This window comes from Pristiophorus japonicus, chromosome 2, assembly GCF_044704955.1.
Source record: "Pristiophorus japonicus isolate sPriJap1 chromosome 2, sPriJap1.hap1, whole genome shotgun sequence".
Classification (NCBI taxonomy): domain Eukaryota; kingdom Metazoa; phylum Chordata; class Chondrichthyes; family Pristiophoridae; genus Pristiophorus; species Pristiophorus japonicus.
The window spans coordinates 89,496,911-89,641,089 of NC_091978.1; the positions used below are offsets into that span (position 1 = coordinate 89,496,911).

General features: G+C 44.6%; 1 protein-coding gene across 1 annotated transcript; it reads left to right on the plus strand.

Moving 5' to 3' along the window:
* The first annotated feature begins 3,688 nt into the window (after positions 1–3,688).
* LOC139231060 (myosin-IIIb) lies at positions 3,689–84,061 on the plus strand. Its single transcript, XM_070862487.1, has 20 exons — positions 3,689–3,771; positions 4,042–4,142; positions 6,492–6,578; positions 6,680–6,745; positions 10,144–10,257; positions 16,004–16,115; positions 27,705–27,751; positions 34,005–34,061; positions 36,057–36,176; positions 40,347–40,432; positions 41,113–41,160; positions 45,335–45,382; positions 49,961–50,052; positions 51,337–51,498; positions 55,519–55,649; positions 58,715–58,896; positions 64,086–64,175; positions 77,604–77,769; positions 79,119–79,472; positions 81,496–84,061. Exons 1-20 carry the CDS (start codon positions 3,744–3,746, stop codon positions 81,616–81,618), a joined length of 2,214 nt encoding a protein of 737 aa, XP_070718588.1. The 5' UTR covers positions 3,689–3,743; the 3' UTR covers positions 81,619–84,061.
* The last annotated feature ends 60,118 nt before the right edge of the window (positions 84,062–144,179 follow it).

The following is a 144,179-nucleotide window of genomic DNA, read 5'->3' on the forward strand; positions in this document are numbered from 1 at the left end:
TCTCTCCCCTCCGCCCCCTCGCGCGCGCTCTCTCCCCCTCCGCCCCCTCGCGCGCGCTCTCTCCCCCTCCGCCCCCTCGCGCGCGCTCTCTCCCCCTCCGCCCCCTCGCGCGCGCTCTCTCCCCCTCCGCCCCCTCGCGCGCGCTCTCTCCCCCTCCGCCCCCTCGCGCGCGCTCTCTCCCCCTCCGCCCCCTCGCGCGCGCTCTCTCCCCCTCCGCCCCCTCGCGCGCGCTCTCTCCCCCTCCGCCCCCTCGCGCGCGCTCTCTCCCCCCCTCCGCCCCCTCGCGCGCGCTCTCTCCCCCTCCGCCCCCTCGCGCGCGCTCTCTCCCCCTCCGCCCCCTCGCGCGCGCTCTCTCCCCCTCCGCCCCCTCGCGCGCGCTCTCTCCCCCTCCGCCCCTCGCGCGCGCTCTCTCCCCTCCGCCCCCTCGCGCGCGCTCTCTCCCCCTCCGCCCCCTCGCGCGCGCTCTCTCCCCCTCCGCCCCCTCGCGCGCGCTCTCTCTCTCTCCCTCCGCCCGCTCAGCGGCACGAACGGCTGCAGAATTCTCCCTGGCTGAAGCACTTTCACACAGATAGGAAGATGGTTTATTTAATCTTTTTGTGGCTTATAAATGTTTATTCAGGTTGGATTTATTTGTATAATATTTGTAGAAGTATAAATAAGGCTTTATTGTCGAATTTAATGAGTTCCCTTCCCCCCCCCTCCCCCCCACCTCGTTCTGGACGCCTAATTTGTAACCTGCGCCTGATTTTTTAATGTGTAGACAAGATTTTTTTCAGTTCTACAAAAATCTTCACTGGCTCCATTCTACTTTAGTTTGGAGTACATTTTCACTGTGGAAACTTTCAAATCAGGCGTCAGTGGCCGGACACGCCCCCTTTTGAAGAAAAAATTCTGTTCTAAACTAGAACTGTTCTACCTGACTAGAACTGCAGAAAAAAAAATGTGGAGAATTGCGATTTCTAAAATAGTCCGTTCTCCACCAGTTGCTCCTAAAAATCAGGCGCGAATCATGTGGAAACTTGGGCCCATTGCTGTCTGACCTACTGAGTATTTCCAGAATTTTCTGTTTTTATTTGAGTTGACTAATCTCAATTGAGTTGGCCCCAGCACCTTGGATTAGGGAGAGGAAAAAAATTGTGTTCCTGCTCCTGTCTGCTATTCAACTCTTCCTGGCAAGTGTACACGGATAAACATCTATTGAGAAAAGGAACAGCCTTGCTTGTTGTGACACCAGCCCCGCCCCCTTGGACAAGTCTGCCAGTATTCACTATTGACGGAGTCGTTTATGACCCCTCCGAGAATCTCCACCATAGTAAGGCTCAAGCCAGGAGTGTGATTTAAACACTCATCACACACCACAACACTCGGCAGGATTGAACAATTCACCTTATTGGCATCCCTGCCACTAAACTCGTTCGGCTGGATTTTCGGATGGTTTGCCATCGGTTTTTCATTGTGTTTTGATCATCCGCGGCGAAAAATGGGGCGCTCAGCTGTTTTTCACCCGGTCGCGATCCTCAGCTCGGTTTTTGCAGCGGCACTTAGAATCACCTTCTGGGAGAGCTGCGCCGGGGTATAATGACTCTGATTGCGACGACGTCTGAGTTTCGAGACTCGCCCGACCCGTACACCGCGCCCCAATGACCGCCAGGGAAAACACGGTGGTCCAGTCCTGCCAGCAGTGATTTATCAGGTAAGGGTGTTGGCAATATTTTGTGAATGTTTTTTTGAATTTTTTTCCCCTCCCAAGGAGCACTCCTGGCCCCGCACCAAAGTTGGCGAGGACCCCGAAAATAGTGCAACGCCTCCCTTTTGCGCCTGGCGCAGACTCCAAGTGCTGAAAGTTAGGCAATTAATCGGTATTGCTAATTGGGCGGTAATTTTCCTACCCTGCCTCCATTTTCGCCCTGAAATGGACAAAGCTGAAAATGCACCCTAATAGACACTCCCTTTGTACCTGGCACAAACAAAGGCAGCATTAGGAGGGTGACCAAAACTTTGACAGAGATGAATTTTAAGGAGGGTCTTAAAGGAGGAGACGGAGTTGGCAGATGGAAGGGTTTAGGCAGAAAATTCCAGAGTATGGGACCCAGGTGGCTTAAGGCACAGCCACTAATGTTGGTGTTCAAGAAGCCAATGTAGAAAAGACCAGAGACACAATTGGGTTTAGGGTTGTCGACTCTGGACGTCTTCCTGGAGGTTTCATCACATGACCTCTCATCATCAACCGCCCTACCCCTACACTCCCGTCATTGGTCGGCTGACACATCCATCCTGGCAATGCAACCCCTTCTCACACCAATTGGGAAACAGACTCTGTCAAGCATCATCCAATCAGATAACTGTCAGTCAAACAGACATTTTCCCCAGCTCCAATATTTTTATAATTGACACAAATGTTCAAAGAAAATTTTAAAACACAATTTTGTTTTAGTACTCCTCTGATTTTCTCCAGGTTGTTTGCAGCAGTGTCCTAGAGATTATCCTTTAATTTCTGGATACTCTACTTTGCCATCCTACTTTGGTTGTAGGGCTAGAGGAGGTTAAAGATGAGGAGAGACGATTCCCTCGGAGAAAGACAAGAGCTAATTAAGAAGGATGAAAGCAGCAACATCATGGGGAATATCATCACCTCTAGATTCTTAGCCAAGTCAGCACTGTGCAGGGCTAGATGATGTGTCACAATTCCTTCATTATTGCAATTTCAATATTTTGCCATCATGGGAGCGCAGTCTACACAAACGAGCCAAAGGTGGGCAGCGGAAACGTTACAAGGACACCCTCAAAGCCTCCCTGATAAAGTGCGACATCACCACTGGCCTGAGAGTCCCTGGCCGAAGACCGCCCTATAGAGAGAGTGCATCCAGGAGGGTGCTGAGCTCCTCGAGTCTCATCGCCGAGAGCGTGAAGAGGTCAAGCGCAGGCAGCGGAAGGAGTGTGCGGCAAACCAGCCCCACCCACCCCTTCCCTCGACGAATGTCTGTCCCACCTGTGACCGGGTCCGTGGCTCTCTTATTGGATTGTTCAGCCACTAAATAACTCCCTTCAGGAGTGGAAGCAAGTCTTCCTCGATTCCGAGGGACTGCCTATGATTGGTTCAAGGCCCACCACCTCTGAGCAACTAGGGATGGGCAATCAATGTGACCTTGTCAGCATTTTCCACACCCAAAGAACATACATTTTTTTTTTAAGTAATTTCTCCCAAGGAACCTGTACCCAACACGAGTTGTTGGCTTTGTGAGAGGAGGGTAGAGAATTGGTGTGGAAACTTATATTTCTTTGACATAAAATTACATGGGGGTTTTTCCCCTTTATTAACCTATTTCAAATCATTGCACAGTGAAAGATTCATGGAATAAAATAAATCCAGTTTGAATTTAGAGAGCAATATAAAACGCAAGATCCATCAACATAGAGTACTGAATAATTCCCTGTTGATGGATCTGTGATATCACTGGAGACCACAGCATGATCACTGAGGGAATGAAGTACAGGCCTTGAATTGGCCGGGGGGGGCGCGGGGGAAAGGGAAGAGAGAGAGAGGGGAGGCGGTCAGGTTGTGGGGGGTGGCCATGCGGTTGGGGGTGGGGGCCTAGGACATGTGAAAGGCATGCAATGTCTCTTTCTGACTTATTTCAAATATTATTATAGATGCCAGAGATTCTATTGCTAAGGTTGCATATGGCAGAGTTTTTGGTTGGATAGTCAGCAAAATCAACCAGCTTCTGGCTCCAAAGGAGGACATGGATACTGTGGAACTACGGGAGATAGGTATGTAATACTCATACGATTTAACCATTGTTGCTGTTACTATGCAGTTGAAGTGTCAATGCCATTGTTTACCTTTCGATGCCAGTACTCTCGAAGATACCATTTTGAATATTGTGACCTTTTGCATTTGGGAAGAGCGGTAGTGTAATTGGACGTGAGCGCTTGTTGACTCTTCTGTTAATTCCACCTATCGCAAACATTTTTTTACATTCGAATCAATTAATAGTGGTTGCGAACTGTACTGCTAAATTGTTTTTGAATTTTTTTTAGGAATACTAGACATTTTTGGATTTGAAAATTTTGCAGTTAACCGATATGAACAGATGTGTATTAATTTGGCAAATGAACAGCTTCAGTATTTTTTCAATCATGTAAGTAAACCTAAGTTTTAAAATGCAATGACTAGGATAGACATTAGGTTTTATATAATTCACAATATCTGAAAAACCTAGTCATTTTCTAGCAGTTATCCCCTCAAGTTATATAAAATTACACTGCTAGTGTCAAACTAAGTAGATTAGATACATGGATTATTTAGTTTTGAAAAAGGAGTTAATGATTCGCTGCTTTATTCTGAGTTGCATGTCGGAAACTACTGCCCCGCTCTCTGTAATATTGGGGTTAGCAGGAGTGCTCCAGTAGTTTCTCCTAAATACTCTTTTATTTTACTTGAATGCAAAAAAAACTTGCCCAATATATCATTTCATTTATTAAAAATGAATCTCGTATTGCTTTTGTAAAATGGCCAGGCATAGATGTGAGGAAGTAGTACTGCTCAAGAAAAAAACATTTCACCTGAATACTAAGTGATCGAATTCTCATTAGTAATTTTGCCTTCATATCCAGGCATTATGTTCATTTATATTGAATCCACAAAAACCATTATAAATCAGTGCTACCAATTTCCAGTAAATTAAAATGACCTGAAATTGAATCCAAGCTTTTCTAATGGATAATCTCTAGTGGGTAATGCCCACTGGGTGTAATATGACAGACTCTGTCAGATGGACAGGGCCAGTAGGAACATTGAAATTGCTTGATGAAAAAAGACACTGGTCCATCTAGTTCACCATACTACCATCGTGGTAGTTGCATGATGCAACAATAATGGAGTTGTTGACTAATCATGGCAATTAATCTACAATTAGTTCAAAACAAACCCAGATAAGAGGCGAGGAAAGCTTTGAGGTGGAGAGGAATTTAAGAAGTCAGTTGGGAGTGGAGAAAACAAGCTGGTGGTTTTCCTTCATCTCCCAGATGATCCTGGTGTGGTGAATGTTTGTTTGTTTTTGCCAGATGAGTGTGAGGCTCAGTAGTGCCTAATGTGAGCCAGCCAGACCTGGTGATGTATGGCTGTCAGTTGGTGCATCCGATGCATTGAAGTCTGCACCCCTTGGACTTGAGGGAGTGAACATACAGCTATATCCAAGGGTGACAACCAGGATGGGGGAGAGTAAAGGACAAGAACACTTAGTGTGGCAAATGGTTGAACAGATCAACAGCTTCACAGGTAACATGGCAAATAGAGGTTGGGATCTAGAGTTGGGAGTTTGAAAGTGTAGTTGTAAGTGACTTGGAGGAGAGTGTTTTTTCTGGGGTGGACACAACCAAAGTGGGATTGGAACTGTGTGGAGGGGAATGGATAGTGAAGGATACAAAGGAGTGGTCAGAGGTGTTATTGCTTGTGATTTGAGATTGTGCGAGTAAAGAGAGGTTATGGGCATAGCACGGTGCCTGCGAATAAGGGTAGGAGAATTTATAGGAGAAGAGGTTTAGGGAGGATAGGAGGGCAGTGACTTTAGAGTAGAGAGAGGGCAAGCAGAGCTAAGGTAGAGGTTGAAATCAATGAGGATGAGAAGTCTCTCAGTGCAAAGGCTGAAGGAAGATAGCCTGGGGGAAAAACTCGGCGTGTGGTTTGAGTGGCAGTAGAGAACAATGGTTTTGAAGCGGAAACAAGAAACTTGCTGATTGAACATAATTTTTGGGGGGGATGGTGGCAGCAATAAACAGGCTCCAATGTAATCAGATGTAAAGGGGATATTGGACCTTAATTGACCCTGATTCACTAGTGGCTGCTTTATCCCGTAACCTCAGCTCATTTGGTTAATTCATGACCGCAGTCCTGCCTTCACCATGTGAAGCTCTTCTCGGCAATAGTCAACCTCAGTGGCCTTCCTTCAGTGCAGTAACTGCAAGCCTCTCTACAGTAGGCTACATTATTCGAACAGCAAGTTCTGTGCATTCTGCCTCTGGCACAGAAATTTCCACCTCAAACTTTTTGTGCAACTGGTTCTGATCTGGAAACCCACTGGCCAGCTCAAAGGCGCACAACAATATGCACTGTGATTATTGGTATTGCTTGACTCCTGCCTGATGCTAGTACATCTCTCCAGCCTTTGACTTCCATCCAATTCTGGTTAGTCTTCTCGCTGATTGTTGGTCCACCTCACCAGCCCCGATTCCTACATGATCTTGACCATACTCTTGTCGGTATAATTCAGTAGCCACAACGCAAAGTACATGGGTCCATTCTATGTACCGTAACTCAATTGACTTGTAAGAGATATTGGTTGGGACTATGAAATATGGCTTTATAAAGGTAACAAATTATATTTCCCACTGTATTCTTTGCATGTGTCAATTATTATATTTCCCTGATATGTTGTTAGTTTTTGTTTTAAATGGAAAAACCCAAATTAAGTGCATTTGTTTTTCTGCAGCACATATTTTTAATGCAGCAAAATGAGTACAAGATAGAAGGAATTGAGTGGGAAACTATTACCTTTAAAGACAACAAGGCAATACTGGTAAAAAAAAAAAAAAAAATTAATTTACAATTCTGTCTGACTCTATTGGAGTATTCATTTTTCTTTTCAGTTTCTTTCATGTGTAAACTTTCTCTCCATAGGATCTGTTTCTAGCAAGACCACTAGGAGTGTTTTCCCTCTTGGATGAGCAAAGTGCATTTCCACAGGTAAGCAACTGAGCAGTGTAGAGAACAAGACTATTCTGGTGAAAAGTCATATGGGCAAGAAATTCAGTTGTTTACCGACACGATTAGTGCCAGAGAGGCTTCTAAACACCTCCCGCCTGAGCGCCACACTGTTTGCTCCTGCTGCGATCTTCAGTTAAGGTTTAGCGGCACGCTGATGGTTTGCGCTGTGCTCGCTCGCACCACCCAGGCGGTGACGCGCGTTTGGAAAATTTACTTTCTCCATGGTGCTGGTGCCTGCCGTTGACATCAGCAGGGCAAAGCGTCAATCCCAAGGCAATATCATCCGGAGTGCAAGATAAGTGATGACATTTCAGTTTTTCAACTTCTATTTATTTGTTGCAATGATGGGGAAGTGTGGGTGAAGTTTTTTTGAAATGTTCACAAGGAATTTTTTTTCAGCTTCTGGCGCTAGGATGCCGTCATCCTAACTACAAAAAATGGAGTCGGACTCCTGTGCTATTGCTCCGTTGGCACCCTAAAAGGTGTGTGGAACACTTCTCTTAGCGCTTCACTCTCCTCTTGGGGCGATACAACTGAATATTGCACTTCTGCCACGTGTCCGCCTGTTCCACCAGCCTGTCTATGTTCTCTTGAAGTCTAGCACTCTCCTCCTCACTGTTCACTGTACAAGTTTAGTGTCGTGCAAATTTTGAAAGTGTGCCCTGTACATGCAAGTTCAGGTCATTAATATATATAAAGAGAAGCAGTGGTCCTAGTACTGACCCCTGGGGAACAACATTGTGTACCTTCCTCCAGCCCAAAAAACAACTGTGCACAACTATTCTCTCCTGTCACTTCGCCAAATTCATATCCAGGCTGCCACTGACCCTTTTATTCCATAGGCTTCAACTTTGCTGGCAAGCTTATTAGGTGGCACATTATCAACCCCTTTTGTAAGTCCATGTACACCATATCAACTGCATTTAGCTCATCAACCCTCTCTGTTACCTCAATAAAAAAACTCAATCAAGTTAGTTGAACACAATTTGTCTTTAAAAAAATCCGTGCTGGTTTTCTTTAATTAGTCCACACTTGTCCAAGTGACTGTTAACCTTGTCCCGAATTATCGTTTCTAAAAGCTTCCCCACTACCAAGGTCAAACTGACAGGTCTGTAGTTGCTGGGTTTATCCTTGCATCCTTTTTTATCAACCTGAAATGTTAACTCTGTTTCGCTCTCTGCAGATGCTGCCTAATCTGTTTCTATAATTATTCCAGATGCCCGTTAAGGGTTTATTATGACCTATGCAACTGTAAAAGGCAGAATGGAGACCCCTTTCCTTCTTTCCATTTTTCTTCTCTTCCCCCTCCCTCATTTATTTCATCTCCTCCATCTCTCTCACACCTCCATCTCTTTCCTTCTCGCTCGCTCTCCTCCATGTCGCTCACTCCCCTCCGCCCCTCACGCACTCCGCTCTCCTCCGCCATCATGTATGTACATGCTGTTTTTAGCTACCAGATGGTGTCATTGTTGGAGGCCACTGAGCCGCACGCACATGGTGCTGCTCGGGTATAAAAGGCAAGCCATTTTGAGAGTCAGGCACTTTGGGACTAAATAAAGCACAGGCAAGGTTCTATCTTGCTTAGTTAAACAGTACTCAGTTTGAACCTTTATTGCATCCACCCCTCGCGCGCCCCTCCACCCCTTGCGCGACTTCATCTCTGATGCTGATTTTAAAGAGTTGGTATTGCTGAGATGATGGGTCTTGTTAGGTTGCTTTGTACTATGAGCACAGAGATGACCCATATAGTGCTAAAAATGTTGTATTTTATCTTTGTTTTCCTAAGAATAAGGATTTTCAAAAAAAGGTGAAAAACACATTGGAAAAAAATGGCCTTGTCGGAGAAAGTTTACTGAAGTGTAAGCTTGCACTTCAATCAGCTCTGCAGCAGCATTTTCACAGCGATTTATTCAAAAACCGAATCTGCCTCAGCAGAGTCCTTTTTAACAGTTTACAAGATTGTAGAGTATTTAGTTGAGCAAGAACAGTCGAGCTACAGGACAGCCAATGATGCAGTAGATAGGGCTCTTTTTGTAGGTCAATGTTTTCACAATCATACCACATCGATTAAACTTTGTTTTTCTTTAGTGTTGTATCACACAGTCTTTTGCACACTTGGGCTGTTAGCTTCAGCAATTGGCATCTGAGATGTTTGTCCGATTAGGCAGAGTTAACTGAATTCTCAAACCTAGAATGTTGCTTAAATCCCTGGCCAGCAATTGGTCTCAAATATGACAACAAACAAATTACAAAATGGGCATTTGATCTTGAGGTCTATTTCTGAAGGAATTCGATATTCAGCCACAGCTTGTGCAATGTCTCTTTCACTGCCCCCCCGCCCAATATTCTTTGCTTTTTTTTCCCTCTCCTGACCGCAGTCATTTATGAGGGAAGATTTTCTACTACAACTGCATACCAGGAGCGCATTTTAGGAACTTACACACCCCCAGCCCATTATTTTGCATCTGTTAATTTTAATAGATAGAAATTCACTGGTGAGAGATGCATAATTTCCTGTTTAATCCTAGCATGTACTAGCAATGCTGAAACAGAACAATCTTTCCTATAGTTCCATGGTTTACCAACTTATTTCTGGCACCTTACCCAAGCAATCATTCTTGATCATTGAGCTTACACAATGAGTGCTAGTGAGCTTATTTAGCTGCGAGAGCATCGCAGCCAGTACCTATCCCATCCTAACCTCATGTCCACCCATATCCACTTTCAACAGAGATTACCGGATGAAGATAAGGAATGGTCAATCTTTCTTTTTACTTTTAGACCTTTGAATAACCCCAGGGGTTGTTGAAGCCCATTGTGACACCCTACTGATAAAAGTACAGACTGGGGATCAAAACTGGGATCTTCCTGTTCAAATGATATGCTTAATACATTGGGTGGTGCATTCTCCTAAATCGTCATTCTCCTAAACATCAGAGAAACTGTACTTGTATTTCATTGACATGGTTCCATTGCATATCTTTGCTGTGTAAACTACAACTCTGACTCAGTGGTCAAACAGAAGTGGGTATGGTTTCCTTTCAGAAAGACTGGTTGGGCTAGCATACGATGTTTAGTTTCATGGAATTAGTACACCTTGCAACTGATCGAAAGGGCATATGTAGTTTTATTTATACATGACTCATCCATTTGATTTGTTGGTGAAAATATGACCTTGTCATTGTTTCTTTTCTTGATGAACTGATGAGTTCTAGATAAAGTTGTTTTTAATGTATGCATGCAGACCTGTAGCAAGCTTTAGACAGCTTTAAAAAAAGTATTGAGTTCCTTTATTAACCAAAGTCAAGTTTTCAACAAAAAAAATGTTCAGGAACATGTGTACAATATTTCGGTATGCCTTTTATGTACCATTACAGGCCACTGGCAGGACCTTTGTGGACAAACTAAACAATAGTTTCAAAGGGAATCCACACTTTAAAATAGACAGAAGTCACAGTCCAGTATTTACAGTGATGCATTATGCAGGAAAGGTAAGAGTGTTGTTTTTCTCATTTCTATGAAGCAACACCAATAGAAAATATTAGTTAACTGCTATTATACCATTGCACCAAAGATAAAGTACACATTAATAGTGTATGCATTTTTTTTCCATTTTAACTGTTATGCCTTTAATCCTGATAGTAATCAAGAGCTTTGTATGTTTTTTTTTAAATAAATAAATAACTAAATAAAAGGAATTATCAATGGTTATTAAAGTTGCCTCACCATCTGTTGAATGTTATGGGTAGAGTTCAACAATGCATTATATCATCATTTAGTATAACTGCCTCAACAGAAAAGATCACTGTTGCTTAAAATGTATTTTTAAAGAAGAATGTTGGCACTTTTCAAAGCAAGCATACTACAATGTAATATAAATGAAGACAATATGTCATACAAACTATTATGTCTTGGATAAAGAGTCAGACTAGGTACTGCAAGCTCAAAGTAAGTGTGACCGTAGTCCTTTATTACAGATCAGAGTGCCTCTTATATACTAGTGCTCCCAAGGGTTTGTGGGATCCCTTGGGACTCTAGGGGATAAGCCCTCTGGTGGTTAGATATAGTAATACAGGTTTACATCCATAAAACAAACTGTCAGGAACACCTGAGATTCTTGGTGTGTCGAAATGTCTTGGCAGTGGGTAGGGGGAAGCTTAGAATTCAAAGTTCGGTTTCAACTATGCAATAGACAATTGATTGCATTGCTGAAGCCAACAGGAAGTTTCATTTCACACTTTTTTTTCCTTTTGTGTGCCGGAGCCCTATGGGCCGGCTAATGCTGTAGCAAGATGTTGCAGCTTAATTCCTTTTCTTCCCTTCCCTCAGTGGACAACAGAAGTTCAGCTCGACCCCAGATCTGTACTGCTGGGAATTTCAACGCCAAGGTCTTCAGCTGTTGATGCTTGCCAGCACTTTTCTAAGAACTAAGAACCTAAGAAATAGGAGCAGGAGTAGACCATTCAGCCCTTTTAAATAAGATCATAACTGATCTTCTGCCTCAACCCCACCTTCCTGCACTATCTCCATAATCCCTTGATTTCCTTAATATCCAAAAATGTATCGACCTCTGTCTTGAATATACTCAACGACTGAGCATCCACAGCTCTTTGAGGTACAGAATTCCAAAGATTCACCACCTTCTGAATAAAGAAATTTCTCCATCAGTCCTAAATGGCCGTCCCCTTATTCTGAGACAGTGGACCCTATTTCTAGATTCCCCAGCTAGAAGAAACATCCTCAGAGCATCTATGCTGTCAAGCCCTTTAAGAATTTTAATTGTTTCAATGAGATCACCTCATTCTTCCAAACTCTAGGGAATATAAGCCTAGTCTACTCAATCTCTCCTCATAGGGCAATCCCCTCATTCCAGGAATCAGTCTGGTGAACATTCATTGCACTCCTAATGCATGTATATCCTTCCTTGGGTAAGGAGACTAAAACTGTACATAGTACTCCAGATGCGGTCTCACCAAGGCCCTATATAATTGTAGGAAGACTTCTTCTGAACAGCAAGGTGTAAATGCCCAGGTATTCTGTTTTTGTGGTGTTGGTTGAGGGATAAATGTTGGGAGAGGTCCCCTCTGCATCTTCGAATAGTGCTAAGGGATAGTTTATGCCCATTTGGACAGTCAGACGGAACCTTCAGTTAACATCTCATCCAAAAGGCAGCACCTCCAACAATGCAGTACTTTCTCAGTACTGCACTGAAGTGTCAGCCTAGATTTATGTGTTAAGTCCTGGAGTTGGGCTTAAACCCATGATTTTCTGACTTGAATATGCTGCCACTGAGCCAGGCTGACGATGAGAATGAGGGATAGAGTGTGAGCTTGAATAGGATGGTGGGGGAGAGGAGTGTCCGATTGCATTGAGAAGAGTGAGGGAGAAGAATGCCGAACTCTGAGGGTTGGAGAAGAGAGTGCCTCTATGAAAGAGTGGGGAGTTGCCTTGTCCTAGCCAAAAGTTCATCCTTCAACCATAACCACTAAAACAGACTATCTGGTCATTTATCTCATTACTGTTTGCGGGACTTTGCTGTGCGCAAATTGGCTGCCACATTTCCCAACTTTACAACTGTGACTACACTTCAATACAGGGTAGTAGTTTGTTGGCTATGAAGCACTTTGCGATATACTGCAATCGTGAAAGAACAAAGTTTGTTCTTTTGTTTCTGTGAACTAGATCCAGAAAGCGTAAAGTGCTTTTGTGAACTGGCATGGTCTGGATTGGTTCTGCAAACAATTGGTACAAACCATTACTAGAAGGACTGCAGCATTTCAAGAAGGTGTTCTAGAGAGCTAGGAATGGGCAATGAATGGAATCTTGACAGCATCACCCAAATCCTGAGGAGAATTTTTCTTTTTTAAAGTTCCTATTCCCACTCTTCCTGTTTAGGACAATGTTCCTTTGATGCTGTCAAGAGTTCAACCACTTTGAACTTTTATTTGAGCTGCCCGAGGTCATTAAATGGTTAATCTTGACTCCAGATTGTGATTCTGCTGTTGGAGCTGCTCTGTGTATTGCTAATTGAGTGTTTTGCCTCTGATGGACTTTTTTCATGTTTACAATAATCATTCCACACTTCATTCTTGCAGCACCAGGAAATCTTGGACTTCGAGTGCTGTTTTATCAAATAGGAAGGGGGGAATAAATCTTGCCAAAACTAGTCTTCTCCATGTCTAAGTTGAAGTATAAAGTTTCCAGATTAATTAATGCAAAATACACTGCACTAAATTGCAACCCAATCGCTGGTTCTAGATTTCAAAAATCCTTCATTAGCACAGATATTGTATGTTTACACATTGGTAATCCTTAGTTCATTTGCATGGGCCCATCACTCGTTAATAGTTGCAGTATCCAATTCATCCCCAATGCATATCCTCTGGTATATGTTTGCCTTGCCCATAGTTTTTACTTTGTGCTCTGGATATGGGTGGTGGTGGCCAGGCCACATTCATTGTGCAATTGTTTGCACAACTTAGTGGCTTGTGAGGCCACTTCACACAATAACAACTATACTTTTATACTATACTTATACTTCGTATAATTAAGAGTCACATATAGACCAAACTCTTATCCGAGCACATTAGTGAACCAGTTGGATTTTTTAATAATCTCCCCTCTTTTCCTAGTGCAGGCCGACAGATTACCAGATTTATTGATTCAGTTTCACACTTCTGGGATTTGAACTTAATACCTTGGTTGCCTGTCCGGTAATTTATTCACTGCACTACCATATGTCAAGATAAGATGGATTTCATGGCAGTATTTGGGTATTTCCATTATTATATGATTGATCTACACCAGCTAGTATGTACTCTATCTATATTTGAATCTTGCCCTAATTTTAGTGTTAATCTTTCAAATTGTATAGTTTAGGTGAGTGGTAACGACGTTATGCTGTGTTTTAAAACAGAATGATGTTTATGGTGCCTCAATGTTATAGCTTTCATTTATCCTATTATGTCCCAAAAACGAACTTGATATTTAAGTGAACTTCTGTTCGTTATAAAAAGAGCAGTAATTTTCTGTGTTGGCCTGACTTCAGGTTACCAGTAAGCTGGAATTAATATCAGCTATTTAGTTTCCCATCCTTTTGAATAGGAAATCAAAGGTGTAGACACTGGGTACAAATGATACTTTAATATTCAATTGGTTCTACATTCCATTGGAATTAGTGATGGAGTCTCATAAATATTAAGTGCATTTTTTGCATGGTGATAGTAATTAACTGAGGAGAGAAACAACTTGAACTTTAAAGTAAAGATCTTTCACGTGCAGTTTTCAGGATATCTACTGCCCGATGAGTAAAGTCCTGAATTGGAAAGTTGACCCTTCTCAGTCAAGAATGCTTGTCAGCCAGACTCACTGGCAGATGTTCAGTGAGTACAGTAGCATAGTGGTTGTTTCTGGAATAGTAATCCAGAGGCCTGGACTGATCCAAGAGACAAAAGTTCAAATCCCACCACGGCAGCTGGGGAAATTCATTTGTCAATTAAATAAATCTGGAATAAAAAGCTAGTATCCGTAATGATGACCGTGAAACTACCGGAATTGCCATTTAAAAACCCATCTGGCTCACTAATGTCCTTTTAGAGAAGGAAATCTGCCATCCTTACCTGGTCTGGCCTATATGTGACTCCAGACCTACAGAAATGTGGTTGACTCTTAACTGCCCTCTACGGTTCAAGAAGTTGGCTTTTGAGGGCAATTATGGATGAGCAATAAATGCTGGCCTTGCCAGCGACGCCTACATATTAAAAAAAAAGTTAAGCCATGGGATCAAAACTAACCAAACAGGGAACAATGTTTATTTCAGTCTGGTTGCCATTATCTAGACCTGGCAAAGTACACAAGTAATTATCTGTCCACTGGTATGTTTATGGATTTCTTCTCTCTGGTGGTAACCTTTTATAGTTTTGTGTGAGCTAAAAAGGAAAGTAATTTGTTTCATGGAGGAATATCCTTCCTCTTTAACATGGTCCCATTTATTTTTTTTAAAAAAGCAATGATTGTTTTTGTCATGTCTGTCTGTGGTGGATATGTTGCCATACTTCGCTTAGTTGTAACTGTATGAGGTGGGACACATCTCAGGCAGCCTTCTTGGCTATCAAATGATTATTGGTGTGAATGTATTCTTCACGTTTAACAACATTAATGTAACAGCAGCAAGGGTTCCCCTTTCCTCTCAACCTCTCAATGCATAGAAAGACAGAATGACACGGAACGAAAGACTGAAAGAACTGCATTTATATTATATTGATTCCATCACTGAGGCCTGGTTCCATGGGCTACAATTGCCCTCTGGTGCCTCACCCAAATGTGAGCCTTGATGGTGGATGCCAACAAATTCTCTCAACTAAAAGGACATTACAGCCCAGTTCCACCCTTACAAAAGCAAAATACTGCAGATGCTGGAATCTGAAATAAAAACAAAAAAGGTTGGAAATCTCAGTGGGTCAGGCCTGAAATAAAAACAGAAAATGCCTGACCTGCTGAGATTTCCAACACTTTCTGTTTTTTTTAAATTCCAGTGCCACCCTTGCCTGACACCTGCAAATAGAGATCACTGTATGGTGATCAAGAGCTAACCCTCACGTTGCCAGAACAGCATCACCCACATCTGGAGAACAAAGTTTTTAAAAAATGCCAACGAGCATTGTGGGGCACACCAGCGCTACCCCGCCGAGGATCAGCAAACTCTGATCATGGTAATTTCCTCTGTATGGCTGAGATGGAAACTTCTGAACAATTTCGATGACGAGGCAATTTATTTAATCTATTCAAAAACTAAATTGTAGAGCAATGTAACAGCAAATTATTTACAGGATTAATGTAAGCTAACATATGATTCCATTACATTTTTTAAAACCAATTGCTTTTCCTCCAGCAAACCTACAATTTTAAGGCTTTTATTTTGCTTTTTTATTTTTTAAAGTTTGGAAAGTTTGTGTGTTTTATTTGTATTTATTCTGTTTATTAGTTAACACCTCGGGGGAGTGGGGAGATTGTAGCTTGTGAGCAATTAACAGATCCTGAAGAAACAGTTGACCAGATTTTTTCCTGAATCTATAAATTTTAAGGGGCGAAGGAAAATCCATTTTGGGATCAAGTAACTTTTTTTTGAAAAAAAGCAGATTTGTTTAAAAGAGAAACTGAAATTGGTTTGAGTTTTTTATGCCTAATTTTGTGTTTATTTCAAAATTTGTAATTTTAACTGATGCCCTGCCTCCACAGGTCCAATATAATGCATCTGGGTTTCTGGAGAAAAACAGAGACACAATCCCAGCAAGTATTCGAGGGCTGTTCATTAATAGCATAACTCCACTGTTAAGTGTACTTTTTGCAGGTAAATATCATGACAAGCATTTTACACCAACCTGTGTCAGTAAATGCAATGGCCAGCATTGCCTCAGTAAAGTAGTTTTGAAGTTGTGTGTCTATGGATGTTAGAAACTTGCAACAAGAAGAATTAGATTTGCTAGATCTAAATCTATGTTCTGATGAATGCAAACCAACAACCTGCATTCTTATAATGCCTTTAACATGGAAAAACATCCCAAGACACTTCACCAAAAATAGTCAGACAAAAATGGATCATAGAATCCCAGGTGGCCATTCGGACCGTCGAGCCCGTGCTGGCTCTCTCCAAGAGCACTACAGCTAGTCCGACTCCTCCGCCCTTTCCCCGCAGCCCTGCAATTTTCTTTTCCTTCAGGTACTTGACCAACTCCCTTTTGAAAGCAGTGATTGAGTCTGCCTCCACCACCACCTTTTCAGGCAGTGCATTCCAGATCCTAACCACTTTTCTTAAGTTGCCTTTCGTTCTTCTGCCAATTACCTTAAATCTGTCTCCTCTGGCTCTCAACCCTACTACCAATGGGAACAGTTTCTCCCTATCTACTCTGTCCAAACCGCTCATGATTTTGAACACCTCTATCAAATCTTCCCTGCTGTAAAGAGAACAACTCCAGCTTCTCCAGTCTATCCACGTAACTGAAGTCCCTCATCCCTGGAATCATTCTCCTAAACCTTTTCTGCACCCTCTCTAAGGCCATCACATTTTTCCGAAAGTGCGGTGCCCAGAATTGGACACAAGGTTCCAGTTGAGGCTGAACCAGTATTTTATACAGATTCATCATCATTTCCAACCTTTTGTACTCTATACCTCTATTCATGAAGCCCAGGATCCGAAAAACATTTTTTAACCGCTTTCTCCATCTGCCCTGCTACCTTCAAGGATTTGTGCACATACACCCCCAGGTGTCGCTGTTCATGCACCCCCTTTAGGATTGTACCCTTGAGCTTATATTTCCTCCCCTCACTCTACCAAAATGTACCATCTCACACATTTCTGCGTTAAATTTCATCTGCCACATGTCCGCCCATTCCACCAGCTTGTCTATGTCCTCTTGAAATCTATCACTATCCTCCTCACTCTTCGCTATACTTGCAAATTTTGTGTCATCTGCAAATTTTGAAATTGTGCCCTGTACACCCACATCCAACTCATTAATATATGTCAAAAAAAGCAGTGGTCCTAGAACCGACCCTGAGGGAATACCACTAACCTTCCTCCAATCTGGAAAACAACCACTACTCTCTGTTTCGTCACTTCGCCAATTTTGTATCTATGCTGCCACTATCCTTTTTGTTCCATGGGCTTCACCTTTGCCTTCAAGCCTATTATGTGGCACTGTTGACCGCCTTTTGGAAATCCATATACACCACATCAATTGCATTGCCCTCATCAACCCTCTGTTACCTCATCAAAAACTCGATCAAATTGGTTAAACATGATTTGTCTTTAACCAATCCGTGCTGGCTTTCCTTAATGAATCCACACTTGTCCAAGTGACTTGTAAAAGCTTCCCCGCTGCCGAGGTTAAACTGACTCGCCTATAGTTGCTGGGTTGATCTTTATACCATTTTTTGAACAAGGGCGTAACATTTGCAATTCTGCAGTCCTCTAGCACCACCCCGTTTCTAAGGAGGATTGGAAGATTATGGCCAATATCTCCGCGATTTCTTCCTTCACTTCCCTCAGCGTCCTAGGATGCATCCCATCCGGTCCTGGTGACTTATCTACTTTAAATACAGCCAGCCTTTCTTAGTACCTCTTCTTTATCAATTGTTATCCCATCCAGTATTTCCTCTACCTCCTCCTTCACTATGTCTATGGCAGCATCTTCCTTGGTGAAGTCGGATATAAATTACTCATTTAGTACCTCAGCCGTACCCTCTACCTCCATGCGTAGGTCTCCTTACTAACTGTTTATTTTTATATGCCTGCAGAAGTCTCTTCGATTACCTTTTATGTTAGCTGCCATTCTATTCTCATATGCACTCTTTGCCCCTGTTATTTTGAGGGGAGTCAAGGGTTATGGGGAGCAGGCAGGAAAGAGGAGTTGAGGCCAAGATCAGATCAGCCATGATCTTATTGAATGGTGGAGCAGGCTCGAGGGGCCGTATGGCCTACTCCTGTTCCTGTTATGTTCTTTTCTTTTTCACTTCGCCTCTGAGCTGTAAGATTTCTAAATCTCTGGCATTAAATTGACAGCAAGACCAATTCTTTTAAGACAATTTGGAATAGTTTATTAAACACACAACTCCACATCTATCAGAGAAACAGCAGTTGTCAGCTATCCTACGGATCTACTTGGTTACAACAGATGCATTGATGTTACAATAATGATTAATACAAAGGTATACTTTACTTCACTCTGGCAAAGCACACGGCTGGCTTCTTGATCTCCTCTTGTGTAGAGGAAGGTCCTGCTTTTCTGTGTGCTTAAGAACCAAGAGAGCTAGCAATCTTTGTGCTTGGGTTATTATAGGAACATAGAAAATAGGAGCAGTAGTAGGCCATTCGGCTCTTCGAGCCTGCACCGACCGCCATTCAATATGATCATGGCTGATCCTCTATCTCAATACCATTTTCCCGCTTTTTCCCCATACCCCTTGATGCTTTTTGTGTTTAGAAATCTATCTATCTCCTTCTTAAATATATTCAATGACTTGGCCTCCACAGCCTTCTGTGGTAGAGAATTCCACAGATTCACCACTCTGTGAAAACATTTCTCCTCATCTCAGTCCTAAATTTCCTACCCCTATCCTGAGACTGTGACCCCTTGTTCTAGACTTCCCAGCCAGGGGGAACATTCTCCCCGCATCCAGTCTGTCCAACCCCATGAGAATTTTATACATTTCAATGAGATCCCCCCTCATTCTTCTAAACTCGAGTGAATACAGGCCTAGTCGACCCAAACTCTCCTCATACGACAGTCCTGCCATCCCATGAATGAGTCTGGTGAACCTTCGCTGCACGCGCCCTCTATGGCAAGTATATCCTTTCTTGGGTAAGGAGATCAAAACTGCACAACATACTCCAGGTGTGGTATAACTGTAGTAAGCCATCCTTGCTCCTATACTCAAATCCTCTTGCAATGAAGGCCAACATGCCATTTGCCTTCCTAACTACTTGCTGCACCTGCATGTTTGCTTTCAATGACTGGTGTACAAGGACACCCAGGTCCATTTGTACATCCACATTTCCCAAACTATCCCCATTTAACTAATACTTTGTCTTTGTTTTTCCTAGCAAAGTAGATAATTTCACATTTTTATCCACGTTATACTGCATCTGCCGTGTGTTTTCCCACTTACTCAACCTATCTAAATCGCCTTGCAGCATCTTTGCATCCTCCTTGCAACTCACAATTCCACCTAGTTTTGTGTGTCTCTCATCCAAATCATTTATATACCCGCCATCCCGAAAAAGACTGATTTATTCCTACTCTGTTTCCTGTCAGTTAACCAAGTTTCAATCCATGCCAGTATATTACTCTCAATCCTATGTGCTTTAACTTTGCATGCTAACCTCTTATGTGAGACTTTATCAAAGGCCTTCTGAAAATCCAAATACACTACATCCACTGGTTCTCCCTTATCTATTCTATCAGTTACATCCTCAAAAAAACAAAACTCCAGTAGGTTTGTCAAACATGATTTTCCTTTCATAAATCCATGTTGACTTTGTCTAATCCCATTGATATTATCTAAGTGTCCCATAAGAACATAAGAACATAAGAATTAGGAACAGGAGCAGGCCATCTAGCCCCTCGAGCCTGCTCCGCCATTCAACACGATCATGGCTGATCTGGCCGTGGACTCAGCTCCACTTACCTGCCCGCTCCCCGTAACCCTTAATTCCCTTATTGGTAAAAATATATCTATCTGTGATTTGAATACATTCAATGAGCTAGCCTCAACTGCTTCCTTGGGCAGAGAATTCCACAGATTCACAACCCTCTGGGAGAAGAAATTCCTTCTCAACTCTGTTTTAAATTGGCTCCCCCATATTTTGAGGCTGTGCCCCCTAGTTCTAGTCTCCCCGACCAGTGGAAACAACCTCTCTGCCTCTATCTTGTCTATCCCTTTCATTATTTTAAATGTTTCTTTAAGATCACCCCTCATCCTTCTGAACTCCGAGTAAAGACCCAGTCTCCTCAATCTATCATCATAAAGTAACCCCCTCATCTCTGGAATCAGCCTCGTGAATCGTCTCTGTACCCTCTCCAAAGCTAGTATATCCTTCCTTAAGTAAGGTGACCAAAACTGCATGCAGTACTCCAGGTGCGGCCTCACCAATATCCTATACAGTTGCAGCAGGACCTCCCTGCTTTTGTACTCCACCCCTCTCGCAATGAAGGCCAACATTCCATTCGCCTTCCTGATTACCTGCTGCACCTGCAAACTAACTTTTTGTGTTTCATGCACAAGGACCCCCAGGTCCCTCTGCACCACAGCATGTTGTAATTTCTCCCCATTCAAATAATATTCCGTTTTTTTTTCTAAGGTGGATGACCTCACATTTTCCGACATTGTATTCCATCTGCCAAACCTTAGCCCATTCGCTTAACCTATCTAAATCTCTTTGCAGCCTCTCTGTGTCCTCTACACAACCTGCTTTCCCACTAATCTTTGTGTCATCTGCAAATTTTGTTGCACTACACTCTGTCCCCTCTTCCAGGTCATCTGTGTATATTGTAAACAGTTGTGGTCCCAGCACCGATCCCTGTGGCACGCCACTAACCACCGATTTCCAACCTGAAAAGGACCCATTTATCCCGACTCTCTGCTTTCTGTTAGCCAGCCAATTCTCTATCCATGCTAATACATTTCCTCTGACTCCGTGTACTTTTATCTTCTGCAGTAACCTTTTATGTGGCACCTTATCGAATGCCTTTTGGAAATCTAAATACACCACATCCATCGGTACACCTCTATCCACCATGCTCGTTATATCCTCAAAGAATTCCAGTAAATTAGTTAAACATGATTTCCCCTTCATGAATCCATGTTGCGTCTGCTTGATTGCACTATTCCTATCTAGATGTCCCGCTATTTCTTCCTTAATGATAGCTTCAAGCATTTTCCCCAATACAGATGTTAAACTAACCGGCCTATAGTTACCTGCCTTTTGTCTGCCCCCTTTTTTAAACAGAGGCGTTACATTAGCTGTTTTCCAATCCGCTGGTACCTCCCCAGAGTCCAGAGACTTTTGGTAGATTATAACGAATGCATCTGCTATAACTTCCGCCATCTCTTTTAATACCCTGAGATGCATTTCATCAGGACCAGGGGACTTGTCTACCTTGAGTCCCATTAGCCTGTTCAGCACTACCCCCACCTAGTGATTATCTCAAGGTCCTCCCTTCCCACATTCCCGTGATCAGCAATTTTTGGCATGGTTTTTGTGTCTTCCACTGTGAAGACCGAAGCAAAATAATTGTTTAAGGTCTCAGCCATTTCCACATTTCCCATTATTAAATCCCCCTTCTCATCTTCTAAGGGACCAACATTTACTTTAGTCACTCTTCCGTTTTATATATCGGTAAAAGCTTTTACTATCTGTTTTTATGTTTTGCGCAAGTTTACTTTCGTAATCTATCTTTCCTTTCTTTATTGCTTTCTTAGTCATTCTTTGCTGTCGTTGAAAATTTTCCCAATCTTCTAGTTTCCCACTAACCTTGGCCACCTTATACGCATTGGTTTTTAATTTGATACTCTCCTTTATTTCCTTGGTTATCCATGGCTGGTTATCCCTTCTCTTACCGCCCTTGTTTTTCACTGGAATATATTTTTGTTGAGCACTATGAAAGAGCTCCTTAAAAGTCCTCCACTATTGCTCAATTATGCCACCGTTTAGTCTATGTTTCCAATCTACTTTAGCCAACTCTGCCCTCATCCCACTGTAGTCCCCTTTGTTTAAGCATAGTAAACTCGTTTGAGACACTACTTCCTGATCATCTGAGCACTCACCCACTCTAACTAGCTCAGAGCCCTCTCCTGGGTTCCCACCCCCCTGCCAAGCTAGTTTAAAGCCCTCCCAACCGCACTATCAAAACCACCCGCGAGAACATTGGTCCCGTCTCTGTTGAGGTGTAACCTGTCCGACTTGTACAGGTCCCACCTACCCCAGAAGCGGTCCCAATTGTTCAGGAAACTAAAGCCCTCCCTCCTACACCAATGCCCCAGCCACGTATTTATCTGACTAGCCTTTCTATTTCTACCCTCACTAGTACGTGGCACTGGCCCGTTATCATAACCTTTATAATAGACTCTAGCATTTTCCTTACTACTGATAGGCTAGCCGGTCTGGGGTTCTGTTTTCTCTTCCCTCCTTTTTTAAATAGTAGGGTTACATTTGTCACCCTCCAATCTGCAGGAACTGTTCCATAATCTATAGAATTTTGGAAGATGACAACCAATGCATCCACTATTTCAATGACTGCCTCTTTTAGTTCTCTGGATGTCGATCATCAGGCCCTGGGGATTTATCGGCCTTCAGTTCCATTAGTTTCTCCAGCACTATTTTCTTACTAATATTCAATTCCTTTAATTCCTCTTGCTCACTCTACCCCTTAAGTCCATTGTTTCTCAGAAAGCCTCAGGATTGGGTATTGTTTCCAGGGCCATTCCTGATTGGCTTCTTCTCATACATGTCTGTCTGGAGGGCCAGTGCCATTCCTTGATTAGGTCAATTATCACCTTTTCTAGTTTGGTGCGTTTCAAAGCCATGCTTCCTTTGTTCCTTGGGCTCTGCCCAGCCAGAGAACACGTGGGCTTGGGGAAGTGATCCATTTTGTCTCTTTCAAAACTGCAGCCTTTCCATATAATCTCTACGATTTTAATATTTATTTTTATGTAAATAAAGTTTTTTATATATGTGCGACGTCCGGAATCTGGACACCAGGCTAATTTGTGATAGGGTTGTCCAGAAGCTGGAAAACATTCCGAAATCTGGACTCTCCCACCTTGGCCTGACCTCCAGCTTCCCAACTCCCCTCCACCCCCTCCTGCCCCAACCAACACCCCCGACTTCTGACGGCCCGACCAACCTTCCCCAGCCTTGGTCTGACCGATCCCTTCTGACAGCCCGACCGACCCCCACCCCCGACATCTGGTGGCACGACCGACCAACCAGACTCCGACCTCCTCCCTTACCCTACCTACCTCCTTCGGCCTAGGCAAAGACGTTCCAAAATCGGGAAATATCCAGAGCGGCCTCGGTCCTGAGGTTTCTGCATTTCGGACGTCACACCAATATACAGAATCAATTTTATCATTACTAAGCACTCTTTTATTCTTAGAGCTTTCTATATTTAGCTTGATTCTCAGATGTATTCTCAGCCAGACATCTGTCATACGCACTCTTTTTCTGCTTCATCTTATTGTCTATCTCTTTCGTCATCGAGGGACCTCCTGACTTTAGTTGCTCTACCTTTCCCCCTCGTGGGAATGTACCTCGACTGTACCTGAACTATTTCCTCTTTAAAGGCAGCCCATTGTTCCACTACAGTTTTGCCTGTCAATCTTTGATTCCAATTTACCTGGGCCAAATCCTTCACATCCCACCAAAATTTGCCTTTCTCCACTTAAGTATTTTTACTCCAGATTGCTCCCTGTTCTTTTCCATAGCTAATCTAAACCTTATGATACTCGCTGTTCACCTACTAACACTTGCTCCACTTGACCTACCTCATTCCCCAGGACCAGATCCACCAATGTCTCCTTCCTCGTTGGGCCGGAAATATATTGATCAAGAAAGATCTCCTGAACACACCAGAAATTCTTCCCCCTCTCTGCCCTGTATACTATTATTATCCCAGTCTATATTAGGATAGTTGAAGTCCACCATTTTCACTACCTTATAGTTCTTGCATCTCTCTGTAATTTCTCTGCAAATTTGCTTCTCCATATTTTCCCACTAGTTGGTGGCTTATAGAATACACCTAGTAGTGTAATGGCAGCTCTGTTATTTCTTAACTCTAAGCAAATCGATTCTGTCTTTGACCCCTCCAGGACATCCCCTCTCTCCAGCACTGTAACATTCTCCTTAACCAATACTGCCACTCCACCTCCTATCTTTCCTGAACACCCTATATCCAGGAATATTTAATAACCAATGCAACCAATTTTTGAGGCAAGTTATTGCCACATCAGCATATTCCCATGTGGCTATTTGCGCCTGCAGCTCACTAGTCTTGTTTACTATGTTGATGCGGCACCAGAGAAGATGTGGCTAAAAGCTTGAAGGCCGAGACGGCTGAACGCATGGTTGCTATTGGAGGGGGTGGGGGGAGGATGGGGAGAATGTACAAGAATCCATAGTTGGCGGTTTAAAGAGTTCTCAGGGAGGTATAGGGCTGGAAGCAGTTATATGGGCCCACGTTTTGGGTGGAGTTGCTCCTATTTTATTTGAGCAACTAGGTTAGTTTGGAGTATCTTAGAAATCGCAATCTCGGCATTTAGTTTGCTCCAGTTCTAGTGAGTTAGTTTAGTTTCATTTTAGTTCAGTTTTATTTTTCAAAAGGGGGCGTTACCAGCCACTTACGCCTGTTTTTCTAGTTTAGGCACTGAAAAGTTACTCCAAACTAACTTAGAACGGAGTAAGTATCGACATTTGTACGCTCAGGAAAAACCTGTGTACACTTTAGAATTAGGCGCAGGTAGCCAGAGATGGGGGAGGGGGGAGAGAAGGGAAGTTAGCGGATTTTCCAAAGCATTAAACACTTCACTTTAAAAAAAAAAAAAATAAAGAACCATCAATAATAAATGATAAATACATCAATAAATTAAAAAATAGAGTTCCTATCTCACGTACCCATTCGGGAGCCCGGCCAAGGCTAGGGGCTGCGTGCTGCAGGCTGGAAATCGGCACTCTGGCTGCTCCAGGAGCCCATTCGGCCAAGGCTAGGTGCTGCAGGCTGGAAATTGGCACTCTGGCCGCGATGAGGGAGCCCATTCGGCCAGTGACTTTCTCCTTCACTGAAACCTCTCCAATGTTTCTTGCCTTGGGGAAATATCCAGTCAGCCCTACTTGTAGCGGGGAGCTCATTTGGCCAGGGCTCGGGTCGGCGTGCTTCAGGCCCCTCCCACATAGCCAGCAGCGCATGCACACACAATCTGGGGGCCAGGAGCTACTGCGCACGCACGCAGACTCCACTGCACACCCGCACAGCTGCCGGCACTCTTTTTGGACCAGTGCTGTAGCTCCCCCCCACCCCAGCTGTTGTGCTGCATCGCGCTGACTGCTGAACAAGCCTGCTGCACTCGGAGAATCGCAAGGTAAGTTTTTGGCACGCTTTTCATTCTACAAAATAGGCTGGCCTCTCGGAGGTGCATCGTTCTAGTGGAAATCGGAAACTTGGGCCCATAGAGCTGTGAAACCATGAAGGGATTTAAACAGGAGAATGAGAATTTAGACTCAGGAATCAGAAGTACACTTTCAAGATTGTCGACGCCAAATTGGGAGGTGTAGTTAATACAAAGGGAGGAAGAATGTGACAAAATACAGGAAGACATTAATAAACTTGCAGAATTTCAATATAGATAAGTGTGACCTGATGCATTTTAGTCAGAAGAATAAGGAGGCCACATACTGCTTGGATAACAAGAATTTGAATGGAATAGAGGAGTAAAGGGATCTCAGAGTAAATACACAAATCATTAAAAGTAGTAACACAGGTTAATAAGGCTATAACAAAAAGAAAACTGAGCCCTGTGGTTTATTTCTGGAGGAATTTGAGATAGTAGAGAAGTTACGTTAAACTTGTATCGAACCTTGATTAGACCACATTTGGAGTACTCTGCACAGTTCTGGTCGTCTTATTACATTGAGGCATTGGAGAAGGTGCAAAAAAGATTCACAAGGATGATACCAGAACTGAAAGGATATACTTATCAGGTAAGGCTAAACAGGCTGGGGCTATTTGCTGAGGGGGTGACCTGATAGAGGTCTACAAGATAATGAAAGTGTTTGATAAGGCAGGCGTAGAGAAAAATGACCACTTGTGGGGGAGTGCAAAACTAGAGGTCATAAATATAAGATGGTCACTAATAAATCCAATTATTTCAGGAGAAACTTGTTTACCCAAAGAGTGGCAAGAATGTTGAATGTGCTATCACAAGGAGTAATTGAGGCAAATAGCATGGATGCATTTAAGAGGAAACTAGATAAGCACACCAGGGAGAAAGGAATAAAAGTATATGCTGATAGATGAAATTGGATAGTGGAAAGTTCATGTGGAGCATAAACACCGGCAGAGGTCAGTTGGGTCAAATGGCCTGTTTCTGTGCTGTACACTCTGTGGGCCTGAAATTCATCGACTTACCACCCAAAAATGCAATTTTCGTGAAAAAAAACACCTACATAGCGCTCGGCAGAAAATTCATCAGACATACCGCTGGGCAGTATGCACACCGCCCGCCCATGCAGACCGCCAACATACCACCCACAAGTGCAAAATTCATGACATAGTGACGGAACTGCATACCGTCCTGGAGAAGCTGCTTTTAAGTGGATCTTAAGTGAGTGGTATGTACACAGAGCTGACAGGTTTGTTTGATATTACACAGATCTTTAGAGTTTTCACTGTTTGATGTATTTTGAAATGGATTCTATTATTTTCTAGTGTTGGGCAATAATATAAATGGTTAAAATAAAGCATATTTACTCCTTTATTAATGAACTATAATAATTTTTAGTCTCCCTCCCCCCCAGTCTCTTCATCTCCCCTTCCCCCCCCCCCCCCCCCCCCCCCCCAACGCAGCGGTCTCTCTTTCCCCCACCCCCCCTTCTCATCGGTGCCTCTGGGGGGAGGGGGGCAGCTTGACTGCCGCGTGTGCGCACAACTCTGGAGCCGAAGATTTCCTCCTCCGATGCACACCACCTGTTGCACTCTGCTCCGCTTGCCACCAAGAAAAGTAAGATGAAATTCCCGCTCACTCGGCCCCAACAGTAAAAAGATGACACACCACCTGCGGACCGCCGATAACGGGCAGAACTTGTGCTTCACCAATTTCGGCCCCTACATAAATTTGATGTATTTGTGGAGCAAGAGCCAATGTAGGTCAGCAAGCACATGGTGGGATATGGGCAGCAGAGTTTTGAATCTGCTGAAATTTATGTAGGGTAAAGGAATGGAAGACCCGCCATTGGAATAGTTGAATCTGGAAACCATTGTGGCTAGGAAATCATACCCTGCACAAGCATATGGTAAATAGAAACCTGTTTGTTAGCAGTGATGCAATGTCAAACACTTGGGCGCACCTGTGTGCAGCTCTGTAGAATGGGACATGGATTGATATTCCCCAATCTGCTGAGCTGCCACTTGGGAAATGCAATGTGTTGAGCTTCAGAGTTGTTGTGATGGGGATTTCAGAATGTGACGTGCACGTGTCTTCAGTCATAGGAGTGACATGGCCTGATGGATTAGGAATGGAGGAAATATAAGGGGGAAGGGAGAATCAGAAGATACATTATCCTGGAAAAAAAATTGAACAATACATTTTTGTGCACGTGTATATATTTATAATGTTTTAATTCTCCCAGTTTATTTGATGACACTAACATATTAATTTTTAATTGCAGCTACAGTCTCAAGAACAGGAACCTTAATGGCCCAGCAAAGACCAAGAGTAAGTTATTCTAAGATATTTACGGAATGGCAATGCAGTTACTGATTTTACAGCAAACTATGTACATTATGAATCATGAGCAAAATCTGAATTTTTTTTAAATTCTATTACTTTAATGTTTTTAAATTGTGATGCATTTTGAAAATATGAAGTAATTCTAATAAAACCCATGGGACCCTATGACCTCCATGCCCAAATTCGTGAAATGTGCTCCCGGTGGGCAAAGTTCCATGCCAGGAGCATTGATTTCTAAAATGTACAACTTGAAAGTAATTTGTGCAGAATAATGTAGATTAATTTAAAGCCACCTAATCTGCAGTTCCAAGGCAAGTGGATTACGCTGCCTGAAGTAGAGATGGTTTGTTTATACATCAAACTGTAGTGCTGTTCTCTTAAAGCTGAGATCCTCAGTAACTAAAAGTGACAAAATGTTGCTGTATCTTTGTCTTTGTAGGGTCTAGAAATCGATTTTTTTTTTCTGACAATAGTTTTTTAATACATTGAATTCTGCATAAGTGTTGGGGTATCTATTTGGGAATTGTCTCCAAACACCTGGATTATCTTTGTATTCATTTAGTGTAGCACATATCACAAGCATTCCAACCATATTTGTAACTACAAGTATTTAGTCCCAAATTGAAGTGTAGAGCTCCAATTTGTTTTTGTCTGTTTTGGATGTATGCCATTTGGAAAGGAGGAAGAAAAACTAGTTGTATAGGTCTGGAGATGCAATTAAGGACAGCGCTGATAGCTGCGCTCTCCTTGAGTTACAGTATTAGATTTGTAACAAAAGGAATCATGAGAACAAAACATGGAGGCAACAATGGCATATAGAAAGTAATATGGAAAAAGTCGTAACAGTTAAATCAACAATAGACCTTCATAGCGAGGGGATTTGAGTACAGGGGCAGGGAGGTGTTGCTACAGTTGTACAGGGCCTTGGTGAGGCCACACCTGGAGTATTTTGTACAGTTTTGGTCTCCTAACTTGAAGGACATTCTTGTTATTGAGGGAGTGCAGCAAAGGTTCACCAGAATGATTCCTGGGATGGCTGGACTGACCTAGCAAGAAAGACTGGATCAACTGGGCTTGTATTCACTGGAGTTCAGAAGATTGAGAGGGGATCTCATAGAAACGTTTAAAATTCTGACGGGTTTAGACAGGTTAGATGTAGGAAGAATGTTCCCAATGTTGGGGAAGTCCAGAACCAGGGGTCACAGTCTAAGGATAAGGGGTAAGCCATTTAGGACCGAGATGAGGAGAAACTTCTTCACCCAGAGAGTGGTGAACCTGTGGAATTCTCTACCACAGAAAGTTGTTGGGGCCAATTCACTATATATATTCAAAAGGGAGTCAGATGTAGTCCTTACTACTAGGGGGATTAAGGGGTATGGCGAGAAAGCAGGAATGGGGTACTGAAGTTGCATGTTCAGCCATGAACTCATTGAATGGCGATGCAAGCTCGAAGGGCCGAATGGCCTACTCCTGCATCTATTTTCTATGTTTCTTAAGCCAATCTGTGAAGGAAAGTGTGAAAAATACAACAGCTTGCATTTAAAAAGGAAGACTTTTATTTATATAGCGCCTTTCATGATCTCAGGACGTCCCAAAGCGCTTTACAGTCAATGAAGCACTTTTGAAGTGGAGTTACTGTTGTAATATAGGAATATTTATATCGTGCTTTTAATGTATAAAACCTCCTGAGGCCCTTTAGAGGAGAAGAAGGAAAAAAAATAGATAAATTGAGAAAGGAGTAGACAAGAAACCATAATGCTAGATTTGGGAGGTTGGAAAGATGTGCCCTAAGGTGACGAGACATGTGGAGAAGTGCAGAGGTTTAGGAAGGGAATTCCAGAGATGAAGGCTGTCGGGTGAAGGAGTTAAGAGGGGAAGGGCTTGAGATAACTGGATGAGATTGAAGAAGACAGGATAAGATGGGGAAGAATTGCAGAGTATTTTCAGGGTGGGGAGGGGGGGGGGCGCACGGGAGGGGTTGGAAGTAGTCTGCGTTGGCGACTCGGTGGATGTCCAGAGCAATGGCGAAAAAGAAAGGGGAGGTAGAGGAGCGGCACAAATGATCTCAATCTTGGCAACAAAGAAATCCATGAACTCTGTACTCGATATTGGAGGTGAGCTTAGGGACGGGAAAATTCTCTGGAGGAAAAAAATCCAGAGAATGAGAAATGGTAATGAACAAAGGCTAACAGGAAGATTCTGTGAAACCAAAAACTACACTTGCACCACAGAGATGTGGTAACAATAAGACTGAAATAAAATATAGGGGTGGTTATTTGAGAGGATGCTGCTAAATTGCTACAGGAAGTAGAGAAATTGTAAGTGCTGATAAGCAGGCAAGTGTAGGAAAAGGGCAGATACTTTAAAATACAACTGGTTTAAAAAATAAAGCACTGATTGTAATATTTTGAGTTCAGTTACATTGTTTTTAAATACACATAGTGCTATGTTTTCTCTTTGTTTCATTCATTTCCCAGTACTCTTCAACTATTTGCTTCAGTGTTGCATATTTGTGAAAATAAATATGCAAGTAGAATTTAATATGCAAGGTCACAATTCCTTCATGAGGATATTAAAAAAAAAAAAGCCCAGCTCTTACCAGTCTGGTTTAGTTCATAGAATCATAGAAGTTTACAGCACTAACGATTGCCATTTCGGCCCACTGTGCCCGTGCTGGCCAACAAGAGGCTATCCAGCCTAATCCCACTTTCCAGCTCTAGGTCAGTAACCTTGCAGGTTATGGCACTTCAAGTGCATATCCAAGTACTTTTTAAATGTAGTGAGGATTTCTGCCTCTACCACCCTTTCAGGCAGTGAGTTCCAGACCCCCACCACCCTCTGGGTAAAGAAATTTCTCCTCAAATCCCCTCTAAACCTTCTACCAATTACTTTAAATTTATGCCCCGTGGTTGTTGACCCCTCTGCTAAGGGAAATTATCCCTTTCTATCCATTATATCCAGGCCCCTCATAATTTTATACACCTCAATGAGGTCTCCACCCAGCCTCCTCTGTTCCAAGGAAAACAAAACCAGCCTATCCAATCTATCCTCAGCTAAAATTCTCCAGTCCCAGGTAACATCCTCGTAAATCTCCTCTGCACCCTCTCCAGTGCAATCACATCCTATCTGTAATGCGGTGACCAGAACTGCACGCAGTACTCCAGGTATGGCCTAATCAGTGTTTTATACAGTTCAAGCATAACCCACCCTGCTCTTATATTCTATGCTTCGGTTAATAAAAGCAAGCATACTGTGTGTCTTAACCACCTTATCTACCTGGCTGCCTACTTTCAGGGATCTGTGGACATGCACTCCAAGGTCCCTTTGTTCCTCTACACTTTTCAGTGTCCTACCATTTAATGTGTATTCCCTGTCCTTGTTAGCCCTCTCCAAATGCATTACCTCACACTTCTCCGATTAAATTCCATTTGCCACTGTTCTGCCCATCTGACCAGTTGATGTTTTCCTGCAGTCCGTTGCTTTCTTCTTCATCAACTACACAGCCAATTTTAGTATCATCTGCAAACTTCTTAATCATACCCCCTATATTTAAGTCTAGATCATTAATGTATACCACAAAAAGCAAGGGGCCTAGTACTGGGCCCTGCGGAACCTCACAGGAAACATCCTTCCAATCACACAAACACCCATCAACCATTAACCTTTGCTTCCTCACTCTGAGCCAATTTTGGATCCAACTTGCTACTTTGTCCTGGATCCAATGGGCTTTTACTTTCGTGCCCAGTCTGCCATGTGGGACCTTATCAAAAGCTTTACTAAAAACCATATACACTACATCAAACTTTGTAGCACCGCATCACCCAGAATTCCTGCTTAGTATTTAGAGATACTGGGGGCGAAATTTGGTTCCATCCCGGTTGGGAAGCGGGACTTCCTGCGTCCGGTGTGGAGATCCTGCCCCGGCAGCTAAATTGGGGTTACCGCCCCCGAGAGGAAGTGGAGCACGATGTCACGTGCTCCACTTCCTGTCTGGGCGGGGGGGGGGGGGGGGGGGAGATTAGGAATTTTCCAGTGCTACGTGGAGAGACAGGTAGCACTGGCGGGAGCACAGGGCCCTCCCCTTCCATTGAAGGGGAGGGCACGCTGCAGACTCTGCAGTGGGGAGAAGGGACTCCATTACACCACTGGGAAGCAGGGTGCCGTGGCAGCAGCCTGGCACAGAAGCAGAGTGCTGGGCTGCAACATCACGGCACGGACCCCGTGATTTGAAGAGGGCAAAAAAAACTGTCTGCGCCGCACCTCCCCTTTAATTTTCAGCCTGCGAGCGGTCTGAAGCCTGGTTCGCGACCTGCAAAACTGGCACGGTCATCACGCACACACGGTAGCCATACCGGGCGCTAACGAATTTTCACTCCAGGGCGAAAACGGGTCGCTGGGCATGGTGATGATGGAATTTCACAGGATTCAGTAGCGGCCCCAGGCAAGAAGACATTAGCACTCCGTTGGGCACTAACTGGAGGCACAATTGACCCGAATTTATTCCCCCTTGTATTTCTCAATTTAATTAGTAATTTTAATATTTTCAATGATCTTGGGACATATGAAACACTATCAAGATAATGTATAAGTCAACCACATAGTGTGGGACTAAAGTGACAAGTATGCCAGACCAGGAAGGAGTGGCCTGTTCCCTTCCTGAGGTCAGTAGTAAATCAGTTGAGTTTGTATAGCCAGCAGCTTTCAAGGTCATTTTCTCAATATCATGACTTGCCATGGTGGAATTTGAACTTGTGACCTCTGGGTTACTCATCAAATACCATAACAATTAGGATTGCCAACTTTGGAGATTGCATCACATGACCTGCCACCTCCAACAGCTCGCCTCCACATTGCCACCATGCTCACCAATTGGAGTGCCATTCCTACGCCAATTGGAAAGTGACGACTATTCTTATTCGATTGAATGATGAACAGCCTTTTCTTGCGCATCCAATATTTTCATAGCTAATGAAGGAAAGTGTTCAAAAGAAAATGGGGGAAAAAAAACACCTTTATTTAATTTCCCCTATAATTTTTCTCCCAGATTGCTCACAGTAGTGTCCTGGAGATTAATCTTTAATTCCTGGAGACACCAGGACAATCCCGGAGAGTTGGTAACCCAAAATACCATACCTATATGTAGTACAATGCATTAATTCTGTAGAATAACTATTACTTTTGCTTGATATTCTCTCATTTATTTAACCTGCTGGAGTAAAATAAAGGGAGATTTTCCACTTCAACACTCCAGATACATATCGGGAAATGGCACACCCCAGCCTGTGATTTTCTATCCATTAACAGTAGTGGATGGAAAATCTTGGGCTGAAAATACGGAATTCATAATTAGTGCTGTCTGGAGCATTGGAGTATCCCAGCAGTAAATCTTCCCTTTTAATGGTCTCTCTTTTATATTGCTGGATCGCAAGCTAACATTTTCTGCATTACTCTATTTTCTGGCAACTACTCAAAAAAAAATATTTTTACGCAACGAGTGGTTAGGATCTGTCTGAAAGGGTGGTGGAGGCAGCTTCAATTGTGGCTTTCAAAAGGGAATTGAATAAGAACAGGAGTAGGCCATATGGCCCCTCGAGCCTGCTCTGCCATTCAATAAGATCATGGACTCAGCTCCACTTCCCTGCCCGCTCCCCATAACCGTTTATCATTTAAGAAACTATTTCCGTCTTAAATTTATTCAATGTCCCAGCTTCCACAGCTCTCTGAGGCAGTGAATTCCATAGATTTACAACCCTCGGAGAAGAAATTCCTCCTCATCTCAGTTTTAAATGGGTGGCCTCTTATTGTAAGATCATGCCCCCTCGTTCTAGTCTCCCCCATCAATGGAAACATCTTCTCTGCATCCACCTTGTCAAGCCCCCTCATAATCTTATACGTTTTGATAAGATCACCTCTCATTCTTCTGAATTCCAATGAGTAGAGGCCCACCCTACTCAACCTTTCCTCATAAGTCAACCACCTCATCTCCAGAATCAACCTAGTGGACCTTCTCTGAATTGCCTCCAAAACAAGTATATCCTTTCGTAAATATGGAAACCAAAACCGATAAGTACCTGAAGGAAAAGAAATTGCAGGGTTGTGGGGGAGTGGGACTGGCTGAAGTGTTCCTGCAGAGAGCCGGCATGAGCTCAACGGGCCAAATGGTGGTCTCCTGTGCTATAACCATTCTATGATCCTACATTTACATTCTTTGTTTGCTTTGTTTTTCTGGTTGGTATAGAGAACAGAAGACAACTTTAACAGCACCAGGAAGCAGTCTGTTGGAGCACAGTTTCGAGTACGTATCAATGTTTCATTGTATTTATTCGCTTCCAAGGTTACCAAAAATAAGTTTTTAATTTTTTTAATTCTTAATCATTGAGAGGAAGCAGATTAGGATACTGATCTATTGCGCATTGGTCCATAGGAAATATCAAGCTAAGATTGTGGAGTGTTTTTCTTATCTTTGGTGCAAACTTCTTTTTGTTAACATACATCATTCCAAAACTGTAAAATTCCCAGAATATTGATTGCATTGACCTAAAGGTAATTGCAGTTGTCAATTAGCGTTGATTAAAAAGGTCAATGTTAACATTGTGCACATTTCAACCGTAGTTAGTTGAAGGTGCAACTTACACAATGGACTTTTGCAGTAATTACAAGAGTAGCCTTGTTTGTCAGTCTTCTTGAAGTGAGACTTTCCATTGAACATGGGAAAAGTCACTGTCTCAGTGAAGTCTCCATACCATTTCAGTGCAATGCACACGTGTGGTTAACCAATAATGTGGCTAGTCACTAATTGTGGTCTGTCAAGCAAACTGGTTCATTTTAAAGAGGCCACAGTTTTGAGGTACCTTTTTAAATACTCAAACAACAATGTGGCCGCTTTACTATAATTTAGTCACAGACACAGATCGTCTATGACTCTCAGAACTCCAAGGTCAGACAGTTGTGTCACAGACCGGTCACAACTCCTGCTCCACCACGGTTATGGCAGTGGAAGTGAATAGTGGGTTTTCAGGCTCATTTTCTTTGTTCTGTGCATTTCTATGGCCAAAATTTTCCGCTAAACAAAAAAAACAGTTGGGTTTGGAGTAGTTAAAATGTTAAAAATGGGATTCCTGACTTGATCCTGCCTCGAACCTGCCCACTTCCGGTTTAAATATTGTAACTAGGCTGGAAGCCTTATTCCCCTCCATTTTGTGTTTAACTGCCTGTGGACGGGTTTCACATGAAACCCAGCAGTTGGAGAGGCGGGGACTGCTGCATCCAGGTGGTGAGTGGCTTTATACTTACCTCCTGTAGCCAGGGTTCTGACCATACCCATCCCCGCGATAGGAGACCCCCCCCCTCCTCCCCATGTGGCCTCCGATCACCTTCCCAGACCACCATGCGCCCCTCCCCCCCACCCCACCCCAACAATGATGAGGCCAGCTCTGGTGGCCGGTTCAGATCTCCCCTCTCCCTGGCTGAAACCCCAGGATTCCCAGTTCTCTCTCCCCCTCCTCTTCCTCCTTCCCCTCTCAGTAATTTTTGAGAACGTCAGTAGTTAAAAGCAAGTCATGAAAGCAGTTAAAGGCAAGGCAAACAATTTTAAAAACTATTAATGGAAAACAAGCAGCAAGATGATAAGCAGGCACATTTATGGACAGCTGGATGAAGTGTTTGTTGATTCTCAACTGTGCACACAGCAGTTACATGATGACTGGATTAGTTTGGGCATATGTGCAAGAACTAACTGCAGCAATGTCTCACATGAGAAAAACGACTAACATTGGTGCGTGTGCTAATGCCCATATTCACTGTTCTTGGCACACAGCTGGGAACCAGTAAAACCAGTCGGACTGGGGAGACAGGCCTACTAGCAGTGTAAGGGCCAACTTTAAATTTGATAAATATTTTCACTCGAGAGTGTTGAGCAGCTTTACTTTGTCAGGTCTTAATAGCTCTTTGAAGGTAGAAAATACTGTCATCTCTCACTGCTGAATGGAGGTGAGAAAGAAAATGGTAGAGTTAGTAATAGGGGGTGATCCTACTGAACTTATACTTCATCATATTTTGAATTTTAGATTGGATTCACGTTCTATTAACTGGAAGATTTCTCTTTGTAGCAAATGCTCAGTAACTACTTAGATTTCCTTTCCTTTTTATAAAGTCAAAAATTTTGCCTGCTTCATGGCACTGTGCAGCATAGCAAGGTATATTTTTGTTAGAAAACAAAGGAGGATGTTTAAACCCAACATTTTCTTGGAGTGCAGAACTGGCGTGACCATTTTGTCTGTTTAATTTCAAGCATTCTTTAGCAGTGCTGATGGAGAAGATGTTTACAGCAAACCCACATTTCATTCGCTGTATCAAACCAAACATTAATAAATTGCCTGATCAGCTGGACAGCAACATTTTCATGGATCAGGTGAGTCTTTCAACCTTGCATGTCAGCCATACATCGCTATAAATTGAAAGTTAAGATCAGGTTACTCATTGTGGTGGTGATGTGTAGCTGGGATAGGGTATACCAAAACTGATTGCTCCAAACAGATACTGGTACCATGAAAATCTACTCTGCAAATCTTAAACGGTTATGATTTTGCTTTAGATAGTTGTGTTGAGCTTTAAGGCAATAGTATTTGAAATATTTATCTAATTTATATGGTTTGGGAGTGTATTTTAATTCAGATATTATTAAATTCAATGGAATATCACTTGCAATGGCTGCAAACAGAATTCGGGGCTTTAATTGTTTTCACTCTAACTGATCAAGCAAAGATCTGCTGGGTTTTTTTCTAATCATGAAAGATGACATGGATGACAAATCTCTGGTTTGCTGCCTCCTAAGTGACCACATTGGTGCTGCTGGGCCACCATAACCCATGTACCCCTGAAGACATTATAAACCGCGGTGTCAGTGTTGCTACCTGCAGCTGACCTGTATTGTTAGCAGAGGTCCACTCTTAGCAGCAATGAAGCTCAGCTGTTGAGCCATCGGAACACTGCAATTAAAAAAAAATGTTCATCCTTGCTTTCAAATGCCTCTATGGCCTCGCTGCTCATTATTCTCTGCAATCTTCCTCCAGCCCTACAACCCTCAGATCTCTGCACGCCTCCAGTTCTGGTCTCATGTACATCCCTGATTTTAATCGCTCCACCATTGGTGACTATGCCTGGGCCCTATGCTCTGGAATTCTCTCCGAGCCTTTTAACCTCTTTCTCCTCCATAAAACCTACCACTTTGACTAAGCTTTTGGTCACCTATCCTAATATCTCTCTATGCAGCTCTGTTAAATTTTATTGAATTCTGTGAAGCACCTTGGGATGTTTAACAATGTTAAAGGTGCCATATACATGCAGTGAGTAAAGCTTTCTGCTCGCTCTAATGTTAAATATTGCTATGCTGGGAGAGGGCTATACAGGGTGGGGGACAGACAATAAATGCAATAAAACCTGGATTGTGTACCAGAACTGAGCACTTTTAAAATGATTGAACACAGCCAAAATACAATTTTTGTTAGGTCAAGGGATATGGAACAAAATGGGTAAATGTAGTTGAGGTACAGACCAGCCATTATCTGATTGGTGGAGCAGGTTCAAGTGGCTGAATGTTTAACTGCAATTGGTCTCCAATTTCATGTTTTAGATTTGTTCCCATAGCAAGAAAATGTTTTAAGTCATTATGAAATACTACTTTGTTACTAGTTGTAAAGGGCTCAAATTTCCCCAGGAGTTGCCCCGCTTTTTTTTTTGGAGCAAGTAGCTTTTTCTGGGGTAACTTAAAAAGTGCAAATGTCCCCATTTAACTTGCTCCAGTGTAAGTCAGTTAGGTTTTTTTTTTAGTTTTTTTTCTCCAAAAGCGGGTGTGACCAGCCACTTGCATTTGTTTTGGCCATAGAAGCACATTTGGCCAGCTAAAAGTTACTCCAAACTAACTTAGGCCAGTGTATGTGGCCACTATTGTAGGCACAGAAAAACCTTACATATATTTAAGAAATTAGCGTAGGTAGCCATAGATAGGAGGGGGGGGGGGGCGGTGGGGGGTGGCGGCAGAAGAAGAGAGGATTCTAAAGCACTAAACACCTTCACAGCATCAGCACAACATCAAAACAACTTCAGCACAACATCTTCACGACATCATCAAAAATAAATGAAAGATAAATCAGCTTCTGAAAATAGGGCAGTCCTGCCTTGCCGACTGCAGAACGTACCGGCTAGCCCTTCGGCCAGGGCTAGGGGCGGCAGGCACACATGACTGTAGGGGTAAGGGATGTTGTTCCTAAATGTTGTGTGATGATAATGGAACATGATTCAGTTTTAATGCAAAAAATCTTTTATTGGAAAGTTTACAATGCACTTCAACAACAACAGCAAAGGAAAGCTGCACCATCTCTCACACACATAGTGGGGAATGTGCACTTCCTCAAAGTGTGGGGAGGGGGCTGGGGCGGCTTGGGTTTCAACAGAGGCTGGTGTGGGGATTGCAGTGGGAGTGGCATTTGTGTGTCAGGCCTGTGTGCCCTCCTTGCAGCAGCTAGCTTCCTCATGGCCTCTGCCATTATTTGCACTCCCTCTGGCATGCCTGACCTCAGTTCCCGTCGATGTGATGATATTTCTCCCAACAATGTTGCAACCTCCTCACGTACCTCACTGACGGTGACCACGAGTGATCGGGTAAGGGCATTGGTTTCCTCACCCAATGACATAACCTGATGTACATCTGATGAAGGCTGCATCTCAGGAGAGATTGGTCGGCTTCTCCTTCCCCTTGCCGTGGGTCAACCTAGCGGCACCCCTCCAGTACAAGGCGCAGGCTGGGATGGTGGGGCCCTGTGTGTTGCAACCTGCATTCCACCACCACCACTGGGACCTGCAACCTCGTAAGGTGTGAAACCAAGGAATGTCGTGGAAGAGCTCCTGGAGGTGTCTGCCAAAGTGATGCCCTGTACCATGGACTAATCCATATCACGATCAGCATTCTCCCGTGAACACAGATCCATGGACCCCTCCTACCCCCACCCCCCACCTGCCTTGGCCTGGAGCGAACGCATCTGGATCATCTTATTGATGTTCAGGATTATCATCATCATCTGCAAAATTCAACAGATCAGTCAAATGGTTAGCAGGAAAGGAGGGGGCAAGATGGGTGGAATGAGTAGTCTCACACATAGCAGGCCAGTCAGCAGGTTGATTTGAAGGACGATGATGCATTTTAATGACTCACCCTCACCCTTGCGTGTGGGCCCAGCTTGTGTAGAGCTGATTCTTTTTCTGCAGGTATGACTCAGCAAGGCAGCGACCCTCTGTTCCAGGGGTGATAGTTGGTGCAGATTTGGTGGCCCTCCTCCTGTTCTAGTTCTCTCCCTTTTTGTTGTGGACCAATTTCTTCTGCAAAGATGAAAATATAATTTTTGCCGCATGGTGAGCTTCTGATGGATGGGACATATACAGGTGATCACAGTAACAATTGCAATTCCATTTAAAACTCAAGATAATACTTACACTCACTACTTGACCAACGTCCTGCCATTTCTTTTTACACTGGCCTCCAGTTCTTGCGGCCTTCATTCCTGCAGAGAATTCTTCTACAACTAGGTTCCAGCGTCTCCTCATTTCTTTGGGTGAAACCTTTGTGGTACCACTCTTACTGATATCCAGCTCCTGCCATCTGTCTCAATGACAGTGACTAGTTTCTCCACCTCCACATGCAAGAAGTTCTTCGTCCTTGTTGTACGCTCTTGCATCATTAATGTATTGGATTTACACACAGGTGATCTTGAAGACACACAGTTCTCACCTTTTATACATTAATGCAGCACTTGTTTCCACTCCCTCAGCCACCCAAAAATTACAATTCACACCTTATCTTCCAATATGGCCCACTGACCATGCTGCTGAGGCACTGAGGAAGCTCTCACTTTAAATGACCGATTGCCAAGGTTCCTGCCCCATTGCGCATGCGCGCACGCTTTATTGCGCGTGCACGCACACACAAACGGTTATGCGTCCCCCTGCCGGCACTCGAGGACACGCTGGGCCCAAGCCCCGCCCCCCTGCCGGCTGCGCTGAACAAGCACGGCCCAAGCTCTGCCCCCCGCAGGTTTCTCGGCGCCATGTCACGGGACCACAGGGATCCAGGAACGGCCAAATTATCCCAGTAAGTTTTCGGCGCGTTTTTTCCCCCACGAACTCAGCGCACCACATCTAACTATGCCGCTCTAAGCGGCTGGGGAAATTTTGGGCCAAATTACTTAATACTTGCATGACCTAAAGTAACTCCTATTCCTACTTACACAATACAACTATAATATTGCTATGCAGTTTTCTGTCTAAATCCCAGCCTTACTATAGCTTGTAATTATTTTAGAAGAATGTTTTGAAGTGATCAATTGGGACAATTCTGGAAAAATAGCAAAATAAAAGTATATTAACTGCTTATTCTTACAGAACACTTGGGTGGCACTTCGTATTTAATTTGATAGATTGAAAAATGGACTATATAGTGAAGTTGATGTAGCCTTTTTGGTTTAATATAATTTTATACTGGTAATTGTTTTTTTTTATCTTGTACTGAATTGGTTCCAATTTGTTTTAGCTGCGATACAATGGATTATTGGAAACTATCCGGATTCGTAAAGATGGATATTCATGGAGACCATCCTTTGAGGAATTTGTAGAAAGGTACAACAGCTTCCATTTAGTGTGGTAAACATTTTGAGGTACTTTGAGAGGAAAAAAAATGTCAAGCAGTGGTAGAAAAGTTAGAAGAAATGATCAAAAAGCATGGCCAACAGAAGGGGTTTAAGGAGGATTTTGCAGGCAGGGAGAGAAGTAGAAAAGTGGAGTGATTTGAAGAAATTGAGAGTAAGGCTAAGGCAACTAATGGAGCACACGAGGCTAGGATTGGATTGGAAGGCTGAATGACATGGGCCCTAGGGCTGGAGGAGGTTGAGCCCTTTATAAGTGAGGATTTTGGATTCACTGTGTTTGGGAAGGGCGAGTTATTGAAGATTAACGCACACAGGGATGATGGAGGTCGGTGAAGACCAAGATGGTGGGCAAGTGAGAATTAGTACAGGATTCAGACAGTGGAATTTTGGATGAGGACAACCATTGTAATATGCTAAACTCAGGAACCAAACCGTAACGTGAAAACATTACAATGAACTGACCTCAAAGGGATCAACAGTGCCTTCTGTGATTGTCTAAAGTTAATATTCTGAATAGAAACATGCTGTTGAGATTAATTGTAACTTTTTAGTTTGAAAGATATGTATTGAAATCAGACATCAAGCTGAGTTGTGAGAAAGCTCATATGTAGGGTGATGCCTGCTTATTAATTTGTAATTTTTTTTAAACAGATATGGAATACTGCTTATTACACCCAATATATCAGCTACTAAAGAAAGGTAAAATGAAAACAAAATCACAATCAAAATGAAAGTGTAAAGTGTTTAAATATATTTTTCTTTTGAACATTTGGGGCTAAAATTGCTCTTTTTAAATTGTTGGTAACTTTATTAAAATAGCCCCATAGAGGAATTTCACTGAGTCATTAATGGTGAAACTGAAAAATAAAATTTGAAAGAGTCACTAGAAAATCAATGTGAATTTGCTTTTAATTGAGGTGAGCAATCAATATTATACTAACAAATAAGATACAGGAGATTGACATTTTAATCCATTGCTTGTGCTCTGTCTCTGCCTGATTGTAATATATGCAAACTATGGTTGGAGACACAGGGATCATGTTTGGGCCGTGCCTAGAACAGCGCAGCCCCGCGAGCCACGGCTGATTTCCGCGCTCAAAACTGCGTCTAAAACTTACCTTGGTATTCTCCCCCCTGCTGGAATGTTCCAGGCCCTTGGCGCAGCGCAGCACAAGCTGTGGGGGGGGTGGTGGAGCCAGGTCCCGGCGCTGAAAACAGTGCCAGGACCTCTGCACATGTGCGCTAGAATGTGCGCGCATGTGCAGTAGCTCCAGGCGCCCGAAGCTGTGTGGGAGGGACCCGAAGCACGCCGCCCCTGGCCAAATGGCCGGTCCCATTCAGCCTTTCCCACCCTCCCCCCTTCCCCCCCCCTTCTTCCTCCCCCCCCCCTTCTTCCTCCCCCCCCCCCTTCTTCCTCCCCCTCTTCTCTCTGCCCTCCCTCTCTCCTCTCTCTGCCCCCCCCTCTCCTCTCTCTGCCCCCCCTCTCCCTCCCTCTACTCTTTCTCCCCCCCTTCTCCCTCCCCCTCCCCTCCCTCCCTCTTCCTCTCCTCCTCCCCCCCTTCTCTCGCCCTCTCCTCTCTCTCTCTTTCCCCCCCCCTTCTCCCTCCCTCTCCTCTTTCTCCCCACCCCTTGCTGTCAGAGAGACACTGGGTGGGGGGGGCCCTGTCCCAGCACGCTGTTGGAGGGCTCCCGGTGCTGCAGTCGGTGAGTAGAAACATAATTTTTTATTTATTGATTTTTTTTAATTTAATTTTTTTGATTTATTGGTTGATTTATTGATTTATTTATCATTTATTATTGATATTGGCTTTTATTTGTAAAAGTGATGTGTTTAATGTTTGTAAACTTCCCTTCCCCCTCCATCTCAACTTTACGTCTGATTTCTAAATGTAGGCAAGGTTTTTCTGAGCGTACGAAAATCTACACTTACTCCATTCTAAGTTAGTTTGGAGTAAGTTTTCGCTGCCTAAACTTTCAAAATGGGCGTAAGTGGCCGGACACTCCCCCTTTTGAAAAAAAAATCTCTTCGAAAATGAAACTGTTCTAACTCACTAGAATTGGAGCAAACTAAATGCCGAGAATTGCAATTTCTAAGATACTCCATTCTAAACTAGTTGCTCCAAAAAAAAATAGGAGCAACTCAGGCCAAAACTTGACCCCACAAAGTGTGAGCTGGTGCAGCAGAAGTTATCTGAAGCTGATGTATTAATGAATACTTTAGCCCTGTGCAAGATGCATCTTCTCGTGTCCTACTGTCAGTTTTCACCTGTATAACAAAGGAGGTATATGTCCTCAGTACTGTTATGCCGTCTGTAGGATTACTTTACTCCACTTGTTAATCATTTTGGATAGGACTATGGGGATGAATTTCCTTGGGGATTCTCCCTCGCTAATGCTGTTACTTTGGCAAAAGTTTGTTGAAAACCCCGTTTACCCATGTACATGGGGCTTCCACCAAATTTGCAGTGGAGGAGAGGGACAAGCCCCATGGGAATCAGTCCACCCATGATTTTAAATGAGGCAACTACTTACAAGAACAAGATTATGTGAAACTAAAGCGTACAGACTGAAAGGGCTCAGATTCAGTTGCTGTGTGACATCAGTTAACTGAACTAAGTGGCAGTAGGGGTGCTACAGTTGGCTAAGGAGGGAAAAATCAGACAGACTTTACATTCTTGGTTAATATCCAGTAATCCCTGCTAGAAAATGTGCACATGTCCCATCTATCGAGGATGACTGATGTCTTTGCAGTCAAATAGACTCCCAACACTTGCTGTCAAGCCTTGCCCCCATAAAGGTCACTTGAACAAAGTACCAGAAATTGCATGTGCAATCATACCCCAGCCAGAATTGATATCCGTATAGGGGATGGGGGAAATTACAAAAAATAGTAAAATCTCGAACATGAAACAATCTCCTAATTTCAACCCTTGCGTATTGTCAAGTGTCAACTAGGCTCAGTTGGCAGCACTCTCACCTCTGAGTTCGCAAGCTGTGAGCTCAAGCTCCACACTGGGCCCAAAATTCTACATTGCCATTTTTTGGCATTATTTCAGATTAACAGCCATTTTTTAGTCCAAAATAATGCCAACAAAAAGTCCAAAGTTTCGCCAAAATTAGTTTTCATTTTGGTTTTGAAGGTGGAGCTAATTGTTATCACTGAAAAAGTGAGGCCCGTTCTCTGCATGCCCAAGCATTTATGTTTCCAGGGTAACACGAGGCTCAGTGGGAGGGAACGAGCTGTCTCTCTCCGGTTCCCAGAGGAAGCAAATGTGGGCTGAGAGCTGCTTTTATATAATAGTGTAGAGAAAGCTTTACTCTGTAGCTAACCCATGGGAGTGTTTTGATGCTGAAATATGAACTCTCCATCCAAGAAAATGAGTACTGTACTGTACAGTGCTAATATGGCATCCTTCAACTTTTCTTTGTTGTTTTACTGTTCCACAGTCACTGAGCATGTTAGGTGTTTCCTGGCCAAATGACCTGCTGCAACCACCCTTATCCCTGGCCAAATGGCCTGCTGAGTGTTTTATCACAGTAAATATTAAGTCCTAAAAATAAAATAACTTTCTTTTATAATGAAGTAATTCAAAGATAATATTGCATCACTACATTCAATAGGTACATAATAAATACAGATCAACACAACAAATCAAGATGGCGTTGGTAACGCCAATTTCGATCGGACTTAGACTTGATAAGATAAAGTTTTACAAAGTGGTCCCTAGCACCGTCAATTAAAAAAAAAAATAATAATAATAATAATTAAATAAATAAAAACAAAAAAAAATATATATCCTAATTGACAACTTACAAAACTGGGCAAAAATGATGGTACAGGTGATGTCAGAAAAAAAGTACTTACATCAAAAAAAAACGGGTATCTGTTAAGGACGGCATTATACCATTGGTAAAACTTGCAAAATTAAGTTAGCTCCAAAAAACACTGTTGGCTCAAAAAAAATGGAGCTAAATGGTGGTTAATTTTGGGCCCTAGGAATTGAGCACACAGCATAAGCTGGCACTTCAGTGCAGTGCTGAGGGAGTGCTGCATTATTGAAGGTACTGTGCTTCAAATGCGATGCTTAATGGCAATCCGAGCAGGCAGATGTTTAAGATCAGAGAGTTCTCCTGGCATTTATTCCTTCAAAGAGATTAATTGTTGGTTCTTGTTTGTGGGAATTTGCTTCTGTGCATGATAGCTGCTGTGTTTATTTATGTAACAGTGACTTCAACTTAATGAATTGTGACTGAATTTGTGGCCCCTACAGGTGCGTACGATGTGCGCACACACCTGTAGGGGCCCCACAAGTTCCGGGTTAAGGCATGCACTGCACATGCACCTAAACCTGGAACTTGCGATCTGTCGAGAATCCTTTTGACATATCGTATGAATCTAACAGAAATGGACATTCGCTGGCAGAGATTTGGGTTATTTGGCCAACTTCTACCCAGCGAATCCCCATGAAAAGCAGGCCTGCTTTTATCATGGTAAGACTTTTAAAGGATAGAAAAATAATATTTTTTCAATAATTTAAACCTTTAAAAACTTGTGAAATGATGTAAATTTATTTTTAGACCCTTTAGAATATGTAAATTACCCCTACTTTGATTGGATCAGTTGGCCCAAGTGATCCCAGGGACTCTTGCGAAACGCCTGCGTCCCTAAGATTAGTGGGCCCCTATGCAGGCCTTCACGCAGAGGCCCAGGACTGCAGGTCGCCGAATCTTAGGTCGGAGGTATCCGCCTGCGGGAAGCCTCCGACCGCAATTTCTGTACGTTGCATATGAGGTGCTTTAGGAGGCCTCTTTTGAGATGCTATAATGCAAGTCTATCTTTATATTGAAATTGATTTTCCTCTCTCCCGCACAGTTGCCTAGCCATTCTTCAAACTACAGACCTGAAGGACTGGAAGTCTGGGTGAGTTCGAATGAATCCAGAGGTAGTATTGCTGAAAATAAAGGGGGCACAAACCTGAAATTTGCACAAATTGCATTCTGTGCTCATTAATTCTGTAACAGACCTGTGTAAGGAATGTTTTAGTTTTTCCAAATTTCAGTTGAACTGGAAATATGACATGCTGACCTACAGCAGAGTTTGGAAATGCACAACAGATCAGTTATCATTTGAAAGAGAAATACAGGTTGGCATTTGAGCTGGGATCCTTCATCCATCCTGATGAAATATTCCACCTGGAACTTTTAACCCTGTGTGCTTTTTCAGATGCTGAGCCACCTACTTTCAGCATTCCCTGCTCTACAGGTTTCCAATTTCCAGCATTCAGTTTTTTATCCCCCCTGGGGTCTCTTCACAACTTTCATTTAGAATCTGTTCTTGACCAGCATCATGCCTTTGTCATCTTCCAGACTCGACTATTTAAATGCTCTCCTGTCCTGCCTTCCATCCTCCACGCTCCATAGATTTCAGCTCAACCAAAATTCTACTGCTTTTTTTTTTGCTGCTCACACCTGTCTCTGCTGACCTGCATTGACTCCAATTCTCACAACATTTAAAATTAGCTGGATAATAGCTTGGAGGGGGGAGGGAATGGGCGGTGGGGGGGACAAGCTGGTTTTAGGTCAGAAAACCCAAAAGTATGAGTTTCCAGAACATCCTGCAGTTTAAAAACATCAGACGTCCATTTTTTTTTGTAGGTTTCCCATCCACAGCCAATCTAATGGGCAGGCTGGCTGGCTACCAGCCTGGGAATCTTGCAGCACAATGCTGCAGCCGAGCTGGGTTGAGAGCAGGTAGAATCTAGTGGGCAGGTGAGAGAGATTGTCGGGAGGGCGGGGGTGAGAGGGAGACAGATTGTGGTCCGGCAGGGGGTTTCTGATCACAAGGGTGAGGGGGGAGAGAGATAATGGTTGGGGGGAGGTGATGCGGGGTGGGGGGTTGTCCGATCGGGAGGACAGGAATGGTTTACTGGGTAGCTTGATGGGCATAGAGCATACACTCCTGCTCCTCTGGGTTCACAAGCAGTGCTATAAAGGTGCACCTACCTTATGGATCCAGCCCTTCTCTCCTCTTTTCACCTCAACTGTCGTGTTTTCGAGGCTTGGGAAATCCAGCCACTTGTGGTTAAAAATAGAATCATTGTTAAAATGAAGGCATGCAGCCTCATTAAGATATTTAAATGACCAACCTGCCTCATGCAAACAGATTGGTCGTCTGTCCCTCGTCCCACCTCCGTTAAAATCAGAAGTGGGTGGGTTCCTGTTTCAGATTTTTGGCTTTTTAACCAAACCCACCGATTTTGGGAGGTTAAAATTCCACCCACTATTTCTGCTGGTCGGTGAGTTGGCAACTCGAAGATGTAAATTTTTAACAGCCTCACCAAAAGAACAAAAGGACAGATTAGGATCATTTATTTTAACACTGGGGCTGTTGGAACATGAAATGCTCTACCTGAAACATTGATGGAAGCAGAATCCGTAATAGCTTTTGAAAGGGAAGTGGATAAACGTTTGAGAAAACAATTGAAAGGATATGATAGAGTAGAGGAATCAGACAAAATGGCTAACTCCGAGAGCCTGCACATGCAAGATTGAATGGCACCTCCTGTGCTGTAGAATTCTAATTCCCTTCAAAGTCATTGAATTCTTGCTTGGGTACAATTAACATAAGAACATAAGAAATAGGAGCAGGAGTAGGGCATATGGCTGCTCGAGCCTGCTCCGCCATTCAATACGATCATGGCTGATCTTCTACCTCAACTCCTTCCCTGCACTATCCCCATATCCCTTGATTCCCTTAATATCCAAAATTTAACTATCTCTGTCTTGAATATACTCAAAGACTCAGACTCCACAGCCCTCTGGGGCACAGCATTCCAAACATTCACTACCCTCTGAATGAAGAAGTTTCTCCTCATCTCAGTCCTAAATGGCTGACCCCTTATTCTGAGACTGTGACCCCTGGTTCCAGACTCCTCAGCCAGAGGAAACATCTCTCTGCATATACCCTGTCAAGCACCAAGAATTTGTACGTTTCAATGAGATCGTCTCTCATTCTTCTAAACTCTATAGGGCTAGTCTACTCAATCTCTCCTCATAGGACAATCCCCCCCATCCCAAGAATCAGTCTGGTAAACCTTCGTTGCACTCCCTCAGTGGCAAATATATCCTTCCTTAGGCAAGGAGACCAAAACAGTACACAATACTCCAGATGTGGTCTTACCAGGGCTCTATATAATTGCAGTAAGATGTCTGTACTCTTACAGCAAGGTTCTGTGCTGGGGCCCCAGCTGTTTACATTGTACATTAATGATTTAGACGAGAGGATTAAATGTAGTATCTCCAAATTTGCGGATGACACTAAGTTGGGTGGCAGTGTGAGCTGCGAGGAGGATGCTATGAGGCTGCAGAGTGACTTGGATAGGTTAGGTGAGTGGGCAAATGCATGGCAGATGAAGTATAATGTGGATAAATGTGAGTTTATCCACTTTGGTGGTAAAAACAGAGAGACAGACTATTATCTGACTAGTGACAGATTAGGAAAAGGGGAGCTGCAACGAGACCTGGGTGTCATGGTACATCAGTCATTGAAGGTTGGCATGCAGGTACAGCAGGCGGTTAAGAAAGCAAATGGCATGTTGGCCTTCATAGCGAGGGGATTTGAGTACAGGGGCAGGGAGGTGTTGCTACAGTTGTACAGGGCCTTGGTGAGGCCACACCTGCAGTATTGTGTACAGTTTTGGTCTCCTAACTTGAGGAAGGACATTCTTGCTATTGAGGGAGTGCAGCGAAGGTTCACCAGACTGATTCCCGGGATGGCGGGACTGACCTATCAAGAAAGACTGGCTCAACTGGGCTTGTATTCACTGGATTTCAGAAGAATGAGAGGGGACCTCATAGAAACGTTTAAAATTCTGACGGGTTTAGACAGGTTAGATGCAGGTAGAATGTTCCCAATGTTGGGGAAGTCCAGAACCAGGGGTCACAGTCGAAGGATAAGGGGTAAGCCATTTAGGACCGAGATGAGGAGAAACTTCTTCACCCAGAGAGTGGTGAACCCGTAGAATTCTCTACCACAGAAAGTTGTTGAGGCCAATTCACTAAATATATTCAAAAGGGAGTTAGATGAAGTCCTTACTACTAGGGGGATCAAGGGGTATGGTGAGAAAGCAGGAATGGGGTACTGAAGTTGCATGTTCAGCCATGAACTCATTGAATGGTGGTGCAGGCTAGAAGGGCCGAATGGCCTACTCCACCTATTTTCTATGTTTCTGCTCAAATCCTCTTGTAATAAAGATCAACATATCATTTACTTTCTTAATTGCTTGCTGTACCTGCATGTTAACCTTCAGTAATTTGTACAAGGACACCCCCTGCACCCTTTGAACACCAACATTTCCCAATATTTCACCATTTAAAAAATACTTTGCATTTCTATTTTTCCTACCAAAGTGGATAACTTCACATCTCTCCACATTATATTCCATTTGCCATGTTCTTGCCCACTCACTTAACCTGTCTATATCCCCTTGAAGCTTCTTTCCATCCTCCTCACAACTTACATTCCCACTTAGCTTTGTATCAGCAAACTTGGATATATTACATTTGGTCCCCTCATTCAAATCATTGGTATAGATTGTGAATAAATGGGGCCCAAACACCGATCCTTGTGGTACCCCACTAGTTACTGTCTGCCAACCTGAAAATGACTAATTTATTCCTACACTCTGTTTTCGGTCTGTTAACCAATCCTCAATCCATGCTATAGTATATTTCCCCCAATCCCATGAGCCCTAATCTTGTTCAATAACGTCTTGTGTGGCACCTTATCGAATGCCTTCTGAAACTCCAAATGCACGACATCCACTGGTCGCCCCCTTATCTATTCTGCTAGTTACATGGGCACTGGTTGCCTTTCAGTACTTTGCATAAGTGGCCATTTGTTTATGCACGAGTCTGGGAGGACATACCCTACAGGGGATGTTACAGCCAAGCTCAATACTGTTCTTGCCCCTTATCCATCTGTGTCCTGGATAGCAATCAACAGCAGTAGTTCTGGCATTGAATCCAATTATAGTGGCTAATTTGAAATCAGATAATTCAGCACAGACTGGGGATCAAACTTATGAATATTCTGGTCAGTTTCCATAATCTGTTCACATTACTCGAGTATAAGGTTCATATTACTGTAGGTATAAGTGTTAATGGTTCAGGTAGGATTACTGGTAGCTTCAAGAGGTCTATCTTCCTCCATCCATTAAGTTAATGAAGTCAGGGCGTGTATAAAGTAAGGAATCACACTTTGTATTTATGCCAATAGGGCATAGCCATCAAAAAGTAACGAAGAATAGCATTTTCTTAGTTAATCAGTGAAATCTCAACTTTCAGTGCTTTTCAAATACATTGAATATTATATCAGACTAAGCCAATATAATGTAAAACATTGTAGGGTTACCTACAGGGAACTTGTGACTTCCATTATCGAGAAGATTCTAATTCACTAATTGATTTCTTATGCTGGATTTTTTTTTTCTCCTTGCAGAAAATCCCGTCTATTCTTTAAATACTGGCATCAGGATCAGTTGGCAAAGTGCATAGAAAGACTTGAAAAAGCTGCAATAATTATCCAGAAAAGTAAGCAATAACTGCCAATCTGGATTTTAAATTGTGTTATTCTACTTGGAGGGAACATTAGCCATTTATTTCAGTTTTGGTAATATTTTAACTTGGCAATCAAAAGGGAAACCGATTTTAGCAATTTTAAAACTATTAATATGGTAGCAGGCATGGTCCAGCAGCCTTGAGGAACACTAATTTTCAATTCCAGTATCAAATGTCATTCAATCTCTATATGAATTAATAAATTTAACTAACCAGGGCACTTCCCAGTAATGCAGCCCTATGAGGGTGATTTTCCTCTGTCTATCATCCAAATAATGCCTGAAAATTGGGCACTAATCCTTTACCCACATTTATGTCTGTGCAGCATTGCAGCTCGGATTCCTTTATGGTTTTTCAGGCAGTTGCACCTGAAGAGTATACAAATGTCAGAGATCTGTGTAATCTGATTTCCTGCTTGGCGTCAGGCACAGTGTTCCCCAGAAGGCACGGCTACCAATGCTAACCCGAAAACCGTTGTGGGAACACCTTCACCACAAGGATTGCAGCAGTTCAGGAACACCCAGCAACTTCTTGGGGAAACTTGAGATAAGCAATAAACTTGAGATAGTGATGCCCACATCTAGAGAACAGATTTTTTTTAAAGCTGCCATTTGCATGCTATGTGCCTTAAAGGGACAGACTGTTTTCATTAAGATCTTCATTTTTGGTCTTTAAAATAAAAAAAATGTTTTTTGAGCCCCAGAAATTTGCTACAGAATGCTATAACTCTGTTTGACTGGATGTTGTATTTGGTGGTTCCCACCCTTTTGTGAGATTACTTATTTAGTGGAGGTAGACAAGGAGCAACAACCCCAAGCCACTGACTGCTATACCAGCAAAGGGCAGGAACCCTCCTCTCACCTTTTCCCATAGATGAGGAAGGGTGGGAGGAGGTTTAAATGGAGCATAAACGCCGTCATGGCCTGCTTCTGCGCCGTATATCCTATGTAATCCTATGTAAAAGCTTCATCCTACAATCAATACAAAGAGCATTCTCAAAGTCAAATCTTCACTTTCTTCCTGGCGATGATTCTTGTTGATTTGTCTTTGTAAGATGCATCTAATGCAGCCAAGCAAAATAATTGATCAGAGTGAAGAATTGAGCCTGCAGACTGCATCATTGTGCTGCTAATAAATCCATTACTCTCCATGCATGGCAGTTGTACTTTATGCTCTTTTTTGTCTTTGACAAGTAGAATTGAAGACTTTGTAGAATTGAATTGGTTCCGATAATTTATTTCTTTGTGCATTCTTCAGGCTATAAAAGATTCCGCTGTCAAAGCAAGTATAAAATTCTATTGGCTGAGCTCCAAAACCAGCGTCAGCTGGAACTGGAAAGACAGATTGAAGAAAAACGGCAGATTGAATTGGAACAAGAAATGGAGAGAAAGAAGCAGGAAATGGAATGGATAAATGAAAGTAGGTGTTGTGTGGGCTGCAAGCCTCATTTATTAGTAATCTTACAAAATTCCAATGTTAATCAATCAAGTTTTGACTATTTCAAAGACCATAGCCTAAAGATTCTGGTCCTTGAAGCAGGAGTTTGAATCCATGCAGAGTTGTGGGCAAGGAGTTGGACTTTGAGACAGAACATGGATCTGGCTGTTTTTTGCCACACTTGTTCCATTGTGGCCCTCCAAAAGACCCAAGATAGAAATCTGCAAACGTAATCAATCCATGATCAATTATTTTCATATTGTTAGCCAAAACCTCTCTGCAAGGGGGAAGTGGGAAAACAATTCCTTACTTTATTCCCAAGACCCAGCCCTCTCCTCCGGATGGCACGCCGAGATTACAGCAGCACAGTAGAGTGGGTGCCTGTTTTGCAGCTCTACAGATGCGGGTCACCTGCCCCGATTACTCTCGCGTCCCTCATGATTTGGGACAGTTTCATGGTGAGGCCAAAGAGCTGAGCAGAATTCCTTTTCCTCTGCCTGTCTGTAGGCAGAAAAATGGAAATTTTAGTTTTGTGAAGCATTTCAATGAATTCCAGTTGATCATTGAGTAGAATCCAAGAAATTAGTAGAAAACACATTAATCTGGATGGAGACCTTTCATTAATATTGCAGGTGTTTTAAGTCATGCTCATTGCCTCCCCCAAAATTGCTGCTTTTGTGTCTGTAAACATGATGGGATAGAGTTCATCTGACCAGAGTAATTTATTGGGTCTGTATCCCTTTCACCTATCGAGAGCTGCTGCTACACCAATGCCAAAGTCTGAGAGTAAGACCTTTTCAATGTTCCAGATGTGTTCTAATCACTGGCAATTTGGGATATCCTAATAATATATGGGCATTTTAAATCAAAAACTTCATTCAATAAGAAGTTGTTGAACTTGACTGCAGTTGGAAAAGTCTTCCTATTACTGAATTTATTCAGTGTCCTTGCACAAGTACAATGACATTGGTGTGCCTTTGATAAATGCAAGTGGGAACTGTGCAACCTTTGTGCATCAGGAAAACATTTTGGGTGCTGCACAATAGGGCAAGCCTTTTGCTGCGTGGCTAATTGCAGAGGGATAGTTGAGTCTGCCAGGAAGATCAACAGTTATTATCTAGTACTTCTGTTCAACCCACCTAGCTTGTTAGAACAACCTGGGTAGCCTAACTGTACTTTAAGGATTCAAGAAATGAAGTTACCAAAAATGAATTGGACATTAAAATACGTTTGTAATCTTGTGGAGTGCATGTCCTACGGCATGTGGGAAGTCCTGGGTGCTTCGCTCAGCCCAGAACACCATGTGGGCAAAAGGTGTCTCCAGCTTCAACTACTCGAGCTGCGCATTAGAGCTTGAGCAGTGGGCTGGAGTCACTACGGTGCATACGTGAGGCTGATAGCTACGTGGATAGCATGTTTCAGGAGGTGGTCACCCCACAGCTTAAAAGCACGCAGGCAAAGGGGAAGTGGGTGAACACCAGACTGAGGAAGAATGCTAGGCAGGTAGTTTCCCCCCCCCCCCCCCCCCCACTCCCCTGCCGAGTCCATCTCACTTTCCAACAGATATTCTCTTCTGAGCACCGGTGAGGGCGATGGTGCCTCTGGGGAGTGCAGCCAGAGCCCAGTCCAAAGCACCACGGGTCGTTCAGCTGCACAAGGGAAGGGACAAAGAATAAAAGAGCTTTATTGGTAGAGGATTCAATAGTTAGGGGAATAGAGGAGTGTTTTTGCAGGCGTAGACATGCCTCTAGGATGGTATGGTGCCTCCCTGGTGCCAGGGTCCAGGATGTCACAGAGCGGACGCAGAGCATTCTGGGGGGGGGGGGAAGGGGGAAGGGGAGAGGGGAGGGGAGAAAGAGAGAGGGTGAACAGCCAGAGGTTGTGGTCCATATCGGGACCAATGACATGAGTAGAAAGAGGGATGAGGTCCTGCAGGCAGAACTTAGGGAGCTAGGAGAAACATTAACTGGTAGGACGTCACCGGGTTACTACCGGTGCCACATGCTAATGAGTACAAGAACAGAAGGATGGAGAGGATGAATGCGTGGCTGGAGAGTTGGTGCAGGAGGGAGGGCTTTAAATTCCTGAGGCATTGGGGCCGCTTCAGGGGGAGATGGAACCTGTACAAATCGAACGGGTTGCACCTCAAGCACTGGGACCAATATCCTTGCGGGAAATTTTGCTAGTGCTGTTGGGGAGAGTTTAAACTAGCTTGGCAGGGGGATGGGAACCTGAGAACAAATTCAATAGGGAAAGAAGTAAAGCTGACATTGGAAAGCAAGAATGTAGAAAGTGAATCTGTAAGACAGAGGAAACCAGGATTAGTAAGTCGTAATCTAGGAGGTCTTCCTGTGCTAAATGGTATATACTTCAATGCAAGGAGTATAGCGAATAAGGCGGATCAGATGAGTGCACAGATAGACACTTGGGTGTATGACATTATAGCCGTTACAGAAACATGACTGAAAGAGGGGCAGGTTTGGCAGCTCAATATGCCTGGTTACAGGATTTTTAGACTGGACAGAGAGGGGGTAAAAAGGGGTGGAGGTGCGATATTGATTAAAGAAACTATTACAGCTGTGCGGAGGGATGATATGTTGGAGGGATCATCAAATGAGGCCATATGGGTCAAACTGAAAAATTAAAAAGGGGCGATCACACTGCTGGGCATGTATTATAGACCGCCAAACAACGGGAGGGAGATAGAGGAGCAAATACGTAGGCAAATTTCTGTGAAGTCAAAAAACCATAGGGCAGTAAAAATAGGGGATTTCAATTATCCTAATATTGATTGGGACAAATATAGTGTGAAGGGTATAGAGGGTGCGGATTTCCTAAAATGCATTCAAGAGAACTTTTTTAGTCAGTATGTAACAAGCCCAATATGGGAGGGGGCGGTTCTGGATTTAGTTTTGGTGAATGAAGCTGGGCAGGTGGAAGGGGTATCAGTGGGAGAGCACTTGGGTGCCAGTGACCATAATTCGGTCAGATTCAAGGTAGTTATGGATAAGAACAAGGATATCAATCTACTGGTCAGGTGGACAGAACAGTGGCAAGTTGAATTTAATTCAGACAAGTTTGAGGTAATGCACTTGGGGAGGGCTAATAAGGAAAGGGTATACACATTAAATGGTAGGTTACTTAGAAGTGTAGATGAACAAAGGGACCTTGCTTGTCCACCGATCCCTGAAAGTAGCAGGTCAGGTGGATAAGGTGGTTAAGAAGGCATACGGAATACTTGCCTTTATTGGCCGAGGCATAGAGTATAAGAACAGTGAGGTTATGCTTAAATTGTATAATACTAGTTAGGCCACAGCTGGAATACTGCATGCAGTTTTGGTCGCCGTATTATAGGGAAGATGTGATTACACTGGAGAAGGTGCAGAGGAGATTTACGAGGATGCTGCCAGGAATGGAGAAGCTTAGTGATGAGGACAGATTGGATAGGCTGGGTTTGTTCTCATTGGAACTGAGGGGAGACCTCTGAGGTGTATACAATTTTTAGGGGCCTGGATTTGCTGGATAGCAAGGGCCTATTTCCCTTGGTTGAGGGTCAATTATGAGGGGGCATAGGTGATTGGTGGAAGGTTTAGAGGGGATTTGAGGGGAAGCTTCTTCACGCAGAGGGTTGTGAGGGTCTGGAACTCACTGCCTGGAAAGGTGGTAGAGGCAGAAACCCTCACCACATTTAAAAGGTGCTTGGATGGGCACTTGAACTGCCATAATCTGCAGGGTTATGGACCTAGAGCTGGTAAGTGGGATTAGACTGGACCCCCCCACTCCATGCCCAAAATAATGAGCGATTTACTTTAGCACTCCACTGCTGGCCATGTCGTATATGTAATACAATATGCATGTAGTATACATATTCTGCAGCAATACAGTAGTCATATTGAAATGCAATCTATGAATGGATTCTTAAGCATAATATATAAACTGTTGCAAAATAAGCTATTCAGTTGTACAGAAAATGATACTTTAAGCAAAATCTGTACTATACAGGATTGGTGACCCCTCCAGTTCCACTTCCAAGAAAAAAGAAGCCTCTTCCTCGACCTCGTTCTGTAGCTGTAGATAAATTTTGCAATGCGGTGAAGCCCCCAGTTCCCAGACCCCGGAGTAAATTAGTAGAGGTATGTCTTTCTGAGCCTTTTCTAAAGATAAATTGTACATTGTCTCTCAATTTAGATATGTGATCACTTCCTCAATTTCCAGGTCGAAAGTGAATAGTGTGCAGAGAGTTCACCATCTGTGACTAATAAACCTGGCAACAATTGTATTTAAAAAATAAAAAAAAAACTGGTCAGACTTTATTGGGGCTTAACTTCCTCTTTAAAAGTTCCAGGGTTCAAGCCTCTGGCCTGTGTTACTACTAGTTTGGCCATGCTCAATTTTTGAGTTTTGTAGCTTAGTTTATTTGGCTGGAACAACAGTACATGCTGTATCAAGAAGAGGGAAAAGCTGGCAGTGTCGTCTACCACTATTACTGATTTTTGTGAGTAATGAAGTCGGTGACCTAACCATTTAGTTGGAGCAGCATGCATAGTGAAATGTTACCTGCAAGGGCTAGATAAGGGAGGTGGGTGGGAGGAATCTACATTTAAAATGGGCACTATGCTCTGGTCTGGAAGATGGGCATTCAGGGTGGTGTTCAATTTCTTCCTGTCCAGAAAAATATAGTCAAAAGACAGAGTGCAATAATACTGGTAACAGTTTTGAGACTGTATTGTGCTCAGGGCGGCATGAGGCCATCTGTCAACTCTCATATTTCTCTCTGGCCAGACATTTTGATTTGGATAATATAAAACTAAAGTTATACTACATTTTGTCACTTGAATGTGAAGCCAAATTCATATCAACACTAGTCTAGAAACGCAAAATACTGCAGATGCTGGAAATCTGAAATAAAAACCGAAAATGCTGGAAATACTCAACAGGTGAGGCAGCATCTGTGGAGAGAGAAACAGAGTTAACGTTTCAGGTTGATGAGTTTTTGTCACAACTGGAAAAAGTTAGAGATGTAACAGATTTTAAGCAAGGTCAGAGAAAGGGGGAGGGGAAAGAACAGGGAAGGTCTGTGATAGGATAGAAGGCAGGAGTGATTAAATGACATGATTAAATAACTATACTATATAGAGTATAGATTGGCCTAATGGACACACAAATATCTCAGGACTTTGTACTCGGTTTCGGTTACGCCAGGACCACTCAGCTCCAGACCTCATTACAGCCTTGGTGCAAACATGGACAAAAGAGCTGAATTCCAGAGGTGAGGTGAGAGTGACTGCCCTTGACATCAAGGCTGCATTTAACTGAGTGTGGCATCAAGGAGTCCTAGAAAAACTGAAGTCAATGGGAATCAGGGGGAAAACTCTGCACTGGCTGGAGTCATGCCTAGTACAAAGGAAGATGGTTGTGGTGGTTGGTCACACAGCCCATCATGGCAGGAGTTCCTCAGGGCAGTGTACTACGCCGTTCAGCTGCTTCATCAATGACCTTCCCTCTATCACAAGGTCAGAAGTGGGGATATTCGCTGATGACGGCACAGTGTTCAGTGCCTTTCACAACTCCTCAGATAATGGAGCAGTCCATGCCCAAATGCAGCAAGACCTAATTGACATTCAGGGTTGGTCTGATAAGTGGCAAGTATCATTCGCGCTACACAAGTGCCAGGCAATGACTATTTCCAACAAGCGAGAGTCTAACCACCATTCCTTGACATTCAATGGCATTATCATCTCCGAATCCCCCACCATCAACACCATTGACCAGAAGCTTAACTGGACCAGCCACACACATACTGTGGCAACAAGAGCAGGTCAGAGGCTGGGTATTCTGTGCCGAGTGTCTCGCCTTCTGACTCCCCAAAGCCTTTCCACCATCTACAAGGCACAAGTCAGGATTGTGATGGAATACTCTCCACTTGCCTGGATGAGTTCAGCTCCAACAATACTCAAGAAGCTTGACACCATCCAGGACAAAGCAGCCCGCTTGATTGGCACCCCACTCTCCAACATTTACTCCTTCCACCATCGGCGCACTGTGGCTGCAGTCTGTACCATCTACAGGATGCACTGCAGAAACTTGTCTAGGCTTATTCGGCAGTATCTCCCAACCCCTCGACCGCTACCACCTAGGACAAGGGCAGCATTGCTTCAAATGACCACAAAACAATTTTTTTTTAAGTTATTTATTAAGTTTAAAAAAAAATACACTTAACCCTTCAAAAAAAACTGCTTTAAAACTAATATTTATACCAGATCCTTTTCAATGTATTTTATAAAGCATATTTTTGCCCCCCAAAATTTCATTTTATTTAAATCATTTTGTGTCTGTGTGCATTATTGTGACATTTCTGTAACTGTTTTTCAATATTTTTAATCCCAGTCATTTTAAGGGAAGAGAATTTCTCTTATTTTGCACCTTTCCGTAACTGTGGCTCTGATATTGGCAGGGAGGGTACATAACCTAAGAAATAGGAGCAGGACTAGGCCATTCGGCCCCTCATGCTGCTCCGCAATTCAATAAGATCTTGGGTGTGTGGGAGGCCGAAAACAACACACGACCCAGGCAAGGACATTTCACACTCGGCAGCCGCCTGAATTGACCAGTTGTTGGGCAGGAGAATGTAGCTGGGGACCCTTGGGGCAGTCCACAGCAATCGAGAATGGGAAAGGTTAGCGTTTGGGGAGAGAGAGTGGGGAGGGGGGATGGCGGGGCGAGAGAGAGGCCACAATCAGCAGAGGAGGCCAAAGCTTTCCCTGATGGACCGGGAGGAACACTCCTGGCCCACAAGAAATGCTGTAAATGGCACTTGCCTTGTGGAGCCAGCAGCAGCTCCCACCTCCCTTTCCCTGGAAAACCCACTCAGCAACTGTCAAAATTTAAATTGGACTCCCATTGCACTGTGGGAGCCCGATTGAATGAAGTGTTCCACCCTCAGATGGCTCGAAGCCCGCCACTGTAAAAAGGTAATTGGTGTGGCAGGTCTTTCTTAAACCCCCCCCCCCCCCCCGGGCCCCTTTCGAATCGTGGGGAGGTTAGTATTGCCCCAGGATAAAATAGGCAATGCTATGCATAACCAATTCCAGGCAGTGGTATCCTATTTCCATTATTAACTTTAGTAACTGAGTATAAAGGACTGAGTGATTTTTTTTAAAAGTCAAGATGTCTGCTATAAGTTCTGCCTTTGTTTTAGGCAACTCCCTTCGATAATTCTCGGGACCACATGAGCAACAGCTGGCTACAGGAACAGGCAGATAAGGAGCAGCGAATTAACAAGAAAAGGGCTACAATTCGGTGGTTCAAAGAGACCCAGGCTCGAAAGGTAGTTCAGAATGGCACTTTTCCATGCTGGTTCCATGGGATGATTACAAGGCGGTGAGTCTGGTTTTAATACTAATGGATATTGCCATTCCCTCATTGGCACTTTTACAAAATCTGGAAATGACCTTTCTACCAGCACTCTGGCAGTACCTTCATCACAAGGACTGCAGTGGTTCAGTGGCGGCTCACCACCACCTTATCGAGCAATTAGGGATGGGCAATAAATGCTGGCCTTGCCAGCGATGCCTGTAAATGTATTTGCTTCATGGGTTCTTTGCTTAAGAATTCATAGCAACACATTGCTATTAAAAACTAGTTGGTTGTTAAACCTTTGTTAATAAATCACACTACACATTACCAGTTCATCCACTAGGCTCACAACTGCATGACTTATTGTTGAAGACCTAGACCCTTGATATGTATGCAAAACTATGTAACCAGCATTCTACTGCCACCAGAGGGCGCATCTGTTGGAGTCCCAAGGGATCCCAGCATCCCTTGGGAGCACTGTATATAGCAGGCCTCCCATGCTGTACCAGTACTCTGGAGTTAGAATAAAGGGACTAAGGTCACACTTACTCATGTCTACAGTACTCAGTCACTTTGCTTTATTCGAGACATAACAACTGGCGACGAGATAATGAACCATCACCCAAAAATGCAGAAAACTGTTGGTATCCTGGAGAAATTCTCAGGAGGAGACGATTGGGAGGCCATCGTGGAGCGACTCGACCAATACTTCGTGGCCAACAAGCTGGAAGGGAGTGTGAATGCTGCCAAAACGAAGGGCGATCCTTCTCACCGTCTGCAGGGTAACAACCTATGGCCTCATGAAGAATCTTCTCGCTCCGGTGAAACCAACAACTAAATCGTATGAAGAACTGTGTACACTGCTGGTCCGGGAGCACCTAAATCCGAAGGAGAGCATTCTGATGGCAAGGTATTGATTTTACACATGTCAACGGTTTGAAGGCCAGGAAGTGGCAAGCTACGTCACCGAACTAAGATGTCTTGCAGGACATTGCGACTTCGATGAATTCCTGGAGCAAATGCTAAGAGCCTTTTTTGTGCTGAGCATTGGCCATGAGGTTATCCTTCGCAAACTATTGACTGTTGAAACACCGAACCTGTGCAAAGCCATAACGATAGCCCAGGCAATTATGTCCACCAATGATAACACCAAACAAATTTCACAGCATAAAGATGTTTCGGCAAGTACTGTACACAAAGTAATGTTGTTTTCAGGCAGGAATGCATATGACAGAACGTACACGCCTGCAGCGGCATGACCTCACATGACTGAGTCCTCCATCAAGTATCCTCCATCAAGTTAATACCTTGTTGGCACTGCGGAGGTGATCATCGAGCCCATCAATGTCGCTTCAAACACTATGCATGCAAAGGCTGTGGAACAATGGGACACCTCCAGCAAATGTGCAGACGAGCTGCAAACCCTGCAAACCACCACGTTGCAGAGGAAGACCAATCCATGGCGCATCAAACTGAACTAGAGACTCAAACCGAGGAGGCAGAAGTGTAAGGGGTACACACCTTCACCACGAAATGTCCACCAATCATGTTAAAAGTTGAACTGAATGGAATTCCAGTATCCATGGAATTGGACATGAGTGCGAGTCAGTCCATCATAAGCAAAAAGGCCTTCGACAGGCTGTGCAGCAACAAGGCACACAGGCCCAAGCTGAGCCCTATTCATACTAAGCTGAGAACTTGTACTAAAGAGCTGATCCCTGTAATTGGCAGCGCAGCAGTAAAAGTCTCCTGTGATGGAGCAGTGCACAAACTATGGATTGTACCAGGAGATGGCCCTACACTGTTCAGCAGAAGCTGGCTGGGAAAAATCCGCTGGAACTGGGACGACCTCGGAGCGCTTTCGTCCATCGACGATGCCTCGTGCCCAAGTTCTGAGCAAATTTCCGTCGTTGTTTGAGCCAGGCGTCGGAAGTTTCTCGGGGGCGACGGTGCAGATCCACTTGATTCCCGGTACACGACTCATCCACGACAAGGCACGGGCGGTGCCATATATGTTGAGAGAAAGTGGAGATCGAGCTGGACAGGCTGCAACGAGAAGGCATCATCGCGCCGGTGGAGTTCAACGAGTGGGCCGGTCCGATTGTTCCGGTTCTCAAAGGCGATGGCATGGTCAGAATTTGGGGGACTATAAAGTAACGATTAACTGTTTTTCTCTGCAGGACCAGTACTCACTACCCAAGGCAGACGACCTATTTGCGACGCTAGCAGGAGGAAAGACGTTCACCAAGTTGGACCTGACCTCGGCCTACATGACGCAGGAGCTGGCGGAATCTTCGAAACGCCTCACTTGCATCAACACGCACAAAGGTTTGTTCATCTACAATAGATGTCCGTTTTGGATTCGATCGGCCATGGCCATTTTTCAAAGGAACATGGAGAGTCTGCTAAAGTTGGGTCCGCGCACCGTGGTTTTCGAGGACGACATATTGATCACGGGTTAGGACACTATCGAACACTTGCAGAACCTGGAAGAGGTTCTAAGTCAGCTAGATCGTGTGGGACTTGGGTTGAAACGCTCGAAGTGTGTTTTCCTGGCACCAGAGGTCGAGTTCTTAGGGAGAAGAATCGCGGCAGACGGCATCAAACCTAACGACGCCAAGACGCGGAGGCCATCAAGAACGCGCAGAGACCACAGAACGTGACGGAGCTGCGGTCGTTCCTGGGATTCCTCAATTATTTTGGTAATTTCCTACCCGGGTTAAGCACCTTGCTAGAACCTCTACACGTGTTGCTACGCAAGGGAGATGACAATATCAAAATTTGCAATTGACATAAAAATAGAGCGCACGGTTAACTGAAGAGGATTGTAAATTACTTCACAGGCTAATAGATTGAACCGATGAATATCCAATAAAATTTAATGCAGAGAAATGTGGAAGGAAGTTTATTATACTTATGACCATAATAAAGATTCCAACCACAACTTGTGTGGCATAGCTTCATCTAAAATCCAGAGGCAAGTCAAAAATTGCTGAAGAGCGACTCACTACCTAAAGTGTGGAACTACTACATATTGGCTAGAACTAATACTTTGGCCTTGAAATTGGCCTCCTTAGCGCCTCCATAAGTGGTACGGTAGCATAGTGGTTATGTTGCTGGACTAATTATCCAGGGACGCAAGTTCAAATCCCACCATGACAGCTGGAGAATTTAAATTCAGTTAATTAAATAAATCTGGAATAAAAAGCTAGCATCAGCAATGGTGACCATAAAATTACATGATTGTCGTAAAAACCCATCTGGTCCACTAATGTCCTTTCGGGAAGGAAATCTGCCGTCCTTACCGATCTGGCCTATATATGTGGTTGACTCTTAACTGCCCTCTGAAATGGCTGCTCATCACCACCTTCTCGAAGGCAATTGGGGATGGGCAATAAATGCAGGCCTTGCTGACGACGCCCACATCCCATGAATGTATGAATAAAAATACTTATCTCCTCTGGGAGGCAGTAACGGGGCACGAAGCATTTACTAACTGGGCGTGGCGATCAGATCGACTCCCGATATATTCAGTGGGAGATTTGTGCCGATGTCACGATCTCCTTCACCTGGAGATCGTGACCTCATCGCCGTGCGCATCACCCTGGTAGCGCCCCGGACCCAAACTTCGGTTTTGCCCCCTGGGCATCGCTGGGTGAAACCTCGGGCAGTTGCAGGAGGTGTTCTTTGGGAGGTCAGGCGCTTTGGGGGCCACGCTTAAAGGCGCGGTGGCTGAGGTAAGTGGGGAAAATAAAAATTCTGAAATGCTTTCTCTTTTTGTTTTACATTTGTATTTGCCAGCGATTGATCAGCCTGGTACGCTGCTGCAGTGCATCGGGCTGATCGGGCCGGATCGTGGCTGCTGTCGGGAATCAGTTTAAGTTTTTCCCTTGCAGAGCCTGCAGCGATGGCCCTTCCCTTTTTAAGGGAGGGAAGGAGCCTTCCAACATGGCAGTGCTGCACACCTGCCTGTTGCGTTGCAGGAAAGAACTGGAGCGCTTGATTTAACGCTCAACTTCCTTCCTGGAGTGCAAACCCCCAATTTTTTTTTAATTGAAAAACAATAGCGTCTGCCGCTAATTTTTTCAACCTTTAAAAGTTAACACTCCAAATGGGGCGCTCCCGAATTTCTCCCCCTATGCATCAACTATTGTCAAACATGTTCATTCCACATTGTTAAACCCCGTAACAGTGCCACCTACAGGCAAAACAGGTACTGCATAGAAATCTGCAAACTACCTACCACTTATAATATATAATGGATTTCCATCAACAGCAACGTCCCAATAGTAATTAGTTTACTGACGTACTGTATTAGATGCAGTGTGACTTTAGATTGTCCGTGTGTTTCCCGACACAAAAATAGCCCAGGGCCCCATGGAGGAAAGGAGGGAAAATCCGAGTCAGACCACACACCAGGAATCTGTCTAAAGTGAGATGGTCAAAGATCTGGGAACAGATTACCTGTATGTCTGTCCTCACAACCTTGAAATAAGGGCAATGGGAAAGGTGAAGATGAACAAAAGAGTTTGAAATTCTGATGTTGAGAGTTATTAGTTGTAAACGTTGAACATGTGCAGCATTATTTAAAACCTTATTTCCAAATCAGTTAAGAGTTAATTTGCTTAAGAATAAGGATCAAATTCTTCCTGTGTTTAACTGTACTTTAATTTCAGTTCATACTGCATTTTAATTTATTTCATCTCCGTAATTGTCCCACTAATTAATCGGATCTATCAGATTCAAATTCTGTATTTCCTACAGCTTGAAATTTGGGCATGATAGAAAGCAATAGTGTCCTAAGATCACAAGATAGTGACAGTTAAAGAAGCTCTTCATCCCATCCTGGCTCACCCGTCAGATATTCAATTCAATTCAAATGTTTTGCAAAAGGAGAAATTTTGTGTTTGAGAAAAGTTTGAAAATAATTATTCCTCCCTCCCTCCCTCCCCCCACCTGGCCCACTTCCCCAAATGATCGTATTTTACAGTTCCTTTTGAATCCTCAAGGAACCTCTTGCAGGGCCTTTTGGGGGTTGGGTGAGACAGATGTGAGTTGCAGGGATGCAAGAGCAAGTCTGGCACAAATCGATTCTGCCTTACAATTAAATATCTTCCCTTCCAACTTATTTTGGGTGTTTGTCTCGGGTGTGCGTTTCTGCTTTATTTGAGAATGTGTACCAAAATAATACAATTTTATGCTCTGATTTACAGAGAAGCGGAAGATTTGTTGGCAAACCAAGCTTTAGGCTGCTTCCTCATTCGTGTCAGTGGAAGTAGGGAAGGATATACATTGACCTTTAGGTAATTTTTTTTTTTCTTATTGTTTATTGTTGCCAGTTAAAATCAGCAGCACTGCCAGTAAGCGCTTTACTAAAATTTACCAGAGTATAAATCTCCAGTTGGTGAAGCATCTGCTACACATAGTCAATTCATCAAAAAATATTAAACAAGATCACAAATAAACATTCAAATAGAAATAAATTTGAGCTGGGCAAAGCTGATTATTCCAAAAAGTAATTTATCTCCCACAACTTTAGCTGCCTTAGGCCTACTTGACTTCCTTCAGTATGCTGACACAGTATTGACGGGTATCACTCTGGCCTAGTCAGAATATAAAACAGCAAATTCATCACAACTTTAAAGTTTATTTATAATCGTATTATCATGCCTATAATTTTCCCCTACTTGTCATACCTTGCATTGTTTTATCGTCTCTCTTTCCCCTCCACCTCCCCCCCGCCCCCCCTACGTAGCAGGAAGTTGAGTTCAGGTTCTTAACATGTTCCTTTCAAACTCTGACACTTTCATGGCTATTCAAACGTTTTCTTTTTTAGGCCAGTAGCACACAAGTATCCTTCAAAAATTGGTATTACTGAGCACATGCAAGCCCATACGTGGTGTTTCGGGGCAAACCAAAATAATCAAAGTGCAGTCCATCCTGCCCATCCACATGCACTTAAATCTTCATCAGCTTGCGCGGTCTTATCCCTCCTGAGAGTTCAACACCACACATGATCTCACAGCCAAACTCTGAGCCTTTTATCACTAGTGAGATCACCTCTAATCAATTCCTTGTTTCCCTCAACATCGTCCTGCCCTTATGAAAATTAATTTTGCTTCAGCATACACTCGTACTCTCTAAATTCTGAACTTGCCTCCTCTGACCTTCCACCCACTACAACCATTACTCTTTCTATCAATCTGCTCAACCGATCCCTTGCCTTTGACATAATTCTCTTTACCAAGATACTCATAGACCCTCAACCCTACCTTTTCCTGATACAAATTCCACCTCATCTCATTGTCAACAGGTTGTCTCTGGCCAAATCACTTTATTACAGCGGAATCATACGAGGGAAATTACAACACAGAAACAAGCCATTTGACCCAACGAGTCAGTACTGGTGTCTTTCTCCACATGCACCTGCTAGTTTAATCACATCCACTTCCTCATTCGCGCCCCATACTCTTTACTATTCCTCTTTCAAGAAACTATTCAATTCTCAATTGGCAATGCCAGAGTCCTCTACACCAAAATGCCTCTTTCAATCCCATTCAAAACTGTAATCACCCTGCTCCTCAAAAAAAAAAACTTACCCATACCCTCTCCAACTACCACCCCATCTCTAACCTCCCTTTCCTCCAGTGAACTATCACAACTGAACTCTGCTCAGATCTCCATTAATTCTCTGTGTTGCATACTTTCTGGATCTTCTTTCTGTCCAGCCTGCAACACACACACCATCCTGGTCAAAGTCACCAGTGACACCCTTTGTGACCGCTGCCACGGCAAATGATCCCTCCTTATCCTCTCTGACCTTGTCACAGCTTTTGACTTAGTTGACCACTCTGTCCCCTGCCAACCCTTTTCTCTGTGGCACTGTCCTTGTATGTTTCACTCCTAGTTGTTGCAACATGGCTAGCGCATCTCCTGCAATGGCTAATTCTGTCATACTTTGGCAGTGCCCCAAGGTTCCATTCTTTGGGCCCAAATTTCCACATGATTTGCGCTTGATTTTTAGGAGCAACTAGTGGAGAATGGACTATCTTAGAAATTGCAATTCTCCTCTTTTTTTTTTCTGCAGTTCTAGTCAGTTAGAACAGTTCCACTTTGGAACAGAATTTTTTCTTCAAAAGAGGGTGTGTCCGGCCACTGACGCCTGATTTGAAAGTTTCCACAGTGAAAATGTACTCCAAACTAACTTAGAATGGAGTAAGTGAGGATTTGTGAGGAGGAGGAGGAGGAGGAGGAGGAGGAACAGGAACCCCCCACTGACAGAGACGGCGCGAGTGTAGGCACCGCGCCAAGCAGACATGGAGCTGTAGGGCCCTCCAGAATCGCGCGTTTTGTCCCGGAGCCGTTTTCGGCGCCATAAACGGGCGCCCAGCTCGGAGGCCCGCCCGTTTTTTATCGTCTTGGAACTTGGGCCCCATGTCACTCGTTTTGCTCTTCCACCTACTGCCCTTGTAAAAATAATTTTTCATCAAGGTTCTCTTCCATGTATATGCTTATGACACCCAGCTGCATCTTTCTGCCAACCCTCAACTGCCCCTGTGCAGACCTTTTGCCAAATTCTGTATGATGGGGGCGGTTCCGACATGGTAAGCAAGGTGAAGAGGGTAGAAGTCAACAGAGGCAGCTGAAGCATGTTCTGTTTCTTGGTGGCAAAGAAATCCATCAGCTCTTCACACTTGTTTGAGGTGAGGGTGCTGAGGTCATTGTGCAACGGTCTAAGGAAGTGGTTGGTTTAATGGGGCCTAGGTTTAACTTTATGGAGCCTTTGTCTTTAAGGAGATGGACATCAATGATCTTTATTTTTTGTAAATTCATTAAATTCTGGAAAGATTTCTGAGGATTAGAAAGTGACTAATCTCTCTTATTTAAAACAAAATTGAGACATATCCAGAAACGACAGAACAGTAAATCCAAGAGGGTATTTTATGACTTTTTTGTCTAACAGATCTCTATCCTAAATTTTCAGAATTGCATAATTTTGCAAAAGTCAGAATATTGGCAATCTTACCACTCAGACATGGCTACGAGTGGATTTTTAAAGTTTTTATTTTGCCCAATCCTCCATAGTATTTAATTTGCCAAATCTAGTAGATGTCCCTGCAAATTAAAAGTGTGTGCCACTGAGTAACTAAACCCTTGTTCACACAATCTGTAACAATCCATTAGAGAATTGATTTTCTCCAATAACCCCATTCTAACGCATGCATATGCTCCCCAAGAATGGAAACTTGGCCTTGTGCACGTTAATCACTTTCCAATTATATGATAGAACACAGAGGGTGGACATTTGGCCAAATGTGCCTGTGCCAGCTCTTTGAAAGAGCTATCCAATTAGTCCCACTTCCCTGCCCTTTTCCCATAGTCCTGAGAATTTTTCCCCTCCAATTCCTTTTTGAAAGCTACTATTGAATCTGCTTCCACCACCCTTTTTGGCAGCGCATTCCAGATCATCATAACTCGCTGTGTTTTTAAAAAAAAAAAAAATCTCCCCATCTCGCCTCTGGCTCTTTGACAATTACCTTCATTCTGTGTCGGCTGTTTGCCAACCCTTCTGCCACTGGAAACAGTTTCTCCATATTTACTCTTATCAAACCCTTCATGATTTTGAACATCACTATTGATTCTTCTCGTAACCTTCTCTGCTCTAAGGAGAACAATCCCAGTTTCTCTAGCCTCTCTACATATCTGAAGTTTGCATCCTGGTAGCATTCTAGTAAATCTCCTTTCCAAGGCCTTGACATCCTTCCTAAAGTGCCCAGAATTGATCACAATACTCCAACTGAGGCCAAACCAATGATTTATAAAGGTTTAGCATAACATCTTTGCTTTTGTCCTCTATGCCTCTGTTTATAAAGCCAAGGACCCGGAGTGCTTTTTTAACAACCTTCTCGACTTGTCCTGCCACCATCAAAGATCTGTGTATGTACACCCCCAGGTCTATCTGTTCCTTCACCCCCTTTAAAATTGTACTATTTATTTTAGTTTGCCGATCTCATTCCTCATCAAAATGTATCATTTCTTTGCGTTAAATTTTATCTGTCACATGTCTGCCCATTTCACCAGTCTGTCTGTGCCCTCCTGAAGTCTGTTACTATCCTCCTTACTGTTTACTACATTTCCGAGTTTTATGTCCTCTGAAAACTTTGAAATGATGCCCTTTACATGCAAGTCCAGGTCATTAATGTATATCAAAAAGGGCAGAGGTCCTAATACCAATCCCTGGAGAACACAACTGTATATCCTCCAGTCTGTCCCTTTAATCCCATGGCCTTCAATTTTGCTAACAAGTCTATTATGTCATCATCATCATAGGCAGTCCCTCGGAATCGAGGGAGTCTTGCTTCCACTCCTGAAGTGAGTTCTTTGGTGGCTGAACAGTCCAATACGAGAGCCACAAACCCTGTCACAGGTGGGACAGATAGTTGTTGAGGGAAAGGGTGGGTGAGACAGGTTTGCCGCACGCTCTTTCCGCTGCCTGCTTGATTTCTGCATGCTCTCGATGATGAGACTTGAGGTGCTCAGCGCCCTCTCGGATGCACTTCCTCCACTTAAGGTGATTTTGGCCCAGGGACTCCCAGGTGTCAGTGGGGATGTTGCACTTTATCAGGGAAGCTTTGAGGGTGTCCTTGTAACATTTCCGCTGCCCACCTTTGGCTCATTTGCCATGAAGGAGCTCCGAGTAGAGCACTTGCTCTGGGCGTCTCATGTCTGGCATGCGAACTATGTGGCCTGCCCAGCGGAGCTGATCGAGTGTGGTCAGTGCTTCAATGCTGGGGATGTTGGACTGGATAAGGACGCTGATGTTGGTGCGCCTGTCCTCCCAGGGGATTTGTAGGATCTTGCGGAGACGTCGTTGGTGATACTTCTCCAGCGACTTGAGGTGTCTACTGTACATGGTCCATTTTTCTGAGCCATACAGGTATTACTACAGCCCTATAGACCATGAGCTTGGTAGCAGTTTTGAGGGCCTGGTCTTCAAACACACTTTTCCTCAGGCGGCCGAAGGCTGCAATGACGCACTTGGAGGCGGCGTTGGATCTCGTCGTCAATGTCTGCTCTTGTTGATAGGAGGCTCCCGAGATATGGGAAGTGGTCCACGGTGTCCAAGGCCACGCCATGGATCTTGATGACTGGGGGACAGTGCTGTGCGGTGAGGACAGGCTGGTGGAGGACCTTTGTCTTGCGGATGTTTAGCATAAGGCCCATGCTTTCGTACGCCTCAGTAAATACATCAACTATGTCCTGGAGTTTAGCCTCTGTATGTGCGCAGACGCAGGCATCGTCCGCATACTGTAGCTCGACGATAGAGGTTGGGGTGGTCTTGGACCTGGCCTGGAGACGGTGCAGGTTGAACAGGTTCCCACTGGTTCTGTAGTTTAGTTCCACTCCAGCGGGGAGCTTGCTGACTGAGAGGTGGAGCAAAGCGGCGAGAAAGATTGAGAAGAGGGTTGGGGTGATGACGCAGCCCTGTTTGACCCCGGACTGGATGTGGATTGAGTCTGTAATAGATCCGCTGATAAGGATCATGGCCTGCATGTCGTCGTGGAGCAGGCGGAGGATGTTGGCGCACTTTTGGGGGCCTCCGAAATGGAGGAGGATGCTTCATAGCCCCTAGAGGTTGACAGTGTCAAACTTTGTAAGGTCGAAGAAGGCCATGTATAAGGGCTGGCACTGTTCACTGCAGTTTTTCTGTAGCTGTTGCGCTGCAAAAATCATGTCCGTTATGCCCCGGAGGGGACAAAATACATACTGTGACTCCAGGAGGAGCTCCTCGGCCACAGGGAGAAGACGGTCATCTGCAAACTTTGAAATAATGCCCTTTACATGCAAGTCCAGGTCATTAATGTATATCAAAAAGGGCAGTGGTCCTAATACCAACCCCTGAGGAACACCACTGTATACTTCCCTCCAGTCTGTCCCTTCAATCCCATGGCCTTCAATTTTGCTAACAAGTCTATTATGTGGCATTTAATAAATGTCTTTTGAAAGTCCATATACACAACATCAACTTTAATAGCTTCATCAAAATCTCCATTATTTCATCAAAGAATTCAATCCAGTTAGTCAAACACAACTTACCTTTAATAAATCCGTGCTGGCTGTCATTTATTAACCCACATTTTTCCAAATGTCAATTCGTTTTGTCTTTGATTATTGTCTCTCAAAGTTCCCCCAACACCAACGTTAAACTGACTGGCCTGTAGTTTTCAGGTTTGTACCCCTCCCTTTTTTGAACAGGTGTGTAACATTTGCAATCCTGCAGTCCTCTGGCACTGCTCCCATATCTAAGGTGGATTGGAAGATTGTAGTAAGAGCTTTTGCTATCTTCCCCCTTTTCTTCCCTCAACAATCTAGGATCTATCTCATCTGGACCAGGTGATATTTCCACCTTGAGCGTCGCCATCCTTTTCTGTACCTCCTCTTTAGCTAATTTTATCCCATCCAATTTCTCTCCGACACTTTTTCTTCTTCCTTTATTTTGGCATTGACAGCATCCTTTTCTTTAATGAAGACATATGCAAAGTACTCATTTACTTCCTCAGTCTTGGCTCTACCTCCATAAAAAGATCTCCTTTTTGGTCCCTAGTCTGTCCCACCCTTCCTTTGACTATTCATAGAAACATAGAAACTAGGTACAGGAGCAGGCCATTCAGCCCTTCTAGCCTGCACCGCCATTCAATGAGTTCATGGCTGAACATGAAACTTCAGTACCCCCTTCCTGCTTTCTCGCCATACCCCTTGATCCCCCGAGTAGTAAGGACTTCATCTAACTCCCTTTTGAATATATTTAGTGAATTGGCCTCAACTACTTTCTGTGGTAGAGAATTCCACAGGTTCACCACTCTCTGGGTGAAGAAGTTTCTCCTCATCTCGGTCCTAAATGGCTTACCCCTTATCCTTAGACTGTGACCCCTGGTTCTGGACTTCCCCAACATTGGGAACATTCTTCCTGCATCTAACCTGTCTAAACCCGTCAGAATTTTAAACGTTTCTATGAGGTCCCCTCTCATTCTTCTGAACTCCAGTGAATACAAGCCCAGTTGATCCAGTCTTTCTTGATAGGTCAGTCCCACCATCCCGGGAATCAGTCTGGTGAATCTTCGCTGCACTCCCTCAATAGCAAGAATGTCCTTCCTCAAGTTAGGAGACCAAAACTGTACACAATACTCCAGGTGTGGCCTCACCAAGGCCCTGTACAACTGTAGCAACATCTCCCTGCCCCTGTACTCAAATCCCCTCGCTATGAAGGCCAACATGCCATTTGCTTTCTTAACCGCCTGCTGTACCTGCATGCCAACCTTCAATGACTGATGTACCATGACACCCAGGTCTCGTTGCACCTTCCCTTTTCCTAATCTGTCACCAGTCAGATAATAGTCTGTCTCTCTGTTTTTACCACCAAAGTGGATAACCTCACATTTATCCACATTATACTTCATCTGCCATGCATTTGCCCACTCACCTAACCTATCCAAGTCACTCTGCAGCCTCATAGCATCCTCCTCGCAGCTCACACTGCCACCCAACTTAGTGTCATCCGCAAATTTGGAGATACTACATTTAATCCCCTCGTCTAAATCATTAATGTACAGTGTAAACAGCTGGGGCCCCAGCACAGAACCTTGCGGTACCCCACTAGTCACTGCCTGCCATTCTGAAAAGTACCCATTTACTCCTACTCTTTGCTTCCTGTCTGACAACCAGTTCTCAATCCACGTCAGCACACTACCCCCAATCCCATGTGCTTTAACTTTGCACATTAATCTCTTGTGTGGGATCTTGTCGAAAGCCTTCTGAAAGTCCAAATATACCACATCAACTGGTTCTCCTTTGTCCACTTTACTGGAAATATCCTCAAAAAATTCCAGAAGATTTGTCAAGCATGATTTCCCTTTCACAAATCCATGCTGACTTGGACCTATCATGTCACCATTTTCCAAATGCGCTGCTATGACATCCTTAATAATTGATTCCATCATTTTACCCACTACTGAGGTCAGGCTGACCGGTCTATAATTCCCTGTTTTCTCTCTCCCTCCTTTTTTAAAAAGTGGGGTTACATTGGCTACCCTCCACTCGATAGGAACTGATCCAGAGTCAATGGAATGTTGGAAAATGACTGTCAATGCATCCGCTATTTCCAAGGCCACCTCCTTAAGTACTCTGGAATGCAGTCCATCAGGCCCTGGGGATTTATCGGCCTTCAATCCCATCAATTTCCCCAACACAATTTCCCGACTAATAAAGATTTCGCTCAGTTCCTCCTCCTTACTAGACCCTCTGACCCCTTTTATATCCGGAAGGTTGTTTGTGTCCTCCTTAGTGAATACTGAACCAAAGTACTTGTTCAATTGGTCTGCCATTTCTTTGTTCCCCGTTATGACTTCCCCTGATTCTGACTGCAGGGGACCTACGTTTGTCTTCACTAACCTTTTTCTCTTTACATACCTATAGAAACTTTTGCAATCCACCTTAATGTTCCCTGCAAGCTTCTTCTCGTACTCCATTTTCCCTGCCCTAATTAAACCCTTTGTCCTCCTCTGCTGAGTTCTAAATTTCTCCCAGTCCCCAGGTTCGCTGCTATTTCTGGCCAATTTGTATGCCACTTCCTTGGCTTTAATACTATCCCTGATTTCCCTTGATAGCCACGGTTGAGCCACCTTCCCTTTTTTATTTTTACGCCAGACAGGAATGTACAATTGTTGTAATTCATCCATGCGGTCTCTAAATGTCTGCCATTGCCCATCCACAGTCAACCCCTTAAGTATCATTCGCCAATCTATCCTAGCCAATTCACGCCTCATACCTTCAAAGTTACCCTTCTTTAAGTTCTGGACCATGGTCTCTGAATTAACTATCATTCTCCATCCTAATGCAGAATTCCACCACATTATGGTCACTCTTCCCCAAGGGGCCTCGCACAATGAGATTGCTAATTAGTCCTCTCTCATTACACAACACCCAGTCTAAGATGGCCTCCCCCCTAGTTGTTTCCTCGACATATTGGTCTAGAAAACCATCCCTTATGCACTCCAGGAAATCATCCTCCACCGTATTGCTTCCAGTTTGGCTAGCCCAATCTATGTGCATATTAAAGTCACCCATTATAACTGCTGCACCTTTATTGCATGCACCCCTAATTTCCTGTTTGATGCCCTCCCCAACATCACTATTACTGTTTGGAGGTCTGTACACAACTCCCACTAACGTTTTCTGCCCTTTTACTTTTACTATTTGCTATTTATATATTTATAAAATACTTTTTTGGTTTTCCTTTTATGTTACCCACTAATCTATTCTCATTCACTCTCTTTGCCCCTCGAATTCCCTTTTTCAGCAATGATGATAATGGCCAATTCTATTTTTTTTTTTTTGTTGGTGTTGGTTCAGAAATAAATGTTAGCCAGGATCCCCTGTTCTTCTTGGACAAAATGCTATGGTATCTTTTACATCCACCCAACAGGCAGGTTAGTGTCTCATCTGAAAGATATGATCTCTGGCAATGCAGCACTCCCTCGTAACTACACTGAAATGTCAGCCTAGATTTTGTTCTCTCCTCTGAATCAAAACGTTGTAGATCAAGTCTTATACTAAGGTTGAGCTAAAAGGTTCACACTCCAGTGTAGTATTGAGAATGCTGCTTTGTTACAGGTGTCGTCATTCAGATGGAACTGGGTGGCACAGTGGTTTGGACACTGGCATTTCACCTCTGCAACCTCCCCACACCTACGGGAAATGAGTTGGAGCAGTTCCTATGTGCATTGGTCTACAGCACAAAACTGTCCCCAGTTTAGCACTAATTGGCAATCTTGCTCAGAAGCCACAGAGTGGCCTATGGGAAATAGAAAAATGTTCACATTGGTGTAGTAGGGGCGCATTGTTGGGGCAGAATAAAGGGAGCTGTTCTCTATATCTGATTGAATTTTATCTTGCCTAAGACTGTTTTTAATGCTGACACTCTGAAATAGGAAGAGTTTTTTGATGAGGTAACAGAGGGTTGGTGAGGATAATGCGGTTGATGTGGTGTACATGGATTTCCAAAAGGTGTTTGAAGAAGTATCACATAATGGGCTTGTCAGCAAAATTGAAGCACATGGAATAAAAGGGACAGTGGCAGCCTTGATATGAAATTGTCAAAGTGACAGGAAACAGAGTAGTGGTGAACAGTTGTTTTTCGGACTGGAGGAAGGTATACAGTGATGTTCCCATGGGTCGGTTCTCGGACCACTACTTTTCTTGATATATATTAATAACTTGGACGTGGGTATACAGGGCACAATTTTGGAATTTGTAGAGGAGACAAAACTTGGAAGTATAGTGAACAATGAGGAGGAGAGTGATAGACTTCAGGAAGACAGCAGGTTGGTGAAATGGGCAGAGATGTGACAGATGAAATTTAACGCAGTGTTCAGAAAGATTGCAAAGTGCCGCAGTACAGCAGGACCTGGGGGTACTTGTGCATGAAACACAAAAGGATAGTATGCAGGTACAACAAGTGATCAGGAAGGCCAATGGTATCTTGGCCTTTATTGCAAAGGGGATGGAGTATAAAAGCAGGGAAGTCTTGCTACATCTAATATACGGTATTGGTGAGGCCACACCTGGAATACTGTGTGCAGTTTTGGTTTCCATGTTTACGAAAGGATATACATGCTTTAGAGGCAGTTCAGAGAAGGTTCATAAGGTTGATTCTGGGGATGAGGGGGTTTGACTTATGAGGAAATTCTACTCATTAGAATTCAGAAGAATGAGAGGTGATCTTATCGAAACGTATAAGATTGAGGGGGCTTGACAAGGTGGATGCAGAGAGGATGTTTCCACTAATGGGGGAGACTAGTACTAGATCTTAGATTAAGGAGCCGCCCATTTAAAACCGAGATGAGGAGAAATTTATTTTCTGAGGATTGTAAATCTGTGAAATTAGCTGCCTCGGAGAGCTGTGGAAGCTTAGGACATTGAATAAATTTAAGACAGAAATAGGCAGTTTCTTAAATGATAAGGGGATAAGGAGTTATGGGGAGTGGGCGGGGAAGTGGAGCTGAGTCCATGATCAGATCAGCCATGATCTTATTGAATGGCGGAGCAAGCTTGAGGGGCCGTATGACCTGCTCCTGTTCCTATTTCTTATGTTATGTAAAAGTGTGAGGTGATGCATTTTGGTCGAAAGAATGAGGAGAGGACATATAAACTAAATTATACAATCCTGGGGGTATGTGTACATAAATCATTGAAGGTAGCAGGGCAGGTTGAGAAAGCAGTTAAAAAGGCTTAGGGGATCCTGGGCTTCCTAAATAGAAGTATAGAGTACAAAAGTGTGAAAATTATGATGAACCTGTATAAAACACTAGTTTGGCCCCAACTGGAGTGCTGTGTTCAATTCTGGGCACCACACTTTAGGAAAGATGTGAAGGCCTTTGAGAAAATGCAGAAAGCATTTACGAGAATGATTCTAGGAATGAGGGACTTCAGTTACACTTGGAGAAGCTGGGGTTGTTCTCCTTGGAACAGAGAAGACTTAGGAGATTTGATCGGGGTATTCAAAATCATGAGGGGTCTGGACAAAGTAGATAGAGAGAAACTGTTCCCATTGGCAGATGGGTCGAGAACCAGAGGACACAGATTTAAGGTGATTGGCAAAAGAACCAAAGGTGATGCAAGTAAAAACAGCGAGTAGTTAATATCTGGAATGCACTGCCAGAAAGGGTGGTGGAGGCAGGCTCAATTTTATCTTTGAAAAGGGATTTGGATAAATATCTGAAGGAAAAAAATTTCCAGGGCTACAGGGAAGGGCAGGGGATGAGCTGAGAGTCAGCAGGGTTCGATGGACCGAATAGCCTCCTTCCGCGCTATAACTGTTCTAGGATTCTCCGAGTTTCTCTTCTCTGCATTAACATGTCTCACCTTGATAAACACACAAACAAATTACAAAGTGAGATTCTAAACCAAGTTCAGTTAAATATTAAAGATCCCATGGCAAAATTTGAATAAGAGTAAAGGTGGTCATCTCGTGTTCTAAGCAAAATGTTTTCTCAAACAATATGACCAATTAACAGGCCATTCATTTCATTGCTATTTGCTAATGGAATTCAAAAATGTGTGTGCGAAGCATTTTGAAATACTGTGTGATGCGCTGCTATATAAATTAAAATAGTATTACAACTACCAGAAGATTCTCTGACCTATTTATATTCTTCTTTAAAAATTCATGGCAAATCCTTTAGTTGAGAGAGTAGGTAATAGTCCTGACCAGAGCAGAAATGATTCCTGATGCTATCAGCAAGGACATTATTATGGCAGAAGTATTTGGCTAACAAGGTTTATTCTCTGTGAGGACTTTTTCACCAGCGGATGAAGGCGGTAAGTTTTCTGAATGCGGTGCTAAGTTGCTGTACTACTGGAATAGCCAAGCCACATATTCAACTCTACTAGCATTCATTGCTTAAGCTTCACTTGTAGTGCACAGGGGTCCTTCCTACAACTTGCCTCTTCTAAGGAACTTGATTATTGTTTCCTATCTTAAGTTTTTTTTAACAACTAATGCCAATGCTACAGGTATACTGGAGGGGAGTAGAAAAGTTATGTTGTGTTAATATTGTAGCATACAACAACTTGCATTCATCATGGCACTTTTATTGGAGAAAAATATCCTAAAGTGTTGCACAAGAGAGAGATGTTACCAAAAGCTTGGTCGAAGAAGTGTTTTTTTTTAAAAAGAAAAGTCTTGGAGGGGAAGGAGCCGAAGAGAGAGAGGGGCTTCGGGAGGCAATTCCAGAACATATGTCTCGGCATGAAAGTATAGCCACCTGTGGTGAGGCGAAGAGAAGGCAGGATACACAAGCCCCTGAAGAAACTTTGCATATCAGAATATTGGACCACAACGATTAGGGCATGTAATCTGGCACAGCGTTGCATTCTGCAGCAATTGCCACAGATTCTACGCCTACCTGATGTGCAAATTTGTTGTCCAAATGCCAGCATTTTGCACAATAAGCCCTAGATGATGAAAACGCTGGAGGCTGAGCAATAACAAATCACTTGCAGTGGGCAGAAAATCTGAGCCTTTTTCTGATTTCTCAATATTTACTCCTAGCAGTGGAAGCTCTGTGCTAAGAGTGTGCATTTGTAAAATTTGCCCTCTCCACTCATTTATACAAGAGGCTGTTGGGAAGAATCCTGTGTAGTAGCTGAGATGAAGTGACTGTATTACCAAGAACACCGTTTCAGATTGAGCCAAGTACAATCGCCAGTTAGTTAACAACTTCTAGGGGAGGAAAAGTTGGAGATTTAATTTGATTTAATATAAGCAATTGTATTTGTAAAATTGGTCTCTGTTAAAATAGATTTAAATGCTACCTGTCTCTGCTTAACAGGAGTTCCCTTCATTTAGGAGATAGCACGTTTATTTTGCAGAGGTACGGTGTATACTATGTGTGTACCAACGCAGTCAGAGTTTGAGGCCGATGCTGTCTCCGTGCTGTCTATCCATTTTTCTTAGCGGTAAAGCTGTATGCATGTAATTACTAATCTAGTTTAACTGTTACTACTTTAACCTGGCTGGCAGTAAATGTGATTTTAAATTCCCAATTCAGTCAAAATGGAAAGAATTAAAAATTCAATTGTCTGGTTGGATAATCTAAATTGAGAACAAGGCTATTCAAGTGTAACCACTGTATTTGCTGCTTATTGGTGTGCTTTTGTTTCAAACATTTCAGAGGTATAGACCGGTGCAGACACTACATGATTGAAATGCAGCCAAATGGGAAGTATGTGATATTGGGAGAAGATAGGGCCCACCCATCACTACCAGACTTAGTGGAGTATTACAAAACTGTTGGAATTCAGCCATTCATAGAAGTACTTACTACACCTTGTGGGCAGGTAAGTAATTGTTTAATTATTTGAGAATCATTCCTCTAATTGTCTTGAACTATTTTATAATGTACATGCGGTACCAGAATGTATTTTATTTTGCGTTAAGAAACTGACTATTTAGTAATTAGAAAAAAGCAACTAATTCACAACAGTAAAGTACCCTATCTAATAATCTGGGCAAGAACAGGCACAACTCGCCCCTTAAGAGCAGTTATTTTGAATGTCAGACACAGCTAGGATTTTCATTTCTGAAGCTCGAGTCCAGAGTTTTACAGCAAATAGTAAGAAACTTCAAACTAATAATATACTGAGAAAGAAAAAACTTGGATTTGTATAACGTCTATCATATGGCCAGGATGTCCTGAAGTGCTTTATCATAGAATAGTACGGCACAGAAGGAGGTCATTTGGCCCATCGAGTCTGTGCCGGCTCGTTCACACAGCAATCCAGTTAATCCCAGTCCTCTGCTCTCTCCCCATATCCTGGCAATTTTTCTCCTTCAAGCATTTATTCAATTCCCTTTTCAAAAACCACTTGAATCTGTTTCCTCCACCCTATCAGGCAGTGCATTCCAAATCCTAACCACTCATTGCGTAAAAAAAAAAAAAAAATCCTCGTGTTGCCTCTGGTTTTTTTGTCAATCATAAATCTGTGTCCTCTGGTTATCAACTCTTCAGCCATTGGAAACAGTTTCTCTTTATTTACTCTTCATGATTTTAAACACCTCTATCAAATCTACTGTTAGTCTTCTCTACTCTAAGGAGAACAACCCCACCTTCTTCAGTCTATCAACATAACTAAACCCTCAAGCCTGGAACCATTCTAGTAAAACTCTTCTGTACCCTCTCCAAAACCTTCATGTTCTTCCTAATGCATAATGTCCAGAATTGGACACACTCCTCCAGCTGGGGCCAAACTAGTGTTTTAGAAAGGTTTAGCATAAATTTCTGGCTTTTATACTTCATGCTTTTATATTTGTAAAGCCCAGCATCCCATATGTTAGCCAGGACAGCAGTAGAACTCTTGTGGTGTTCTTCAAGTTGTGCCACAGGATTCTTTTAAGTGTACATGGGTTGGCAGATGAGACCTCGGTTTAGCAAATGCAAAAGGTGGCACCTTTGACAATACAGCACTCCCTAAGTAAGGCACTGAAAAGTCAGCCTGGATTATGTGCTCAGGTCTTGGAGTGGGACTTAAGCCCACAACGTTCTGACTCTGATGAAAGTATCTGTACTATGAACTGATACTTAAAATACATTACAACACTTATGCCACGTATACTATTATTTTAAGTTAGATTAAACTTTCTCGTGTTTTAACGATTGTATAATAATACAATAATTTTTCCCTTCTAGAAATGTGACAATGAGACAGATTATGAAGAACTCAGAAACTTTTTGGTGAAAATCATTCCACAAGAAAGTGCAAATCTTGATGATATGGCTGGTATCTCGATTCATGATCGCGTGCACAATGAGCTGTCTAAGCTTTTTGTACCACCTGAGTCACAATTGTCCATGCAGCCTCAAGTACCACCAGTCATGAGGAAGATCACAGAGAGGAAGGATCAGGCTGCTGCTTCAGGGGAAACAACTGCAATTAATTCCGAGAACTACATTGAGGATGAGCATCAAGGACGGAAACGCACACTCCCAAGATTGTACCCATCAATACGCTTAGCAATGAGGGAAATTCAGCAAGTTCATGAGGTATGTATATCTGTTGGTCTTGCTTTATCTGAGCCAGAGATTTGGATTTCAATATTTCACTTCAGTAATACACAATGTTCAGTGCGTAAACTGATTATCACCAAATTTCCAATTACCTTTTGACCGTGTTGATACAACTTTTTTCACAATTCTATGAAATATTTAGTATTGCTTTAGATATCATTATGTAATTTAATGATTATCACGGGATTTTAGTATTAATAGAAATGGAGAGTAAAAGCAAAGAGGTTGCTGTGTTTTCTTCCATTTTGACTGGTTTTGGTTAAATTTCAAAAGGAATTTGGTTGTAACAACTGGGAAAGAAAGGAGATTTTCCAAAACTTGTCGCCGGTGTATGGTAAAACTGAAATTAATTGGACATGCTGTGTATGACCATTGACCCAATCAGAGCATCTGCAACTGCATTTTAAATATGAGTTTATCATAGAAATTGAATTTTATTAAAACTTGAAAGAACCCTTTTTATGTATTAAATGATTACAAGAAGTTGTGATGAACTAGTTTTATTTATATATATATATATATATATGACCCTTAATATGACACTGGTAGCAATTTTTGTGCGGGTCATTCTAAATACTGTATAAGTGCATTTTTTCCATTTGAAAAGCCAGCAAAAACTGCCTGTGTAGGATCTTTGGAGCGCTGTGCAGCTTAAAGGGAACATTGACTGGCAATACCAACTTTTAGGATTTACAGATTCTGGCCTTTTTTAGGTCAGCCAGGTGTCTGACATACACAAAGTCTCATCACCATATTTAAAGGATTCTAAGCCGGTTTACACAAATTCACACAGGTAGAATTTCTCGAACATGGAGAGCATTCATTTTGGGACGTGCCCAATTTGCCAGAGCTTGGGCACACAACATCGGAGGCATTCTTCATAATCCTCAAGTGTGTGCAGTGGTACAGCATAGAGCTCTCCTAAACTGCCCTCTGCTTGTCCACCTAGGACCATCCTTATGGCATTGATTCGCAGGATTATGTGGAGCAGTGTAGAAAGAATCCTAGCTTTAGTGACGGGTCTACCTGTACTGGTCCCTTTAGAGAGTTAGACTGGATGGTCAATTATTAATTGTATTCTGGTACTGAATTTCCAAGTCTGTCACAGAGGGTTGACTTGATTCTAAGGGGTGAAATTGCCCCTTTTTATAGCCCTGTTAGCACCTCTGGCGGGGCGCTAATAGAGCACAATGGCGTTTTCGCCCGTGGGGGGCCGCTAACACTGCCTGGGAAATTGCCCTGGCGGTTTTGGGGTGGGGTGGGGTGAGGGGGGGCGCTGTCCCAGCAGCACTGGGCCCGGGCTGGCGTGCAGCCAGTGATGACATCATCGGCATGCGTGGCGACCGCTTAATACCCCGCGGGCCGCGAGGCTGGCGCGGGCGGATGTCAATGGCAACGTCGCGGTTCATGAAGCTGACTGACATCCGCCATCTTTATTTGTTGGTCGACTCTTGGGCCGGCCCGATCATGGCGGCCCTAGCGTCGACCGGGCCACCATCGTGCAGCCCGGCATTCCGTTTTGAATGCCAGGCTGCTGGCCCGGTCTAATGTGGCCCAGTGGTGGCCACCAAAGGCCTGCAGAGTGTGCAGCGGCCCTCCCCTTTAATGGAAGGCAAGGGGCGTTGTAGCGTTAGCCTGTTCCACGCAGCGCTGGACTCACCACTGTGCTACTGCCCCGGGAGCACCCCTCAAAGTGCCAGAGGCAGCGCTCCAATTCCTTTTGAGGGACGTACGGCCCAATTCCACATCGGGGGCAGGACTTTCAGGCCGGGCGATATAATTCCTGTAGAACCGGGAGTCACTGCTAGTGGGAGATGAGGGAGGAAACGAATGGAAATGTCAATAATAACCTTATTTCTTTTAACTAGTTGAGTTACTTTTAAACTGTCCAGATGGTGTGGCTTTCTTCTTTAGGTTTTTTTGCGAAATGAGCATTAAACTAATCATTGAATGTTTGAAGTTTAGCCTTTGGTTAATAGTAAATATTTTGTCTTTACAGAAACAGCCTGCATTTCACAACCCCAACCGTGGAGAGGAAGCAGTGCCAGAACTCCCTCCCAAACAGTTTAAGGAGCGTCACAGACCTCGATTACTTGGATCAGAATATTACAATAAGAAATAAACTAGTTTGTAAAATAAAGATTGGAGGCATGTATTATGCTATTAATATGCTGATCAGATTACAGGATGTATGAGCTACACAACAATGTACAGGTTATTGATCTGTAAACACCTCTTACACTTTTGACATACACATCCATTCTTCCTCATCACCAATGACCTCATGATCAACATGCTGATACTATCTTGCTCGTATTTCACAATGGGCTCTAAGGAAAAGACCTTGTAGGAATACTGTAGTGGGATGGTTTTTAAAGATGCAGTGTATCTGTGACTAATACACTGCTGGAAGCATGGTGTTTCATCATTTTGTCTTTTCCTGGAAAAGAACATTTCAGTTGACTGCAATGAGTTTTGATTTCAACAGAGAGGATATAGGGAGGAAAGCAAATGCGATGGCATATTTGCGGGTTAGTAAAATTCAGAGAAAGATATTTCATGTCAGATGGGAAGCTGTGCTAGCATGGAGTGCAGTGTTGCAGCTCCTCCTCTGACCCAGGTACCCTTCAAACGCAGCTTTCCTGCTGGGAGAACGGGATTGTGTGACTTGGTAAAAAGTAAAGACAAGAAAGATAGCGATGGAGGTTTGCCTATAAGCTCTTTTTTTTTTTTTTACTGTTTACACGAGTAAGAAAGGGATGTTAAAAGAATATCACCAGACATGGGGAGCAGCATTCAGGTCTTGCAGGGAATTGCTCTTAACATAGTGATTGAAGAGTTGTTGAAAAGGGAAAAAGTACTTTGCACAAAAAAAGACAGGCAGCTATAATAATGGTTTCACCATCAGAGGAGATGGTGAGGGTAAACATGTTGATAAATGAAGAAAGACTAAAGGTAAAGCCATCAATGGAAAGATATGGTAGCTGTGAGCTAGACTTGAGAGGGACATGATAAATGTTCATATCCAGCACTCCAGATGCAGAGCTTTGTGACAGAAATGCATATCAGGGAGTCGGGCTTCCACCCCCTTGTTTTTCTACCCATTAAAATTAATTTATCCCATGTAGAACCTGTTTTTAAATAAGTGAAAGAAGCCAAATTTTCACTGCTCCCAGCATAAGAAATGGAGGAGATCAAGATGAAATGATTTATTACCATTGCACTGTGAGGAATGGAAGTTGTGTGTACTGGAGATGTGTATTATGAAGAAAGTTTGTGACTATGGAGTGGAGCCTTGGAGTAGAGGGGAGGTGGATAGGCTGGATGATGAATAAAGGAGGTCATTGATATGAAGAAGGAACGACTTCCACATTGTTCTGTCCTCTCTCCCACTAAGCTAATGAAAGACAAGTCAGAGAATGAGGCATCAACTACACCATTGATGGTGATTTGAAAAATACTAGATTGCTTTATTAAATATAGCTTTTTAACAAAGAGGCTGTAAAAATAGATTGCATTTTTGGAGATCTGATTTCTATCAAAATTTCTGCCAAAGGGAAAATTCCAGAAGTTGTGGTAGGTACATTCAGACCACAACACTGGCTCAGAATTCACTGCAACAGCAATATTGGTGATGAACGCCATAAATTAAACTGTTGTGCCTCTCGATCCACCAGTGGTGAATTTATGTGACATTTTGCTGAAGAACTGATTGGAATACGTCGCAATGAGCAAGTCAGAAGTGGATTAGCCAATATCTGGTGCGGATCCAAAGTGCTGGGGATTGTGTCCACTTTTGGGGAAACTGGCATTGTCTCTGACATGTGGCCAGTTGCTTGTGGTTGTTGATATTCCTACTAATGATAAAAGCTCATTTTCAATTCTACATATATTGTGGACATTTAAAATCACAATTCTGAAAGCGCCAAAAAGTGAATGCAGCCAACTTAAGTTTCTAATTGCATCTGATGTATTATCTGAGGATATGTTTTCTTCTTCTTCAGATGTATAATTTAACTTTTGCTGACATTATGAATAATCGATGTTACATTTATGGGGACTATAAAATGTATAACTACAAACAAGACATTTATTTAGTGCCTAATGGAGTGTCTGAGTAGATTTTTGCCCTGGAGATGTGCACTGTCACTGAACTGTGAAAATAAGCCACTGATTTCACTTGGGATTTAATAGAACTGACCAAGGGAGCCGGCACAAATTCTGTGGAATTACTGGAATGTTAAATTTGCACAATTGTCTTTCAGGCTGAAGATTGGGAGTATATGTCCACATGTAGCTGAAGAGAGATGATACTTTTGACATACTGCAAAAAGTGTTCTTCCTATTTCTCTATTGAAACAAAATACTAAGTCTATCTGCACCTGTGTGCTGGGTGTTTTTATAGTACTATCTCCAATGAGTATTTTGCACAATTTTATTTTTGAACAGTGTTTTCTTGTTACAAAGTATTGTCAATAATCTGCAAAAAGCTGCTCATTACTAAAACATGCTTATTTTTCCACTCCATATATGTACTGTATATAGTGTTTTGGGGCATTATTCTCTTAAATGTGTATGCAGGGAAATAGTTTGTACAATTATTAAAATTTAACAAATGCCAGTATTGAAAGCTGTTTTTTAAAAAATTCATTTCCACATTGTTGAGAAAGTCATTATCCTTCATAGTTAACTGGGAGGTTAGATGGTGGATGCTGGAAATCTGAAATCTAACCTGAAAATACTGGAAACACTCAGCAGGTCAGGCAACATCTGTGAAGAGAGAAACAGTTTACGTTTCAGGTCTGTGACCTTTCGTCACAACTGGAAAATGTTACAGATGTAACCAGTTTTAAGCAAGTAGAGAGGCAGGGGAAGAAAGAACAAAAGGGAAAGTCTGTGATGGGGTGAAAGGCAGGAGTGATTTAGAAACATAGAAACATAGAAAATAGGTGCAGGAACAGGCCATTCAGCCCTTCGAGCCTGCACCACCATTCAATATGATCATGGCTGAGAACCTCAATACCCCACCCCTGCCTTCTCTCCATACCCCCTGATCCCTTCAGCTGTAAGGGCCCCATCTAACTCTCTTTTGAATATGTCCAACAAACTGGACTTAGCAACTTTCTGTGGCAGAGAATTCCACAGATTCACAACTCTCTGGATGAAAAGGTTTCTCCTCATCTCAGTCCTATATGACTTACCCCTTATCTTTAGACTGTGACCCCTGGTTCTGGACTTGCCCAACATCGGGAACATTCTACCTGCATCTAACCTGTGCAGTCCCATCAGAATTTTATAAGTTTCTATGAGATCCCCTCATTCATCTAAATTCCAGTGAGTATAAGCCTAGCCGATCCAGTCTTTCCTTATATGTCAGTCCTGCCATCCCGGGAATCAGTCTGGTGAACCTTCGCTGGACTCCCTCAATAGCAAGCACGTCCTTCCTCAGATTAGGAGACCAAAACTCCATACGATACTCAAGGTGTGGTCTCACCAAGGCTCTGTACAACTGCAGTAAGACATCCCTACTCCTATACACAAATCCCCTCGCTATGAAGGCCAGCATGCCATTTGCTTTCTTTATTGCCTGCTGTACCTGCATGCCTACCTTCAATGGCTAATGTACCATGACACCCAGGTCTCGAGGCACCTCCCCTTTTTACTAATCTGTCACCATTCAGATAACCTGTCTTCCTGTTTTTGCTACCAAAGTGGATAACCTCACATTTATCCACATTGGGCAAATGCTTGGCAGATGCAGTATATTCACCTAACCTGTCCAAGTCACCCTGCAGCCTCTTAGCATCCTCCTTGCAGCTCGCACTGCCACCCAGCTTTGTGTCATCTGCAAACTTGGACATATTACCTTCAATTCCTTTGTCTAAATCATTAACGTATATTGTAAATAGCAAGGGTCCCAGCACTGAACTCTGCGGCACCCCGCTAGTCACTGCCTGCCATTCTGAAAAGGACCCGTTTATTCCCGCTCTTTGCTTCCTGTCTGCCAACCAGTTCTCTACCCACGTCAGTATATTACCCCCAATACCATCTGCCTTAATTTTGCACACTAATCTCTTGTGTGGGACCTTGTCAGAAGCCTTTTGAAAGTCCAAATACACCACATCCACTGGTTCTCCCTTATCCACTCTACTAGTTACATCCTCAAAAAACTCAAGATTTGTCAAGCATGATTTCCCTTTCATAAATCCATGCTGACTTGGACCGATCCTGTCACTGCTTTCCAGATGCGCTGCTATTACATCTTTAATAATTGATTCCAGTATTTTGCCCACCACTGATGTCAGGCTAACCGGTCTATAATTCTGTTTTCTCGCTCCCTTTTTTAAAAAGTGGAGTTACATTAGCTACCCTCCAATCCATAGGAACTGATCCAGAGTCCATGGACTGTTGGAAAATGACCACCAATGCATCCACTATTTCTAGGGCCACTTCCTTAAGTACTCTGGGATGCTGACTATCAGGCCCTGGGAATTTATCAGCCTTCAGTGCCATCAATTTCCCTTACACCATTTCCTGACTGATGAGGATTTCCCTCAGTTTCCCCTTCTTGCTAGACCCTTGGTCCCCTAGTATTTTCGGGAGGTTACTCGTGTCTTCCTTCGTGAAGACAGAACCAAAGTATTTGTTCAATTTGTCTGCCATTTCCTTGTTCCCCATTATTAATTCGCCTGATTCTGACTGCAAGGGACCTACATTAGTCTTCACTAATCTTTTTCTCTTCACATATCTATAGAAGCGCTTGCAGTCAGTTTTTATGTTCCCTGCAAGCTTACTCTCATACACTCTTTTCCCCCTCCTAATTAAACCCTTTGTTCTCCTCTGCTGAATTCTAAATTTCTCCCAGTCCTCAGGTTTGCTGCTTTTTCTGGCCAATTTATATGCCTCTTCCTTGGATTTAACACTTTCCCTAATTTCCCTTGTTAGCCACGGTTGAGCCACCTTCCCTTTTTTATTCTTGCATCACACAGGGATGTACAATTGTTCTCGTTCATCCATGTGATCTTTAAATGTCTGCCATTGCCTATCCACCATCAACCCTTTAAGTATCATTCTCCAGTCTATCCTGACCAATTCATGTCTCATACCGTCGAAGTTTTCTTTCTTTAAGTTCAAGACCGTAGTATCTAAATTAATTGTGTCATTCTCCATCTTAATGAAGAATTGTACCATATTATGGTCACTCTTCCCCAAGGGGCCTCGCACAACAAGATTGCTAATTAGTCCCTTCACATTACACATCACCCAGTCTAGGATGGCCAGCTCTCTAGTTGGTTCCTCGACATATTGGTCTAGAAAACCATCCCTAATACACTCCAGGAAATCCTTCTCCATCGCATTGCTACCAGTTTGGTTAGCCCAATCAATATGTAGATTAAAGTCACCCATGATAACTGCTGTACCCTTATTGCACGTGTCCCTAATTTCCTGTTTGATGCCATCCCCAACCTCCCTACTCTTGTTTGGTGGTCTGTACACAACTCCCACCAACGTTTTCTGCCCTTTGGTATTTCGCAGCTTTACCCATATCGATTCCATATCATCCACGCTAATGTCCTTGCTATTGTGTTAATCTCCTCTTTAACCAGTAATGCTACCCCACCTCCTTTTCCTTCCTGTCTATCCATCCTAAATATTGAATACCCCTGGATGTTGAGTTCCCAGCCTTGGTTACTCTGGAGCCATGTCTCCGTAATCCCAATTACATCATAACCGTTAACAGCTATCTGCGCAGTCAATTCATCCACCTTATTATGAATGCTCCTTGCATTAAGACTCTCAGCCTTCAGGCTTATTTTTTAACACTCTTTGTCCTTTTTGAATTATGTTGTAATGTGGCCCTTTTAGATTTTTGCCCTTGATTTCTGTGCCCTCTATTCTTGCTGATAAAAGGGAAGATAGTGCCATGCAAAGTGGGATGGTAATGGGACAAAAAGAAACAAACGATGGGTCCAGATGGACTGTAAATGGTGACAGCAGAATCATTACCTGCACCTGTTCAAAGAAATGGGAACAGTGGTTATTTGATCCAAAAAAAACTCAATATTAAGTCTGGAATGACTGTAAAGTGCCGAATCGAAAGATGAGGTGCTGTTCCTCAAGCTTCCATTGATCCTATTTTTTAAACTACTGAGGAACCTCACTAATGTCACCAGTTCTTTAAATGCTTTTTGGGTAGTGAAGCAGGTATTTTATGTTCTGGAGGCCTGCAGTGTAATCGAGGAACAGGTTAAACTTTGCTCTTGAGAGAAATGTATCAGACCAGACTTGACTTTATTCAAGATCAGTGTGTCATAAGACTCAGGAAATCCAATTACATGATTTCGTCAATTTTCTAGGAAAACAAGTATGCTATGGTGATGTGTGCCAAGCAGTGCATATGGTGGCTTTTCATGGCAGATTATAAAAGTATTGATTGTAAGATACAGGAGTCATCTGTTCCAACAAGTTTATTCTGCATCAATGCCCACGCAGTTTTAAACTTGTGGTTGATGAGCCATATGTCCAAACAGTTCCCCTTTTATAGTTCTGAATTCCTAGGCGTGTAACAGAAGGACTTTCTACGGCCTATTTGAGAGATCCAGGACCAAGCTGTGAAGGGATTTGTGGCTAAAGGGGGAAACTGTTGTGGGGATGCAGGGCTCCAGCCTACACTAGCCCCTCACCCAGAGTCCTGAAGTGGAAGTCCGACTCACCACAGGTACGTTCCCTTGATAAAGCCCCTCGCACAAAGACCTGCATTAAGCAGTTGGCAAAGCCTGGACCTGATCTGTGTCACTGGACTTGAGCATTTATGGGGCATAGTCCATGTTGTGGTCAGGACCTTGTGGCAATGTACTTCTTCTGTGGTGAGTGTGCTGTTTACCATGTCACTCGTGAGCAGCTTCTGGTTCCTACTGATGGTTTCAACCTGCACTTGCCAGTTGTATAATGACCAACTAAGGACTATTCTCTTGGAGAGTGGGGGTAATCTGAAGGTCAAGGTGGCCTGAGAATGACACCGCTCGGTGCTGGAAATTCAGGACTAAATCAGCCCTCAGCCAGATTTTAATCCGATACCTGAACAGGCCTGGAAATATATAAGATTCTGAGGGAGCTTGACAGGGTAGATACTGTCATGTATTCAACCAGCATTGTAACCCATGTATAAACTGACCTAAGTTGTACACTGTGAGAACACTGACCACTAGGTGGGAGACATTCCTAACCTGGACCTCCAGGTACAAAAGGGGAAGCTCCACCCACCTTCATCACTTGAGTGCTAAGGAATAAAGGACAGGTCACAGACTGACCTCTCAAGCATGGGCCTCGTGTGCATTTATACTGTGTAGTAAGGACGTATCAATGGCGACAAGAAACTGGGATTTAAACCACGCGAGCATGGCCACTAGCAGAACAGATGAGAGGTACTGTGTTAAGAAATGGTTGGGACAGAGATTCAACATTGTTAAAGCAGCACACAGTTCTCCAGGCAGACAAGGGCAGTCAGGCATGCCCCAACATGTAGTCGAACCCAGAGGGGGAGTTCGACAGAGACAATGGCAAGCTGAACAGCGATTCACGCCATTGCAAGGGACAATGCGGCCAGTAATGGGGCCATCAACACCTGTTAATGGTGCACTCAAGGATAATAACAGGGGCAGTCAGGGACGATCGACTGGCAAGGGACCTTTTGTTTCAAACCGCAACTCATACTGGAGGTGCGGAGGCATACATTCAGCCGGAGTTTGCAGAGATGAGCAAAATACCTGCAGAAATTGCAGAAATGGACACTGGGGGAAATCGCTGGAAGCTGAAGTTCAGCGAGTTCATGTGGAGCACGTATACAGTTCATACACCAGGATGCCACCGATAATGCTGAAAGTGCTCCTCAATGGCATCCCAGTATCAATGGAGTTAGACACGGGTGCCAGCCAGTCCCTGATGGGTATCAAACAGTTTGAAAAGTTGTGGGCATCCAAGGCCAGGAGGCCAAAATTATCATTGATTGACGCACAGCTACGGACTTACACAAAGATTATTCCGGTGCTAGGCAGTGCCACAGTAGTCGTGACCCACAAAGATTCGGAGAACAGGTTGCCACTCTGGATTGCCCCAGGGGACGGTCCCGCACTACTGGGGAGGAGTTGGCTTGCTGTCATGAACTGGAAATGGGCGATGTCAATGCAATTTCCTCTGTGGAGCGAGTATCATGCTCACAGGTCCTGGACAAATTTGACTCATTATTTCAACCCGGCATTGGCACTTTCATGGGGGCCAAGGTAGTGATTCACATAAACCCGGATGCCAGACCAGTACACCAGTAGGCCAGAGCGGTGCCGTACGTGATGCGGGAAAAGATAGAAGGCAAATTGGATCGCCTGTTGAGGGAAGGCATCATCTCGCCAGTCGAATTCAGTGACTGGGCGAGCCCGATTGTGCCGGTGCTCAAGGCGGATGGGTCGGTCAGGATATGTGGCGATTACAAGGCCACCATCAATCGGGTGTCACTCCAAGACCAGTACCCGCTACCGAGAGCGGAGGACCTCTTTGCGACACTATCCGGTGGCAAACTTTTTTCAAAATTGGACCTGACCTCAGCTTACATGACCCAGGAGCTGGCGAGTGAGTCAAAGAAGCTGACCACCATCACGACACACAAGGGGTTGTTTGAGTACAACAGATGTCCGTTCGGGATTCGCTCGGCCGCCGTGATCTTCCAACGAAATATGGAAAGCCTCCTCAAGTCGATTCCAGGGACGGTGGTTTTTCAGGACGACATCCTCATTATGGGTTACGATACTGAAGAATACCTCCACAATCTGGAGGAGGTGCTACGCAGACTGGAACGGGTAGGTCTGCGACTGAAAAAGGCGAAGTGCGTCTTCCTAGCTCCAGAGGTAGAATTCCTGAGGATGAGGGTAGCAGCAGACGGGATCAGCCCTACTGCATCCAAGACGGAAGCAATCCAGAGAGCACCCAGACCCCGTAACACGACGGAGCTGCGTTCGTTCCTGGGGCTCCTGAACTATTTTGGTAACTTTCTTCCCAAATTGAGCACGCTGCTAGAGCCGCTACACGTGCTCCTACGCAAAGGTCACGAATATGTTTGGGAGGACAGCCAGGAAAGGGCTTTTAATAGAGCACGCAATTTGTTATGTTCCAACAATCTGTTAACGCTATATGACCCATGTAAGAAACTTGTGTTAACGTGCGATGCGTCGTCCTATGGTGTCGGGTGTGTGTTGCAGCATGTCAATCCCTAGGGTCAGTTACAGCCGGTAGCTTATGCCTCCAGGAGTCTGTCCCAGGCAGAAAGGGGTTACGGGATGGTAGAAAAGGAGGCGCTCGCATGTGTATATGCGGTAAAGAAAATGCACCAGTATCTGTTTGGCAGGAAATTTGAGCTGGAGACAGATCACAAACCCCTAACGTCCCTTTTGGCCGACAACAAGGCCATAAAATGCAAACGCATCGGCCCGCATACAGAGGTGGGCACTCACGTTAGCTGCCTATGACTACACAATTTGGCACAGACCGGGCACCGAAAACTGCGCCGATGCACTCAGCAGGCTCCCACTAGCCACCACTGAGGGGGCTACCGAGCATAGTGCTGAGATGGTCATTTCTGTTGAAGCTTTCGGAAGCGAAGGCTCACCCGTGACAGCCCGTCAGATTAAAGTCTGGACAAATAGAGACCCGCTATTGTCTCTAGTCAAGAAATGTGTCCTGAATGGGGACTGGGCAGCCACATACAGGGCATGCCCTGAGAAATTTAAACCATTTCACAGGCGCAAGGATGAACTCTCGATTCAGGCCGATTGCCTACTGTGGGGAAACCGCGTAGTCATGCCCCAGATGGGCAGAGAGGTGTTCATCAGAGAACTCCACAATGGGCACCCGGGCATTGTCACGATGAAGGCAATTGCCAGGTCACACGTTTGGTGGCCAGGGATAGATGCAGATCTAGAACTTTGTGTTCGCAGGTGCAACACGTGTGCCCATCTGGGCCATGCGCCCAGGGAAGCCCCCTTAGCCCTGGCCATGGCCCACCAAGCCTTGGTCATGCATCCATGTGGACTACGCAGGTCCTTTCATGGGGAAAATGTTTTTGGTTGTAGTAGACGCCTACTCCAAATGGATCGAGTGCGACATTTTAAATTCAAGCACATCCTCTGCCACAGTAGAAAGTCTACGGGCAATGTTCGCCGCCCACGGTCTACCGGACATCTTGGTCAGCGACAATGGCCCGTGCTTCACAAGCACTGAATTCCAGGACTTCATGGCAGGCAATGGAATTAACCATGTTAGAATGGCACCGTTCAAGCCGGCCTCAAACGGCCAGGCAGAACGAGCACTGCAGATAATCAAACAGGGGATGCTCAGATTCCAAGGGGGTTCCCTACAAACCCACTTATCACGCCTCCTGTTGGCCTATAGATCCTGACCACACTCGCTCACAGGGGTTCCACCCGCAGAGCTACTAATGAAAAGGACGCTCAAAACCCGATTATCCCCTATACGCCCCACCATGAAAGAAATTGTCGAGAGCAGGCGCCAGTCACAATATCACTACCATGATAGGAATGCGAGGGCGCGATGTATTGATGTAAATGATCTTGTTTTTGTCCTCAACTACGCTGTAGGGCCCAAATGGCTCGCAGGCACTGTGGTTGCCAAAGAGGGAAATAGGATTCTGGTAGTTAAACTTACCAATGGACAAATCTGCCGCAAACATGTGGATCAAACAAAAAGGAGGTTCAGCAACCCCATAGAAGAAGCAGAGGAAGAACACGATATAGAGTTCACTCCACCACAGGTGACCAAACACCGGAACCAAAGGGAGGAGAGCCCAGTCACTGTGGGCAGTCCGGACAGGCCTGAGGCACTGCAAACAGCAGACACTCAGGCCAGCGCTCAACAACCGGAGCCCCAACTCAGGCGCTCTACAAGGGAGCGTAAACTACCAGAGAGACTCAACCTGTGATCCCAATAAGACTTTGGGGGGGAGGTGATGTCATGTATTCAACCAGCATTGTAACCCATGTATAAACTGACCTAAGTTGTACACCGTGAAAACAATGACCACTAGGTGGGAGACACTCCTAACCTGGACCTTCAGGTATAAAAGGGGAAGCTCCACCCACCTTCATCACTTGAGTGCTAAGAAATAAAGGACAGGTCACAGACTGACCTTCTCTCAAGCATGGGCCTCGTGTGCATTTATACTGTGTAGTAAGGACGTATCAGATACAACGAGGATGTTTCCGCTCGTGGGGGAATCTAGAACTAGGGGGCATAGTTTCTGAATAAGGGGTCGCCCATTTAAAATGGAAATGAGGAGGAATTTCTTTATGGGTTCTAAATCTTTGGAATTCTCTACTCCAGAAAGCTGTGGAGGCTGGGTCATTGAATATATTTAAGGTGGAGATAGACTTTGGGGAGTGGGTGGGGAAGTGGAGTTGAGGCCAAGATCAGATCAGCCATGATGTTATTAAATGGCGGAGCAGGCTCGAGGGGCCAAATGGCCTACTCCTGCTCTTATTTCTTATGTTCTTGTATTCTATGTTCAGGCAGGTCAGCAGTGATGGGAATTGGAAGGGTAGACCTGTTGCTAGGGTCTGGGATTCTTTCCACTTTACTCTAAACCTCCAAACAATGCCCTTTATCAGTACAGTGCATTTGTTTTTAAAATACCTGTATCACATTTCCCCTCCATCTTCTCAGCTGTAAAATAAGTTTAATTGCTTGAGCCTTTCATAATTTAGTACCCAAAGCCTCAAATTATCCTTATTATTCTTGTTTAAATCTTTTTTTATGTGATAACAGTAGTTTTACATCCTGGATCTTAGTTTTAAACAGATTTTATTGCTTTATGAAACTACAGACCATGGCTCTTGCAATTCGATGCTTCTGTCAGATTGTAGTTATGTGCTGTATTGTACCACAAGGTGGCGCAGTGCTTTTCTGTGTCAGTATTGAGGAAACTTTGTGTTCCAAGTCGTTGCCTTAAATGTCACTGAATACACTCAGTACTGTGGTTTAGGGCGTTCCAAGGGAATTGTAACTCCTACTGGTATTACAAAATTGTACTTTCCATCTTGGCCTAACTAAGGCTTTTAAAATGGTTTCCAGCTGCACAATCAATTTTGTCAGCAATTTTATTTTGTTGAGCCTCTTTGTTTTACAGAAAAAATAATTTTTCATGAGTTGTTTGAGTTTTGGATTCCAATGGAGCTAGATTTTGCTCTTTCTTTCCCCTTCTGTGCCCTCTCGCTGAGGTGCTGGCCATCTTAGGGTAAGTTACAACGTTGAGCTATTGGGCAGTGAAGGCCACTTCAGCTGAACCAATGTCGGCACCAAACTCTAACTTATTTAAACAAAACAGATATGTGCACAAATCGTTGAATATGGCTGGGCAGGTTGAGAAAGCGATTTTAAAAAGCATATGGGATACTGAGCTTCAAAAATAGAGGTATAGAGTGCAAAAGTGCATTACTCCCCTGCGCCTCGCTGATTCAGGATTCGGCTCCAAACTGCATTTACGACCTCTGCTCGCGTCAGTCCTCGTCTGGGCAGGTAAGTGAATGGCTGGTTAATAAGTATCTCTCTTTCTCTTTTAACATAAGAACATAAGATATAGGGGTAGGCCATTTGGCCCCTCAAGCCCGTGCCGCCATTCAATAAGATCATGGTTGGGCTGATGTGATCATGGACAGCTCCACTTCCCCGCCCACTCCCCATAACCTTTTATTCCCGTTTCACTCAAAAGTCTGTCTCTCTCCGCCTTAAATATATTCAATGACCCAGCCTCCATAGCTCTCTGGGGCAGAGAATTCCATAGATTTACAACCCTCAGAGAAGAAATTCCTCCTCATTTCAATTTTAAATGGGTGGCCCCTTATTCTGAGACTATGTCCCCTAGTTTTAGTTTCGCCTATGAGTGGAAATATCCTCCCTGCATCCATCTTGTGAAGCCCCCTCATTATCTTATAAGTTTCAATAAGATCACCTCTCATTCTTCTGAACTCCAATGTGTATAGGCCCAACCTACTCAACCTATCCTCATACGTCAACCCCCTCATCTCTGGAATCAACCTAGTGAACCTTCTCTGAACAGCCTCCAATGCAAGTATATCCTTCCTTAAATATGGAGACCGAAACTGTACGCAGTTCTTTAGGTGTGATCTCACCAATACCCTGTACAGAACTTCTCTGCTTTTATACTCCATCCCCCTTGCAATAAAGGCCAACATTCCATTTATCTCCCTGATTACTTGCTGTACCTGCATACTAATATTTTGGGCCCAAGTTTCCACATGATTTGCGCCTGATTTTTAGGAGCAACTGGTGGAGAACGGACTATCTTAGAAATCGTAATTCTCCACATTTTTTTTTCTGCAGTTCTAGTCAGGTAGAACAGTTCTACTTTGGAACAGAATTTTTTCTTCAAAAGGGGGCGTGTCCGGCCACTGACGCCTGATTTCAAAGTTTCCACAGTGAAAACATACTCCAAACTAACTTAGAATGGAGCAAGTGAAGATTTTTGTAGAACTGAAAAAACCTGTTCTATACATTAAAAAATCAGGCGCAGATTACAAATTAGGCGTCCAGAACGAGGTGGGGGGGGGGAGGGGGGGGAAGGGAAGTCATTAAATTCTATAATAAATCCTTATTTATACTTCTACAAATATTATACAAATAAATCCAATCTGAATAAACATTTATAAGCAAAGAAAAGATTAAATAAACCATCTTCCTACCTATGTGAAAGTGCTTCAGCCATCGTTCGTTCCTGCGGGGGGGGGGGGGGGGGAGAGCCGTTCCGTTCGTTCCCGACGAGGGAAACGGCTGCCTCAACTTTCTGAGGCTTGCTGCAAGAAGCCTCAGTGCTAATGTGCTGATGGCAATGTGCTTTTATTAAAAAATGTTCAAAAATTAAACAGCTGCAAAGAACTACAAAAATGGCCGAGTGCCAATGTTTCCTTCACACTGCGCGTGTACGAACGCTCCAACGCGCACACGCAGCGTTGCCGGCAGGAAAAAAACTAATTTAAATGGTACCCGCCCCCTCCCACTTACAAAATCGGCGCGAGTGTAGGCTCCGCTCCCCTGGGCGCCACGCCAGGCAGACAAGGAGCTGCAGGGCGCTCGAGAATAGCGCGGGTTTTTTTAGGCGCCGTTTTAGGCGCGAAAAACGGGCGCCCAGCTCGGAGGGGCGCCCGTTTTTTATCGTGTGGAAACTTGGGCCCTTTACGTTTCATGCACAAGGACCCCCAGGTCCCTCAGTACTGCAGCACTTGCAATTTTTCTCCATTTAAATTATAATTTGCTTTTCTATTATTTCTGCCAAAATGGATAACCTCACATTTTTCCACATTATACTCCATCTGTCAAATATTTGCCCACTCACTTAGCTTGTCTATATCCCTTTGCAGATTTTTTGTGTCCGCCTCACAATTTGCTTTCCCACCCACCTTTGTATCATCAGAAAACTTGGCTACATTACACTCTGTCCCTTCATCCAAGTCATTAATATAGATTGTAAATAGTTGAGGACCCAGCACCGATCCCTGCGGCACCCCAGTAGTCACTGTTTGCCAACTGGAAAATGACCCATTTATCCCGACTCTGTTTTCTGTTAGTTAGCCAATCCTCTATCCATGCTAATATATTACCCCCAACCCCGTGAGCTTTTATCTTGTGCAGTAACCTCTGATGTGGCACCTTATTGAATGCCTTCTGCATACACCACATCCACTGGTTCCCCCTTATCCACCCTATTTGTTACATCCTCAAAGAACTCCAGCAAATTTGTCAAACATGATTTCCCTTTCATAAAACTATGCTGACTCTGCTTGATTGAATTATGCTTTTCCAAATGTCCCGCTACAGCTTCCTTAATAATGGACTCCACAATTTCCCAACGACCGATGTTAGACTAACTGGTCTATAGTTTCCTGCTTTTTGTCTGCCTCCTTTTTTAAATAAAGGTGTTTCATTTATGGCTTTCCAATCTGCTGGGACCGCCCCAGAATCCAGGGAATTTTGGTAGATTACAACCAATGCATCCACTATCTCTGCAGTCACTTCTTTTAAGACCCTAGGATATAAGCCATCAGGTCCAGGGGACTTGTCCACCTTTAGTCCCATTATTTTACCAAGTACTACTTCATCAGTGATGAAGTAGTACTTGTATAGCTTGCATAGCTCCATCCCTATAGCTCCTTGATTATCCACTATTGGGATATTTTTAATATCTTCTACCGTGAAGACGGATACAAAATATTTGTTCAACGTCTCTGCCATTTCCCTGTTCTCCATTATTAATTCCCCAATCTCATCCTCGAGGGGATCAACATTTAATTTAGCCACTCTTTTCCTTTTTAATGTACCTGTAGAAATTCTTACTATCTGTTTTTATATTTTGTGCTAGTTTACTTTCATAATCTACCTTCCCTCTCTATCAGTTTTTTTAGTCATTCTTTGCTGGCTTTTAAAAATGTCCCAATCCTCTGGCCTCCCACTAGTCTTGGCCACATTGTATGCCCTTGTGTTCAATTTGATACCACCCCTTATTACCTTAGTTAGCCATGGATGGTTATCCCTTCTCACAGTCTTTCCTTCTCATTGGGATATATTTTTGTTGCAAGTTATGAAATATCTCCTTAAATGTCTGCCACTGCTCATCAACCGTCCCCAGTCCACTTTAGCCAACTCTGCCCTCATAGTGTCCTTTATTTAAGCTTAGGATCCTGGTTTGAGAACCAGCTTTCTCATCCTCCAACTGAATTTGAAATTCAACCATGTTATGGTCACTCATTCCTAGAGGATCTTTTGCTACAAGATCATTTATTAATCCTGCCTCATTAGACAGTACTAGATTGAAGAGAGCCTGCTCCCTGGTTGGTTCCACAATGTATTGTTCAAGGATACCACCCCAAATGTACTATGAACTCTTCCTCAAGGATACTCTGGCCAATCAATATGAAGGTTAAAATCACCCATGATTATAGACATTGCTTTATTACAAGCTTCCATTATTTCTTGATTTATACTCCGTCCGACAGTGTAGCTACCGTTAGGGGGCCTATAGACTATGCCCACCAGTGACATTTTCCCTTTATTATTCCTTATTGCCACCCAAACTGATTCAACATCTTGATCCTCTGTTGTAGTAGTAGTAGTATAAAGTTTTATAACAAATAAGTCTAATTAGAGGGATGGCAGGGCAGCTCAATCCTGTGGAGTGCATGTCCTGCGGCATGTGGGAAGTCCTGGATGCTTCGCGCAGCCTAGACAAACGTGTGTAGGAGGTGTATCCAGCTTCAATTACTCGAGCTCAGCATTTCGGAGCTTGAGCAGCGACTGGAGTCACTACGGTGCATCAGCGAGGCTGAGAGCTACGTGGATAGCACATTTCAGAAGCCGGTTACCCCGCAGCTTAAAAGCGTGCAGGCAAAGGTGAAGTGGGTGACTACCACATGGGAGGAACAACACTAGGCAGGTAGTGCAGGAGTCGTTTTCCCCCACCCGAGTCCATCTTGCTTTCCTGGGGGGAGGGGAAAGAGAGAGGGTGAACAGCCAGAGGTCATGATCCGCAACGGGACCAATGACATAGGTAGAAAGAGGGATGAGGTCCTTCAGGCAGAGTTTAGGGAGCTAGGAGAAAAATTAAAGGGTGGGACTGCAAAGGTACTAATCTCCGGGTTACTATCAGTGCCACGTGCTAATGAGTGAATCTGTAAGACAAGACGAAACAAGGGTTAGTAAGTAGTAATCAAGGAGGTCTTCCTGTGCTAAATGGTATATACTTCAATGCAAGGAGTATAGCAAATAAGGCAGATGAGCTGAGAGCACCGGTAGACACTTAGGAGTATGACATAGCTATTACATGGTTGAAAGAGGGGCAGGTTTGGCAGCTTAATATTGCTGATTACAGGATTTTTAGACAGGACAGAGAGGGGGTAAAATGGGGAGGGGGGGGTCACAGTATTGATTAAAGAAACTATTACAGCTGTGAGGAGGGATGATATGTTAGAGGGGTCATCAAATGAGGCCATATGGGTCGAACTGAAAAAGTTAAAAAGGGGCGATCACACTGCTGGGCATGTATTATAGACCCCCAAACAGTGGGAGGGAGATAGAAGAGCAAATATGTCAGTAATAGGGGATTTCAACTATCTTAATAGTGATTGGGACAAATATACTGTGGAGCGTATAGAGGGTGCGGAATTCCTAAAATGCATTCAAGAGAACATTTTTTAATCAGTATGTAACAAGCCCAACATGGTAGGGGATGGTTCTGGATTTAGTTTTGGTGAATAAAGTTGGGCAGGTGGAAGGGGTATCAGTGGGAGAGCACTTGGGTGCCAGTGACCATAATTCGGTCAGATTCAAGGTAGTTATGGATAAGAACAAGGATAGACCAGGGATAAAAGTCCCAAATTGAGGAAAAACTAACTTTGCTAAATTGAGAAGTAATTTGGCCACAGTGGACTGGAAACAGCTACTTTGAAGATGAATCAGTGTCGGAACAGTGGGAGGCATTCAAGGAGGAGATCCGGAGGGCTCAAGTCAAACGTGCCCTTAAAGAAAAAGGGTGGGAATAACAATTCTAGAGCCCCCTAGATGTCTAGGGACTTACAGGGAAGGATAAAAAAAAAGATAGCTTATTTGTTATACCGACAGCTAAATACTGTAGAATCTCTGGAAGAATTTAGAAAGTTCAGAGGTGAAATTAAAAAAGATATTAGGAATGCTAAGAGAGAGCATGAAAAATTCTTGGCAAGTAAAATAAAGGAAAACCCAAAGATGTTCTATAAATATATTAAGAGCAAGAGGATAACTAAAGAAAGGGTAGGGACCATGAGAGTAATCTGTGTGTGGAGGCGGAAGATGTGGGTATGGTTTTTAATGAATATATTCAGTCTGTTTTCACAAAGGAAAGGCACAATGCAGATACTGCTATCAAGGAGGATTGTGAAATTCTGGATGAAATAAACATACTGAGAAAGGAGGTATTAAGGGGTTTATCAGCTTTGAAAGTAGATACGTTCCCAGGCCCAGATGAAATGAATCCCAGGCTGTTGAACGAATCAAAAGAGGAAATAGCAGAGGCCTTGACCATCATTTTCCAGTCCTCTGGATTCAGGCATGATGCCGGAGGATTGGAGGACTGCTAATGGCTTGAGCAGTGGTGCAGAAGGGAGGGATTCAAATTCCTGGGGCATTGGAACCAATTCTGGGGGAGGTGGGACCAGTACAAACCGGATGGTCTGCACCTGGGCAGGACCGGAACCAATGTCCTCGGGGGAGTGTTTGCTAGTGCTGTTGGGGAGGAGTTAAACTAATATGGCAGGGGGATGGGAACCTATGCAGCGAGTCAGAGGGAAATAAAATGGAGGCAGAAGCAAAAGATAGAAAGGAGAATAGTAAAACTGGAGGGCAGAGAAACCCAAGGCAAAAAACAAAAAGGGCCACATTACAGCAAAATTCTAAAGGGGAAAAGTGTGTTTAAAAAAACAAGCCTGAAGGCTCTGTGCCTCAATGCGAGGAGTATTTGGAATAAGGTGGATGAATGAACTGCGCCGATAGCAGTGAACGGGTATGATGTCATTGGCATCACGGACACATGGCTCCAGGGTGAGCAAGGCTGGGAACTCAACATCCAAGGATATTCAGCATATAGGAAGGATAGACAGAAAGGAAAAGGAGACGGGGTGGCGTTGCTTGTTAAAGAGGAAATTAATGCAATAGTAAGGAGGAACATTAGCCTGGATGATGTGGAATTGGTATGGATGGAGCTGCGGAATTCCAAAGGGCAGAAAACACTAGTGGGAGTTGTGTACAGACTACCAAACAGTAGTAGTGAGATTGGGGACAGCATCAAACAAGAAATAAGGGATGTGTGCAATAAAGGTACAGCAGTTATCATGGGCGACTTTATCTACATATTGATTGGGCTAACCAAACTGGTAGCAATGCAGTGGAGGAGGATTTCCTGGAGTGTATTAGGGATGGTTTTCTAGACCAATATGTCGAAGAACCAACTAGAGAGCTGGCCATCCTAGACTGGGTGATGTGTAATGAGAAGGAACTAATTAGCAATCTTGTTGTGCGAGGCCCCTTGGGGAAAAGTGACCATAATATGGTAGAATTCTTTATTAAGCTGGAGAATGACACAGTTAATTCAGAATCTAGGGTCCTGAACTTAAGGAAAGGTAACTTCGAGGTGTGAATTGGCTAGAATAGAATGGCAAAGGATACTTAAAGGGTTGACGGTGGATAAGCAATGGCAAACATTTAAAGATCACATGGATGAATTTCAGCAATTGTACATCCCTGTCTGGAGTAAAAATAAAACAGGGAAGGTGGCTCAACCATGGCTAACAAGGGAAATTAAGGATAGTGTTAAAGCCAAGGAAGAGGCATATAATTTGGCTAGAAAAAGCAACAAACTTGAGGACTGGAAGAAATTTCGAATTCAACAGAGGAAGAATAAGGGTTTAATTAAGAGGGGGGAAAATAGAGTGTGAGAGGAAGCTTGAAGGGAACATAAAAACTGCTTCTATAAATATGTGAAGAGAAAAAGATTAGTGAAGACAAACATAGGTCCCTTGCAGTCAGATTCAGGCGAATTTATAATGGGGAACAAAGAAATGGCAGACCAATTGAACAAATACTTCGGTTCTGTCTTCACGAAGGAAGACACAAATAACCTTCCGATTGTACTAGGGGACAGTAGGTCTAGTGAGAAGGAGGAACTGAAGGATACCCTTATTAGGCAGGAAATTGTGTTGGGGAAATTGATGGGATTGAAGGCCGATAAATCCCCGGGGCCTGATAGTCTGCATCCCAGAGCACTTAAGGAAGTGGCCCTAGAAATCATGGATGCATTGGTGATCATTTTCCAACAATCTATTGACTCTGGATCAGTTCCTATGGACTGGAGGGTAGCTAATGTTACACCACTTTTTAAAAAAGGAGGGAGAGAGAAAACGGGTAATTATAGACCGGTTAGCCTGACATCAGTAGTGGGGAAAATGTTCGAATCAATCATTAATGATCAAATAGCAACGCATTTGGAAAGCAGTGACAGGATCGGACCAAGTCAGCATAGATTTATGAAAGGGAAATCATGCTTGACGAATCTTCTGGAATTTTTTGAGGATGTAACTAGCAGAGTGGACAAGGAAGAACCAGTGGATCTGGTGTATTTGGGCTTTCAAAAGGCTTTTGACAAGGTCCCACACAAGAGATTAGTGTACAAAATCAAAGCACATGGTATTGGGGGTAATGTACTGACATGGATAGAGAACTAGTTGGCAGACAGGAAGCTGAAAGCAGGGATAAACGGGTCCTTTTCAGAATGGCAGGCAGTGACTAGTGGAGTGCTGCAGGGCTCAGTGCTGGAACCCCAGCTCTTTTCAATATACATTAATGATTTAGATGAAGGAATTGAGTATAGTATCTCTAAGTTTGCAGATGACACTAAACTGGGTGGCGGTGTGAGCTGTGAGGAGGATGCTAAGAGGCTGCAGGGTGACTTGGACAGGTTAGGTGAGTGGACAAATGCATGGCAGATGCAGTATAATGTGGATAAATGTGAGGTTATCCATTTTGGGGGCAAAAACACGAAGGCAGAATATTATCTGGATGGCGGCAGATTAGGAAAAGGGGAGGTGCAACGAGACCTGGGTGTCATGGTTCATCAGTCACTGAAAGTGGGCATGCAGGTACAGCAGGCAGTGAAGAAGGCAAATGGTATGTTGGCCTTCATAGCTAGGAGATTTGAGTATAGGAGCAGGGAGGTCGTACTGCAGTTGTACAGGGCCTTAGTGAGGCCTCACCTGGAATATTGTGTACAGTTTTGGTCTCCTAATCTGAGGAAGGACGTTCTTGCTATTGAGGGAGTGCAGCAAAGGTTCACCAGACTGATTCCAGGGATGGCTGGACTGTCATATGAGGAGAGACTGGATCAACTGGGCCTTTATTCACTGGAGTTTAGAATGATGAGGGGTTCTCATAGAAACGTGTAAGATTCTGACGGGACTGGACAGGTTAAATAAGGGAAGAATGTTCCCGATGTTGGGGAAGTCCAGAACCAGGGGACATAGTCTTAGGATAAGGGGTAGGCCATTTAGGACTGAGATGAAGAGAAACTTCTTCACCCTGAGTGTTGTTAACCTATGGAATTCCCTGCCGAAGAGAGTTGTTGATGCCAGTTCATTGGATATATTCAAGAGGGAGTTAGATATGGCCCTTACGGCTAAGGGGATCAAGGGGTATGGAGAGAAAGCAGGAAAGGGGTACTGAGGGAATGATCAGCCATGATCTTATTGAATGGCGGTGCAGGCTCGAAGGGCCGAATGGCCTACTCCTGCACCTATTTTCTATGTTTCTATGTTTAAGAAGGGAAAAAGGGATAGGCCGAGTAATTACAGGTCTGTCAGCCTAACCTCTGTGGTGGGAAGATTTTTGGTAAAAACCTTAAGGACAGGATAAATCTACATTTAGAAAGGCAAGGATTAAGCAGGGACAGTCAGCACAGATTTGTTGAGGGAAGATCGTGTTTGACTAACCTGATTGAAATTTTTGAGGTTACCAGGAGGGTTGATAAGGGTAGTGAATATGATGTAGTGTATATGGACTTTCGCAAAGCTTTTGATAAGATCCCACATGGCAGACTGGTCACGAAGGTAAAAACCCATGGGAGCCAGTGCAAAGTGGTAAGTTGGATCCAAAATTGGCTTAGAGGTAGGATGCAAAGTGTAATGGTTGATGGATGTTTTTGTGACTGGAAGGATGTTTCCAGTGGGGTTCTGCAGGGCTCAGTACTGGGTCCCTTGTTTTCTATGATATACATCAATAATCTAGATTTGAATATAGGGGCTATGATTAAGAAGTTTGCAAATGATACTAAAATTGGCTGTGTGGTTGATAATGAAGAGGAAAGTCATGGACTGCAGGAGGATATCAATCTACTGGTCAGGTGGGCAGAACAGTGGCAAATGGAATTTAATTCAGAGAAGTGTGAGGTAATGCACTTGGGGAGGGCTAATAAGGAAAGGGTATACACATTAAACGGTAGGCCACTTAGAAGTGTAGATGAACAAAGGGACCTTGGAGTGCTTGTCCACAGATCCATGAAAGTAGGTGGATAAGGTGGTTCAGAAGGCATACAAAATGATATTGGCCGAGGCATAGTGTACAAGAGCAGGGAGGTTATGCTTCAATTGTATAAGACACTAGTTAGGCCACAGCTGGAATACTGCGGCAGTTCTGGTCGCCGTATTATAGGAAGGACAAGATTGCACTGGAGAGGGTGCTGAGGAGATTTACGAGGGTGCTGCCTGGAATGGAGAATCTTAGCTATGTGTTTATCTCCTTGGAACAGATGAGGCTGAGGGGAGACCTCATTGAGGTGTGTAACATTTTGAGGGGCCTGAATATAGTGGATAGCAAGGGCCTATTTCCCTTGGTGGAGCGGTCAATTACAAGGGGGCATAGGTTGAAGGTGGTTGGTGGAAGGTTTAGAGGAGATTTGAGGGGACGCTTCACGCAGAGGGTTATGGGGGTCTAGAACTCACTGCCTAGAAATGTGGTAGAGGCAGAAACCCTCACTACATTTAAAAGGTGCTTGGATAGGCATTTGAAGTGCCGTAACCTGCAGGGTTACGGATCTAGAGTTGGTAAGTGGGATTAGACTGGATAAACTCTTGTTGGCTGGCACAGATATGATGGTAAGTACTTCAGGAAATCTTATACTGCCAGAGTGGTCTCCTGGACTAGTTTCGATCGCTTGGATGGGTCAGAGAGGAATTTTCCCAGATTTTTTTCCCCAATAGGCCTGGGTTTTTATCTGTTTTTTTGCCTCTTCCCAGGAGATCGCATAACTCTGGATGGGGTGGAGTGTAAAATGTTGCGATACATGGGGTATCACAGTTGTGTGGGGCGGACTGGTTGGGCCGGATGCTCTTTACCTGTCCGCCATTGTTCATTGTTCATAGGTTTATATGTAACCTTCAGGGCTGCTGACCGAGGGCCGTGTGGCGCTTTGTCGGCCAGCGCAGGCAAGATGGGCCAAAATAGCCTCCTTCTGCACTGTAAATTTCTATGTTTCTAAAGTAAGGAAGATATGATGAACCTTTATTAAACACTGGTCCGACCTCAACTGGAGTATTGTGTCCAATTCTGGGCAATGCAATTTATGAAAGATGTGAATGCCTTCGAGAAGGTGCAGAAAAAAATTACAAGAATGATTCCAGTGATGAGGGACTTCAGTTACGTGCATAGACTGGAGAAGCTGGGGTAGTTGTCCTTAGAGCAGAGAAGGTTGAGAGGAGATTTGATAGAGGTGTTCAAAATCATGAGTGGTCCAGACGGAGTAGAGAGAAACTGTTCCCATTGGCAGGAGGGTCGAGAACCAGAGGACGCAGATTTAAGGTGATTGGTAAAAGAACCAAAGGCAATAGGAGGAAAGACTTAATTATGCAGTAAGTGGTTAGGATCTGGAATGCATGACCTGAAAGGGTGGTGGAGGCAGATTCAATCGTGGCTTTCAAAATTGAATTGAATAAGTACCTGAATGGAAAAAAAATCAGGGCTACAGAGAAAGGGCAGAGGAATGGGACTAACTACAGTGCTCTTGCAGGTCGAATGGCCTCCTGTGTTGTAACCATTCGATGATTCTATGTAAAACAAATATATAAAACATGTATGGCCTTCTCCTGCTATTTCTTATAGGAGAAAGCAGGCAGTAGCAACCAGTGGCAGAATCTTAAGATGGATTCTAATAGACAATGGGGCTGAAATGGCGTAGCGCCCCGATTCGGGGTGGTAACCTTTCCGAGGACCGACATTCTGCACCCGGCGCAGAAGTCCCGCCCCGGAAGCGACATTGGGCTTACCGCACCTGACAGCAACTGGAGTGCAATGTCACACGCTCCACTTCCTCTCAGGGTGCGATCGGGAGTGCTACCCAGGTGAATGTCTGAGCACTATGTGTTCCACGGATCCTTCCTTTAAAGGGGAGGGACGCTGCGAGCTCTGCAGGCCTTTTGATGGGCCTCCATTTGGCCACCAGGCAAATGGGGTGCCGTAGCTGTAGCCCGGCAACGAAACGGAATGTCGGGCTGCGTGATCGCGGCACGAACCTCACGAAATCAGATGAGAAAGGGCCAACCGGTAAGTTGGCGGAAAGAAAATGGCTGCCCAATGTTTGTCACAGGGCGAAAACAGGTCGCTGCACATGGCAATGACATCACCAGAGGCACAGCGGCCTGGGATGCTACCAGTGGGGACGCAACGCTAATGTTTTTGTGCCTCTGCTAACTCCCGTGCAATTTTTCAGGAGTTGGTAGGGCCCCCCCCACCCCGGGCCAAAACACTTTCGCACTCCGTTCACGCCCCCACGGAGGTGCTAATGGGAGGTGCGCAACTGGGGAATTTTGCTCCCAGTATATTTACTTAATCCATGAAACATCCAATGAAAAATACTCATCTGATCATGCACTCCATAGAGAGAGACTGCTTTTAAAAAGAAAACACACTTTAAATTCACAGTAAAGGCCTATTGTAATAAATTACTGAAAACAGATTTTTTTAAATCAAAAATGGATATTAATGTACTGAAACAAGTGACTGAGTCCAAGATTTCTTGCATTTTACATGCACATTATTTTCTTTCCATTTACGTAAAAATCCCTGGATTTTTGTCACCATGTGAAGCATTTTGCATTTCTCTACATTGACTTTCATCTTGGACCTGCCTGTCCAATTTCCCAAGTATATTCAACTCCTTCTGTAGATTATCCTGTTCAGTTTTGGAGTCTACCACCTTCAGTTTTGTACCATCTGCAAATTTAGCCACTATGCTTGTAACTCCTAGCTTCAGATTATTTATAAAGATTTTTTTTTAAGTCCCAATACTGACCCCTGTAGGACCCTATTGATAACATTGTACCAGGTGAAAATTATTGTACCACAACTCTCTGGGTTCGATCAGTCAACTGTTATAAAATATTTCTGCTTTCTTTCTTTCCGGAGTAACTACATAGTATTTAAGAACATAGCATCAGACCATAAGAAATAGGAGCAGGAATAGGCCATTTGGCCCCTCAAGCCTGCTCTGCCATTTAATAAGATCATGGCCAATCTGATCTTGGGCTCAGCTCCACTTCCCAGCTTACTCCCCATAACCCTTCACTCCCTTTACAGCACATAAACAGGCCATTCGGCCCAACAGGTCCATAGGTGTTTATGCTCCACAGGAGCCTCCTCCCTGGGGGTCCTTGTGCATGAATCCCAAAAAGTTAGTTTGCAGGTGCAGCAGGTAATCAGGAAGGTGAATGGAATGTTGGCCTTCATTGCGAGAGGGATGGAGTACAAAAGCAGGGCGGTCCTGCTGCAACTGTATAGGGTATTGGTAAGGCCGCACCTGGAGTACTGCGTGCAGTTTTGGTCGCCTTACTTAAGGAAGGATATACTAGCTTTGGAGGGGGTACAGAGACGATTCACTAGGCTGATTCTGGAGATGAGGGGGTTACCTTATGATGATAGATTGAGTAGACTGGGTCTTTATTCGTTGGAGTTCAGAAGGATGAGGGGTGATCTTATAGAAACATTTAAAATAATGAAAGGGATAGACAAGATAGAGGCAGAGAGGTTGTTTCCGCTGGTCGGGGAGACTAGAACTAGGGGGCACAGCCTCAAAATATGGGGGAGCCAATTTAAAACCGAGTTGAGAAAGAATTTCTTCTCCCAGAGGGTTGTGAATCTGTGGAATTCTCTGCCCAGGGAAGCAGTTGAGGCTAGCTCATTGAATGTATTCAAATCACAGATAGATAGATTTTTAACCAATAAGGGAATTAAGGGTTACGGGGAGCGGGCGGGTAAGTGGAGCTGAGTCCACAGCCAGATCAGCCATGATCTTGTTGAGTGGCAGAGCAGGCTCGAGGGGCTAGATGACCTACTCCTGTTCCTAATTCTTAGGTTCTTATGTTCACCCTTCTTCATCTAACCCCATCAATATATCCTTCCCCTTAAATGCATCGATGCTAGTCGCCTCAACTAATTCTTCCCCAATGCGTCACTGGGTAACTGCACAGACTGGAAGGGCCCAGGGTGGGGCTCAGCCTGGGCTGCAGTGGGACACTGACAGTTACCTCTTGTACACATCACCAGTACACACCACTCAATGTTCCTGGATGCCTCTCCCAGTGAGGAATCGGACTCTGTAACAAGTGTCCCTACATCTCTCCGAGATCTCTGCTATCCTCCAATTCTGGTCTCTTCTGGATCTCTGACTCCTCACCCACTCTTGGCGGCCGTGCCTTTAGCCGTCTAAATGTAGGGCAGGTAATTTGGTGAAGCAACATCATAGCATAGCACAGAAATGTTCCAAGGTGCTTCACAGAGACAAGTATTGCTCAAAAAGGTGGATTTTAATAACAGCTTGTATTTATACAATACCTTTTAATGCAGTAAAACATCCCAAAGCAGTTCACAGGAGCGTTATCAAACAAAATTTGACACTGAGCCATATAATTAGATATTAGGACAGGTGAGCAAAATCTTGGTCAAAGAGATAGGTGTTAAAGAGAGGTAGAGAGACGGAGAGGTTTCGGGAGAAATTTGCATCTTGGAAAATTTCTGTGCGACATAAATGCGAGTTGTTGTTCACTCACAGCAGCAGGAATGAGAGCAAGACTGTTAACGGAGTTGTCATGTATCTTACATTATTATATATAACTGTATCCTAACATGCTATACATGACTGTAATAAGATATGACCTGTAACCACCAGCATACCTTACCACCAGGGGTGCACTTGCAAGAGACGGGTATATAAGGACAGGTCTCAGGCAAGTGCAACATTCCAGAGCTGTGAAATAAAGGTGCAGGTCCAGAGTGACCTTGACTTCACTACATGCCTCGTGTGAATCTGTACTGAGGGGACAGGACTTTACAGTGGCGACGAGTTACGGGATTACAGAATCCACAGAATGGCGAACAACGGATCAGATGAAAAGTACAATGCGGGAGACAATTGGGAGGACTTTATAGAAAGGCTCCAGCAAAGCTTTGTAACCAAAGACTGGTTAGGCGACGATAAGGCAGACAAGAGAAGAGCCCATCTCTTGACCAGCTGTGGCTCGAAAACATACGCTTTAATGAAGGATCTGTTGGCACCCGAGAAACCAGCAAGCAAGTTGTTTGAAGAATTGAGCACACTGGTAAGAGACCACCTGAAGCCAGCGAGCAGCCTACACATGGCCAGACACAGGTTCTACAACTACAGATGCTGTGTGGGCCAGAGCATACCCGACTTCATGGTGGAACTTCGGAGGTTGGCTAGTTTATGTGAGTTCTCCGATGAACTGAGGAGAGAAATGCTGAGAGACTTTTTCATTGAAGGAATAGGCCACGCAGGCATATTCCGAAAGCTCATAGAGACCAAGAACCTGACCTTAGAGGCAGCAGCACTGGTTGCACATTCTTGGTAGGGGAAGAAGAAACGAGGTTGATTTACGATGCAGGTACGACAACTAACAAAATATCGGAACAAGAAGTTCACAGCACTAAACAAGTTGCTACCCCCACACACAGACAAAACCGGGAGAACAGGCAGAAGCCATCAAGGGCCACAGGAACGGCCGTTCACACCTCATCAACCCACCATGCGAGCGATCAACTACAAACTGAGAGAAGCTCGAGAGATCAGCCAGACGCAGCTCATTCTTTGGGGACACTGTGAACAATGGAACGGGTCTGTGCTGGAGGTGTGGGGGTGGGCACTCAATCAAGGGGATGTCAATTTCAGCAGGCTGTTTGCAGAAATTGTGAATATACAGGGCATTTGGCCCGCATGTGCAAAAAAAACGGCAGCTCGGCTGGTATACGATTCGGATGGGTCGGAAAGCGGACCAGAAGATGGTGGGGACAGTACCCGGGACACCGATGTACAGCGGGTCAACACAATCAATGGCCGCTGCTCCAACAACAGGATGCCTCCTATAATGATGAGGGTCCTACTCAACGGGATATCTGTCAACATGGAGCTGGATACGGGAGCAAGACAATCTCTCATGGGCGCTCAACAATTTGAACAACAGTGGCCGCATAAGAGACAGACCAAAACTCACAAGGGTCGACACCAAACTAAGGACCTATACCAAAGAAATCATACCAGTCCTCGGCAGCGCCATGCTCTCTGTCACACACAAAGGGACAGTGAACCGACTTCCCCTGTGGATTGTCCCCGGAGACGCCCCAGCACTGCTGGGGAGAAGCTGGCTGGCAAAACTAAACTGGAAATGGGATGATGTCCATGCCATGTCATTAGAGAAACGGACCTCCTGCTCAACAGTTATAAAGTGATTTGAACATCACTTTCAGCCAGGTGTGGGCACTTTCAAAGGGGCCAAAGTCAAAATCTACATCACACAGGATGCTAGACTGGTCCATCACAAGGCCAGAGCTGTACCCTATGTGATGAGGGAAAAGATTGAACACGAACTAGACAGGCTTCTGCGGGAAGGCATTATATCGCCTGTGGAATTTAGCGACTGGGCAAGTCCCATCGTCCCTGTCATGAAGCCTGATGGATCCGTACGAATCTGTGGGGACTACAAATCTACCATAAACAGAGTCTCCCTACAGGACCAGTACCCACTGCCCAGAGCGGAGGACTTATTTGCCACATTGGCTGGAGGTAAACTTTTCTCAAAATTAGACCTCACATCTGCGTATATGACGCAAGAATTGACCGAGGAATCCAAGCTACTCACCACCATCAACACACATCGAGGCCTTTTCATGTACAATCTATGCCCATTCAGCATCAGGTCGGCAGCTGCCATATTCCAGCGCAACATGGAGAGTCTGCTCAAGTCCATCCCGGGACGGTTGTATTTCAAGATGACATATTTATCACAGGCAGGGACACTGACTCCCATCTCCGTAATTTGGAGGAAGTACTAAAGCGGTTGAATCGGGTAGGCCTACGAGTCAAGAAATCCAAGTGCCTGTTTCTCGCACCCGAGGTTGAATTTTTGGGCAGAAGGATTGCTGCTGATGGAATCCGCCCAACAGAGTCCAAAACAGAAGCAATTCGCCTGGCACCCAGGCCCCGGAATGTCTCAGAACTGCGCGCCTTTCTCGGGCTACTCAATTACTTTGGGAACTTTATGTAGAACTTAAGCACGCTGCTGGAGCCTCTCCACGTGCTACTCAGGAAGGGGTGCGATTGGTTTTGGGGGGACGCCCAGGAACGCGCCTTCAATAAGGCACGCAACCTTCTGTGTTCCAACAGTGTTTTGACTTTCTTTGACCCAGGTAAAAAGCTAGTTCTCATGCGATGCGTCAGCGTATGGGGTCGGGTGCGTTTTGCAACATGTCAATAGTGCGGGCAAATTACAACCCATAGCTTATGCCTCCAGGTCACTTTCGCGGGCAGAGCGCGGGTACGGAATGGTAGAGAAGGAGGCGCTTGCGTGCGTGTACGGTGTCAAAAAGATGCACCAATATATTTTCGGGGCCAAGTTCGCATTAGAAACCGACCACAAGCCCCTCACATCCCTCCTATCTGAGAGCAAGGCAATAAACGCCAACGCCTCGGCGCGAATTCAACGGTGGGCACTCATGCTGGCGTCCTACGACTATACCATAAGGCACAGACAACTGTGCCGACGCGTTCAGCAGGCTACCCCTGGCGACCACGGAAGGATCTGACAAACAGGACTGTGAGATAGTCATGGCAATCAATGCCTTTGAGTCCATAGGTTCGCCCATGACGGCTCGCCAAATCAGAGCCTGGGCGGCCAGCGACCTCATGTTATCCTTAGTAAAAATATGTGTCCTAACCGGTGACTGGGCAGAGGCTCGCGATGCCTGCCCCGAGGAATTAAAACCCTTTCACAGGCTACGACTACAAGCAGACTGCCTGATGTGGGGCAGCCGAGTAGTCATGCCTCTGCGAGGCAGAGAGGCATTTGTCCGGGAGCTCCACCGCGAGCACCCAGGGATCATTCTCATGAAGGCCATAGCCAGATCCCACGTCTGGTGGCCTGGTATTGACGCGGACTTGGAGCTCTGCGTCCGAAGGTGCACCATTTGTGCCCAACTCAGCAATGCCTCCAGGGAGGCTCCACTGAGCCCCTGGCCCTGGCCTACCAAACCGTGGTCGCAGGTGCATGTAGACAATGTGAGCCCATTCATGGGCAAAATGTTCCTCGTAGTTGTAGATGCATTTTCAAAGTGGGTCGAATGCACCATTTTAAACTCGAGCACACCCTCCACCACTGTGGAGAGCCTCGCAACCATGTTTGCAATGCACGGAATCCCTGACATATTGGTCAGTGACAATGGTCCGTGCTTCACCAGCTCAGAATTCCAAGACTTTATAATTGACCACGGCATAAATCACGTCAAGACGTCACCGTTCAAGCCGGCCTCCAACGGCCAGGTGGAGAGAGCAGTGCAAATCATTAAACAAGGCATGCTTAAAATCCAAGGTCCCACGCTGCAGGGTCGCCTATCGCGACTGCTGCTGGCATACAGATCTTGTCCGCACTCACTGACTGGGATCCCCCCCGTGCAACTGTTGATGAAAAGGACTTTAAAAACAAGGCTTTCATTAATCCTCCCAGACATGCACGAAATCATTGAGGCAAAGCGCCGTAAGCTGACTGAGTACCATGACAGAAATTCGAGGGGGAGATGGAATGAGATAGGAGACAAAGTGTTTGTACTAAATTACCAAATGGCTTGCAGGGACAGTAATGGGCAAGGAAGGAAACAGGCTACTGATAGTACAAATGGACAATGGCAAAACCTGTCGGAGGCATGTAGACCAAGTCAAAAGCAGATTTACCAACAACACTGCGGAACCAGAGGCAAACTACAATGTGGAACTCGCACCACACCTGGTGGACAGACAGAGGGAACAACCTGAGGAAAGGGCAATCCCAACAGACAGCCCAGGCGAGATACCAGCAACCACACCCAAAGAAAAACAGACACCAAGGCAAACAACTGAACCACAATTCAGACGCTCCACGCGAGAGCGTAGACCACCTGAGAAACTGAACCTATAAAGACAATAAGACCTTGGGGGAGGGTGATGTCATGTATCTTACATTATTATATATAACTGTATCCTAACATGCTATACATGACTGTAATAAGATATGACCTGTAAGCAGATGAAGCATAATGTGGATAAATGTGAGGTTATCCACTTTGGTGGTAAAAACAGAGAGACAGACTATTATCTGAATGGTGACAGATTAGGAAAAGGGAAGGTGCAACGAGACCTGGGTGTCATGGTACATCAGTCATTGAAGGTTGGCATGCAGGTACAGCAGGCGGTTAAGAAAGCAAATGGCATGTTGGCCTTCATAGCGAGGGGATTTGAGTACAGGGGCAGGGAGGTGTTGCTACAGTTGTACAGGGCCTTGGTGAGGCCACACCTGGAGTATTGTGTACAATTTTGGTCTCCTAACTTGAGGAAGGACATTCTTGCTATTGAGGGAGTGCAGTGAAGATTCACCAGACTGATTCCCGGGATGGTGGGACTGACCTATCAAGAAAGACTGGATCAACTGGGCTTGTATTCACTGGAGTTCAGAAGAATGAGAGGGAACCTCATAGAAACGTTTAAAATCCTGACGGATTTAGACAGGTTAGATGCAGGAAGAATGTTCCCAATGTTGGGGAAGTCCAGAACCAGGGGTCACAGTCTAAGGATAAGGGGTAAGCCATTTAGGACCGAGATGAGGAGAGACTTCTTCACCCAGAGAGTGGTGAACCTGTGGAATTCTCTGCCACAGAAAGTGGATGGGGCCAATTCACTAAATATATTCAAAAGGGAGTTAGATGAAGTCCTTACTACTTGGGGGATCAAGGGGTATGGCGAGAAAGCAGGAATGGGGTACTGAAGTTTCATGTTCAGCCATGAACTCATTGAATGGCGGTGCAGGCTAGAAGGGCTGAATGGCCTGCTCCTGCACCTATTTTCTATGTTTCTATGTTTTCTATGTAACCACCAGCATACCTTACCACCAGGGGTGCACTTGCAAGAGACAGATATATAAGGACAGGTCTCAGGCAAGTGCAGCATTCCAGAGCTGTGAAATAAAGGTGCAGGTCCAGAGTGACCTTGACTTCGCTACATGCCTCGTGTGAATCTGTACTGAGGGGACAGGACTTTACAGGAGTGCTGTGCAACAATATTTGCAATGTTGACAGCAGCACCACTGGTATTTGTTTGAATCTCCCCCAATTTATTTGGGACCTTTTAAAGGCAGTAAAGAGGAGACTTTGTTCTATGTGATTTGGTCTCGGTTGAAGCACAGCTTACAGATTAAATGTCAGTGAGCAATGATGAGCGTATTTAACGCCAGGTTTAATTTGGACATAGAGGGAAAGCCATGCTATGATGCTGCTTCACCAAATTACCTCCTCTACATTTAGATGTACCAGTTCCTTCACCACCGACACAATTTCTCCCACTTCTCTATCATGTGTTCTGCTGCTGTCGGCATGCAAAATACCGTATCCATACCCTACACATACAGCAGTTGTCATCAACTAGTACGTTCACATTAAGCTACCGAGTGCAAATAAACTTTGTTTATGGTATAATATGCTAGAGTTTTGTTCAGTACTGTAAAATAATGATTTTTTTTTTCTATTTATTTTTAATTTTGTTCTGATCAAGTTTGAAGAATAACCATACATTTTCCAATCAGCACAAACACACATGCACTTTCTAGGATTGATATAATTGATATCATTTTAATAATATCCATCAAGCAAAGTGCAGTAGTGGCAGTAGAAGATCTGAGCACAACAGCAAAGCTCACAAATAGAAAAAAATGGACAGCTCGCATTATGTTTTCAGAATTTATTACATTTCTATCAGTTAATTTTGAAGCAGCATTAAAGGAGACCAGGAGAACTTTGCCTGCCCATCCTCTTAGTGGATAGTGTATAGTGTGGGGAAATCCAATTTAGTGAGAGGGAAGCCAGATAAAATAGTTCAATAAATGAGTGTCATCTTCATTTTTAAGCAATCACTCTGGTGGACATCTTCCCTTATTAACATGCTGTATGTGAAAATCTTCACTAATTCAATCTGGACAGTGCATTGTGAGTCATGTTTGCAGATTACCAACATGCTGCATTGATGGTGGTAACTGTAGCAGGATGTCTCCGCAAGATCAATGCATAGGGACAGTGCCTCTAGTAATCAAACTGAATCGTACAGTAGGAAGAGGAAGAAATCTCCAAAATATAGTCTAAAACATGTATTTTAAAGTGCTCTTTATATTTGGCATAATTAATTATTTTAAGCAACCTTGCATTCTGTTGAGGTCTCTCACTCTGAAATATGCTTGTGGATCATTGATATTCAGATGAGATGGAATGTGGCTTTAGAAAACTCTAAATTCAGGCAGATTAATTAAGCAGATTTCCTCATTCTTTTGTAAAAAATATGTAGGTATATATAATCGAAATGCTGCCTTAAAAAAAACTGATGGCCTCTCAGTATATGTGTGTGTAATTCTTAATTTGTAGCAGCAAAGATGATGTAGAGTAGTGCTAGCTGTGAAGGTTCCTTTGTGTAGCAGCCAAACTCGATTGCTCTGGTGGGCTGAGATAAAGTTGATACTTCAGATCCGAATGTGGAAAGTGCTGTTGCAAAATAAAATTCACATAGAAATGTTATATTGTACAATTTGGAAAAGCATAAGATGTTGTCAGCAGCATACCCAAGATGAACATAAATGTTTCCACTGCCATAATCTATTCGCAGCCAACCTACTTGTTGTACGTCATCCATGTCAGAACGCTCTCAAAATTAAACAATGCTGTGAAATTTTACTAATAATCTCTAAAATATATATTTTATTTTATTTAATCTTGTTAACTTTTGAATTTCAAGTTTCAACATTTATTAAAAAAAATTATTCAACTGAACCATTCTTGTACAGTGTCTCACTCACTTTTGGAAAATGAGGGGTAAGAATCATTGGGCCCAAGTTTCAGGCCATGCCTAGAACGGCGCAGCCCCGACCTGGACGCCCGTTTTTAGTGCCCGAAAGTGCGCCTAAAAAATACCTGCAGATTCTCCACCTCGCTGCAGGTCCTTTGGAGCTGGGCGTGGCGCAGCACAAGCTGTGGGGGGGCAGAGCCAGGTCCCTGCGCTGAAATCAGTGCCGGGACCTTTGCACAGGTGCGCTACAGTGGGCGCGCATGTGCAGTAGCTCCAGGCACCCAAAACTGTGTGGGAGTGGCCCGAAGCACGCAACCCCTAGCCCTGGCCGAATGGCCTCACTGGGACTGCGAGGATCAGGCTGCACCCCTCTCGTCCTGCTCCTGCTCTGGCTCTAGCTTCCTCCCCTGTTCAGCTGGCTCTTTCAACCACCCTGACTCCCTCCCCCAGCTCCCGCTCCGACGACCCCGCACCCCCCCCGCCCCCCCCCCCCAGCTCCAGCTTCCCCCAGCCACCTACCTTTAACTCTGATCCACTCCCTCTTCCTTCAGCGGGGCCCGCCCGCCCGGCATCTTGCTCGGGGTGGGCCCCGTCCGAAGTCTTCGGCCTGGCTTCTTCACGTCCGCCAGGTCTGTTCAGCTCTCCCTCTCCCTCCCTCCCTCTCCCCACCTTTCCCTCTCCCTCCCTCTCCCTCCCTCTCCCCACCCCTTCCTCTCCCTCCTCCCTCTTCCTCCTCCTCCTCCTCCTCCTCCCCCTCCCCTCGCTGTCAGAAACACAGACACTAACAGACAGAGAGAGAGAGACACACACAGACAGACAGAGAGATAGAGACACACACACAGACAGACAGAGAGATAGAGGCATACTGGGGGGGGGGGGGGCGGCCCGTCCCTGCACGCTGTTAGAGGGCTCCCGGCGCTGCAGTCGGTGAGTAGAAATTTATTTATTTATTGATTTTTTAATTTTTTTTAATTTTTTATTAATTTTTTTGATTGATTTATTGGTTGATTTATTGATGTATTTATCATTTATTATTGATGATGGCTCTTTATTTGTAAAACTGAAGTGTTTAATGTTTGTAAACTTCTCTTCCCCCCCCCCCATTCCCTACGCTTCATTTGTAACCTACGCCTGATTTTCCAAGTGTAGGCAAGGTTTTTCTGAGCGTACAAAAATCTACACTTATTCCATTCTAAGTTAGTTTGGAGTATGTTTTCACTGCCTAAACTTTCAAAACGGGTGTAAGTGGCCAGACATGCCCCCTTTTGAAAATAAAATTTCTGTTCCAAACTGAAACTGTTCTAACTGACTAGAACTGGAGCAAGCTAAATGCCGAGAATTGCAATTTCTAAGATACTCCATTCTAAACCAGTTGCTCCAAAAAAACAGGAGCAACTCAGGCCAAAACTTGGCCCCAATGTAAGGATTACATACGTGGCCATACAAGGGTGAAACGTAACTCTCAACGTCAACCAAAGCGTTCATTTATGAGCTGCCGACGTAACAGTTTCACAGTTGCTAAAGCACCACGAGGCTTCCCTGTGGTGTTGTGGGGGTGGCTGGTGGTACGGGTTCATCGCCAGGCTCATCAACCTCATCCTCCTCGATGTCCCTGTCTTCCTCCTCGTCCTATTCCTCCACCCCTCTCTCTCTTGAGGTGGTCCGGCAATCCCATCTGGCAATTCCTGTCCCCTTTTTACAGCTAAGTTGTGCAACATGCAACACACCACAATGAACTCAGCGCCCTGCTCAGGATGGTATTGCATGCGGGCAGCCTCCAGAGTGGTTCAGACATCGGAAGCATTGCTTCAGCACTCCAATTGTATTTTTGACGATATTGCATGTGGCTATATGGCTTTCATTGTAGCGCTTCTCGGCTTCTGTCTGAGTCTTCCGCAGGGGGATCATGAGCCAGCTAGCAAGGCCATATTCTTTATCCCCCAGCATCCAGCAGTGACCTTGTGGCTGACTCTTAAACAGGTCCCAGACTGTGCTCTCACGCAAGATATACGTGTCATGGATGCTCCCTGGAAAATTTGCATTTACTGCCATGATTATTTGCTTGTGGTTGACAACGAGTTGCACATTCAGGGAGTAGAACCCCTTTCGGTTTCAGTACATCTCCGCTTCCTCTAAAGGTGCTCGCAGGGCGATGTGCGTACGGTCTATTGCACCCTGGATTTTGGGGAAGTTTGCTATTCTCGAAAAATTCAAAGCCCTCTCGCTCTATGCCTCCCTGGTCATTGGAAAGTTAATAAAATCCATCCTGTGTGCGTAAAGCGCATCAGTTACCTGGCGAATGCAGCGACATGTGATTCCACATATGTCACCAGCTGATGCCTGAAATGAGCCGGATGCATAGAAAGTAAGTTCAACTTCACCTTGACAGGCAGTGCGGTGCTGATAGGTTGCATGTCTGCCTTAATGAGCTGACATATCTCAGTGATGACCTCATTTCGGAAACACAGCCTTCTAATGCACTGCGTATCGGTCAGGTGCAGGCACGAATAGTGTTCCCTGTAATTTTGTGAGGGTAAGGTCCCCTCTTTCTCAAGAGTCTATGTCCTATTTGATTGGGCACATAGTGCTCTTCAACGAACCTTCTTCCAGTTCTATTCTGCATCATGTAAGTAGTTAGCAATATTGGCAGTGGAACTACAGGCCCCATTTGTTTTAAAGTACTCAAAAATGTTCAGATGTCCACAAAATGTGTTTGAATTAAAGTCAATACTATTATAATCCTAAATATAATCAAAATCCCTTATAAACTACTCCAGAAATCACTCACAAATCAATTTGAGGCTGCTGGCAACTTGATACAGCCTTTTCCTCAAAAAAAGATGATTTTCAAAGATGGAGTCATAACGCTGAGAAAAGGCCAGTGAAAAATGGTCTGTGATAAATTAGAGGTCATTTCTCCAGCAGTGGCGGGCGGTAAAAACGGACGATTTAGTAAATTTTGCGCTGGGGGTGAATTTTGGGTGGTATTTGGACGGTAGAAGTGGGCAGGCGATTTCCAGCAATCCCAGCGGTAATTGAATGCCGAAATTACCGCTGGCAGTATTCAGACAGTAAACGGGCGGTAATTTTCACATTGGTCATTTTCGGGCGGTAAGTGGGCAGACTAAGTGCAAAATCTAGCTCATACTTTAAAAAAACATTTTCTCCAACATTTAATTTAATGCAATTTCTATTCATTTTAAAAAAGCGAAGTTTTTTAAAATTTATGTTTGTGTTTTATTTGATTTTAGGGGTATTTTCATTGATAGTAATGGGAGCTCGGAAGCTCCCATTACTATTGTTATGTAATGATGTGTGTATCGTCCCATTACCTTAAATGTAATGTAAGCACTATGCCACACCACGGAGGGCGCTGTGTTGGGAAACCTGGAAGTACCTAGAACAGGCACTACATAAGGCTGACCACCACACCTGAGAGGCACTCTGGAGCTGAACAATAAAGGACGAAGGTCACAGCAGTTAGACTTATACCAGACCGTGTGGAGTCAGTGATTTGTGTGCTACAGACACCACATTGGCAACGAGGAAGCGGACGAACTCCACGCAACCATGGCTACTCTGGGCTCGCTAAAGGATTTTACCGTGGGCAATGATTGGGAGGCCTTCACGGAAAGGCTCGAGTACTACTTCACAGCAAACGATCTGACGGAGGACACGGACGCAATGAGAGATAAGCGTAAGGCGATATTGCTCTCCAGTTGTGGAGATGAGGTTTACTGTCTCGTCAGGGATTTGCTGGCACCCGGGAGCGCCAGGGACAAGTCATACGAGGAGCTGACTGAACTCATTCGTGACCAGTTGAAACCGAAGGAGAGAATCCTCATGGCCAGATACAAATTTTACCATCACTGCAGACCTGAGGGCCAGGATATCACCAAATATGCTGCGGAGCTCAGGAGACTCGCGGCGCCGTGTGATTTTGGCGCACACCTTGACAAGGCGTTATGGGACGTTTTCGTTATGGGGATTGGCCACGAGGGCCTCCTTCACAAGCTGTTAGCCACGGAACCCACAGTCACTCTGACAAAGGCCATCACCATCAGCTGGGCACATATGACCTCGACTTGCAGCATCAAGCAAATAATCCACACAGTCTCGAACCCGGCAGGCACTGTCCACAGGATAGCGCCCACCACGGACAAAACTGCAGAATGTGGCTCTGCCCAGGGCAGAGAGCACGGACCTCGGGGTCCTGGAACTCAGAGTCCGCTGAGGGGGGCCAATCAAGTAGCACCATGCTGGCGCTGTGGAGGAAGCCATGGGGCTCACTGGTGCAGGTTTGCGGAGTACACTGCAATACCTGCCACGTTAAAGGCCACCTTCAGCGTATGTGTAAAAGAAATCGGACTGACCATGTGGCTGAGGAAATGGGGGATGATCTACTGTTCAGCGAGGAGCAGGCAGAAGATGATGAGGTGTTGGGACTGTACACGTGTACCGACGATTCGCCCCCAGTGATAAGGGAAGTAAAAATCAACGGAGTCCCTGTGAGTATGGAAGTGGACACGGGCTTGGGTCCGTCGTTGATGAGTCGGAGAACTTTTGATAAACTGTGGATTAACCCAGCTGCACGACCCAAGCTGGTCCCGGTCACGGCGAAGCTGCGCACCTACACCAGGGAACTGATACCTGTTCATGGCAGAGCGATGGTGCAGGTATCCCACGGGGACGAGACGCACGGTTTACCTTTGTGGGTGGTTGCAGGCAATGGGCTGACACTCCTCGGCCGGAGGTGGATGGGGACGGTCCGTGAGAGCTGGGAAGACTTCACCACTCCACAGGCTGCTGTTCCCCGGGGTGCTGCCGTGCCCCGGGTCCCCAGAGAGCAGTGCGGACCGAGCTGGAGCTGCAGCCTCAATCCACCCACAGGCAAGTCCCAGCCCCGGACCTCAAGCCACAGAGATCCTGCAGCCTCAGCCCCCACAGGCAAGCAGCCCTGCAGAGAGGGACATGGGGGGGGGGGGGGGGGTGAGCCGGCGGGGTGCGAGGGATCCAGGATGGCCGGCGGAGCGGAAGAGCCCCACCGAGGAAGTTGCCGTCGGGGGGACCCCGCCGAGGAGCTGTTAGTGTCGGGCGGCGGCAGCAGCTGGAGGTCGGCAGCCGCATGGGAGGCCGCTACGGAGGCCGCGGGAGAGGCGGCAAGTCAGGTGGCAGTGGAGGGAAGCGGAGGTTGCGACGGCGGAGGGTATCCAGAGCGGCGGAGAAGAAGATGGCGGCGGCATCGTGTCGGAGCTGCAGAGCATCAAAGATGGCGGCGCCCAAGGAGAAGCCTCGTGGAATCCTCCTGCATTAAAGATGGCGCCTTAAAAAGGAAATGCACCCGGGAGTCTTAAAAGGGCTTTACCAAGAGGTGGTCCCTACAAAGGACTTCTGTAAGGCAGAACGAATCTAAAATGAGCTATGTTAATGTGAGATGGCGAATTTATAATAAGAATTAATTTTTTAATGCTGAATGGCCACTGTATTTGTGTAAAATAATGGATGAAGTACAATTAATGATAATGGATCCTTGATTTCCTTGTTAGCCCTTATCAGTCAATAACTAGATAATGTACCTGATAATATGTACCACACTAACGCGCTGTCCATGCCTACCTGCTTTCTGTTGGACAAGTGTGATGTTATGTAATGATGTGTGTATCGTTGTCCTGCGTCATGGTGGGGGGGTGGTGGGGGGGAAGGTGATGATATGTAATGATGTGTGTATCGTCCCAGTATCTTAAATGTAATGTAAGCACTATGCCACATCACAGAGGGCGCTGTGGTGGGAAACCTGGAAGCACCTGTAACAGGCACTATATAAGGCTGACCACCTGAGAGGCACTCTGGAGCTGAACAATAAATGACGAAGGTCACAGCAGTTAGATTTACACCAGACCGTGTGGAGTCAGTGATTTGTGTGCTACATACACCACAACTGTGAATGAGAATACTACATTGTGATTGGTGGTCCAGGCCCACGTGATCCCAGGATGTGCATATGTTTCTGGAATACGTGGACCTCGGCGCTAGGCTGCACATCTAGGCCTCGGAGTGGAACCACCGGGTACTTTAGTTAAAAAAATTTCAGTCGGAGGCATCCGCTCGCAGGAAGCCCCCGACCGCAATTTTTGGCCCATAGTATCAGGTTTCACACATACACTGACAGCACCGAGCTGTACTTCTCCACCACCTCTCTTGACCTCTGTACACCGAGGAAATTGTGTCTTGCATGAGACACAATTTCCTCCTCTTAAACATTGGACAGACTGCAGCCATTGTTATTGGCCACTGCCACAAACTCCATACTCCCAGCACTGATTCCATTCCTCTATCCAGCCATAGGTTAAACCTCACCATCTTATTTGAGCCCAACTTGAGCGTCCAACCCCATATTCTCTCCACCATAAAAAACACCTACTTCCACCTCCATAGTATTATCCGCCTTCACCCCTGCCTCAGTTCATCGGCTGCTGAAACCCTCATCCATTGCCATTTCCAGACTCGTCTATTCCAATGTTCTCCTGGGCTTTCTCCCACCTTCCATAAACATGAGCTCATCCAAAACTCAGCTGCCCATATCTAATCCTGCTCACCCATCACCCCTGTGATCGCTGACCTACATTTTTTTTAATTCGTTCATGTGATTTGGGCATCACTGGCAAGGCCAGCATTTATTGCCCATCCCTAATTGTCCTTGAGATGATGGTGGTGAGCCTCCTTCTTGAATCGCTGCAGTCCACGTGGTGAAGGTACTTCCACAGTGCTGTTAGGGAGGGAATTTCACGATGAAAGAACGGCGATATATTTCCAAGTCAGGATTGTGTGTGACTTGGAGGGGAACTTGGAGATGGTGGTGTCCCCATGCATCTGCTGCCCTTGTTCTTCTGGGTGGTAGAGCTCATAGGTTTGGGAGGTGCTCCTGGTTTCCCAATTCCTAAAATTTAAAATTCTAATTTTTAAAAAATTTCTTCATGGCCTCGCCCCTCCCTATCACTACAACTTCCTCCCCACCCAAAAAACTCTGCATTTCTCCAACTCTGGCCTCTTGTGCATCCCTCACTTCCTTCATCGACCTTTGGCATCATGTATCAGCCATTCCTACCTCATGCACGAAATTACCTCCCTAAATTTCTCCACATTCCCCTCCTTAAAACCTACCTCTTTGACTTTTTAGTTACAACTCCTGAAATCTCCTCCTTTGTTTGTGTCCATTTTTATCTGATTACCCTTCTTAGATAAACGTACCAAGAGTGTTTCAATGTTAAATGCAATATAAATGCAAGTTTGAAGAAGTGTAGGGGAGATCGCCTAGCCAACTTTTATCCCTCAACAAACATCACTAAAAGAGGTCAAATCTGATCAATTATTTCATTGCTGTTTGTGTGACCTTGCTGTGTGCAAATTAGCAATCATAGCAACAGTGACTACTGTCATGTATGTAACCATCATGCAACGGTAATCTTCATGTAACTTTAACCTTCATGCAACTTCTGTGCACTGTACTTATACCCTAAAAATGCACACCCTGACCACAGGGGGTGAACTTGTGGGAGACACTCCTCACCTGGGCTTCCAGGTATAAAAGGGTGGTCCCACCCAGGGTCAGCACTCCTTGGTCCTGGAATAAAGGTTAAGGTCACATAGTGACTGTGTCTGCAGTACATGCCTCGTGTGAGTTTGTAGTACGGTGCAGGGACACCACATTTGGCGACGAGAAACGGGAATCACCGAACCACGAGGATGGCCACCAGTAACACAGAGGAATGTTACTGTGTGGGTGAGGACTGGGATGACTTCGTGGAAAGACTCCAGCAGAGCTTTGTCACGAAGGACTGGCTGGGAGCGACAGCGGCTGACAAGCGGAGGGCGCATCTACTGACCAGCTGCGGACCACAGACGTATGCGCTGATGAAAGACTTGCTCGCATCCCAAAAGCCAGCGGACAAGTCCTTTGAAGAGATCAGTGAGCACCTCAAGCCGGCGAGTAGCGTACACATGGCCCGGCACCAATTCTACACACACCGGCGTCGGGAGGGACAATACATCTCTGACTTCGTTGCGGCGCATGGCCAATCTCTAAGTTCACAGACGCCTGCAGGGGGGAGATGTTAAGGGACTTTTTCATTGAGGGCATTAATCATGCTGGGATTTTCAGGAAGCTCATAGAGGCCAAGGACTTGACTTTAGAAGGGCGGCGTTGATAGCTCAGATCTCCATGGCAGTGGAAGAGGAGACCAAGCTAATTTACGCACGCAGCCCTGGTCCCAACGTGGCAATGGACCAGGGAGTTAACATTGTGAATGCGCCTAGGGACCCCGCAGGCAGACAAGGGCATTTCGAAACCGCCCAGTCAGCAACAGACTCCAGGGTGGGCCCACAACAGGGATAATGGAAAGGGGATCGGCAATTCACGCCATCACGAGGAACAATGTGTCCTGCGATGGGACCATTAACACCTACCATCAGAATGCTTAGAAACAACCAAATGGGCAATCAGAGAGGAATGCCTGGTAACAGTCCCTTTGTTAACAATCTCAGCTCATGCTGGAGGTGCGGGGGTAGACATACTGTGAAAAGCTGCAGGTTTCAACAATATACCTGTAGGATTTGTAAAGTCAGTGGACACTTGGCCAGGATGTGCAAAAAGGCTGTGGCTAGGCTAATCTGCGAGACAGAGGAACCATCCGAGGGGTCTGCAATGCAGGATGATGCCTGGGGAAAAGCCATGGATGCTGAAGTTCAGCGGGTTCATGCGGCTGACGTCCACAGCTCATACATTAAAACGCCACCCATGATGAAAGTTTTATTGAATGGCATCCTGGTGCACATGGAGCTGGATACGGGAGCTAGCCAGTCACTTATGAGCGCCCAACAATTTGAGAGACTATGGCCACACAGAGCTAGCAGGCCCAAACTGGAACGCATTGACACGCAGCTACGGATGTACACCAAAGAGATCATCCCAGTGCTAGGCAGTGCAAACTTGGTGGTAACACATAATGGATCACAGAACCGGCTGCCACTCTGGATCGTCCCGGGAAATGGCCCCGCGCTCTTGGGGAGGAATTGGCTAGCCGAGATGAATTGGAAATGGGGGGATGTGCACGCCATTTCATCTGTGGAGCGAAGTTCATGCTCACAGGTCCTACAAAAATTCGGGTCACTGTTTCAACCCGGTGTCGGAATGTTCAAGGTCACTAAAGTAGTGATACACATCATTCTGGACACCAGATCAGTGCACCACAAAACCAGAGCGGTGCCGTATGTGATGCGTGAGAAAATTGAAAGTGAATTGGACAGGTTGCTCAGAGAGGGCATAATTTCGGCCGTTGAATTCAGTGACTGGGCAAGTCCCATTGTTCCTGTCCTTAAAGCAGCTGGCTCGGTCAGAATTTGTGGCGACTACAAAGCCACCATCAACCGAGTGTCGCTGCAAGAGCAATACCCGCTCCCTAGAGCGAAGGACCTTTTTGCCACGCTGGCAGGTGGCAAGCTGTTCATGAAGCTGGACCTCACTTCAGCCTACATGACTCAAGAAGAAGAATCCAAGCTTCTGACCACCATCACGACGCACAAGGGATTATTTATCTACAACAGGTGTCCGTTTGGCATTCGTTCGGCAGCGGCTATCTTTCAGCGGAACATGGAAACCTTGCTCAAATCCATCCCTGGAACAATCGTATTCCAAGATGACATCCTTATAACGGGTCGAGACACCGAGGAACACCTCCACAACCTGGAGGAGGTGCTACATCGACTGGACCGGGTAGGCTTGCAGCTGAAAAGGGCCAAGAGTGTGTTCTTGGCCCCAGAGGTCGAGTTTTTGGGCAGGAGGGTTGCCGCAAACGGGATCCGGCCCACTGAATCAAAAACGGAGGCAATCCGCTGGGCGCCCGGCAACACGTCGGAGTTACGATCATTCCTGGGACTTTTGAACTATTTCGGGAACTTTCTGCCGAACTTAAGCACATTGTTGGAGCCGTTACACATGCTCCTGCGTAAAGGTTGTGAATGGTTTTGGGGGGACTGTCAAGAACTGGCTTTCAAGAAGGCGAGGAGTCTGCTGTGTTCTAACAAACTGTTGACTTTGTATGACCCCTGTAAAAAACTGGTTTTAACATGCGATGCATCGTCCTACGGGGTTGGGTGTATGTCGCAGCAAGGTAATGACGACGGCCGACTCCCACCGGTGGCTTATGCCTCCAGGTCACTCTCCCAAGCAGAGCGTGGATATGACATGGTCGAAAAGGAAGCACTCGCATGTGTTTACGGTGTGAAAAAGATGCACCAGTACCTTTTCGGTAGACGGTTCGAGCTGGAGATGGGCCACAAGCCGTTAACATCCCCGTTGTCCGACAGCAAGGCTGTTAATGCCAATGCGTCAGCTCGCATACAGCGATGGGCTCTCACGCTGGCTGCGTATGACTACACCATACAGCACTGGCCAGGCACGGAAAATTGCACTGAAGCGCTCAGCAGGCTCCCACTGGCCACCACCGAGGGGCCGTCGGAGCAAAGCGCTGAGATGGTCATGGCCGTTGAGGCTTTTGACACCGCAGGCTCCCCCATCACAGCCCGCCAGATCAAACTCTGGACCAACAGAGACCCCCTGCTATCCATGATAAAGAAATGTATCGGACTGGGGATTGGGCGCCCGCACACGGAGCGTGCCCCGAAGAGGTCAGACCGTTTCAGAGATGGATGGATGAACTCTCCATCCAAGCCGACTGCCTGCTGTGGGGCAGCCGGGTAGTCATGCCCCAGAAAGGCAGGCAAGCGTTCAGTAGGGAACTCAACAGTGAGCATCCTGGCATCGTGTTAATGAAGGCCATTGCCCGGTCACATGTATGGTGGCCGGGGATTGATTCAGACCTGGAACACTGGGTTCACAGGTGCTCAGCTGGGCAATGCCCGCAGGAAGGCCTCACTCAGCCCATGGCCCTGGCCCACCAGGCCATGGTCACATATTCACGTAGACTATGCGGGCCCGTTCATGGGGAAAATGTTCCTGATTGTTGTCGATGCATACTCAAAATGGATCGAGTGCATCATATTAAACTCATGCACGACATCCATCACCGTGGAGAGTCTGCGTACGGTTTTCGCGATCCACGGCTTGCCAGACATCCTGGTCAGCGACAATGGCCCGTGTTTCACCAGCTGTGAATTCCAGGAGTTTATGTCGGGCAATGGTATCAAACACGTCCGGACCGCGCCGTTCAAGCCGGCTTCCAATGGCCAGGCAGAACGTGCGGTCCAAGTCATAAAATAGGGCATGCTACACATCCAAGGACCCTCCCTTCAGTACCGCCTATCGCACCTCCTGCTGGCCTACAGGTCCCGGCCGCACTCGCTCATGGGAGTCCCGCCAGCGGAACTCCTCATGAAACGCACACTTAAAACGCAGCTGTCCCTCATTCACCCAGCCCTGGCAGACATTGTTGAGGGCAAGCGCCAGTCCCAAACCATGATCGAAACTGAAGGGGGAGGTGTATAGAAATGGATGACCTGGTATTTGTTGTTAACCATGCTTTGGGACCCAAGTGGCTTGAGGGCACAGTAATTGGCAAAGAAGGGAATAGGGTCATAGTGGTCAGACTAAACAATGGGCAAATATTCCGCAAACACTTGGACCAAGTAAAGAAAAGTTCAGCATAGGAGGAACCTGAAGATGTCACCCACACCACTGCCAGTGGACGAGCAACGAGGACAATCCACAGCATGCACAGTCCTTGCGGCCAGCCCGGACAGGCCAGAATCACCTCAGGTGACAGAGATGCGTGCCGAGGCTCAGCCACCAGAGCCACAACTGCGGCGCTCCACAAGAGAGCGTCGACCACCTGAAAGACTTAACCTTTGACATAAGGGGGGAGGTGATGTCATGTATGTAACCATCATGCAATGGTAATCTTCATGTAACTGTAACCTTCATGCAACTCCTTCATGAACTTATACCCTAGAAATGCACACCCTGACCACAGGGAGTGAACTTGTGGGAGACACTCCTCACCTGGGTTTCCAGGTATAAAAGGGGAGGTCCCACCCAGGGTCAGCACTCCTTGGTCCTGGAATAAAGGTTAAGATCACGTAGTGACTGTGTCTGCAGTACATGCCACGTGTGAGTTTGTAGTACGGTGCAGGGACACCACAACTACCGTTCAAACATACTTGATTGTCTGTGAAGCACTTTGGGACATCCTGAGGTTGTGTAAGTGCTATATTAATACAAATTCTGATTCTTTCATTCATTCTTTCAGTAGCCACAAAAGAAGGTAACCTGAAACTTCACACACTTATCAAATTTGAAAAGTGGCGTGTGCCTTGCAATTTCAAATTCACTCTTTGAGGGGTAACTTTCTTATGTTTTTCTCAATACAGTCCATACAAAGCTGTGAAGAGGACACAAAGAGTCTGCAAAGGGATATAGATCAGTTAAATGAGTGGGAAAGAAGGTGGCAGATGTAGTATAATGTGGGGAAATGTGAGGTTATTCACTTTGGTAGGAAGAATAGAAAAACAATATTTTTTTAAATGGTGAGGAACTATTATGTTGGTGTTCAGTGGGCTTTGGGTATCCTTGTACATAAAACACAAAAAGTTAACATGTAGGTACACCAAGCATTTAGGAAGGCAAATGGCATGTTGGCCTTTATTGCAAGGGGGTTGGAGTATAAGAGTAAAGAAGTCTTGCTGCAAACGTACAGGGCTTTGGTGAGACCTCACCTGGAGTACTGTGTATAATTTTGGTCTCCGTACCCAGGGAAAGATATACTAATGCAAAATACTGCAGATGCTGGAATCTGAAATAAAAACCGAGAATGTTGGAAATCTCAGCGGGTCAGGCAGTGTCTGTTTTTCTCTCCACAGGTGCTGCCTGACCCGCTGAGATTTCCAGCATTCTCTGTTTTTATTAAGGAAAGATATACTTGCCTTAGAGGGGGTGCAATGAAGGTTCGCTAGATTGATTCGTGGGATGAAAGGGTTATCCTATGAGGAGAGATTGAGTAGATAGCACCTCTACTCTCTGGAGTTTGAAAGAATGAGAGGTGATCTCATTGAAACATATAAGATTCTGAGAGGATTTGCAGAATAGATGCTGAGAGGCTGTTTCTCCTGTTTGGAGAGTCTAGAACTAGGGGGCACAGTCTCAGGATAAGGGGTTGGCCATTTAGGACTGAGATGAGAAATATCTTCACTCAGAAGTTTGTGAATCTCTGGAATTCTCTACCCTAGAGAGCTGTGGATGCTGAGTCATTGAGTATATTCAAGGTTGGGAGCGAACTCTAAGTGAATTAAGGTATATGGGGATGGCACGGGAAAGTGGAGTTAAGGTCGAGGATCAGCCATGGTCTTATTGAATGGTGGAGTGGGCTTGAGGAGCAGGATGGCCTACTCTTGCTCCTATTTCTTATGTTTCTTGTGTGCTATTGTGCTCCGTGAAAATAAAATGTTCTACTGATCTCTCCTGAAATAACATTTGCAGTAATTATATTAACTTCCAGCTTGCACTCCATCTTCTATTCCAGTATACAATTGGTAGAGATAGTTGAAGTTAAATTGCTCTTTAAATACAGCTTGGCTGTTTCACAGCCATACAGACCAGAATGTTTATATCCCTGTCTGTGCTGAGTTAGCGGACCTTGCCCAAAGCAGCAGACAGAATGCCACACTTGGATGCAGCAGCCCTGAGATTGCTGTCCAGTGACCACAACTGGAAAGTGCACACGTGAACAAGATTGAGCTTGGCTATGATGTCCCTCCTGATTGACCAGCCTTTTTTTTAAAAGAGCAATTTTCTCCCCACCTCCCCTCCCACCCCCACCCCCCCACCGTTTCCTAAAGCCATTAACTCCTTGCTGGGGTAATGATCCACGGGTACATGGCACCCACTGTTACCTCACCAAAATGGCCATTATTCATGCCTTGACGGTGAATGGCAGGAAGATATTAAATTGTGGGAGTAACACAGCCAAGCCCAATCTTGTCCTTGACTGATCTCCTTCAAAGTGCAGTTTCTACCAGTGTCACTGGATAGTGATTTCAGACTGATTTATCCCCACTCAGTTGTAGCACCCCACTGAAGCCCATGCTGAGATCCGCTACCTCAGCATCGATCAGGCATCAACTCTGTGAATTTCCCTCACAGTATGACTGAATTACTCATGGTGTCATTGGGATTACTAGTACTCTCCAGAAGAGCACAAACATGAAGATTGGCCTCCTGAATGACTATATGGCCACTAGCACGGCATGCTATGGAACTATATTCTGCATGATTCAGTATCTTCACAAGACGAGCAAAAATAAGAAATTATAATAGGAAAAAGAGCTGTTAAATGCTGCTTTGAAATTACCTCATAAAATCTGGGGCACGGGTGATCATGTACTCGAAGTCTGCGAAAGAAAGCTTCCCATCACCATCTAAGTCTCCTTCCTCAATGATTTTGTTGCATACCAGTTGACGCTCTTCATCTGACAGCTCCTCACCTGTAAGCTTGATGAGCATCATCTCCAGGTCTGATTGGCAAATGAAGTTATCATTGTTGAAGTCTGCAAAATTAGACAGATACAGTGGCAATATGTATTCCTTTTATGATGGAGTTCTGCAGTAAAACTATAATTTGTTCCTTGCATCTTTTTATAATTTGAAAGTGAACTACACTTTGATGTTTGCTTTTTTATTCACTAAGTACAGGACTAAGGCTCATATAGCAGAACACCACCAAGTTTGGAACATGCAGGAGAAAAGAGGAGGTGAATTAAACACCAAATCAAGAGACCGGGAGCCAAAATTGCACCTTCCAATAAGGCCATTATTTTCGGTCCCCACCACAAACTCCGTTCCCTAACCACTGACTCCATCCCTCTCCCCAACTTCTGTCTGAGGCTGAACCAAACTGTTCGCAACCTTGGTGTTATATTTGACCCTGAAATGAGGTTTTGACCACATATCTGCAGCATAACTAAGACCGCCTATTTCTACCTCCGCAACATTGCCCGTCTCTTTCCCTGCTTCAGCTCATCCACTGCTGAAGCCCTCATTGCCTTTGTTACCTCTAGACTTGACTATTCCAACGCACACCTGGCTGGCCTCCCATGTAAACTAGAGGTGATCCAAAACTCGGTTGCCCATGTCCTAACTGGCACCAAGTCCCACTCACCCATCACCCCTGTGCTCGCTGACCTACATTGGCTTCCAGTCATCCTTGTTTTCAAATCCCTCAGTGGCCTCGCCCCTCCCTATCTCTGTAATCTCCAGCCCCACAATCCCCTGAGATGTCTGCACTCCTCTAATTCTGCCCTCTTGAGCATCCCTGATTATAATCACTCAACCATTGGTGGCCTTGCCTTCTGTTACCTAGGCCCTAAGCTGTGGAATTCCCTGCCTAAACCTCTGACCTCTCTACCTCTTTTTTCTCCTTCAAGCCACTCCTTAAAACCTACATCTTTGACCAAGCTTTTGGTCACCTGCCCTCATTTCTCCTTATATGGCTCGGTGTCACATTTTTATCTCATAATACTCCTGTGAAGTGCCTTGGGACCTTTCACTATGTTAAAGGCACTATATAAATACAGGTTGTTGTTGCTGATAAGTTGCTGGGTTGGAAACAATGAGTAAAGTTTCACTCTGCTTGCTTCTTTGCCAGATTTGAAACTAATATTGTCAAATTGACTTCCTCAAAGTAATTAACTTTGGAAAGCACAGTAAAGCTTTGTTGGGGCAAACAGGTAGAGAAAATTATAGGGAAAGTGAGTAATTCTCAGCTAACTTCAACACTATGTGGCACATTCAGTGGGATCAGGCTTCTACAAAGCCTGCATCTGTTCATTGTGGTACATATTGCAGATCTGTTGTGTCTTAATTGAATTCAAAGCTATATATCATCCTCTGATGTAGAAGATGGATTGTCAGTTGTTTAGTAGATAATGAATAGAACAACACAAGAACGATTAGGACTTAGGACAGACCTCTATAGGATTTTGTAGTGAATAACTGAGCCATACAGAGAAGCAAGATCCCAGGCTTGATCTGTGTTGAGTTAACCAACCCCAGCTGGGCATCTGGAGTGGACCTCGATGCCCTTAAATTAGTTATGGGACAATCAATCAAGGTTCCCACTCCTGATTATTATCCAGTGCTCCCCTCCTGAATACTGGATGGGAGCAGAATTGAACTCAGCCAGGGTGCCCTTCACTGCCACTCACTCTCTCATATAAATAACAGTCAATTGGGTGAGGTACCTGAGCAAGGAGTTGATGCCTTCAGGAAGGGACTGATAAAAATTAGTGACAGAGAAGAATAGTTACTGTCTGATGTATTTGAAACATTTTAAGTCACTAAGTAAAAAGAACAGATTTTTGTGTTGATAGAAAGAGCTGGAGCTGCTTTTGAACATTTCACGACAATCAATAGTTAAGACAAAATACCAGTAGCAAAGCTTTACATACTTCTGGCTCCAAACCTTTCTCCTAGACACTATCATCACTGGAATTCTATCCCTCGTACGAAGAAGTTCAGTCGCAGAATTAACTACAAACTACTGAACCAGAGTTGTTGGAGCATGTTTTAGGTCATGGAATGTCAAATGTTGCAATCCAGCACAAATGCACATTATGGGGGGAAAAGTGTGGTTGGGGGCTTCCTTCGGATGAACGCCTCCGACCCCAAAAAATTCTACGAAAGTACCCATTGGTCCCGGAAGAACGTAGCATCGCGGCCGGAGGCCTAGATTCGCTGCGCAGCACATGGGGAGATGTCTTTCAGGTACGTACATACAAGCTGGAGTCACATGGGCCTAGACCACCAATCACTATGCAGTATTCTCATTGATAAAAATGTTTATACGGACTCCCATTACTATCAATGAGAAAACACCCTAAAACATCGAAACACAGCATAAATAAATAAATAAAGCACCTCACATATTTAAAATTAATTGAAATTAAATGTAATTAAATATTTTAGAAATAAAATATTTTTGGGAATTCTTAATGTGTTTTAATAGTGTTAAAAATAAACTTACCTTAATGGACAGGGATTTTAATATAAAAAGAATGTTTAAATTTAATTTGTATATGTTTTAATGCTCTTACACTGGTAAAAGTAAGCTATGTGCCTGCTTTCACCAGGTGTAAAAGTTTGAAGCACATTCGCTGGGCATGAGTTGGGCAAATAACCCAATCCCTCCCGCGCGAACATCCTTCTCCCAGGGATGCGGAGGATCTGTCAAGAGAAATTTTGACAGATCGGAAAAGCCAGTTTTCGGCGCATGCACATCGCGTCCCGAAAACTGTTTTTTGTGAGGCCTCGCCGGGTCTGTGCACATTTCGTCCGGGCCCGGTGAGGCCGGAATTTTTGGCCCAATTTGCGTTATTAATAGCACCAGGGACAATTTTAAGGCACCGTGTTCTATTTACAGTTGCATTCAAATGCTCTCTTGTTATGCTATCTAATGTATGAAAAGTGTATAAAAGGGGGTAAGGACCAGTCATTTTTGAAACACTGCACTCCAATTTGTTCTCAAAGTGTGCTACATGTATGAATTACAAGGCTTGTAGACCATTCATTTTCAATGGTACTTGTTACTCAAAGTTCTGACATAAAGAATCCTCTAGCAGTCCAAACCTTTTTTTAAATTATAGATAGGCTCGTTTCCATTCTTCATGCAACCCATAATTTGATTTTGATACCAGATAGCCGATAATAGACAGATCAATGAACATAGCTTTCAATTAATAGGAAAGATCAATATTTAATTTCATTTGCAAAAAGTTTCTATCCATTCTGTTGTCACAATTCACTCACCACTTGAACACTTACCATAAATTTTAAATGCATAATATGCCTTTAAATAGTTAGGTGCCAGATCACTTAAGATAGAGAACATATTTAGAAAGTCATGAAATGTCATTTTCCCCTGCTCATCCTCAGAAAATACTTGAAGAATCTTTTGGTGAAAGGGATTTTCCTGTAAAAATAAAAACACGTTAACATCGCAAATGTTCAAGCACAAGTAAAAATATGCCAACAATAAATGCATGTCCTGAAAGTATATGTAATGGTGATTTTTGTTGTTGTCTGTGGATATCAGCAAGGACAGAATCAGCCTTGGCTATGATCACCCTCTCCCTCTCACTGGTCAAAGAGCCTGGTGACACTCAATGTCTAGTCTCACACATAAAAATGACCACTTGATTAAGCTACTGGAAGACAGCCAATTCCCAGGGACTATAGTCCAGCATTAGTTGCTATCTTCAGAAGAAGAGGAAATAGTCTCCTTAAAAACAATTATTGCAATGAGCCTCCTGGGCCACAAAGATCCTTAAGAAAATACGTGAACAAAAAATATTTGCGGCCTCTTCAGGCCCGGTGCTAATTTTGCTAAGTTTTTGGTGCCGGGTTTGGCCCCCGTCCCTCCAAATCCTTGAGTTAAAATCACGACGTGGTGCCACAACGTCAACGGACTGCAACATTCCCATTTTAATTAGCTCCCCACCTGCCAAGGGTGGCGGCCACCTCCCTACCGGAATCCCAGAGGAAAACTGGTGTCAGGTGGGAACACGTCAGTAAGGCGGCACAAACCCATGCATGACATTTTAACTACTTGCCCACCCTGTTCGCGTTGAGTGGGAGGGATTTGGGGCAATCAAATAACTGTGAGACAATCTCAACAAGAGCCAGGACTCGGTGTCAAATGTCTCAATCAGGAGAGATGAAGAGCTACGTCATTTTTACCATCTAATCTCTCACTGGTACCTTCAGCTCTGGCATCTTGCTGAGGAGTTGCAGAGGCAGTTTAATAGCTGCACTATCATTGAAGTGACTTGGGACAATCTTTGGTGCCAATGCGTAATATCTGTCATACAACCTGAAAGAGAACAGAGGTACAGAAATCAGTGGCAAAATTAATTGGATGAATTTTTCCTGTACTATGTTATAAATATTTACAATCTATATTAATGACTTGGATGAAGGGACTGAGTGTAATGTAGCCAAGTTTGCTGATGATACAAAGTTGTGAGGAGGACACAAAAAATCTGCAAAGGGATATAGACAGGCTAAGTGAGTGGGCAAACATTTGGCAGATGGAGTATAATGTGGGAAAGTGTGAGGTTACCCACTTTGACGAAAAATAAAAAAGCATATTATTATTTAAATGGAGAGAAATTACAAAATACTGCAGTACAGAGGGACCTGGGGGTCCTTGTGCATGAAACATAAAATGTTAGTATGCAGGTACAGCAAGTAATCAGGAAGTCAAATATAATGTTGGCCTTTATTGAAAGGGGGATGGAGTATAACAGCAGGGAAGTCATGCTACAACTGTACAGGCTATTGGTGAGGCCACGCCTAGAGTACTGCATAGAGTTTTGGACTCCTTATTTAAGGAGGGATATACTTGCATTGGAGGCAGTTCAGAGAAGGTTCACTAGGTTGATTCCGGAGATGAAGGCGTTGACTTATGAAGAAAGGTTGAACAGGTTGGGCCTATACTCGTTGGAGTTTAGAAGAATGAGAAGTGATCTTATTGAAACATATAAGATAATGAGGGGGCTTGACAAGGTAGATGCAGAGAGGATGTTTCCCCTTGTGGGGGAACCTAGAACTCCTGGGCATAGTTTCAGAATAAGGAGTCGCCCATTTAGAACTGAGATGAGGAGGAATTTCTTCTCTCAGAGGGTCGTGAATCTGTGGAATTTTCTACCCCAGAGAGCTGGGAAGGCTGGGTCATTGAATATATTTAAAGTAGAGATAGACAGATTTTTGAGTGATAAGGGAATAAAGGGTTATGGGGAGCGGGCAGGGAAGTGGAGCTGAGCCCAAGATCAGATCAGCCATGATCTTATTAAATGGCAGAGCAGGCTTGAGGGGCCAAATAGCCTACTCCTGCTCCTATTTCTTATGTTCTTATGTTCTTAAATAATGAGAAATGAAAAGGTTAGGACTGAAGTGCCCCAGTTTAGTTTGCTGAATTGAGAGGATACACAATTAGGTCAATAGCAAAATTTTACAACAGAATTGTTTTAATAAAGATTAATAATTGTGATGCATTGGCATATTATGCATAGTAATGAGCATCTAAGATTCATTGACCATAATGTCATTAGCACTGAAATGTTTATTCGGATGTGAAAACATGTAGTGACACAAAAGTATTGGATACATTACTATAAACCTCAAAGAATGCAAAATATGTTTAAAAAAAAGGTTAATTGGAACACAATAAGTGGATGTAAAAGATCCCCTGCCACTTTTTCGAAGAAGAGCAAGGGAGTTATCCCCGGTGTCCTGGCCAATATTTATCCCCAGTTAACATAACAAAAACAGATTATCTGGTCATTATCACATTGCTGTTTGTGGGAGCTTGCTGTGCACAATTTGGTTGCCGCATTTCCCACAGTACAATAGTGACTACGCTTCCAAAAGTACTTTATTGGCTGTAAAGCGCTTTGAGACGTCCGGTGGTCATGAAAGGTGCTATATAAATCCAAGTTTAATTCTATCAATAATGATTGGGGCATCTGCAGTAAAAATATGAGAAGTGCGACTACAATCAAAATTCATTCCAGCCAAAACAGAACAGTTTTTTAAAATAAATTCAGAAAGTACATAACACCACCAAGGTTGGAAAAATTAAAAGAGAAAACAAGATAAATCAGGAAGTCGTGATTAGGTGAAGCCGAGCTTGCGTTTAAAAGCCGGAAGGCTATTGGAGGAAGATAAGAATAAAGGAGGTAATGGCCCAGAAATTCCGGCTTCCAGGGTCCATACGGAGTGTGTATGGACCCGGGAAGGCATCGCAAGAGCTGGTTTTCAGCGCACAATGCGCATGCGCTAAAAACCAGCTCATAATCTTAGAATAAGGGGCCGCCCATTTAAAACAGAGTTGAGGAGGAATTTCTTCTCTGAGGGTTGTAAATCTGTGGAAGTCACTGCCTCAGAGAGCTGTGGAAGCTGGGTCATTGAAGAAATTTAAGACAGAAATAGACAGTTTCTTAAACTATAAGGGGATAAGGAGTTATGGGGAGCGGGCAGGGAAATGGACCTGAGTCCAGGATCGGATCAGCCATGATCGTATTAAATGGCAGAGCAGGCTGGAGGTGCCATATGGCCTACTGCTGCTCCTATTTCTTATGTTCTTATGTTTTTATGGATTGGCTGCCCAGAGCCATGTGACTACAGCTCCAGCCTTGCGCACGTTCTGACGTGCACGCGCTCCGACATGCAGTCAGTGGAGGCCTCAGGACCAGGATCCCTCGTGGGCGCAGGTAAGTGCGCATCTTTTTAAAAAAATTTACCCGATCGCTCGCGGGAAGCAGCCGACTGGGATTTCTAGGCCAATGAGTTCCACAGGTTTCAGATCCTGCAACACAGTAAGATATTTTAGGAGATGACATAATGGCCTGGAAATCCCGGCCTCCCCGGGTCCGTACGGAGTGTGTACGGACCCGGGAAGGCATCGCAAAAGCTGGTTTTCAGCGCACAATGCGCATGCGCTAAAAACCGGCTTTTCCGATCTGTCAAGCTCCAGCTTGACACATTCTCCGCATCGCTGCAGCCAGGATATTAGCAAGAGCAAGATTGCGGTATTTACCCATATCTTGCTCAGCGGATGTCCTGAAAACTCTCTCGCCTGATAAAAGCAGGCGCATAGCCTACTTTTACAGGCATAAGAGTTTTAAAACACACAAAAACATAATAAAATAAAATTTTAAAATCACATTTTATTGTTTAAAAACTCTGCCCACTAAGGTAAGTTTATTTTAAACCATAATTAAAAAAACTTTTTTAAAAATCGGAAAAATATTTTTTTTATAAGATATAAATAACTTTAATTTAAAATTAATGTTAAATATGTGGTGTATGTTTTCTATTTTTTAATTAGTGTTTTGGGTGTTTGGGGGTTGTTTCTCAATCATACTAATGGGAACTCCAACTTACGGAGTTCCCATTATTATGAATGAGAAAATACTGTACCTGGATTGGCTGCCCAGAGCCATGTGACTGCAGCTCCAGCTCACAGACAGCCTGATGTGCACGTGCTCTGGCGCGCAGTTAGTGGAGGCCTCAGGACCGGGATCTCTCGTAGGCGCAGCAGGAACAGGTAGGCGCGCATCTTTGTTAACTTTTTCACTCAATCACCCGCGGGAAACAGCCAACTGGGATTTCTAGGCAAATAATATTGATTTCAACACAATGGGGATGTAGGAACATAAGAACATAAGAAATAGGAGCGGGAGTAGGCCATATGGCCCCTCGAGCCTGCTCCGCCATTTAATATGATCATGGCTGATCCGATCATGTACTCAGGACCACTTCCCCGCCCGCTCCCCATAGCTCCTTATCCCCTTATCATTTAAGAAACGGTCTATTTCTGTCTTAAATTTATTCAATGTCCCAGCTTCCACAGCTCTCTGAGGCAGTGAATTCCACAGATTTCTTCTCATCTCTGTTTTAAATGGGCAGCCCCTTATTCTAGCCCTCTAGTTCTAGTCTCCCCCATCAGTGGAAACATCCTCTCTGCATCCATCTTGTTAAGCCCCCTCATAATCTTATACATTTCGATAAGATCACCTCTCAATCTTCTAAATTCCAATGAGTAGAGGCCCAACCTACACAACCTTTCCTCATAAGTCAAGCCCCTCATCTCCGGAATGAGATCCGGAATGAACCTTCTCTGAACTGCCTCCAAAGCAAGTATGTCCTTTCTTAAATATGGAAACCAAAACTGCACGCAGTATTCCAGGTGTGGCCTCACCAATACCCTGTACAACTGTAGCAAGACTTCCTTGCTTTTAAACTCCATCCCCTTTGCAATAAAGGCCAAGATTCCATTGGCCTTCCTGATCACTTGCTGTACCTGCATACAATCCTTTTGTGTTTCATGCACAAGTACCCCCAGGTCCCACTGTACTGCAGCACTTTGCAATTTTTTTCCATTTAAATAATGGAGAATAATGCTCTTGATTTTTTTCGGCCAAAATGCATGACCTCACACTTTCTAACATTATACTCCATCTGCCAAATTTTTGCCCACTCACTTAGCCTGTCTATGTCCTTTTGCAGATTTTTTGTGTCCTCCTCACACATTGCTTTTCCTCCAATCTTTATATCATCAGCAAACCTGGTTACGTTACACTCGGTCCCTTCTTCCAAGTCGTTAATATAGATTATAAATAGTTGGGGTCCCAGCACTGATCCTGTAAAGTCCTGTCCCTGCAGTACAGATTCACACAAGGCACATACTGAAGTCAAGTTCACTCAGGACCTGCACCTTTATTACACAGCTCTCGAATGCCACACTTGCCTGAGACCTGTCCTTATATACCTGTCTGGGACAGGTATCCAGTGTCTCCTGCAAGTGCACCCCTGGTGGTAAGGTAAGCTTGTGGTTACTGGTCATCTCTAGTTACAGTCATGTATAGCATGGTAAGATACAGTTATGTACAGTAGTGTGAGATACATGACATCATCCTCCCCCAAGGTCTTATTGTCTTTATAGGTTCAGTCTCTCAGGTGGTCTACGCTCTCGCGTGGAGCGTCTTAGTTGTGGTTCGATTGTTTGCCTTGGTGCCTGTTTTTCTTTCGGTGTGATTGCTGGTATCTCGCCTGGGCTGTCTGTTTCGTTCAGTATGATTTTTGGTGTCTCGCCTGGGCTGTCTGTTGGGATTGTCCTTTCCTCAGGTTGTTCCCTCTGTCTGTCCACCAGGTGTGGTGTGAGTTCCACATTGTAGTCTGCTTCTGGTTCAGCAGTGTTGTTGGTAAATCTACTTTTGACTTGGTCTACATGCCTCCGGCAGGTTTGGCCATTGTCCATTTGTGCCATCAGTAGTCTGTTTCCTTCCTTGCCTGTTACTGTCCCTGCAAGCCATTTGGGACCCCTGCCATAGTTTAGCACAAACACTTTGTCCCCTATCTCATTCTGCCTCCCCCTCGAATTTCGGTCATGGTACTCGGTTAGCTTACGGCGCTTTGCCACAACGATTTCATGCATGTCTGGGAGGATTAATGAGAGCCTTGTCTTTATGGTCCGTTTCATCAATAGTTGCGCGGGGGGAACTCTAGTCAATGAATGTGGACGAGATCTGTATGCCAGCAGCAGTCGCGACAGGCGGCCCTGCAGCGTGGGACCTTGGATTTTGAGCATGCATTGTTTAATGATCTGCACTGCTCGCTCCGCCAGGCTGTTGGAGGCCGGCTTGAACGGTGCCATCCTAACGTGATTTATGCCGTGGTCACTCATAAAATCTTGGAATTCTGCACTGGTGAAGCCCGGACTATTGTCACTGACCAATATGTCAGGAATGCCGTGCGTTGCGAACATGGTTCCAAGGCTCTCCACAATGGTGGAGGTGGTGCTTGAGTTTAAAATGGTGCATTTGATCCACTTTGAAAATGCATCTACAAGTACAAGGAACATTTTGCCCATGAATGGGCCCACATAGTCTACATGCACCCGCGACCACGGTTTGGTGGGCCAGGGCCAGGGGCTCGGGGGGGCCTCCCTGGGGGCATTACTGAGTTGGGCACAAATGGTGCACCGTCGGACGCAGAACTCCCCCTCGAATTTCGGTCATGGTACTCGGTTAGCTTACGGTGCTTTGCCACAACGATTTCATGCATGTCTGGGAGGATTAATGAGAGCCTTGTCTTTATGGTCCGTTTCCTCAATAGTTGCGCGGGGGGAACTCTAGTCAATGAATGTGGACGAGATCTGTATGCCAGCAGCAGTCGCGACAGGCGGCCCTGCAGCATGGGACCTTGGATTTTGAGCATGCATTGTTTAATGATCTGCACTGCTCGCTCCGCCAGGCTGTTGGAGGCCGGCTTGAACGGTGCCATCCTAACATGATTTATGCCGTGGTCACTCATAAAATCTTGGAATTCTGCACTGGTGAAGCCCGGACTATTGTCACTGACCAATATGTCAGGAATGCCGTGCGTTGCGAACATGGTTCCAAGGGTCTCCACAATGGTGGAGGTGGTGCTCGAGTTTAAAATGGTGCATTTGATCCACTTTGAAAATGCATCTACAAGTACGAGGAACATTTTGCCCATGAATGGGCCCGCATAGTCTACATGCACCCGCGACCACGGTTTGGTGGGCCAGGGCCAGGGGCTCGGGGGGGCCTCCCTGGGGGCATTACTGAGTTGGGCATAAATGGTGCACCGTCGGACGCAGAACTCCAAGTCCGCGTCAATGCCAGGCCACCAGCCATGGGATCTGGCTATGGCCTTCATGAGAACGATCCCTGGGTGCTCGCGGTGGAGCTCCCGGACAAATGACTCTCTGCCTCGTAGAGGCATAACTACTCGGCTGCCCCACATCAGGCAGTCTGCTTGTAGTGACAGCTCATGCATGCGCCTATGGAAAGGTTTGATCTCCTCGGGGCAGGCATCGCGAGCCTCTGCCCAATCACCAGTTAAGACACATCTTTTTACTAGGGATAACGTGGGGTCGCTGGTCGTCCAGGCTCTGATTTGGCGAGCCGTCATGGGCGAACCTGTGGACTCAAAGGCATTGATTGCCATGACTATCTCACAGTCCTGTTCGTCAGACCCTTCCCTGGTCTGTGCCTTGTGGTGTAACCGTAAGACGCCAGCATGAATGCGCGCCGAGGCGTTGCCGTTTATTGCTTTGCTCTCGGATAGTAGGGACATGAGGGGCTTGGCCCTGAAAATGTATTGGTGCATCTTTTTGACACTGTACGCGCACGCGAGCGCCTCCTTCTCCACCATTCCGTACCCGCGCTCTGCCCGCGAAAGTGACCTGGAGGCATAAGCTATGGGTTGTAATTTACCCGCACTATTGACATGTTGCAAAACGCACCCGACCCCATATGCTGACGCATCACATGTAAGAACTAGCTTTTTACCCGGATCAAAGAAAGCTAAAACACTGTTGGAACACAGAAGGTTGCGTGCCTTATTGAAGGCGCGTTCCTGGGCGTCCCCCCAAAACCAATCGCACCCCTTTCTGAATAGCACGTGGAGAGGCTCCATCAGTGTGCTTAAGTTCTGCATAAAGTTCCCAAAGTAATTGAGTAGCTCGAGAAAGGCCTGGGTGCCAGGCGAATTGCTTCTGTTTTGGACTCTGTTGGGCGGATTCCATCAGCGACAATCCTTCTGCCCAAAAATTCAACCTCGGGCGCGAGAAACAGGCACTTGTATTTCTTAACTCTTAAGCCTACCCGATCCAACCGCTTTAGTACTTCCTCCAAATTGCGGAGATGGGAGTCGGTGTCCCTGCCCGTGATAAGTATGTCGTCTTGAAATACAACCGTCCCCGGGATGGACTTGAGCAGACTCTCCATGTTGCGCTGGAATATAGCAGCTGCCGACCTGATGCCGAATGGGCATCGATTGTACATGAAAAGGCCTCGATGTGTGTTGATGGGGGTGAGTAGCTTAGACTCTTCGGTCAATTCTTGCGTCATATACGCAGATGTGAGATCTAGTTTTGAGAAGTTTTCCTCCAGCCAATGTGGCAAATAAGTCCTCCGCTCTGGGCAGCAGGTATTGGTCCTGTAGGGAGACTCTGTTTATGGTAGATTTGTAGTCCCCACAGATTCGTATGGATCTATCAGGCTTCATGACTGGGACGATGGGACTTGCCTAGTAGCTAAATCCCATGGGTGAGATAATGCCTTCCCGCAGAAGCCTGTCCAGTTCATGTTCAATCTTTTCCCTCATCACATAGGGCACAGCTCTAGCCTTGTGATGGACCGGTCTAGCATCCTGTGTGATGTAGATTTTGACTTTAGCCCCTTTGAAGGTGCCCACACCTGGCTGAAAGAGATGTTCAAATCGACTTAGAACTGTTGAGCAGGAGGTCCGTTCCTCTGACGACATGGCGTGAACATCATCCCATTTCCAGTTTAGTTTTGCCAGCCAGCTTCTTCCCAGCAGTGCTGGGGCGTCTCCGGGGACAATCCACAGGGGAAGTCGGTTCACTGTCCCTCTGTGTGTGACTGAGAGCATGACGCTGCCAAGGACTGGGACGATTTCTTTGGTATAGGCCCTTAGTTTGGTGTCGACCCTTGTGAGTTTTGGTCTGTCTCTTTTGTGCGGCCACAGCTGTTCAAATTGTTGAGCGCTCATGAGAGATTGACTCGCTCCCGTATCCAGCTCCATGTTGACGGGTATCCCGTTGAGTAGGACCCTCATCATTATTGGAGGGATCTTGTTGTAAGAGCAGTGGCCATTGATCGTGTTGACCTGCTGTACCTCGGTGTCCCGGGTACTATCCCCACCGTCTTCTGGTCCGCTTTCCGAACCTTCCGATTTGCATACCAGTCGAGCAGCTGTTTTTCTGCACATGTGGGCCAGATGCCCTGTATAGTCGCAGTTTCTGCAAACAGCATGCTGAAATCAACACTCCCTTGTTGAGTGCCTTCCCCCACAGCTCCAGCACAGACCGCTTCCATTGTTTCCAAAGGATGAGCTGCGCCTGGCTGATCTCTCTTGAGCTTCTCTCAGTTTGTAGTTGATAGCTCGCATTGTGGGTTGATGAGGTGTGAACGGCCGTTCATGTGGCCCTTGATGGCTTCTGGCGCCACTGTCTGCTGTTGAGGGCCTCCTCTCCTGCCTTTGTCTGTGTGTGGGGGTAGCGGCTTGTTTCACACTGTGAACCACTTGTTCCGATGTTTCGTTAGTTGTCGTACCCGCAGTGTAGATCAACCTTGTTTCTTCTTATCCTGCCAAGAATGTCTGTGCAACCACTGCTGCTGCCTCTAGGATCAAGTTCTTGGTCTCTATGAGCTTTCGGAATATGCCTGTGTGGCCTATTCCCTCAATAAAAAAGTCTCTCAGTACCTCTCTCCTTAGTTCATCGGAGAACTCACATAAGCTAGCCAACCTCCAAATTTCCGCCATGAAGTCAGGTATGCTCTGGCCCACACAGTGTCTGCAGTTGTAAAACCTGTGTCTGGCCATTTGTAGGCTGCTCACCGGCTTCAGGTGGTCTCTTACCAGTGTGCTCAACTCTTCAAACGACTTGCTTGCTGGTTTCTCGGGTGCCAGCAGGTCCTTCATTAAGGCGTATGTTTTCGACCCACAGCTGGTCAAGAGATGGGGTCTTCTCTTGTCTGCCTTATCATCACCTAACCAGTCTTTGGTTACGAAGCTTTGCTGGAGCCTTTCTATAAAGTCCTCCCAATTATCTCCAGAATTGTATTTTTCATCTGAGCCGTTGGTCGCCATTCTGTGGATTCTGTAATCCCATAACTCGTCGCCACTGTAAAGTCCTGTCCCTGCAGTACAGATTCACACGAGGCACATACTGAAGTCAAGGTCACTCAGGACCTGCACCTTTATTACACAGCTCTCGAATGCCACACTTGCCTGAGACCTGTCCTTATATACCTGTCTGGGACAGGTATCCAGTGTCTTCTGCAAGTGCACCCCTGGTGGTAAGGTAAGCTAGTGGTTACAGGTCATCTCTAGTTACAGTCATGTATAGCATGGTAAGATACAGTTATGTACAGTAGTGTGAGATACATGACAGACCCCTATGGCACCCGACTAATTGCTGATTGCCAACCAGAGAACGAACCATTTATCCCTACTCTCTGTTTTCTGTTAGTTAGCCAATCATCTATCCATGCTAATATATTACCCTCAACTCTGTGAACTTTTATCTTATGCAGGAAGGAGGCAGAGCTTATAGGACAGTGTA

What these genes read in the sequence shown, in the direction of transcription:
- LOC139231060 (XM_070862487.1), top strand. Translation starts at nt 3,744, where the DNA reads ATGGATACTGTGGAACTACGGGAGATAG. An exon ending in AAGACAACAAGGCAATACTG is followed by an intron (nt 6,579 to 6,679) that starts GTAAAAAAAAAA and finishes TTCTCTCCATAG; the next exon opens with GATCTGTTTCTAGCAAGACC. An exon ending in TGCAATAATTATCCAGAAAA is followed by an intron (nt 50,053 to 51,336) that starts GTAAGCAATAAC and finishes TGCATTCTTCAG; the next exon opens with GCTATAAAAGATTCCGCTGT.